Here is a 144,179-nt window from a genome sequence, read left to right on the forward strand (position 1 = left end):
TCCACTTATGAATGTGTCCAGCATTAAGGACTCTCAGTGAGCTTCGGCTGTGACAGCAGCATAAGCCCAGGCTCTGGATAGCCCTTTTAGTGCAAGCACGAAAGCATCTTCGCTCTCTTCTGCTTGTTGTTTTCGAATGTGAAGCTGATGTCTTGCGAACAATGAGTTCTGTGGCATATCATAATAGGTCCTGAGGAGATTCACTGCATTCTGGTAGACAGCTGCCTCTCTGAGCACGGAGTAGGGCACTTCTCCGAGGAGGGCCACAAGATTGTCCATTGTCGTTGCGTCTTGCACAACATTGTTCACTTGCATGTATGCTTCAAAACACTGGAGCCAGTGGTGAAAAATTTCTCCAGCTCAAGTGGCATTTTGATCTATTGCGAGTCTTCCAGGTTTCAGGGAAGTATCCATGATTATTCACCTGTTAATAAAATTGATATGCCATAGACAAGGACCAATCAAGTATCATTCCAATACTGGGCTTTTATTATTTGAAGGTAGAGGTCCTTTAAAATCCATGCTGAGGCGTTCAAATGGTCTAGATGCCTTAATCAACGTGAATGCGAAGGGTTTGTAGTAGCGTGGTTTACACTCCGCACAAACAGGACATTCTTTAGTTAGTCTTTTGATCTCTTCCAGTGAGTATGGTAAATTGAGGGACTTCACATAATGATAAAATCTAGTGCCCCCCCGTGTGACATAATTCATTGTGAAGATTGTAGCGCATCGAATGACTCAAAGACTTGTAGATTCAAACCAAGGCTTTTATTACCCAAAGACTGGAGCATAGTACATCGAGGTCAACCAGTCCAGACCTGGATCTGGTTAGGTGCAGCACCTTATGGCCTGGCCAATAGGTGTGGCTACGGCTCTCAGCCAATCATTAGCACTATATGCAAATATATACAGAGGTGATAGGATCCCATACTACCACAAAGATATTTTAAATGATCAAGCACAGGTCAGGCTTGAAGTCCCCTCCCTTTTCATAAATAACACACAGGCATGGTTTTCAATCCTTGAGGCAGTTTCTCCTCACTAAATATGACAAGTCAGAAGATTACGTTCAGTTTGTTTGCTGCGCACTTCCCAGACAGATTACTTGCAAAAGTAGAAGATGTGTTAGTTAATCAAGGCAGCATCCTTCCATATGACATCCGTCCCAGGAATCTCACATTGCAAAACTGCTTGGCAATGACAGCCTCAATGACAGGAGGCCATCGCAGATGCTGAGGAGATGGCACAGGCTGGCTAGTGAAAAGCCTATTGAAAGAGACGTGTGGAAATGGGGATTCCTCCACAGTTTTCCTCCTTGGGTTCAAGGACACCTGGTAGGAATCTTTCAGGTGTTCACTCTCGACTTGCCATGACCTCTGCAGTGCAGCTAGAGGCACTCACAGCTGCCCCCAGAGAGTAGCTGGAGCAACAAATGGCAGCACTTCGTGCACATCATGTCTATAACAACCCAACAGAATTACCCCTGTTTCTGGTATAGCTGGAATCGTGTGAGTCATGGACAGAGCAGAAGTGGTGAACAGCATATTTGTCGGCTGCCAAATTTGACACTGTATCTTGGTCCTGATAGTTTCCTTCCGACTTCTACAAACAGCACCCAGGAAACGACGAGACCTGGCAACAGAGGCAATTGCTACCCATGGGCAACTGCTACCCATATGGGCAATTCAGCCACCATCTTTTCCTCAATGACCATCTCTCTGGTAGTCAATTTCTTGTCGATTTCAATACAGTCATTCGGTGATCCCACCAATTCCTCAAGAGCTCAGGCACCCCAATGTGTCGCGGCAGTCAAGGTTAGTTGGTTTCTGTTCTTTTCTCCTACCCCCAAGCACCTTGCCCCCCCCCCCCCCCCCCCCCCGTTGTTAAGAATTTCACTTTAGGTACTGTTGCCCCTAGGTGGGGCCATAGGGCCCCAGTTGTGAATGGCTGATCTGGAGAGTGGAGACAGTTAATGATTACTTCACTCTCTATGTTTATTTCCAGCAACTGAAGTGTTTGTCTTTGCTTTCCAACAATTAACTCTCACCCGGGCAATTCCCTACTCATTTAATCTCATAGCAGGGCTTGATTAGTAAGTGGCTTGGAGGAGTGAGCCAATGGGATATATTCAGTGCAGCATCTAATGCTTCCTGCCTTTGCTGAGGAGTTGACAATTCAACTATGAGATTTGTTATTGTTACTTGGTTACATATAAACAATGAGAAGAATACATGGGGAAATTCGTCACGCACAACTTTGAGAATTGACAGGTCTGTATGTTTTAAATGTCATTCACACTTCACAATTCATATTAAAAATCATACTGTCATCCAGCGCACATATTGTTTTAAACTTAAAATCAAATCTCTCATCAGTTTTAATGCAATTAAAATTATTGCTATGTCTTTCTTTTTTCCTTCCCTCTCTCATGCTCCCTCTCCGCCCCCCCCCCTCCCCCCCAACCCCTCTTCTCTCTCTCTCTCTCTCTCTCTCTCTCTCTCTCTCACTCTCTCTCTCTCTCCAGTTTTGCCCTCTCTCTTGTGCTTTAAAGACACACCTGGGGCTTGGCCATTTCTCTTGAGCTCTTTCTTCCCTGGTTTCAGATCCATTTTCTATCATGTTACATCTCCACCACTTACCCACATTGAAGCCATACTTCCCACACAAAATTGTCTCCATTCAGACTGCAGGACCTCCACACCACACCAAACTATCTGCCTCTGTTGCCACATCACAAGGGGCCATTATTGCCACCTGAAGCAGCACATTGAGTCAGAAAGCTATTTGGAAACCTGAGAGGCCAAGCCAAACTGCAAACAAATGCCTCTTCTCAGCAAGATTTGCAGAATTCTGACTTCTAGGAACATTTTCACTTTCTCTGATGGAAGAGTCCTGAAGCCCATTGTATCATCCCAAGCTCTAACTGAGAGGAGTTAACAGCATAAATATGAAAGGTTTGGCTGGTGGACTGGTCACCCAGTAGCACCCCACAGCACCCTGTCTCTCCCATCACCAAACCCCAGCATCCAGATGCCCTAGATTCAGTAAATGTAGACAGTCAGCTCCTGGGACGGCCTTCTCAATGTCACTCCATGGCAGTCAGAAGGGAAGTTAAAGACTCATTATGGTACACACTGAGATATATAAGGAAGTGTGTTGGTTATTGAGAACATTGAAACTCGAGACTTCCTAAAATGTAAGTTGCATAATGTTAATATTATGATTGACATAAGTTTAACGTATGCTTTGAAACAGAGGGAAATGGTATTACTTGGGGAAGTGAAACACAAAAGTCTGCAGACATTGTGATTGTAGTAGCAACACACCAAAATGCTGGAGGAACTCAGCCCATCTTTTCACTATCTATAGGAGACAAAGATATATATTACTGACATTTCAGGCCTGAGCCCTTCTTCAAGGAATAAGCAGAATAAGCCAGAAGAAGGAAATCTCAGAAAGACACAGAATTCAAGCAATGGTGAAGGAATCCAGACCAACAAAAGGTGTTAATTGGATATGATAAGGGAAGAAGTAAGAATTTATCATGCCTGTGTTAAGGGAGACAGGGAATGAAGAGACGAGATAGGGAGAGATGACTGGGGAAGGGTAGGGGGATGTGGTGGGGGTTTAACAAAAGCCAGAGAAATTGATATTAATGTCTTCTGGTTGGAGATTGCCCAGTAGATAGATGAAATGTTGTTCCTCCAATTTCAGCTTGGTTTCAGTTTGGCAGTGCATGAAACCATGGACAGACATATTAACAAGGGAATGGGATGGGGAATTGAAATGGGCAGTCTCCTCTACATCAAAGAGACTGGATGCAGAATGGGTATTTGCTTTGTTAAACACCTTAGCTTTGACCGCCACAATAGCATGGATCTCTCAATGGCACCCCTTTTCAATTCCCAATCATCCCCTACCAACCCCCTTCTTTCCCCATTGGCCCATCCTCTCTCCATCTCTCCATTTTGCACAGACAAGGTAAATTCTTACCTCTTCCCTTATCACATCCAATTAACACCATTTGTTGGTCTGGATTCCTTCTCCATTGTTTAAATTCTGAGACGTCCTGCCTTTGGCTTATTCAGTTTATTCCTTAAAGAAGGACTCAGGCCCAAAATGTTGGCAATATATCCTTGTCTCCTATAGATGGTGAAAAGACAGGCTGAGCTCCTCCTGCATTTTGATGGTTTTTTTAAATCATTTGGGGAAGTTCACCAAATGTTAAGACTGTGGCGGCTGACCACAAGGCAGGCGAACCGGCCCTGCTTGTAAGCCATGCGGCGGGGCAGCCGCCCAAAATGGCACCGTCGGAGGTTTCCCTTCCTTCCAGCTCGGGACTCAGAAACCCGCGCTTGGGGACCACGTGACGCCCGGGTGACGTCACCGCCCTCCAGCGCAGTTCTCAGCCAGGTCAGGGCTGGGAGTATAAGTACAGCCCAGCAGCCTGCAATAAACTAGTCTGCTCACTGAGCTCAACAATTGGTGATCTTGACTGGTTCAAACATTTTTGAACCCATCATGAGCGAGTCTGAGATCAGCGCTATAGCCGTGAAACTGCCTGAATTCTGGGTTCAGGAGCTGGAGACCTGGTTCGGCCAAGTGGAGGCCCAGTTTCACCTCTGCCAGATTTCGTCTGACACAACCATGTGGTCGTTGCCCTAGACCAGGCCACCGCCAGATGCGTGCTGCACCTTGTTCAGCACCCATCCACTGAGGACAAGTACAAGACCATCAAGCGAGTGCTTACAGGGTCCCTCGGACTACCCAGACATCAATCCACCTCACAATCCCCAGCGGTTGCCTCAGGGCACGCTTGGACTCCTTCAAACCCCCACCACCACCCAGGCATGGCACCCACCCATCTCACGTTCCTGGCGAGCTGCTTTCTGCAGAGTTCATTTTTGTTCGGTGGGGCCCAACCATGGCACCTCTGCAGTGACCAAACGAGGGGCCGTTCAGAGATATACAGCATTCCGGCTCGACGTTCACATTGGACTTTGACAGCAGGCATAAGCTGTTTACCATGGTCAGGCTGAAGCCAGCGCACCTGGATCCCACCGCCCGTGGTCGTTGCCCAGCCCAAGAAGTGAGGCCGCCCGGCAAAAAAGGACAATGGTGCCGGGTCTGGGGTGGGGAGGGGGGGGCCATGTGGCAGGTCACCACAAGGCAGGTGAACCGGCCCCGCTTGTAAACCATGCAGCGGGGCAGCCGGCCAAAATGGCGCCATCAGGGGTTTCCCTCCTTTCCAGCTCGGGGCTCAGAAACCCGTGCTTGGGGACCATGTGACGTCCGGGTGATGTCAGCACCCTCCAGCACGGTTCTCAGTCAGGTCCGGGCTGGGAGTATAAGTGCAGCCCAGCAACCTGCAATAAACTAGTCTGCTCACTGAGCTCAAACTGTCTGGTTGCGTGAGTTATTGCAGGAGCAGAGTAGCTGCCGCTACAGGACGTTATTAATTTAGGAACCTCACTTCTTAGGTCAAAGTGCCCTCTATTGGTACAATACAGTATTGAAACATTGGAATTTCATAGAGAAAGCAAATTGTCAGGCATGATTTGCAGAAGTAACAGTATTCAAAATGATCCAGGAACACTGTGTTGAATAGGAATTTGAGGTACCAAGAGAAGGGGTAATCTGTGCAGGTCAACAAAAAAAAGAAGCACAATACTATTCTTTCTTTGGCTTGGCTTCGCGGACGAAGATTTATGGAGGGGGTAAAAAGTCCACGTCAGCTGCAGGCTCGTTTGTGGCTGACAAGTCCGATGCGGGACAGGCAGACACGGTTGCAGCGGCTGCAGGGAAAAATTGGTTGGTTGGGGTTGGGTGTTGGGTTTTTCCTCCTTTGCCTTTTGTCAGTGAGGTGGGCTCTGCGGTCTTCTTCAAAGGAGGTTGCTGCCCGCCAAACTGTGAGGCGCCAAGATGCACGGTTTGAGGCGTTATCAGCCCACTGGCGGTGGTCAATGTGGCAGGCACCAAGAAATTTCTTTAGGCAGTCCTTGTACCTTTTCTTTGGTGCACCTCTGTCACGGTGGCCAGTGGAGAGCTCGCCATATAACACGATCTTGGGAAGGCGATGGTCCTCCATTCTGGAGACGTGACCCATCCAGCGCAGCTGGATCTTCAGCAGCGTGGACTCGATGCTGTCGACCTCTGCCATCTCGAGGACTTCGACGTTAGGGATGAAAGCGCTCCAATGGATGTTGAGGATGAGGCGGAGACAACGCTGGTGGAAGCGTTCTAGGAGCCGTAGGTGGTGCCGGTAGAGGACCCATGATTCGGAGCCGAACAGGAGTGTGGGTATGACAATGGCTCTGTATACGCTTATCTTTGTGAGGTTTTTCAGTTGGTTGTTTTTCCAGACTCTTTTGTGTAGTCTTCCAAAGGCGCTATTTGCCTTGGCGAGTCTGTTGTCTATCTCATTGTCGATCCTTGCATCTGATGAAATGGTGCAGCCGAGATAGGTAAACTGGTTGACCGTTTTGAGTTTTGTGTGCCCAATGGAGATGTGGGGGGGCTGGTAGTCATGGTGGGGAGCTGGCTGATGGAGGACCTCAGTTTTCTTCAGGCTGACTTCCAGGCCAACATTTTGGCAGTTTCCGCAAAGCAGGACGTCAAGCGCTGAAGAGCTGGCTCTGAATGGGCAACTAAAGCGGCATCGTCTGCAAAGAGTAGTTCACGGACAAGTTTCTCTTGTGTCTTGGTGTGAGCTTGCAGGCGCCTCAGATTGAAGAGACTGCCATCCGTGCGGTACCAGATGTAAACAGCGTCTTCAATAATCCAGGTTTGAACCTGTCATTGTCTATGAGGAGTTTATACATTCTCCCTGTGTCTCTGGTTTTCCTCAGCTATTCCTATTTCCTCCCACGTTTGAAAAATGTACAGGGTTTGTATGTTACTTGGGTGTAACTGGGGAGTGTGGGTTTGTGGGCCAGAAGAGCCTGTTATCAAGATGTATATCTAAATTAAAAACTAGACCAGATGGGATTTACCATTAATGTTGGTTCTACCATCCATGCCCTAGTCTTGGTCTGCTTTCATTCTGTGAGCAGCCCTCCCACTCTTTGTATCCAGTTGCAAAATCTGAAAAAAAATTGCTTCTTTAAATGGTGGATCACTGGAATACTGTTTATTCTCACATCTTTTGATGCAGGTTGAATTTAGTGGTCCTTATTTCTCTAATTGCTGGTGATACTTGGTGCAGCTTGGTTACAAGACAGTAGAACCATCAAACAGAAATCATGGGGAATTCAGCCCGCAGAAGCTGGCCTTTTTGCCTTTGTGTCTCTGCTATTCAGTGGTGGATTAACCATTAGGCTTGGTAGGTTGAAGCCTCGGGTCTCAAAAGCTAAGGCTGGGGGTGGGGTGGGGGGTCAAACAACAATAGAGATAAGAGGTACAACAATAGAAATTTTACTTTAATGATGCCAAAGGGAACTAAGCCACAATATTAAAAGTATCTTAAAATTGCAATAACTTGTAGTTTTCAACGCCCCTGTTGATTGGCCTTCACCTATTCACTGAAATCAATAAACAACGGGCCCGCTCAGGGTGGTGGCAGGATAAATGGCCATCGTCGTTACCCATAATCCCCCACACAGCTGGTAATACTCTCCCTGTGCCAATGGCAAGGAAACGTGCCTGCCTTCTACCTGAAACTATGTACCCAATTGTTATTATAGAGTTAATTCTAACAATTGTAATCATAACACAGGTAAGTATAAATAACCCATACACCAGGAAATTTTATTTTCGATTCAAATACAGTTGCAGGGGATGGGACATGGGAGTACTAGAAATCTAATGTTAATAAAATTGTTTGATCTGATTTGATCTTCATGTATTGTGCTTCTTTGAAATAAATATAAGATAAAAATCCACTCAAGGCTAATGCTGCTGGTGGGTTCCTGTGTTTCTTAGCTTCATCTGGCATTAAAGAAATGATAATATTCTAGTGAACCGTGATATGATCATTAATGTCTGCTGACTTCGATAATGGATCCAGCTTCATATCAAGGGTTGTGTTCAGTTTCAAGTGGCAGGAAATTTAATGTGAAGTCACAGTTAGTTCTAAGATAACACTGGGGTACAATTGCTATTTTAACCTGGACTTGCTCAGCCTTCAGGGGCCCTCTCTGCAGCCCCTCCCTTCTGTGTTTCCTATTGGCCAGGCTGGTGCCGAACTTGCTTTCCATTGGCTCATTGCCTGGTCGATCATCAAGTGGCTGGTGTCACCCACCCACTGACAGGCTATGCTGCACACAGCCTGGGTAGAGCAGAGGATGGGTGAAGAGGTGAGGGGTGAAGCTGCCGCAGCATGCGCTGTCGCGACATCTCCAGTACCGCCACGGTTCAGAGTGGGGGTGCTGCTCAGCCCCACAAAATGACAGCCTGGGCTCTAAGTATGTTTGCACCCCTGAGGAGGGAGGAAGCTGAAGGCGCTGGGGGCAGATCGGAAGCAGTGAAGATGGGGAAGGGCCACAGGGCCAGGAATGCTGCCTAGCCCTCGACGCAATGGAGCCGTGGTGGCTGCAAAGTTGCGTCATTCAGCATTGACTGGTCCAGAAGCAGTGGCACTAGGTTCAGTCTAGGGAACAGGGTCGGCAGGGACAAGGTGGGGGTGGGTGGGGAGAGAGTGGATCAGTGGCTGGGCTGGGATAGAGAGGGAATCAGTGCATTGGGAGATCCCTGCAGCACTGAGAGTTTGACTTGTATTTTTGAATTGGTAAAATTATTTAAATGATGGGTGTCAGATGTTTGGACAAGGACGCAATTTCAGTGCTTGCCATGGGCACTATTTTCTGTAGGTAGATACACCACTGGGTGGGTGTGCATGGCCTACAAATGTCCCATCATGACACTAACCCTTGGGGGCCTTAATAAAGCTCACCCTAGGGGCCCAGGTGGTAGTTAATCTGCCATTACTGCTACCCAGATTAATTCCATGTTCTGGCACCAGAAATATATTTCTGCAGGTAACTGCTCTACAATACCCTAGTTCTGCTTCGTTCAGGTAACTGTTTGCCTTTCCTGAACTAGACTTCCAGTATCATCTGAGTGAGAAAAAATTTCCTCACCTCTAATTTATTATCTGTACTTCTGTTTAAAGGACTATCTTTTTTAATTATTTAAAACATGAAATGATAGTCCTTTAAACAGAAGTGGTGGAAGGATTAGAGTAGAGGTAAAGGATCCTGCTAATGGAAGCTTGCCCTTCCAATTTACTCTTCAGAATTGTATGTGCTTCAACTAAATTTTCACAAGATCACAATATAAAGGAAAGGAACTAGACTATTCAGCCCATCGACTCTTCTCCTCAACTCCACCCTGAACTAAACTGTTCACACAACTAGTTTCAATTTCCGGCCCTTTCTCCATATCCCTTGATATCCTGACTAATTAGATACCTATCAATCTCCTCCTTAAACTCCCCCAATGATCAGGCTTCCACAGCTGCATGTGGCAATGAATTCCACAAATCCATAACCCTCTGGCTAAAGAAATTTCTCCTCATCTCTGTTTTCAATGGGTATTTTCTAATTCTAAGACTGTGCCCTCTTGTCCTGGATTCACCCACCAAGGGAAACATCTTATTCACATCTACTCTGTCCAATCCTCAGAAAAGAAAACCACTCAGTTTATCCAGTAGGATAGCCAGGATATCGATCAAATATAAGCACCAGAGTACAGGTAGTAGTTTGATTTAGAGCAAATGCCATTTCACTGTCTCGACACAAAAGCCTGGCACACCTGGACTGCAAAAATGAACACATCAGGATGCTCTTTATTGCTTGCAATTCAACACTCAACACCATTATCCCCTCAGCAAACTCCAAGATGTGGGTTTCAATTACTCACTGCGAAATTGGATCTTGGACTTCTTCACCTCCAGACCCCAAGCAGTTCAATCTCCTCCAAAATCTTGATCAGCACCAGAGCACCACAAGGTGGGATACTTAGCCCCCTGCTCTAATAATTTTACACCCATGACTGTGTGGCTCAATATGACAACAAAAAGATATACACATTTTCTGACTATACCACAGTAGTATGCTTTACGTAAAGAGGTGATGAGCCAGTTTCTAGGAGGGGGATTGAAAACTGAATGGCGTACTAACAATAACCTTGCAGTCAATGGCACCAAGACCAAGAACATGATTGTAGATTTCAGGAAAGGAAAACCAGAGGTGTATAATCCAGAGTGGATGAGAAAATTTAAATTCCTGGGAGTCACTATCCCGGAGGATCTTTTCTGGACCCATGATACATGAGGGCGGCAAGGTTAGTGTAGGGCGGCATGGTTTGTGTTCAAATCCCGTGCTTTCTGTAAGGAGTTTGTACTTTCGGCCCGTGTCTCCCACCCTTCAAAACGTACCAAGGTTGTAGGCCAATTGGGTGTAATTGGGCAGCACGGACTCATGGGTCAAAAGGGCCTGTTACCGTGCTACAAATCTAAATTTAAATAACATTTTAAAAATATATTAATGCCATCATAAAGAAAGCATGTCAGTGCCTATTCTTTTACCAGAGTTTGCAGAGGTTCAGAATGATATAGTTAACCTTGGCAAACTTGAACAGTTTTGCAGTGAAAAGTGTGTTGACTCGCTGCACCACACGTGGTATGGGGCATCAATACTTTGAACACCCTTCAAAAGGTAGTGGACACAGCCTAATACATGATAGGTAAAACTCTCCTCACCATCAAGAACATCTACCTGTAATGTTGCCATCAGAATACCGCAGGAATCATCAAGGATCCACACCACCCAGGACGTGCTCTGTTCTCACTGCTGTCATCAGGAAAGATGTACAGCTGGCCCAAACTCATACATCCAGGTTCATGAATAGTTGATATCCCTCAACCATCAGACTCTGAACAGACTCATATAAGGACTGTTACTTTGCTCATTATTTATTACTGAATATTTATTTTCTGTATTTGCTTATTTATTTCTTTATATTTCTCTCTTTTATATACCTATCTTTATTCTTGAATATATTATAAATTCTTCCTTGCCCACAGGAAAAAGAATCTCAGGGTTGTTTGTGATGTCATGTATGTTCTCAGACAATAAATTTGAATTTTGAACTGGGCATCATGTTTGGCACAAACATGTGACCTGTATGACTGTCTTGTTGCTGCACTATTGAGGTTTTAAACATTCAGCAGACATGAATGAGAACATCCTTAGTGCATGTTATCTTCAAAGGCCCATGGACGATAATGCCAAGGTTCCTTTGCTCCTTCACACAACTCAGTATTGCATATTGTGTACGATCATTAAGTGTTCCTTTTCTTGTTGCATCACCCTAAATTCATTAGTTCACACATCTTTGGATGAAATTCCATTTACTGTTCCTGTGCCCACTTCACGAGTCCATGAACAGCCTCTTGCAATCTCTCCTTCTCACTATCCACCACACAGCCTACTTTGTATCATCTGCAAACTTTTTATTACTTCCGCTATCCATGTCCAAGCCATTTTTGTAAACTACCAGCAGGAATGGAGCATTTACCAAGTCTTGGCAAAACCAACCCATTCATCAGAAACAGTCAACAGTCAGACAGACATCTCCTTTACTTTGCTTCCTGCCACCAACCCATTTTTGTACCCAATTCCCCACTCCACTTTTAGTTTTATGTTTTTTACCCATCCTGGCATGTGAGACTTGTCAAAAGCTTTTCCACTGTGATGATCCCAAGGCAGCAGATATCTGATAGAGCCACTGCTTCACAGCTCTGGAGATGTGGGTTCAATCCTGACCTCTTGCTGTTTGGATTTTCCATGTTTTGCCTGGGGCCCTGTGGATTTCCTCCAGGTGCTCTAGTTATCTTTTGCATCTCAAAAATATGTGCATCATTGTATTAATTGGCCACTGTAAATTGACCCAGATACAGAGAGGTGATGGAATTGATGAGTGGATAGAGTAGAGTGAGGAAAAGGGGTTGGTGTAGGAGTCTGCATAGTCCCAGTGGGATGGATGATAGGCTTTTATATCTTAAGCAAGCATAGAAATTTGAAAAATGTAAATAAATATCCACAGATCAGCAAAAAAAAATAGTACTGACAGTGAATGTCAGAGATGTGCCTAAGAATGACATTCTCAGAACTGCACAGCAAATGGCTTTGGATGAAGACTATTGCCTTAAATATTCATCCACCTCTCGGGTGAAGCTAGGGTATCCACATGGCTGTTACGGCAAAACTGGGTGTCTATTTCCTGCAACTCCATGATCTCAGCACAGGCATTTCTGCCCCTTTACTTAATGGTAACTCGATGTGCGGTGATGTAACTATTGCTCTGCACCACAATCAAACCTTTTCTTTCCACTCACATACCACCTTAAGCAATCCCTATGCCATAAGTGCTCTGTGATTAGTAAGGTGATATATGAGTGGGACGGGATGGTTGAAAACCATTGTACCTGAACTATTTAGCTTGAGAAAAATTGTCATTTGCCCATTTCCTTTGTGCACATGACTAATCAATTCGGTACAATTATAACAGTGGTTTTTAAACTTTTTCTTTTCACTCACATGGAACCTTAAGCAATCCCTTACTAATCACAGAGCACTTATGACATAGGGGTTGCTTAAGATGGAATGTGAGTTTCGGGGGGCAGTTTGAAAACCATTGATCATGAACCTAGGACTGTGATGACCTCAGTAGTCATCACAGGTCAAATTTAAGCCTACATTCAGCACTTTAAAAAATTTTAATATATCTATTTTATTCATAATTTTAAATTATACAGCAAATACAATACAGTGCATACTAATCTGGGACCACCAAAAATCTGTCTTTGCTATTGAAACGTGACTTTTTTTCATGCATTAACTGCAAGTGTGAATATTTATTTATCTATTATTTCATCTTTATTTTACCTTTTTTTCTGTATTGGAAAATTGTGGTCATTTAATTTTTAATATTGTAATTGGTGTATCTTATGTACCTGCATGGCTGCAGGAAGTCAGAATTTCTGTGCATCTGCACATAGCACTTATGTGTATGACATGTGCCCCTGAACCAATGCATACTCTAACAAAGCAGCAATTCCACTTACATTTCTTTGTTAAAGTGTTTGTTGCAAGGGCCCCAGCTCCTCAATGACTGCCCAGCAGGACTCTAGTCCATAGTCCTTCCCACAGAGCCTTTGCATTGGCCACACTGAGCTTTAGTGAGTCCCTCAGCAGGTACTCCACCACACTGGAATGTTACAGCTGCCAGCTTTCACTTCTAAGACATCGCCATACACTAGAAGTTTCAGGCAGATCAAAGTGTGTCCATCACCAATTTAATGATCTTCCTGGAGCACTTGATATTTGTCTCAGTGTGCGCCGCTGGGAATAGTTGGGAGATCAGAAAATCCTCTCTTACATGGCTACTTGAGACAAATTTTGACAGGGCATACTATCATTTTATCTGTACTGAGACATCTCCCAGGCAGGACAAGGCAGCAGTGAAGCACCAACTGTATAGGAAGCCCCCTCTTACTGCCAGACAACTAAGATTTTGGTGCTTGTTGTTGAGTTCCGATGAGGTGTTAGAAACATTCCATGGCTGATCCCACACAAGCCTCCTTCTTCCCTTATCATCTTTACCCATTCTGTTCCCACATCATAATACTGCCCTTTCCCTCATGTTACATCGGGTCCGCGTGGAGTGTAAACACTGCTTCTTCCGTCCATCCCAGGCCCATGTTGTAAAGGCCACTTGCCCTTCGAGTGCCTCAGCATGAATTTTAAAGGGCTCCTGCCTTCCACGAACTGAAATGCCTACTTCCATAGTCACCCGGAGGGTGATTGACACCCGACTGGGTGGGGCTTGATCCATTCAGGTCGACTGATTGACAGCCGGCCAGGTGTTGTCCTGTCCCCCTTACCTCCTCTTCAAAGCATTAAAGCACTTCGCTATGTACAATCCAAGAGATCAAAAGAGACTCATGTCTTCACTGCATTCAGTGTAAACCTTTTTTTAGTTTGTTCTGATATGTTGTCGGGAATAAGAGACGCTCCATCAGATAAAATTTAAAAAGCCTGTGAACAGGATCTACAGCTTCTAATTCCTGAAGAAACTCGGAATGTAATTTTCAAATTGGTTAATACCTTTTCTTTATGTGCCCTATCTCTTAAAGTAGTCCATAGGGCTCACATGCCCAAATTCTAGCTATCTCGTTTTTATGTGGATGTATCTCCTCGTTGAGATATGTTTTAGACATGTCAGAATCTTGGAAAATACTAGATTGTAGTAGTTTAAACTTTCTCTGCACTTTTCAGAGTTAATTTTAAATCCAATCCTTGAACTGCTTTATTTGATTTTGTTGGAGAGAGTGACATAACTTTAATGGCATTGACCTACATGTACTAGATTTTATTTCTCTTATGGCTAGGATGTGGTATTGCTCAGATGGAGGGATGTTACCCTGCCCAATCATGTTCAACAGCTACGTGACATCATGTCATGTTTAAACTTAGAGATCAGATGCTCAATTTCCGATTTGAATGTAAATTTTCAAACACTGTGGGGACCCTTTTTTGAATTACTTTGATAATTTTGATTTGTTATGAAGGTATAAAGGTTAAGCAATGAGATAATTTATCACACTGATAAGAATTCTGCCTTCCTTTTTTTTGGCCAAACAGATTCTTTCTTGGTAGTGGGTTTAGATTTTCCTTTTTATATTAAGATAAATATAATATCAATACAATATAATCTGTTTGATTAAAATGTGGGGTACCGAGGGTGAAATTATATGATTTAAATGTAATGTATCTTTTTGAATTTTAAAATATATCTATATGTACTTTGTATTTTTGGATGTGAAATTTCAATGTTAATAAAAATACTGGAAAAAGTTAGTTCTGAATGAATGAACAGTTTGCCCACACCTTCAATAGAACAGAGTAGTAATTTGCCATAATGTCATTGCTTGTGCATTCATGCAAAGAAGTTGCAACACCCCGTTGCAACCTGAAACCTGAGTCAAAGCTCAGTATAGTAGCTGTGAAAAATAGTAGGTATGAACATCTTCTTCCCCCATCCTCCAACAAGATCTCTACGAATAATGTGTGCAGCCATTGTTCTTTGTTGCAAAAGAGTTGTTTGAGGCTTTATAAGGCACTGGTCAGACTACACTTGGAGTATTGTGAGCAGTTTTGGGCTCGTCTTCTAAGGAGGGATGTGTTGGCACTTGTGAGGGTCCAGAGGATGTTCATCACATTGATCGCTGGAATGAAAGGGTCATCACGTGAAGAGCATTTGATGGCTCTGAGACTTTACTTGCAGGAGTTTAGATGGGGGGGGGGGGTGGTGTAGGGGGATCACTGAAACATATTGAACACTGAACAGCCTGGATAGAGTAGACATAGAGAGGATGTTTCCTGTGGTGGGAGAATCTGGGACCAGAGGGCACAGCCTCGGAATACAAAAATGTCTCTTTTGGACAGAAATGAGGAGGAATTTCTTCATCCAGAGCATGGTGAATCTGAAGAATTTGTTGCCACAATGACAGTGGAGGCAAGGTTATTGGTATTTTTAAGACAGAGGTAGATAAGTACTTGATTAATGTGGTGGGTTGTTAGACAGAATCAGACACGCACAAAGTAAAGACTGCACCACAGGCTTTAATCAACAAAGACTTCCACAGATCCAGGCTGGCTGTTGCTGCAGTAACTCTGAGTGAGACTTTGGAGGCCGGCACAGGCTTATATCCCGGAGGGTGATTGACACCCGACTGGGTGGGGCTTGATCCATTCAGGTCGACTGATTGACAGCTGGCCAGGTGTTGTCCTGTCCCCCTTACACTCCTGCAAGTACAGAGGTTGCCCCCTGCAGTAGGCCGGAGGTGTACCACCACATTCACCCCCTTCTTTAAAATTGTTCCGGGGGGAGGCAGTAACAAAGAATCATACCCACTAAACAAAAGTACAATATTTACAGATTGAGACGATCCGGCAGCCACCGGAGTCTCTGGGACTGTCGTAGAACTGGATCCGTGTCACTGGTCTAAGGGGAAGTGGGGGGAGCTGACGGCAGGGGTCTGAGTGACTGGTGTGGTTCCGCATGGAGGGGTGGCTGAGAGGGCCAGGGTCGATGTGTGAGAATCATATTAGATGGTGGGGGGGCAGGTTCATCCCCCATGGCTGAAGTGGGCCCCTGGTGGTCAAAGAGGTCCTGCGTGCCCCATAGCTGCCTGGGGTTGGGGATGTATGCCTGGTTGGCATTGTCCTGGGCTGAAGGATGCTGTGGAATGGAAGGTGCTCCTGCTGCTGCCAGGTCCCTGGTTGAAACGATGTCCTTCCTGCCACTGCCGAACCTAATGTAGGGGTAGTTGTGGTTTGCGTGTAGGAGGAAAACCTGCTTGACCAGAGGTTCGGCTTTTTGTACCCGTACGTGCTTACACAGGAGCACCGATCTCGGGGATGCATGCCATGCTGGGAGGGACATTCCAGTCACTGACTTCCTAGGGAATGAGAATAGATGTTCATGAGGGGTCTCGTTGGTAGCCGTACACAGCAGCGACCGAATGGCATAGAGCGTCTCAGGTAGGGCAACTTGCCAGTATGTAACAGCCCACCCTTTTGACTTGAGGGCCAGGAGGACTACCTTGCAGACCACCCCATTTTCCCGTTCCACTTGCCCATTGCCTCTCAGGTTATAACTAGTCGTGCGACTAGTCATGATGCCCCTCGACGTCAGGTACTGGCGCAGCTCGTCACTCATAAAGCTAGACCACCGGTCACTGTGATTGAAAGCGGGGTAGCCAAACATGGTGAAGATACTAAGATTAATGATACTAAGATAGGTGGAATAGTGGTTAATGAAGAAGGTTTTCAAGGATTGCAGAGGGATTTGGGCTGCTTAGAAAAGTGGGCTGAAAAATGGCAGATGGAATTTAATGCTGATAAGTGTGAGGTGCTTCATTTTGGTAAGAAAAATCAGAACAGGACATATGTAGTAAATGGGAGAGCATTGATGAATACAGAAGAGCAGAAGGATTTAGGAGTAACGGTACATCGTTCCCTGAAGGTAGAAACTCATGTGAATAGAGTGGTGAAGAAGGCTTTTAGTATGCTGGCCTTTATCAATCATTGCATGGAATATAGGAGTTGGGAAGTGATGTTGAGATTGTATAAGGCATTGGTGCGGCCTAATTTAGAGTTCTGTGTGCAGTTCTGGTCGCCTAATTATAGGAAGGATATAAACAGAGTGGAGAGAGTGCAGAGAAGATTTACCAGAATGTTACCTGTGTTTAAGCATCTAGAGTATAGGGAGAGATTGGGCAGATTAGGTTGAGAGGGGATTTGATAGAGGTATTTAAGATTATGAAAGGGATAGACAGAGTGGATGTGGATAGACTATTTCCGTTAAGAGTAAGAGAGATTGAAACAAGAGGACATGAGTTAAGAGTTAAGGGGCAGAGGTTTAGAGGTAACATGAGGGGGAACTTCTTTACTCAGAGAGTGGTAGCGGTGTGGAATGAGCTTCCGGGAGAAATAGTGGCGGCAGAGTCAATTTTATTATTTAAGAAAAAGCTGGACAAGTATATGGATGAGAAGAAGGTGGAGAGTTATGGTCATTGTGCAGGTAGGTGGGACTAGAGAGTTGTGTTTGGTTCGGTGCGGACTAGAAGGGCCTAATGGCCTGTTTCCGAGCTGTAATTGTTATGTTATATGTTATGTTATGTTATCTATTCCAGGGCCCTGATGACAGTGGCCGTTGAGGTGTCCGGGCAAGGGATAGCGAAAGGAAAGCAGGAGTACTTGTCCACTACCGTGAGGAAGTAGGCATTTCAGTTCGTGGAAGGCAGGGGCCCTTTAAAATTCATGCTGAGGCACTCGAAGGGCAAGTGGCCTTTACAACATGGGCCTGGGGTGGATGGAAGAAACGGGGTTTACACTCCGTGCAGACCTGACAGGCCTCGGTCATGTCCCTGACGTCCCTAATGGTAAATGGCAGGATCCAGGACTTAATGAAATGATACAACCTGGTGACACCCGGATGGCAGATGGACTCATGCAGTGCCTGCAGCTTTTCATTGTGTATAGATGCACATGTCTGAGAGAGGGCATCGAGGGAGTTGTTAAACTTTCCTGGGCAGTACTGAATGTCCTAGCTATAGGTTGCCAGCTCGACTCTCCAGCACAAGATCTTGTCATTTTTGATCTTGCTCTTGTGGGCGGTGTTAAACATGAACCCCACAGCCTACTGGTTGGTAAGGAAGGTGAATCTCCTGCCAGCCAGGTAGTGGTGCCAGTTGCGGACCGCTTCCACAATTGCCTGGGCCTCCTTTTCAATGGCGGAATGCCCTAGCTCGGAGCCATGGTGGGTCCTAGAGAGGAAGGTGATGGGGCGCTCCACTTGGTTGAGAGTAGCGGCAAGGGCTACCTCAGAGACATCGCTCTCCACCTGGAAGGGGGAGTCCTCATCCATGGCCTGCATCGTGGCATCTGCTATGTCCTGCCTGATGCGCATGAAGTGTGGCTCGGGTGAGAGGGGAGAAGTTGTAGCTTGGGCAAGTGGGTGGACTTTGTCTGACAAGTGGGAAACCCACTGTAAGTAATAGGAGAATAAGCCAAGGCACCTGCAGAGTGCCTTTAGCGTGGGGGGGAAGAGGTAGCTCCATTAATGGGCGCATTTGCTCTGGATCTGGGCCAATGACCCCATGGGCCACGATGTACCCCAGGATGGTGAGGCGGGTTGTGCTGAACACACATTTCTCCTTGATGTAAGTGAGGTTCAGCTCCCTAGCCATCTGGAGGAATTTCTCCAGGTTGGCATCGTGGTCCAGTTGGTCACGGCCACAGATAGTGATGTTATCCAGATACGGGAACGTCGCCTTCAACTTGTGCCGGTCTACCATGCGATCCATCTCCCACTGGAAGATAGAGACGCCATTTGTGACCCCAAAGGGAACTCGACGGAACTGGTACAGGCACCCGTCTGCCTTGAAAGTGGTGTAGGGCTTGTCCCTCAGGTGGATGGGGATTTGGTGATAAGCCGTCCTCAGGTCATTCGCGGAGAAAACCCAGTAGCGGGCTATCTCGTTGACCATGTTGGCTATCCACGGCAGGGGTAGGCATCAAGTTGGGTGTATTGGTTTATGGTCTGGCTGTAATCCACGATCATCCTCAGCTTACTTCCCTCTTTGCCCACCAGGACTTGGGCTCTCCAAGGGCTGTTACTGGGCTCTATGAAGCCTTCCGCCAGGAGCAGCTGCACCTCCGCCTTGATAAAGTCTCTGCCTGAGGCGCAATAGCGCCTATGTCTGGTGGCGTTCGGCTTGCAGCCTGGCGTAAAGTGTGCAAAGAGCACTGGGGGAGGGGTGACACATAGTGTGGAGAGGCCGCAAGTTGGCCGGGGCTGGTAGGTCAGCGTGCTGTGCAGCGTGAGTGGAGGTTGGGGCCCCCCGAAGGCAAGGGTGATCCTCTGCAGCTGTCACTGGAAATCCAGGCCCAGGAGGACTGGAGCGCAGAGTTTGGGCATGACCAGGAGCCTAAACCTCGTGTATGTCTCCCCTTCAAAGTTATATCTGCCGAGCAGTGTCCGAGGTTCCTAACAGTCTTGGTGGTGAGGGCAATCGAGAAGGTAGTGGGGTGGACTTTTAATTTCAGAGAGTAGGCCACGCTAAGGTGAATGAAACTCTCAGTGCTGCCGCTGTCGAACAGGCACTTTGTTACCTGCGCTTTGACTTGCACGTCCATCATAGAGCGCCCGAGGTCGTGGGAGAATGTTCTTGTTCAGAGTGGTGGCAGCCAGGACCATCTCGGGGTCGGAGTCATCACTCTCTGGTTGTGTGCAGCGATTTATGGTGTTCGGAGACGTGGAGAGCATCGGTATTGTGGCCTGGTGATCGCCCGTGTTGACCACGTCATCATCGGTCATGGGGTGCAACGTGCAGCAACTGATGGCGTCCAGAGGCGTGGGGTGCATCGGTGGGGCAGACTGGTCATCGCCCGTGTTAACCACATCATCCCCGTCATCGTCAGACGGCCTCTGTGTCAGCCTCTGCTTAGACCAAGATGGCAGCGCCACGTGTGGACCCGTGGCGTGGCTTGCCTCCTTCCCCAGCTGTGTTGGTCACACTGGGGGAAGTGACATCATCGTGGCCAGCGGAGGTGATGTCACCCCATTGGCTGGAAGTGATGTCACACCATGAGCTGGAAGTGATGTCCTTGTAGTTTTCGGTGAGCAGCGCTGGCGAGAGCGGAGGCTGGTTCGGGTGCATGGGGCGCACGCTGCGATCGTTGCTGGTGGGGCCAGATGCTGCACCGTCGGAGTCGGGGAAGGCGGAAGTAGTAGCGGGGACAATGGCATCGCCTGACACGCACATGTGGAGGGGTCCACGGGGGAGGTCATTGAGGGCCGCTGAGCTGAAGGCTGGCTTTGAGAGGCACTCTTTAGCAAAGTGGCCTTTCTTGGCACATCGGGAACAGTACAGATTCCTAGCCGGGCAGTTTTGGTGCAATCATCGGTCTGAACCACACCAGCACCCACAGTACTTACAGGGGAACCGGGCGCCCGCCGCAGTGATGTTCTCTTCCCCAGCTTGGTATAGGACTGCAGCTGTAGTGTGAGGCAGTGGCCATGAGGGAGCCTGGGGGAGCCTGAGATCAAAGGCTTCGATGTGCAGAACTGCAGCTTCCAGGATTTGGACCACTTCCAAATCTTGGCCAGGGTGTAGATGCTATCTTACAGCAGCTTCTGCTGGATGGCCCTCGAGCGTAGCCCTTGGACGAAGGCATCCCGGATCAGCATCTCGATCTCCTCTGCACCTACCCCGGGTTCAGCCAGACACGGTCAGACCAACTCTTGCAGCCGTCTCCCCGGGTTGCTGGGCTCGGGTATTGAGGAGGTACCTTGCAAAGACCGTATTCATGGGGGGCTTGTACAAGGTCTCGAGAGTATCGATTGCTTCTTTGTACTTGGAGCAGCGTTTGGTTGCCTGGACAGCGTGGGGACCCAGCTTTGATCAGAGTAGAACAAGCTTCTTCCGATCTGAGTCCAGGATGCCGTCTACGTGCACCTCAATGATTGCTTCGACCGTGTGCCTCCAGATCTCGAAGCGTGTCTGGGCTTCCAGGTGGCATGGGTCAACTTCGAGGCTCCCTGCACTCAGGAGTTTTTGCATAGCAGCCATGGGAAAAAGTTTTTGTTGATTAAATTGTGGTGCGCTGTTAGACAGAACCAGACACCCACAAGGTAAAGACTGTACAACAGGCTTTAATCAGCAAAGACTTCCATAGAGCCAGGCTGGCTGTTGCTGCAGTAACTCTGAGTGAGACTTCAGAGGCCGGCACAAGGTGATTGACACCCGACTGGGTGTTGTCCTGTTCCCCCTTACACTCCTGCAGGTACAGAGGTTGCCCACTGCAGTAGGCCAGTGGTGTACCACCACAATTAAGAAGGGACCCAAGGGTTGCAGGTGGTAGAATGGTGTTAAAAAGGATAGTAAATCAGTCATGACTCAATGGGCCAAAAAGCTTAATACTGCTGCTATGTCTTAAGGTCTAACACTATAGAAATATAGAGTTACTCTATACACCATTCATTCAAGGCCTTCAGGGTGACTTCAAGAATTGCAGCACAACTTTAAACAGATCTTGTGAAATCAACACTGCATCACAAATAAAGTTTTCAGCGTACATTAGCTGTCTTCAGCAATCATGACATGAAAGCAGCTCCCCCATGAAATTATTTCCACCTAGTGGAGAGTTCATTCATCAATTCACCAGAACAAAACAGAGCTTTACACTGTCTACAGATGCAGAAATGAACAAATCCATTCTAAGAAATGTTGACACAAAATGGCGAAATTCAGTATCAACTCTGCAGCTCTTTACTAATTTTAAGCTTGCAAACACCTAATATATTTTGTTGAAGTGAAAGGCTTGAAACTAAAACAAGATTCTGCAGATGCTGAATTTGAAAGAGAAATAGTATGCTGGAAATGTTCAAGGAGCAAGGAGGCAATGCTTTTGACAACAGATTTAGCTCTCATAAACAGCCATCAAGCCAAAATGTTAATTCTCTCACTTTAGATGCTCCCTCACCTGCTGAGTGATCCCAACATGAATGGTTTTTCATGATGTCTAATCCTGATGTTGGTTATCATTAAAGTACACAGTCCAGTACCAACTGTGTTGGTAACTTAGCCAAGTAGATGAGTGACACTTGATCCCTGCAGTGAAAAATAACAGTTCTATGAATGATATTTAACAAATGAATTGCCTTCCACTTTCTCGAGGGAAGTGACAAATCAAATAAAATCAGTGGCATTGCTGTGTTTAATTGATAAGGATCTCCATGTGGTGGCACTTTATACTCATTCCTGCTAATAAGAATTGTTTTGTTTCAACACAAGTCATTCTCCAATGAATTAAATTCTCCATTCAGCAGGGGAAGCCTTGATATCGTCAGAACGTGAAACAGGCCCTTCGGCCCAACTCGTATGTATCGACCAAAATGGTATTCTGGGCTCAGCCCATTTGCCAGCAATTTGTGCATATCCTTCTAAACCAGTGATTTTCAACTAGTTTTTTCCCCCTCTCATATGGGGTGTAGGTTAATTGGGTGCAAATTGGTCGGTGCAGACGTGTGGGCTGTATGTCTAAATTTAAATGCAAATAATTTTTTTTAAGATAACAAATGGAATTTACTTCAAAAGAAAGCTTGGAATTTAGAGGGTTATCAGAAAGTATTCCTCGCACATTATGATAGAAATCTGGAAGGCCCCTTTCCCTAAATTTAGGACCGAGATGAGGAGGAATTTCTTGACCCAGAGGGTGGTGAATCTGTGGAATTCATTGCCACAGAGGGCAGTAGAGGCAGGTTCATTAAATCTATTTAAGAGGGAATTAGATCTATTTCTTCAGTATAAGGGTATTAAAGGTGATGGAGAGAAGGCGGGGACGGGGTACTGAACTTTAAGATCAGCCATGATCTCGTTGAATGGCGGAGCAGGCTCGAAGGGTCGAATGACCTACTCCTGCTCCTATCTTCTATGTTTCTATGAATGACACCAGCTTGTCCCTTTTAAATGTAATAATACTCAAAGAACTTCTGAAGGAGGGCAATTCATCACAGTATCACCCCTACTTGAGCACCCTGATCTTATCAATGGCCCCATTCCAAGAGTGATGAGCAGTCCTTTGTAGAGACTAATCTGCAGATGCATTTGGACTACTCCTTCCTACAGAAAGGCTGCTGAAGCTAGAGGCACAAAACACATGTCAGAAGACAGCAGAAGATGACCATAAGGCAGGAACAGTTGGTGATACATTGACGATGAAGCTCACCTCAACACCAGATGTGATGGAAGGCAATAATGATTCAACATTATGAGATTCTAAGGGAAGAGAGACAGTACTAATTAGAAGGAGCAGACATCATCTCTGAAAGCCCATGGAAATAGAAATACAGGGATACCACTGGCACTGTATGATTCAACAACAGATTCAAGTTCAAGTTTATTATCGTCGATTGCACAACTACAACACAACAAAATAGCATTCTCCGTTCCTAGGTGCAAAACATGCAAACAAACACACAAGCAGACATACACATACAGACAAACGATACACATGCAGCACACACATATTATATATATATTTTTTAAATAAATAAATATTGTTTAATAAATAGTTGAGTCATGGAGGATTTGTATGAGCAGTTCATTCAGATCAACAGTCTCACTGCCCGTGGAAAGAAGCTGTATCTCTTTCCTGATGGGAGAGGCTGAAAGATGCTGCATGCAGGATGGTAGGGGTCCTCAATGATTTTGAATGCCCTCTTCAAACAATGATACAGATAGATCACATCAATGGAAGAGAGGCAGACTGCTACTCCTATGGACCTGTGGATTGACCTGCAATCCAATGTTCTATAGCAACTGTACCACCCTATGATGCAGCTAGCAAGGATGTTCTCAATAGGGCCCCTGTAGAAAGTTGGCAGGATGGTGGCCAGCCTCAGTCTTCTCAGGAAATGCAGATGCCTTCCTGACAAGTGAGGAGATGTCGTGTATCTATAATAAGTTGCTTGAAGAACTTGGTCCTCTCTAATCTCTCCACTACTGAGATTAATTGGGTGTAAATTAGGTTGTGCAGACGTGTGGGCTATATGTCTAAATTTAAATGTGATCATTCCTGAAGTTCATAATCATCTCATTTGTTTTGTCCACAATGAGACTCAATTTGTTATTCTCACACTATATTATGAGATTTTAGACCTCATCTCTGTTGCATAACTCATCATTGTTGCTAATGAGGCCGACTAATATTGTGTCATTTCCAAACTGTTTGAGTTGGATCTGGCTATGTAGAAGTGGGCTAGTAGCATGAATAGGAATGGGCTAAAAGACACAGCTCCAAGGTGCTCAGTGCTCTGCATGATGATGGTCAATGTTCTGCTGCTAACCTGGACAGACTGTGTGTGGTGGAACGCGGTAATGCTGGCACAACGTCTCTGGGTTGGGCAGGCTGGCCTGCCTTTTGTAACGGTAGCTCTTCCCCATAAGATCCTTAATAAAAGCTGTGAGCCCTCATACCTGCCCTGGACCTGAGCCAGCAGCATGTAGAGGAATGCCAAGGTTTTCTGATTAATAAACCCTTTGACTACTTGCTTCATGTGTGGGGGTGGTCATTGATCGTGTCACAATTTATTAATTAGAATTTTAATTGCCATGAACAAGATGATTAGATTGGAGACACTGGAAACCGATCCAAAGGAACCAGAAGTCTCTGTCAGGTTTAATCTGTGACTACATTGCTTGAAGGCCTACATGAGGTGCCACAAGATCACAGCCAACAACAATCGATATGACCTGCTCTTTGCAGCAGTAGGCCACCAAGCATACCAAATAATTTGTGACAGTAATGGGAGCAAAAAGCCAATGGCCCTACTGTGACAGCAATACGGACCCCCGATAAACACTATGTATGCTCGCTACCAACTGGGCACCCGACGTCAGGGCCCTGATGAGTCAGTAGACGATTTCTTAAAGACCATGCGGGAGCTGGGGCAAGCCTGTGGGTGCCGGGATATGACTGCAGCAACTTACCAGGAGGAGTTCATTCACGACGGTCAAGTAATGGGTTTCCACTCCCATTGTGTAAAGGAATGACTCATGGAGAAGGTGACTGGTCCTTTCAGGAAGTTGTCCTGATGGCCCGATCACTGGAGAATACCCAAAAGAAAATGGAGGCCTACTCAACAGGCCACGTGGCCACCAGGTGAGGAGAACGGGCAACATCATCTTGGGACTCAGGGACCCTGACTGCCATTGCCAAGCACATGAGGCGCAACTACTGCTGCCAAAGCAAAAACCCAAAGAAGTACTGTCCGGCTATTAGGATGACCCACTCATACTGCCGGAGGAAAGGGCATTACGCCAAGGTATGCCACTCTAAATCCCACTCTAGCAGTGCTGCATGCAGACCACAACTCGCACCGCCATCTTGGCCTGACCCAATTATATCGACATTTATGGTGGCCGAGAATCAAACATCCAGCACAGGCATGCAACGATATGGAGTGACGTCACATCCAGCTTCTCTTCTGGACTCCACAGCATGCGATCCATGGGGGTGGCCAATTCACGATCTTCCGGGTAGGCATCTTGGTAGCAACCAACCCAATGATAAAGTAGCAGCGATTTGGACAGTGAGCTGACATTGGCCTCCATCATACTGCACCAGGGCAGACCACACCAGCTGGGACAAGCGATTATGGACATCAAAGTAAACGGCCACACCACAGGCTGCCTGTTCGACACGGGAAGCACAGAGAGCTTCATACACCAGGGCACGGCCAAATGTTATTCCCTGACTGTGTCCTCAGTGAAGTACAAGGTAATACTAGCCTCCAAATCCCTCTCTGTGGAAATCTGCAGGTGTTGCACCATGACCCTAACTGTGGGGGGCACAAAATATAAAAACTTCAAACTGCTGGTGATGCCCCACCTCTGCGCACCCATCATACTGGAGAGCCAGATTAAGGTTGGGTGATGCAGTTTGACGGACCACACCCCCCTCCCCCCCCATGGTCAGTCAGTAATAACCAGTTCCTGGAGGTCCTGTCGTCCTCCCGAATAAGCCCAATCATACACCAGAATTCCAGGTAGATTGTCCGACCTGTGGCATGGGCACCCTTTGGGTCCCTCTGCTCCGTCTGTTCCAAAACCTCACCTGGTCTGCAAACCAGTCTCCACTAAGAGCAGGAAATACAGCTCTGGTGACAAGGAATTCATAAAAACGGAAGTGGGGTGACTGCTGGGGGAGGGCATAATAGAATCTAGTATCAACCCTAGAGGTTGCAAGTGGTGGTGGTGAAGACTGGGGAGAAGTACCAGATCATTATAGATTACAGCCAGATCATCAACAGGTTCATGTTATTAGACACCTACCTTCTTCCACCCATAGCTAATTTGGTGAATGAGATCACCTAGTTCAGTGTCTTCTCCACCATGGACCACTTATCCAGCCACTTATCCCTATTTGGATAATGTCATCATCGAATGCCATAACTAGGAGGAACATGACAAGAACTTGCAGAGGTTCCTGGCCACTGCAAAATCCCTCAAGCTCACGTATGATAAGAAAAAGTGCAGGTTTAGCACCAAGCAGCTGGCAATCCTGGGGTACACGATGGAGCATGGCATCATCGCCCTCGACCCCAAGTGCACGCGGCCCCTTCTGGAATTACCTCTCCCCCAGAACCCCAAGGCTTTAAAAAGGTGCCTGGGGCTCTTCTCGTATTATGCCCAATGGATCTCCAGCTATGCTCTCAAGGCCCAAACCCTGGTGAAAACCATCACCTTCTCCTGCCAGCGGAGGCTGTAAGGCTTTATAGGGCATCAAGGACAAGATTGCTAAGGTGGCAATGCACGCCATTGATGAATCCATCCCATTCCAAGTGGAGAGTGATGCCTCCAACTTCGCTCTGGCCGCCACACATTTTTCTCCTGAACCCTCCAAGGCCCCGAACACAGGTACTCTGCCATCGAGAAGGAGGGACAGGCTATATTGGAGCCCATGCATCACTGGATGTACAACTTGGCCGGCAGACCATTCACCCTGCTGATGGACCAGAGAGCCATCGCTTTTATGTTCAATAATAAACAGCAGAGTAAAATCAAAAATGGCAAGATCATGAGGTGGAGAATTGAGCTCCAATAATTATGAGATCTTGTACCGGCCGAGCAAGCTTAATGAGCCACCCGATGCCCTGTCCCGGGGAACTGCGCCAGGGTGCAAGTAAATTGCCTCCACGTTAGCCTCCACATCACCCTGGCGTCACAAGGCTCTACCATTTTGTGAGGGCTCATAACCTCCTCTACTCAGTCGAGGAGGTCAAGGAGCTGACCTGCAATTAGTTGGTCTGCACAGAATGCAAGCCATATTTTTACAGACCAGAGAGAGCCCATGTCATCAAGGCTACTCACCCCTTTGAATGTCCCAGAATGGACTTCAAGAAGCCCCTCCCATCCACAAATCAGGCAGTCTACTTCCAAAATATCATGGACGAGTACTTATATTTCCCATTCGCCATCCCCTGCCCTGACATGACTACATCCATAGTCATTAAAGCCCTCCACACCATCTTCACCCTGTCTGGATACCCCAGTTACGTTCACAGTGATTGGGGGTCCTCATTCACGAGTGAGGAGTTGTGGCAATACTTCCTTTCCAAGGGAGTAGGACCTACCAGCTACAACCCCTGCGAGATCGAGCAGATAGAAATGGAGAATGGCACGATCTGGAGGGCAGTCCTTTTGGGTCCATGCAGCAGTGCTGTACTAATGTCACCTCACATGAAAAATTGTTCTCCCTCCCTAGGAAGTCAGCTTCAGGAAACATGCTGCCGGTCTGGCTGATGACCCCAGGGCTGGTGCTTCTCCGGAAGCTTGTTAGTATATAAAACGCAGACCCGCTGGTCAAGGAAGTGCTTTTCCTGCATGCTACCCCACAGTATGCTCTGATAAGGTACCCGAATGGACGGGATGACACAGTATCCATCTGGGACCTGGCTCGAGCTGGTGCCCAGGCATGGGAGGTGCAACTAGTATGTAATGCTGTTTATGATTCTGTAGGCCTGTGACCAGTGGGGTTCTGCAGGAGTCTCTGTTGGGATCCCTGTTGTTTGCAATATACTTAAATGACTCAAATGAAAATGTTGGAGGGTGGGTTAGTAAGTTTGGAGATGGTAAAAGATTAGTGGAGTTATAGACAATACAAAGGTTCATCAAAGAATACAACAGAATATAGATCAGTTACAGATATAGACAGGGAAATGTAAGATGAGTGTAATCCGAACAAGGATTACACTTAGGGAGGTCAAATGTAAGGGGAACATGCACAGTTAATGGCAGGACTCTTTAAGGTATTCATGTGCAGTGATCTGGAAATACAACTCATTGAAAGTGGCCGTGCAAGTGGATGGGGTGGTTAATAAAAAGGTGTATGGTATCCTTACATCATTGTGTGGAGCATTAAGCAGAAAAGAAAGTAAGTCATGTTGCTGATATATAAATCTTTGATTAAGCTTCATTTGGAATAATGCGTGCAATTCTGGAAGGATGTAGTGATTTTGGAAAGGGTACAGAAGAGGTTAACCAGGATTTTGCCTGATTGAGAGGGTGGGAGATTTGGGTACAGATTCTATCACGATTGTGTTTATGTACAGATGGTAGTGTAGGATGACTGTGATTGGCTGAGAGTGTAGCCACACCTACTGGCAGGTCTTAAAGGGTTGCTCCTTGCCAGACCAGGTCATTCTGGACTGTTCGATCTACATGTGATGTGCTCCAGTCTTCTAGTTAATAAAAGCCTTGGTTTGGATCAACAATTCTTTGGTTCTTTCGACGCGCTCTACGTGGGGAAAGATTGAATAAACTTGGGTTGTTTTCCGTGAAGCACAGGGGACTGAGGAGAGGTGTATAAATCATGAGAAATATTGATAGAGAGGACAATAAGAGTATTTTCTTCAGGGTAAAAGCACCACCCACTATTGCAGGTGAAGGGGAGGAAGATTAAAGGAGAGGTACAGGGCAAGTATTTTACACAGAGAGCGGTGGGTGCCTGGAAAATGTTGTCAGCCATAATGGAGGAAGCAGTCCTGATGCAAGATGACCTCTCCGGACCTGGTGCTACTGTAATTTTTTAGGTTAGGCACCATGCACAATTTTAAAATGGAAAAAAATGGAGGGTAGAGCATTGTGAGAGGTTGTTGCAATATGGAAATCACCAAGTAATAACATACCTCAGGGAGAAGCTATTAAACTACGCAGCCTTGACTGCTGTGGGGACCGAGCCTCTGATGTGGGGACAAGGCATCCATTCTTTGGTGTCACTTGCTGCTGGTAGGGGAGGTGTCAAAGCTTTCAGGCTCATATGGCTTGTGAACTGTGAGGCGGTTTCTTCAGTCAAGCTGTCAGACTTTTAATATTCATTGTCTATTTTATTGCAACTTGTCTCTTCTGTGCCTATTGTCTAGTTTTTAAATTAATTACTGTATTGACTGCACTGTTTTATTCACTTTATGTAGCTTTGTGTAGATTCTAGTTTAGTGTCGTTTTTTTGTTTTGTCTTGCATAGGAACAGTGTCGTCTTGTGTGATCTTATACTGTTTTTGCGGTTTTGTGTTGTTTTATGTAGCACCGTGGATTGGAGGAATGTTATCTCGTTTTTTTTAAATTGTGCACTGCATTGCAGTTTGGTTTAAAAGGAAAAATAAAGACTACTTGAATTTAAAGATACAATGGGAGTATATAGGGCTTCCAGATAGACATGTGAATATGAAGGGGATGGAGGGATATCCTTCATGCAAGCAGTAGTTTAATATGGAGATCATGTTGGACAGACTCTTGGGCCAAAGGACCTGCTCCTGTAAATATTGTTATCTGTTTTATAAGGAGAATGGGTGTTGTGTCAAAAGAGAGCTTGTCTGACAATATAGCCCCCTTTCAATATTGCATGAGTGTGTCACTCAGAATACTGTGCTCATAATTCCATTAAACAACTCAAAATGCCATGGAATCTTGCTGTCTTGAATAGCATTGCTGTGCTGTGACTTGCAGCACTTCTATCATGGCTTGATTCCATGAATCATGAAAACCAGCCAGTTACCATTCTGTTCCCAGCCATACCAAGGAGGATGTGGGTGAAACGAAACTGACTATCATCAGCTGGAACATTCCAAGCATAAAGTCATATCAAACAAGGTGTCTCACTCTCATTTTTCAGCACCTTTATTGATGTATGCAACAGAATTTGCTAAAACAAAGTCAAACAAGAGTTGAGTGAATACGATTAATTCTTAATTATTTGCTTTATTAAAAGAGGTATTTTAATCAATGATTTTTGAGACTTTTTTTCTCCACGTTTCCAATGACGAGTACCTATTTATAGTTTGCTACTGAACCTGAGCTAATTTTGCCCCACAAAACCAATTTCCATATCTGAATCAAAGCACACAACTTCTCACCCATTCCAATTCAACTCTGATACCTGTCCAGCTGCAGGAAATCAGGATTTCAATGTGTATAACAATAAACTCGTCATCATCGTGTCAAAGGGGACCAAGAATTGGGAGCAGAGATGAGAGGTCCAGCATCTGATGCATAAAATACTGGGAAAATATTAAAAGTAGGGAATCAAATGTTCACAAACCTTCCAGAAATCTTAAAAGCATTTTGTTCTGAAGTTATAGGATATGAAGAAGGAAGAAAGAATATCTCAGATGGATGAGTCCATGGTCTAACCATTGATGCCCAATGGATATAGATGTTTGCTCACATGCATAAAACAAGGCATTGAATAGAGGAGTTAGGATATTATGTTACAACAGAACAAGATGTTGGTAAGGCCACATTTGAAATACAGGTACACGATCCTTTATTCAGACACCTAAAATCCAGAAAGCTCCAAAATCCAGTAAGTGGGGAGAGAGGCGACCAGCGCTTTGGGGAGGCGGCCACGGGACCAGCACTTGGGGGAGGTGGCCTCAGGGCTGGTGCTTGGGGGAGACAGGCAGGCGGCTGGCACTTGGGGGAGGTGGCCACGGGACCAGCACTTGGGGGAGGTGGCCTCAGGGCTGGTGCTTGGGGGAGACAGGCAGGCGGCTGGCACTTGGGGGAGACGGCCACGGGACCGGTGCTTGGGGGAGATGGCTCCGGAACCAACGCTTGGGAAAGTCGGCAGGGCAAGCAGCGCTTGGGGGAGGTGGTGAGGGACCAGTGCTTGGGGGAGTTCGCAAGGCGGCCAGTGCTTGGGGGAGGCAGCCGCAGGACCGGCACTTGGGGGCTTTCCGAAATCCAGAAAAATCTGAAATTCAGAACACACTGTCCCCTAAGGGATCCAGATAAAGGATCATGTACCTGTACTGAATGAAGTTCTTGATTTATTTGGCAATAGGAAGGATGCTATTAGGATGAAAAGGGTGCAACAAAAGATTTGTGTGGATTGGAGAACTTGAGTTATGAGCTAGACAAATCATGATGGGCATATATAAGGTGAATAGACAGAGTAGAAGAGGTTCTAGGTTTAAGGTGAGAGGGAAAAGATTTAAATGACCAAGAGGTAACATCTGCACACAGAGGATGGTGGGTGTATTGAACAAGCTATCAGAAGTTGTGGAGGCAGGTACAATTACAACATTTGTGACAGATTCTGTTATATTTTATATAGGTTTTAAAGGAGATCAATTGTGGCAGGTTTTTTTTAGTGTAGGTCACAAGCAAATATCAACACTTTAAAACAGATCTCATTTAAAATGCCAGAGCTCTGCTTAAGCCAGATAGTCCAAAGTCCAAGTGCTTTTGCACAAACTTTGAAGAGTGTCTATAAGGACTTCACAAGTAGGTATTAATTGGACATGCTGTGGAGTAATGGATTATTGTTTTGGAAAGCAACAAATGAACGAACTCAGAAGATTAGGTCCGGTGGCCGCGTCTGTCTGAGTGCAGAGTGCTGTTCTGAGGGTCATGTGGTTTTTTTTCTGAGTGAGAGAGAGAGAGAGAGAGAGAGAGAGAGAGATTTCAGTTCTACAGTTCAGCAGCAGCAACTTGGACTGGAACAGGACAAGCTGGCAAGCTTGTGGAAAAACCCAATTTTTAAAACAGGTTGTGAGTTCTTAGATCAGCCTGGTGAAAGCCCTTGTGGAGGAGAGGATTGGCTGCATAATGATTCACTTGAAATAAGGGAAACAAAAAGGAATTCTGTGGTGACCTGAAACAAAGAGGTTATCACCTGGAAAACCCTGATGAGGCAAGTTTCTTCGGCAAGACATGAAGTGGCTGATTGGAAGGAATCAGTTGTGGGTGTCCAACGAACAACAAATCTCTCTCTGAAAACTGACAAGAACCTTCCTGAGCGTAACTATTTACCTTTCAAGCATCACAGCCTGGTGAAGATTCATAAATGTTAAATTCTGTGCACAGTATAAGAATTGTCTGATACCGGTGAACTTGGAGAAGTGAGAAGTGAGATTGGACTGTGAATTAAAGAACTTTTTTGAACTAACACACACATATAATTCTAAGTGCACATGTATGTAATGTTTGATCCTGTTTTCATGTTTAAAGATAATTAAAAGCAACTTTTGTTTAAGTAACGATTCGTCTTGATGTATTTCTATTGCTGCTGGGTTTTGGGGTCCTCTGGGCCTGTAACACATTCAGAAAACATTTGGGCGTGTACATGACTATTGGTTAAATACAAGTAAATGGGACTACCTCAGATGCACATCATGGTCATCATAGACTAGTTGTGCCAAGGTTAAGCAAAACCTCAAGGCCCATCACACTGAGCACTGGCACACTTCAGTCTGCATGCTCAGTCAGCTACTGTTCATGCTGTTAGCTCCTGATTGTACCGTCAGGCTCAGTTCCAATAGAACATCAAGTTTGCAGATGACACAATGGTAGTTGGTCTTATTGCCAGCAATGATGAGTCAACTGTCAGAGAGCAGGATGAAAGGCTTGTACAGTGCTGCAAGAGCAACAACCCAAGTCTCAACATGGACAAGACAAAGGAGATGATTTTAGACTTCAGGACTAAGGTCTACTCCCCATTACATATAATTGGCTCCATCATAGGGAGAGTCGAGAGCACAAAGTTCCTTGGCATCAATTTAAAGGACAACTGTTCTGGACCCATAACTCCACCTCATTAGTCAGGAAGGTGAAGCAGCATCTACATTTCCTACAGAGGTTGAGGAGGGCAAAGTACCATACACCATCCTAACAACATTCTCTAGGAAGACAATAGACAGTGTCCTGGCTGGCTACATCATAGTGAGGTATGGTAGCAGCAAAGCATCAAATCAGAGAATATCACTGGGGTCTCCTTTGATATCTACCGGGAGCAGCGCTTAAAGATAGCTTAGAGAATCTTTGAGGACCCTTACCATCCAGCCCGTAGTATCTTTGAGACACTAACTTCAAGGAAGAGGTACAGGAGCATAAAAACAAGGACTGACTGGCTGTGAATTAGCTTCTTCTCGAAGGTGGTGAGATTGTTGAACAATCTTAGAAACCCATAAATTATTTTTACGTATATTTATTTTGGATCACTATGTATATCTGTCTTTTGTGTGTTAGATGCACTGTGTGTCTCTGTTTGTGCATTATGGACCGGAGAGACACTGTTTCATCAGGTTGTATATGTACAATCAGATGACAATAAACTTGAACTTGAAGCATTGATTTCTGTGCTGCATCGCTCTATGACTCCAAGACCTTGTTGAACTATGAAATGTGGGTTTTTATCAAGTGCATTCTTTTGAAACCACAGTGTGGAAAGCCCAAGAAGGCCTGAATTCCTGGGGATTTCATTGGGAAAAAGTAGGGTCACCACTTGTCTGCAGTGACAAAATGGCTACTGCCTGCCCACTTTTAATCTCAATTGAAGTCAACATACAGGGAAATAAGTTCCTGGGCTTGCAACTCAATCAGCTTCCAGCCTGTTAAATCAGGTTAAAATAATCCTCTAATTATCACATAAGGCATTATTAAACAGAATTAGGAGAAGGAAACCAGAAAATCAACCACACAAAAAAAATTCAACATTACAGCAGAGAGTTGAAGCTTGTTCTTGTTCTTCCTTTTATATTATTGTCTTGACAGTTGTGTTATGAGGTGCTATATACCTGGGAAGCTGTAGCAAGCACAGACTTTCGTTGAATTTATACTTTATACTTGTGTATATAACATTAAGCTCCGTTCATTTATTCATTCAGCCCAGTAGGTAGAGAAACTAGACAAGTGACTGAGGTTAGAATCTTTCAAGGGTGTCAGCTGGAGCAATTGAACTTTCCACACTATGCTCATATAATCTAGAGCACGACCACAGTGTAAAAACATACCGGCAGCTGCTACACATTTCACACTGGGGAGCTGACCACCCAGTTCGAGGTTCACTCAAAAACTAATCAGGTTAGTGGACCACAGATCTCCAAAATTTAAATTTACCACTTGCTTTTTAACCTGTTCATGCAAATTGACTGGCCAGTGTGATTCACAGGAAAAAGAACCACTGCACTGAAATCCACTGGCAGGAAATGTCACTTCCTCACTCTGCAAAATGATCAGATAAACTCAACCTGCATATTCAGTTAACTTGATAGTTATCCTGCTTACTGATAAAGCAGAGAGAACTTTTGATATTAGAGCACTGAGCTGCATTCAACCCATCTTCAAATTGCCAAAAATAAAACGACAGCAACAAAACAAGACAGAAGGCTTTCAAGGAGATGGTAGTTTTAGAGATAATAAGGGTGACCATCAGTTTCCTGTGTCATCTTATCTCAAGCATCTTTTGCAAATATTACAATCAGACATGGCAATATCTTAAGACAGATAAAGTAGACTAAGCATCAATAGCTCTCACGCTTGTTAGGTTTGTGGAAGCTGGGGAGGGGGTGACTTTGACCTGCCCAGTTTTAAGAAATCCAAAGGAAACCTGAGATGCTGGAAAGATGATGTAGGAAATGCTGGAAACACTCAGCCAGTCTGGGAGCATCTGTAGAAAGAGAAATAGAGCTAAATCTTCAGGCCAAAGATTTTCAGAAACAGGAAAAGGCAGAAAAAAAGCTTTGTCACAGAGAAGAAGCAGGAAGAACTGGGTCAGAGAAAGGGAATATAATGGTTGATTCCAGGGGGACTATGGAGACAACTTGCACTGGGGGATACAAATCATACAGTACAGCCTTTGTTCTTTGTGTGTGAGCCCATAAGAGAGCTTCAGCCTGGAGTTCCATTGTGAAATGAAATAGGGTCAAGCAGTTGCTGCCCTTATTTGACATGTAATTTTTTTTTCTAAATTAGGGAAAATTTGAATAATGATATGAAAGAGGTGATTTGAAAGGCACACTTCATCAGATCAGCAGCATTTAGGAATGACATAATTTCTAGGCCAAGTGTTTCATAGTATATGGAATGAATCGCCAGCTCATAGAGCACAAAAGAATAATAACAAAATAGTTATGCTAAATATTTATCAATTGATGGCCCATTCAGAGCTGAATGATAGTGTCCAATTCCACATTAAAGCACTTGGGGAAATTTTACAGGTCCTTAGAGAGAATGTGGAGGAGGGTTGCATGATTGATTTACCAGGAAATTTGCTTAAATAGAGGTCGAAGAATTACAGAAGACCCTTTCCATCCAGTTCACAGTATATTCAATCCATTACCATCAGGAAAGATCGACAGGAGCATCAAAATCAGGACTGCATGGCTGGGAATTAGTTTCTTCATGAGGGCTGAGTGATTAGTGAACAGAACCCTGTAACCAAGTAAATCATACCAAAATATTTATAGATATATTTATTTAATTTATATCTTTTCGTATATATACTGTACGTTTGATTGTTATGTACAGTGTATTGTGTGGGAATGCATGTCCACTGTGGTCTAGAGAAACATTGTTTTGTTGGGTTAATGACAATGAACATAAAACTAGCTGTGAGGAAATATTGGAAAAAATAGGACAATTTCTCTAGGAATAGGCTCTTTCCTAGACCCAACACACTAATTGCATCATGAAAAAAAGCACATTTGTGTCTCTATTTCCTCAGGAGTTTGCAGAGGTTTGATATAACACTAGAACTTGGTAAATTTCTACAGATGTGTGGTGGAAAGTGCACTGACCGGTTGCATCATGGTCTGGTATGAGGACATCAATATTCCTGAGTGTAAATCCCTCCAAAAGATAGTTCACACAGCCGAGGACAATACAGGCAAAACCCTCCCCACTATCAAGAACATCTACAGATAATCTGCCGTTGGAGAGCAGTAGCAATCATCAAAGACCCTCACTACCTAGCACACGCTCTGTTCTTGCTACTGCCTTCAGGAAAGAAGTGCCACAAAACTCATGCCACCAGGTTCAAGAACATCTGTTACCCCTCCACCATCAGACTCCTCGACAACAAACTCAATCAGGGAATTACTTAAGGACTCTTACTTGTTCACTTTAATGATTTATTTTATTCTCTCTGTATCAGTAAAAATTATGCATTCAGAGATGAGGTCCAGCCACTAATGGACTGGTGCAGAGCCAACAACCTGTATCTGAACGTTAAAAAAACCAATGAGGGCCCAGTGACCATTGACGGCTCCACCGTTGAGGTTGTCAAGATTATCAAGTTCCTTGGAGTGCATTTGGTGGAGAATCTCACCTGGTCGTTTAACACCAGCTCCATAGCCAAGAAAGCCCAGCAGTGCCTCTATTTCCTGCAAAGGCTGAGGAAAGTTCATCCCCCATCCTCCATCATCACTACATCCTACAGAGGATGCATCAATAGCATCCTGTGCAACTGCATCACTGCCTGGTTTGGTAACAGTATCTCCTCAGATTGTAATACCCTCTTCCTACCATGAAGGACATCTCCAACACTTGATGCAGGTGAAAGGCAATAAACATTGTGAAGGACTAACGTAAGCTGTTCTCCCTTCTGCCATCTGCACAGTTTTTTTACATTTGTTATCTGTTTACAGTTCTTTATTTGTTTACATGTGTATGTTGTGTACAGTTATTTTTTGCACTTTCAATAAGTGGTAATTCTGCCTCGCCTGCAGGAAAAAGAATCTCAGGGTTGTATTTGATGTCATGTAATGTACTGTGACAATAAATCTGAAATCTGAGCACTTTGTGTAGACAGGAGGAATTCAAGAGGGCAACTTGCCATCACCATTCCATGTGGGCAATAAATGCTCTCCTTGCCAGCAATACTCTCAAGTTGTGATTGAATAACACAAAATAATTAAATTAATCCTAAATACAAAACCATCAAACCTAGAAATAACTTGTACAGTGATTGTAATACTGCAATAACAGAGTAAACTCTAAGCTCAAATGTCCCAGGACAGTTCATTATTCTTTAACATAGTAACATAACAATTTACAGCACGGAAACAGGCCATTAGGCCCTTCTAGTCCGCACCGAACCAAACACCCCTCTCTAGTCCCACCTCCCTGCACAATGCCCATAACCCTCCATCTTCTTCTCATCCATATACCTGTCCAACCTTTTCTTAAATAATACAATTGACTCCGCCGCCACTATTTCTCCCGGAAGCTCATTCCACACGTCTACCACTCTCTGAGTGAAGAAGTTCCCCCTCATGTTACCTCTAAACCTCTGCCCCTTAATTCTTAACTCATGTCCTCTTGTTTTAATCTTTCCTCCTCTTAACGGAAATAGTCTATCCACATCCACTCTGTCTATCCCTTTCATAATCTTAAATATTTCTATCAAATCCCCTCTCAACCTTCGACGCTCCAAAGAATAAAGACCTAATCTGTCCAATCTCTCCCTATACTCTAGATACTTAAACCCAGGTAACATTCTGGTAAACCTTCTCTGCACTCTCTCCACTCTGTTCATATCCTTCCTATAATTAGGCGACCAGAACTGCACACAGAACTCCAAATTAGGCTGCACCAACGTCTTATACAATCTCAACATCACCTCCCAACTCCTATATTCCATGCAATGATTGATAAAGGCCACATACTAAAAGCCTTCTTCACCACCCTATTCACGTGAGTTTCTACCTTCAGGGAACGATGTACCGTTACTCCTAAATCTTTCAGCTCTTCTGTATTCATCAATGCTCTCCCATTTACCACATATGTCCTGTTCTGATTCTTCTTACCAAAATGAAGCACCTCACACTTATCAGCATTAAATTCCATCTGCCATTTTTCAGCCCACTTTTCTAAGCAGCCCAAATCCCTCTGCAATCCATGAAAGCCTCCTTCATTATCCACTATTCCACCTATCTTAGTATCGTCTGCATATTTACTAATCCAATTCACCACCCCATCATCTAGATGATTAATGTATATAACGAATAACAATGGGCCCAATACAGATCCTTGAGGCACACCACTGGTCACCGGCCTCCAAACTGACAGACAATTATCCACTACCACTCTCTGGCCTCTCCCTTTCAGCTAATGTTCAATCCATTTGACTATCTCAAAATTTGTACCTAAAGACTGCACCTTCTTAACTAACCTTCCATTTGGTACCTTATCGAAGGCCTTACTTTTTTTTTTTTTTTTTTTTATAAATTTTTTTTATTTTTCACACCATAAATCACATTAGCCATGATATACACAATTTCTTTTTCACACATATACAGTGACTTTTTCTCCCCCCCCCTTTCCTCCCAAACCACCCCCCCACCCCCCCTCTCATCCATTTTAGGTATACAATCTAGGTTGCATTAATCCAGTCAGACAATGTTGTCATTCAACAAAATTACACCAGAAATTCTACTGAGTCCATTCTTTTCTTTCCTTCTCCTTCCATCAACTTAGGTAATGTTTGTCCCCGGTAGGTTTTCGCTATTGTATTTAATGTAAGGCTCCTATACTTGTTCGAATATTTCAATATTATTTCTTAACCAATATGTTATTTTTTCTAATGGAATACATTTATTCATTTAAATTTGGTAGTTTATTCCTTTTAATTTGGTTATGTATTCCATTAATATTTAAAGACATATAGTTCAGCGTAGCCCTTTTATATTTTGTTTATCTTCTCTTTCCGTTTTTCCATCTTTACCTTTCCTCCTTTTCCATTTCTGTTTTCTTATTTTCAACTCTTTATAAGACAACATTCCTACAACATCCAACATTTTCCTTATTCTCCTATTTCTATCTTATTTATTCCCAATCTCCCATTCACCTCCTGAGTTGTCCTTTATCCCTTGTCGGACAACCACATCTCCCCTCTCCATTTGGATTTGCGAATCCACTCGCAAGCGTCAACTGATTTTGCAGTGACCGCTATTTCCCCCCACCCCTCCTCCCCCAGAAAAGATTTCACTTTTCATATGTCACAAAGGTCACTCTTTTAATTCCCTCCTTATTCTCTCTATTCCATTACCTTCCCTTATTAATTCTTGTCTATACTATCTATATTTTCCTCTAAGTACAGATACATTCACGTATGCTCCTTGTCTCTATTCACTCTTATACCTCTTTACCCGCATACATATCAATCGTGATAATTTTTACTCTCATTACCCGTCTTCATCCCTCAGTCTATTTTTGTCTTTACCCACATACATATCAATTGTGATCATCTTAACTCTCATTACCCGTCTTCCTCCCTCAGTCTATTTTTGTAATTGTTCTGCAAATTTTCGTGCTTCTTCTGGATCCGAGAATAGTCTGTTTTGTTGTCCTGGAATAAATATTTTCAATACCGCTGGATGCTTTAGTATAAATTTATACCCTTTCTTCCATAAAATCGCCTTTGCTGTATTGAACTCTTTTCTCTTCTTTAGGAGTTCAAAACTTATATCTGGATAAATGAAGATTTTTTGCCCTTTATACTCCAGTGGTTTGTTGCCCTCTCTTACTTTTTCCATTGTCTTCTCCAGTACCTTTTCTCTTGTAGTATATCTTAGGAATTTTACTACAATAGATCTTGGTTTTTGTTGTGGTTGTGGTTTAGAGGCCAATACTCTATGTGCCCTTTCTATTTCCAATTCTTGCTGTAGTTCTGGACATCCTAGGGTCTTAGGGATCCACTCTTTTATAAACTCCCTCATATTCTTGCCTTCTTCATCTTCCTTAAGGCCCACTATCTTTATGTTATTTCTTCTGTTATGGTTTTCCATTGTATCTATTTTTTGAGCTAGTAGTTCTTGTGTCTCTTTAGTTTTTTTATTAGATTTCTCCAATTTCTTTTTTAAGTCTTCTACCTCCATTTCTGCTGCTACTGCCCGCTCTTCCATCTTGTCCATTTTCTTTCCCATTTCTGTTAAGGTCATCTCCATTTTATTTATTTTCTCTTCTGTGTTGTTTATTCTTTTTCTTAAATCCTTAAATTCCTGTGTTTGCCATTCTTTAAATGATTCCATGTATCCTCTAATAAGAGCAAGTATATCCTTTACCTTGCCTCTCTTTTCTTCTTCTATTTCACCATACTCTTCCTCTTCTTCTTCCTCTGGGTTGGCCATCTGTTGTTTCTTTGTTGCCCTTTCCTCCTCTTCTTTCTTGTTTCTGTTGTCTTCTGTGGTCTCTTCTTGCTGCAGGTGTTCTGCAGCTGTCGTTGCCGGCTGTGGAGATCGACTCCCCAGCTGGTCCCCCCTCCCGTCGGTGTGTTTTTTTTCATGCGCATCACGCACTTTTACTCGGCTCTGCGAGCCATTTTTGTAGTCCATTATTTACCGACCTGAGGGAGCGGGTTTCTCTCTCCGCAGCGGGCCTCTTCGGACAGGTAAGGCCTTCACCTTTTTCCTCCTTTGTCTTCTCTTCCTCTCTTCTTACCGTTGCTTTCGACTTTTCTTTTTTTGTCGCCATCTTCTTTCCACCTTTATACTCACTTTTCTGTAACTTTTATTTCTGTGCCTTTGTGTTTTCTCTTGTTTTTCCCGACTTTTCTGGAGAGGGCTGGAGTTCACCGTCCGGCCACTACTCCATCGCGTGACTCCTCCATCGAAGGCCTTACTGAAGTCCATATAGACAACATCCACTGTGCTACCCTCATCCACATTCCTAGTCACCTCTTCAAAAAATTCAATCAGATTGGTCAAACATGACCTTCCTCCCACAAATCCATGTTGAGTGCTCCTGATCAGACCCTGTCTATCCAGATGTTTATAAGTACTATCCCTAAGAATTTTCTCCATTAATTTACGTACCACAGACGTCAAACTTACAGGCCGATAGTTGCCAGGCTTCCTCCTTGAACCCTTTTTAAATAACGGAACCACATGCGCAATGCGCCAATCCTCCGGCACTATCCCCATATCTAATGACATTTGGAAAATTACCGCCAGAGCCTCTGCTATTTCCTCCTTCACTTCTCTCAATGTCCTGGGGAAGATCCCGTCTGGTCCCGGAGACTTATCCACCTTTATATTCTTCAAAAGCCCTAAAACTACATCTTTTGTAATCTCTATATTCCCCATATTTACCCAATTTGCTTTTTTTATCTCACATCTCCCAATATCCTTCTCCTTAGTGAATACCGAAGAAAAGAAACTGTTCAATATCTCCCCCATTTCCCCCAGAGGTCTGGAAGGCTGGTGGCAAAACTCTGCATGCCAAACTGCATGAGTTTTTCAAGCTTTGTTGGGACCAAGGAAAACTGCCTCAGGATCTTCGTGATGCCACCATCATCACCCTGTACAAAAACAAAGGCGAGAAATCAGACTGCTCAAACTACAGGGGAATCACGTTGCTCTCCATTGCAGGCAAAATCTTCGCTAGGATTCTACTAAATAGAATAATACCTAGTGTCGCCGAGAATATTCTCCCAGAATCACAGTGCGGCTTTCGCGCAAACAGAGTAACTACTGACATGGTCTTTGCCCTCAGACAGCTCCAAGAAAAGTGCAGAGAACAAAACAAAGGACTCTACTCACCTTTGTTGACCTCACCAAAGCCTTCGACACCGTGAGCAGGAAAGGGCTTTGGCAAATACTAGAGCGATGTCCCCCAAAGTTCCTCAACATGATTATCCAACTGCACGAAAACCAACAAGGTCGGGTCAGATACAGCAATGAGCTCTCTGAACCCTTCTCCATTAACAATGGCGTGAAGCAAGGCTGTGTTCTCGCACCAACCCTCTTTTCAATCTTCTTCAGCATGATGCTGAACCAAGCCATGAAAGACCCCAACAATGAAGACGCTGTTTACATCCGGTACCGCACGGATGGCAGTCTCTTCAATCTGAGGCGCCTGTAAGCTCACACCAAGACACAAGAGAAACTTGTCCGTGAACTACTCTTTGCAGACGATGCCGCTTTAGTTGCCCATTCAGAGCCAGCTCTTCAGCGCTTGACGTCATGTTTTGCGGAAACTGCCAAAATGTTTGGCCTGGAAGTCAGCCTGAAGAAAACTGAGGTCCTCCATCAGCCAGCTCCCCACCATGACTACCAGCCCCCCCACATCTCCATCAGGCACACAAAACTCAAAATGGTCAACCAGTTTACCTATCTCGGCTGCACCATTTCATCAGATGCAAGGATCGACAATGAGATAGACAACAGACTCGCCAAGGCAAATAGCGCCTTTGGAAGACTACACAAAAGAGTCTGGAAAAACAACCAACTGAAAAACCTCACAAAGATAAGCGTATACAGAGCCGTTGTCATACCCACACTCCTGTTCGGCTCCGAATCATGGGTCCTCTACCGGCACCACCTACGGCTCCTAGAACGCTTCCACCAGCGTTGTCTCCGCCTCATCCTCAACATCCATTGGAGCGCTTTCATCCCTAACGTCGAAGTACTCGAGATGGCAGAGGTCGACAGCATCGAGTCCACGCTGCTGAAGATCCAGCTGCGCTGGATGGGTCACGTCTCCAGAATGGAGGACCATCGCCTTCCCAAGATCGTGTTATATTGCGAGCTCTCCACTGGCCACCATGACAGAGGTGCACCAAAGAAAAGGTACAAGGACTGCCTAAAGAAATCTCTTGGTGCCTGCCACTTTGACCACCACCAATGGGCTGATAACGCCTCAAACCGTGCATCTTGGCGCCTCACAGTTTGGCGGGCAGCAACCTCCTTTGAAGAAGACCGCAGAGCCCACCTCACTGACAAAAGGCAAAGGAGGAAAAACCCAACACCCAACCCCAACCAACCAATTTCCCCCTGCAACCGTGTCTGCCTGTCCCGCATCGGACTTGTCAGCCACAAACGAGCCTGCAGCTGACGTGGACTTTTTACCCCCTCCATAAATCTTCGTCCGCGAAGCCAAGCCAAAGAAGAGATTCCCCATATTTACCCAATTTGCTTTTTTTATCTCACATCTCCCAATATCCTTCTCCTTAGTGAATACCGAAGAAAAGAAACTGTTCAATATCTCCCCCATTTCTCTAGGTTCCACACACAGTTTTCCGCTCTGATTCTCTAAGGGACCAATTTTGTCTCTAACTTTCCTTTTACCATTAACATATTTGTAGAACTCTTTTGGATTAGTTTTCACCCTGCTTGCCATAGTTTCCTCGTACCTTCTTTTAGCTTTCCTAATTCCTCTCTTAAGATTCTTCTTACATTCAATGTATCTTTCAAATATCCCCTTAACTCCATGCTTCTTATATCTAATGTATGCCTCCCTTTTTCTTCGAACCAAGTTTCCAATATTCCTTGAAAACCACGGCTCTCTCAAACCTTTTGCCCCTCCTTTTAACCTAACAGGAACATAAAGCTTTTGAACTCTCAAAATCTGATCTTTAAAAGACTTCCATCTCTCTACTACATCCTGCCCATAAAACAAATTGGCCCAATCCACACCCTGCAAGTCTTTCGCATCTCCTCAAATCTAGCTTTTCCCCAATCAAAAACCTCAACCCTTGGCCCTGACTTCTCTCTTTCCATAATGACATCGAAGCTGATGGCATTATGATCACTGGACCCGAAGTGCTCGCCAACACTAACCTCCGTCACTTGACCCATCCCATTTGCCAACAGTAGATCTAACACTGCTCCTTCTCTGCTTGGCACCTCCTCATATTGTTGTAAAAAACTATCTTGCACACATTTCACAAACTCTAACCCATCCAGTCCTTTCACAGAATGTGTTTCCCAATCTATATGTGGAAAATTAAAATCTCCCATAATTACAACCCTGTGCTTATCACAAATATCTACCATCTCCCTACAGATTTGCTCCTCTAGGTCTCGGTCCCCTCCGGGTGGTCTATAATACACCCCTACAAGTGTAACCTCTCCTTTCCTACTCCTCAGTTCCACCCAAATAGCCTCCGTGGATGTGCCCTCTAATCTATCCTTCCTAGGCACTGCTGTAATATTTTCCCTGACAAACAATGCAACCCCACCTCCTCTTGCCCCTCCGACTCTATCACACCTAAAACAATGAAACCCAGGGATATTCAGCTGCCAATCACATCCCTCCTGCAACCATGTCTCACTAATCGCTACCACATCATACTTCCAAGTATCAATCCACGCCTTCAGCTCATCCACCTTTTTTACAATACTCCTGGCATTAAAATATATGAATTTCAGAGATTTCCCAATTTTTAATCCCTGTTTTCCCTCATCTTTAATAACAACATTATTTACTTTTCCTGCCAATTGCCCTTCATCTTCTTCCAGAGCATTTCCCTTCTCTATCACCTGCCCATCCATATTCAAATACTTACTACAAACTTTCTTTGTTTGCATTCTAACCTTCTCCTTACTGCTCTGTACTATTTTGTTCCCTCCCCCCAACCATTCTAGTTTAAAGGATCCTGAGTAGGCCTAGCAAATACCTCTGCCAGGATTCTGGTCCCCCTGGGATTTAAGTGTAACCCGTCCTTACTGTACAGGTCACATCTCCCCCAAAAAAGGTCCCAGTTATCCAGAAACTTAAAACCCTGCCCCTTACTCCACCCCTTCAGCCATGTGTTAATCCTCCACCTCATTCTATTTCTATTCACACTGTCACGTGGCACAGGGAGTAATCCAGAGATTACCCCCTTTGCGGTCCTTCTTTTTAACTCCCTACCTAACTGCCTGTACTCACTTTTTAGGACCTCCTCTCTATTTCTCCCTATGTCATTGGTACCTACATGTACCACGAACTCTGGCTCCTGTCCCTCCCAGTTTAGGATATCCGGGACACGAGCAGCAACATCCCGGACCCTGGCTTCAGGGAGGCAAACCACCATCCGGTTCTCCTTGCTGCGTCCGCAGAATCCCCTATCCGTCCTCTTAACTATGGAGTCTCCTACCACAATTGCCCTCCTTTTCCTTTCCCTCCCTTTCTGAGCTACAGGGGCTGACCTCGTGCCAGAGGCACAGCCACTGTCGCTCCCCCCAACCTTGATGTCCCCCTCAACAGTGCTCAAAGAGGCGTACTTATTGCTGAGGGTTACATTCACAGGGCTCATCTCTGGCACCTTACGTTTTTTTGTCCCTCTCCTAACAGTTACCCACCTTTCATCCTCCCGTGGCCCTGGCGTGACCACCTAGCTGTAACTCCTGTCTATGACTTCCTCTGTTTCCCTAACCAGCCTGAGGTCATCGAGCTGCAGCTCTAGTTCCCTAACACGGTCCCTGAGAATCTGCAGCTCGACACACCTAGTGCAGATATGGACATCCGGGAGTCTGGAAGACTCCAGGACCTCCCACATCTGGCACTCCCGACAACACACAGCCTTAACACTCATCCCTTACTCCAATGAAGTAGTAATAAAGACTATCTTAGCTTTCTCTCCGCCTGCTTTCACCGAAGCCTGTTGAGCCAAAGCCTGGAAGTCCCACTCCTTCACTGGGCCTGATGAGCCAAAGCCTGGAAGTCTCACTCCTTCACTGGGCCTGATGAGCCAAAGCCTGGAAGTCTCACTCCTTCAATGGGCCTGATGAGCCAAAGCCTGGAAGTCCCACTCCTTCACTGGGCCTGATGAACCAAAGCCTGGAAGTCCCACTCCTTCACTGGGCCACCCGCTCGCTGTCCCTCTTATTTATTGGCCTTTTACCAAATAACCCCTACACACTCTCCTGTACGCTCGCTCGACCAATGGCCGCCTCCGACGCCGACTCCTCTCCTCTCCTCTCCTCTCCTCTCCTCTCCTCTCCTCTCCTCTCCTCTCCTCTCCTCTCCTCTCCTCTCCTCTCCGCCTCCGACGCCGACTCCTCCCCGCAGACCCTGGTAAGAGACTTTTAAAAAAGTTTTCTTACCTGCCCCGGTAAGAGACTCTCTTAAATTTTAATAGCCTCCCAAACAGCAGCTAAGATTGTTCTGGCTAAAAATAATGTGCAAATACAAAGTACAAGTGAAAACCAGCCTGAGATTTAAAATTAATTGATTGGTATAAAAGAAAAAAAATGTCGACAGCTATTTGTGGGGATATATGTCTTAATTTCCTAATTATCGGGTACCAGACCTTTTGAAGAAGGCAAGACTACCAGCCACCATTATGTCAACTTTCTACAGGATCTCTATCAAGAGCATCCTGCCTGGCTGCATCACAGTGCGGTACAGTTTCTGCAGAGAAATGGATCGGAGGTCAATCCATAGGACTGTAAGAGTAGCAGAGAGGATCAATGGAGTCTCCCTCTGCCCCATCCATGTTATCTACTGGGATGATTGTCTGAAGAGGGTGCGCAAAATCATTAAGGATCCCTTCCACCCAGCACACAGCATCCTTCAGCTGCTCCCATTAGGGAAGAGATACAGGAGGATCAGAGCCAGCACCACCAGGCTGAGGAATAGATTCTTCCCTCGGGCAGTGAGAATATTGAATGACCAGAGGAACTGCTCACACTAACCATCCGAGACTCTTATTTGTACAAAACAATATTTATTTATTTTTATAGATATAATACTTGTCCTGCATATGTATTGGTCTGTATGTATGTTATGTCTGGTTGCGAGTCTGCATGTTTTGCACTGAGGACTGGAGAATACTGTTTTGTCAGGTTGTACTTATACAATCAGATGACAATGAACTTGACTTGAAAGTAGAAATAACCATCTGCTCATCAAGGAAACAGATAAATTCCATCCCACTTGAATGGAAAATATAACTGTCAGTATGTAAATTTTGACATGGTTGTTACCTAATCATATGGGAAATGAAACATCTATCCCTAATAAAGCAGCCTGACTATTTAGAAACTGTCATGTGTATTATTCTTCATTGCCATAAGAAAATCTGATCTTCATGTAAAAAGATGAACGGATTCACTCAGAATTTGCCAATGGATAATTAAGCTTTCACCATCAATCTTCATGTATACATATTGCTCAGTTACTCATTGTTTCTCTTTAATGGGCAGTGCAGCCCCTACAACCTCTATCATCCCGTATTGGCCACCATGGTCATACCATTGCTCACTGTCCAACTCTGGGCATTGAATAGTAAGGGGTAGCAGAACCTCTATAGAGATGAGATTCACTGAGCCACCGCCTCTTCATGCACACTCTTATCAAAGAGGAAGCCACATTTAAAGTTTTATCTGTCACTAACATGATCTTTGAGATTCCTGTACAATATAAAAGTTATCATAAAATTTGAAAATGCCGGCAAAAGATACAAGAGACTGCAGATGCTGGAATCTAGAGTGAATATAAACTGCTGGAAGAACCCAAAGGATCAATCAGCTTCTGTGAAGGGGGAAAGATATAGTCTATGTTTCAATCAAGATCATGCATCAAGACAAAATTAAAATAAACCAAAATAATATCTATAAAACATGTTAAACCACTCAAAAATGTGAACATTCATATAAAAGATTTTTAATAGCTAAATTTATCTGAGTTAATTTAATACATACGGAAGACAGAATACTTACTGAGTACTTTGCATCTGTGTTAACTATGGAAGTGAATACTAACAAAATAGGAGTAGGAGTACAAGACACACTGAAATTCTTACTTGCTGCAACTATACAGATAAACAAGTTACACCAGCTGCAGTGGTACAAATTAAATTACAATATATCATGAGACAGAAAAATAGATTTTTAAAGGATTTGGATAAATATTTCACAGGTACAGTTAGTGCAAAAATGTGATATTTTCACAGTGCAGACAGATTTTGGGGTAGTTCCAGAAGAGTTTATGGTTGGAGTTGTTACATAGGGGGTTTAAGAGTCTGGCAGCTGCTGGGAAACAAACTATTCTTTAACTAACTTCAGGCTTCTGTGCCTTCTGTCTGAAAGTAGCAGCAAGAAAAAAGCATGGTGATAGGGATCCTTAATGACGTTGGATGCTTCTTGAGGCAGTGTCTCGCACAAGAAATATCCATTGCATTCCATTTTTCAACCTTTTTATTTCATAGAACTATTCAATTTGGTCTTTCACAAATCCTTGCTGGCTCTCTTTTATTCACATCTCTTTAATGGAATTGATTGCTTTCCCTGATCATGTATGTAAGTAAAAACAGAGTTGAAAGAAATGAAGGGTCTAAGCAGGGGTGGCCAACTTTTTAATTTTTAATTTAGACGTACTAGGAGTAATAGGCCATTTCAGCCCACAAGTCCGTGCCGCCCAATTAACTTACACTCCCGGCAGGTACCTGTGGGCTGAAATGGCCTGTTACAATGCTGTATGTCTAAATTAAAAATTAAAAGGTTGGCCACCCCTGGAAGGTAATGGGTGAGGTGTATGGGAATGGCTGGCTCTGCTCAATGAGTAAGTAATGTGCTCTAGCTGGCTTACATCCCAGCTTGAAAAGGGAATCTTCCAATCTTCTTTAGATACTGTAAGGTGGAAAACATGACACTAATATTCAAGAAAAAATATATGGAGATTCCGAGTCATCGTAGGTCAAACGGCTTAACCTCAATGGGGGTGTTGAGATTTTAGAAATGATAATCAGGGGAAACAATTAATGCAATTGCGGAGGTTTAATTGAAGGAGAATCAGCACAGATTAGTGAAAGACCCAAATTATTTTTTTGATGAAGTAACGAGGGTTGATACAAGAAATGGAGTGGATGTTGTTTATATACAACATGGAGCAGTGGAGCACAGTGGAGCCATGGGTTGGGGGGTGGGGGGGAACATCTCATTGAAACATTTTGAATATTGAAAAGCATGGATGTAGAAAGGTCATTTATCATTGTGGGTGAGTCTCGAACAAGAGGGCACAACATCAGAAATGAGTGCATTCACGAAGAACGGTGGAATATCTTTAGCCAGAGGGTGGAATTTGTTGCCATTTGGAGTTTTCATGGTTAAAATGAATTTCATGCTCGCCATTTGTCTGTTTGTGGGATTGTTTAACATTTTTATGCTGTCTCCAAGCAACATATTTGCTTCAGAGCTAGTTTATCTCTGCTCACCCTCAGATAAGGGTTTTTAGTTTGTTTCGTTTGTTCTGCAGAATGGAGGATACAGAGAACGTTCCGACATTTTCTATTGACCACCTAACAACATTTAATGGCTTGTAACAACATTTAGCAACTTACAATAATGTTAACAATGTTTAACATCATTTAATAAACTTTAGAAAACTCAAATTGAATGTACTATGAACTTTTTTGGATGAGTTATAAACACCACCAAATTCTTTTATCCTCCAAATCATTATAACAGAAAGTAATCACTACAATTAAGTAAATAGAAAGTTGGAAATTGGATTTGGAATTTGCATTGGATTGAATGGGCTCTGTTAGAGCATTTTGTACTCAAGGAGACATAGTTGTTAACAGCAGCATCAAGGCCATTGGAAGTGGTAAGCCTTACTTACGGATTCCTTCTGTATGTTTATTGCAAGTTTTAAAAGTTTGGAGAAACTCCCACTTGTCCTTTGAGGACTGATTTTAGCTTTGGAGTTTTTGTTGTGCAAGCTTGGTGCCTGAGAACTAGGCAGTCAGCTGGATGGATAAAGAAAAGATGGCAGCTGCCGCTGAAGCTGTTGCCCCTAATGAAGGGCAAAGAACCTAGCGAAGAATTGCAACAGTAGGAATTAGATTCAAGAGGAGCTATGTAAATAATTAGACTGAAAAAGGCAAGAGAAGCAGAGAAGACTTTGGCCGATAGGAATACAACCCTCACAGAATTACTGCTAAAAAAACATCAATAGAATCTAAGATCAGCCATATGAAAATGACTGAAAGTGTATCACAAGATGGTGATGTGGAGGATGGCCAAGAAAGACTGGATGATAAACTACAAAGTGATAGAGCGTCAAATGCTGGAAGCAGGAGAAGCAAAAGAAGTTCTAGAGCAAGGTGCATAGTTTCTCATTATTCAAGTGCTGCATCTGCATGTTTAAATGTTCAGGCTGACGTTGCCGCTCTTGCTGGAGAACGAGAATTGCTTCAAAATAATAGAGAGCTGGAGGAGCAGCTGAAGAAGAAATGGGAACAGCAACAGGAGCAAAGAAGAGAGAAGCTACAGATGGAAAAGGAGCTGTATCTGAGATACCATAATTTGTTAAAAAGGACTGCTGATGCTCAAGTAATTTATCTACAGTGTCTAATGCTATTGAGTCACATTTTGAGGAAGGACAACAGAAAAAGAAAATATTTAAGACTAAGGCAGGACCAGTGCCACATTTACAAGATGTGTATGTACCCGAGCAAACCTTGTTAACGAACAATAGTACGAATCCTCCAATCCCAACAATGACCACAGTGGAACGAGATGGGAGCCAAATATAATCTCTCGGTACAGAATGCTTGATGCTCCATCAAGAATCCAGAAATCCAGGTGAACAAAGTAACGAATGGTCAGGCTTGAGAATGCAAGATGAAATGGCTGGCTCGTTAATCCAGTTACAATCTCCCTCTTCTCTGCCCAAGAGAGATTCAAGGTTTTAATGGTGACCCACTTTAGTTCCAAGTGTTCATGAAAAACTTCGAATGCAGCATTGAAGGGTAAGAGCCAAAACTCAGATGGCACAAAGAGTTTACACCTCTTTCTAAAAGGATGTTGCAATGGCTGAGAGCAACTATCTACAAGAGTTTGACATGTCTACTAATCTGTGAATCATTTTAAATAAATTACTCTACCATATGGGAGAACTATGGAGAAATTCAGTTGTTGAATACCAGAAAGGGCCACTTTTAAGGATTCGGTGGAGTTCATTGAAGGGCAAGCTGACATTGTCACAGGTCCCATGTATGGAAATATCAAAGATTAAACAAAGATGTTGAGAGGTCCAAATCACACCCTCAACCAAAATTGAAAAAAAGTACTTTGCCACCAGTGTGGCAGTTGCAGACAAATAAATTAAGGAAAAGAAAAGTTTGCCTGCCGTGAGGAAATGTTTATCTGTAAAGGTAAGCATGCTTCTGAAAAGTGTGGACAATTGAAAAAAAAGATGTGTAGGGAGAAAATTGCTTTTCTGAAGAAAAATGGAGTATGTTTTGGCTGTCAGTGTAAAGGACAGATCAGCAAGAACTGCAAAAAGTGACTCAGCTACAACATATGCAGTCTAAAACATCCCAGAATGCTACATATCATCCTGAAAAAGATGAATAGACTGTTGAGCGCATTGAAAGAACCAATGACTTGTTGATCCAAACCAAGGCTTTTATAAACTAAAAGACTGGAGCACATCACAAGTAGGTTGGCCAGTCCAGATTGACCTGGTCTGGCTAGGAGCAATCCTTGAAGACCTGCCAGTTGGTGTGGCTACGCTCTCAGCCAATCACAGTCATCCTACACTACAATCTGTACATATACACATTGGTGATAGAATCTGTACTATCACATACAGAAAAGGTACAAACAGCAAGAAAAGAAGCAGATGAAAGGAGTGTTGGGGCCTCGGTACAGACAAATGCAAACTTTTAATAGTAACTGCGTAAGTCAAGGTGAAAAAAGGAAGGGAAACAGTGTATACTTATGCATTTCTTGACCCAGAAACCACTGCATCATTTTGCAGTGGGGCTAATGAATAAGCTTAATCTTCTGGAAAGGTCAAAAATTCTATTGAGAACTATAGATTGAATTAAAAATCATTCACATCAGCATTGTTTTGGGCTCAGAGGTCACTGGACTGGATATTAATGATTTTTGTGAACTCACAGGCATATACAATCAGAAGAATGTGACTGTTCATAAAGGAAACATCCAGCTTCAAATCAACATTGAACCGCATACACATTTGAAAAATGTTTGTTTACTCAAAATCAACTCTGTCGATTAGTTCAGGTGTACCAAAAGCTCTGGAACCACTAGATATGATGAGAAGTGTGGGAGACAGACATTATGCTATCAAAACTATGCTTGATTGGATGATTAATGGACCATTAGAAGGAAGAAATGAGGTTCAGGATCAGTTGGCTCTAAGTGTTAACAAGATCATTATGGTGCACTGAGGTAGCAGCAAGCAAGTACAAAACTCGAAAGACTGCACAACAGGCTTTATACCAGTATATGTCTGAACACCAGTCCATGCCTTGGTGGTTCCCTGTGACAGGCTCAGGAGAGGCCAGCTTAGGTCTATATTAAGGTCGGTTGATTGACAACCGGCCAGGTGGAGTTAGCCCCTTAGGTGGTCTTCCTGCAGGTACAGAGATCACCCCTGCAGTAGGCTGGTGGTCGTACCACCACAATAATAGATAGTTAAACTTTTTGAGCTGTGGGAGCAACAGTTCAGGACAGACTTTCCTCAGTCCCTCAGGGTCGATCAATAACCTTCAAAGGAAGACCAGCAGTTCTTAGATTTGGTGTCAAAATCTGCCAAGATGGTTAATGATTGCATTGGATCATCTTTAAAGAAAAGGAAATTATACATGCCTGATAATAGAAGCATTATTGAAAAACAAACATTGAATTTAAAAAGAAAATTCAAGAAAGATTCTTCCTTTCATTCAGATAACATCAACTGTGTGTCTGACATGATGATTAAATGCCATGCAGAGAAAGTGCCAGATGATATTTTGCAAGATAGTGATGGCAAAAAATAGTACTTACCATAACATGGGGTTTTTCATCTTCAAACAAAACTTTGAGTGGTATTTGACTGTGGAGCAAGCTTATGGGGAATTTCACTAAATTCTCAGCTCTTACAGGGTCCATACTTGACCAGTTCATTGATAGGAGTTGATAGCAATGTTCCACCAGATGAAAGTACCAAAAGAAGAGCGTGACTTGTTATGACTCCTTTGGTGGCCTGATGGAGACTACGGTCAGAACATGATAGAATACAGAATGACAGGGCATCTATTTGGAGCGACCTCATCACCACGTGGCGAGAATTTTGCCCTTAGGAAGTGCGTTGAGGACAATATGGAACAGTTTAGCTCTCAAACTAGAAACGCCATCAGGAATTACTTCTATGTGGATGACTGTCTCACTTCTGCATCTTCAATAGCTCTTTATCATGAGGTGCGAGCGACTTGTTTCAAGGGAGGCTTTATACTTACCAAATGGATAAGTAACTGTCATACTATTGGCTGCCATGCCTGAAGCAGGGAAGGCAAAAGAAATGAAGAATCTGGACTTAGACCATGAACTTTCTGTGGAGAAGGTGTTAGGTGTACAATGGTGCAACAGTTTTAAATTCAAAATCATTTTGAAGGAGAGACCTCTCACAAGAAGGGGAATTCTGTCAACAGTCAGTCAGACTTCTGCTCAATTGCATCATTTTGTTGATGCACATGAAGACAGTTGCAGATCTGTTAGTTACTTGTTACTACATGATAACCAGAATCAGGTACATTCTAGATTTGCTATGGGAGAGGCTAGAGTGACTCCATTAAAACTAGTCACTATTCCTCGAATGGAGTTGGCAGCTGCTACCATGGTGAGCAGAATAGGTATAATGTTAAAAAGAAAGTTGCAGATGAAACTAACAGACTCCATACTTTGGACTGACACTATCTCTGTGCTCAAATACATCAGCAGTAAAACCACAAGGTTTTGAAATTTCGTGGCTAACAGAATCACTGAAATTGATCAAGTATGATGTTCAATACAGTGGAGATATGTTAACACAGATAACAATCCAGCCGATCTGGCTTCCCAAAGTTTGAAGGTACCCAAGAACAGTAGTGTGAGCTGCCTCAATGACTACCACCCTTCTACTGTGATGAAATACTTTGAGAGGCTGGTCATGGCCAGAATTAACACGTAACTAAGCAAAGGTCTGGACCCACTGTAATTCACCTAACGTCACAATCGCTCTACAGCAGATGCAATATCATGGGCTCAACACTCAGCTCTGGATCACCTCAAAAACAGTAATTCATACATATGACTGCTTTTTATTGACTACAGCTCAGCTTTCAATACCAATATTCTCTCAGTGCTGGTCAAGAAGCTACAGACTCTAGGCCTCTCCAATCCCCTCTGCGACTGGATCCTTGACTTTCTTATCAGAAGACCACAGTCAGTAGGAATTGGAAACAATATCTCCTCCTCACTGATCATCAACACAGGTGCAACCCAAGGACGTGTGGTTAGGCCACTGTTCTACTCATCATACTCCCATGACTGTGTGGCCAGGCCCAATTCTAAATCTATCCACAAGTTTTCTGATAGCATTTAATAGACAAGAGACAATAGACAATAGGAGCTGGAGTAGGCCCTTCGGCCTGTCGAGCCAGCACTGCCATTTTACAGATCATGGCTGATCACTACCATCAGTACCCCTTTCCAGCCTTATCCCCATAACCCTTAACTCCTTTGCCCACTAGAGTCTTATCTAACTCTCTTTTGTCGACAGAATCACAAATAGCAATGAGGAAGAGTACAGAATGGTGTAATGACAACAACCTTGCACTAAACATCTTTGTGGACTTCAGAAGGAAGTCAGGGGAACATGACCCCAGTCCTCATTGAGGCTCAGTAGTGGAGAGGGTCAAGAACTTCAAATTTGTGTATCAACATCTCCGAGGATCTGTCTTGGAGTGTCCATGTTGATGGATCACAAAGAAGGCTCACCAGCAGCTATACTTGGTGAGGTGTCTGAGGAGAATTGGTATGTCAACAAAAACTCTCAAAAACTTCTACTGGTGTACCGTGGAGAACATTCTGGCAGGTTGCATCACTGTTTGATGTGGAGGCACTAACTCTCAGGACAAGAATAAACTCTAGAGGGTAGTTAACTCAGCCTGTGACATCACAAGCACCAGACTTCACTCCATCGAGAACATCTACATGAGGCGGTGTCTTAAAAATGCAGCCTCTATCCTCAAAGACCCCCACCACCCAGGCCACACCCTCTTCACTCTGCTACCATCAGGAAAAAGGTACAGGAGCCTAAAGATGAGCACTAAATGGCACAAGGACAGCTTCTTCCCTGCTCCCATCAGATTCCTGAATAATAACTAAACCAAAGACACTGCCTTACTTTTAGTGCACTATTTATTTTTTAAAATAGTAATGTTATAAAATAGTTATAATATGAATGTTTGCTCTATGATACTGCTGTAAAACACCAAATTTTATTACTTGTTCATGACAATAAATCCTGAATCTGAAAGTCCAGTCTTTTCTGAAGAAAGAAATGTGGGTGCCCAGGCCTCAGTTTCTTATACAGTTTCGAGAAGAGTGGCCTCAAAATCATGATAAAGTAAAAGAAATCTTGCCAGAGGACCCTGAATTCAAGAGGAAGACCTCAAATGCTATTCAGATAATATCTGAAGATCTAGTTACCTGTTTAATCCATTACCTCTCATCCTGGAATCATTTAAAAAAGCCAACAACCTGGATGCTCAGACTTAAAGGACTGCTTCTGAATCAGCGGTGTTCCTGCTGAACCTCATCCCAATGACATTCAACAAAGAGATCTACCACAAAAGGAGACAGGAAACCTTGAGACTCAAGATAACACAGTTGGGAGGAGTCACGTGATGGAGTAGTGGCCGGTAAGAAGAAATAAAGTGAAGAAAATGCAAAGTTCAAGAAACACAAAACACAACAAATAAAAGATAAAGGTGTGGAGAAAAGAAAGAAAATGGCACCCAAGAAGGAAAAAGCAAAAACAACGGGAAAAAAAAGAAGGAAAGACACCAGAAGAGAAAGGAGAACGCCTTACCTGCATGAGGAGGCAGGGAGCCGCTACGGAGAGAGAAGCCCACTCCCCGAGGTTAGTGATGACCCTGCAGGGTCACGACCTCCCAACCATGGGACTGCAAAAATGGCTCTCTGAGCCAAACAGAAGTGCGCAACTCTGCACGCCTGAGGAATCGCGCATGCGAAATGTGCACACCAAGGTAAAGGAAAACACCAACAGGAGAGGAGCCTAGCTGTGGAGTGAACTTACACAGCGCGACCAGCTGAGAGATGCCCAACAGCAGGGTTCTCAGCTGGAAGAAGAGGAAAGCAATGGGAAAGGGAGTGATAAGAAAGAAAAACAGCAAAAGGAAGCCCAACAGATAATTAGCCCAGAAGAAGAGGACCAACAACAAGAAGCTATGCAAGAAAACACCTAACAAACTGAGGCAAGCAGCTCAACAAGAAAGTCAGAAGAGACACAGATACAAGGAAGAGAAGTAGAAGACACAAACACAGGAGGAGGGGGAGGGGGGGAGGAGGAGGAGGAGGAGGAGGAGGAGGAGGAGGAGGAGGAGGAGGAGGAGGAGGAGGAGGAGGAGGAGGAGGAGGAGGAGGAGACGATGAAGAAGAAGACGAAGAAGATGAAGAAGAATAGAAGGTAAAATAGATGGACAGTATATAGATTTTTTAAAAATTCAATAACAAATGAAAGCATTAAAAGAATGGTTGACATTAGAATTTTGAAATGAAAAGTACAGAAGAAAAAGTGAGTAGAACAGAGCTGGTCATGACAAAAATAGGAAAAAGATTAGAAAATGTGGAAGAACAAGAAATGCCTGTAAAAATGGAAGTGAATGACTTAAGGAGAAAATTGGAAGACAGTGACAAAAAAGTTAAATAAACACAAGAGTTGTTAGCTCAGAAGATGGATATAATGGAAAACTATAGTAGGCGAAACAACATAAAGACTGTGGGCCTAAAGGAAGATGAAGAAGGCAAAAATATGAAAGGATTTATAAAAGAATGGATCGCAAAGGTCCTGGGAATGCCAGAAATACAGGAAGAAATGGAAATAGAAAGGGCACACAGAACACTAGCCCCGAAACCACAGTCACAACAAAAACCAAGATCCGTTTTAGTAGAATTTATGAGATACACGACAATAGAAAATATATTGGAGAGGGCAAGGAATAAAATTAGAGAAGATAAAAAACCATTAGAAAACAAGGGTCAAAAAATATTTTTTTTTACCTAGACATAAGTTTTGAACTCCTAAAGAAGAGGAAGGAGTTTAACACAGCAAAATCGATCCTATGGAAAAAAAGGCTATAAATTTATGTTAAGATATCCAGCTGTGCTTAAAATAGTTATCCCGGGGGAGCAAAACAGACTGTTCTCAGATCCAGACAAAGCACGAGAATTTGCAGAACACCTGCAAGACAGAAAGAGAGATGAAGAAATGTAACAAGAATGAAGAACAATGACAAACTACATATAAAGATGTAAAAATAATGTATAAGTAAGAACTAAAGAAGTTAAAGAAAAGGGAAGTAAGGGAGAGGGGGAAAAAGGAGGGGAAAAAAGAAAAAAGGGTGAGCTTTGTTAAATGTGAAGATAAAAGTCTTTACTGGAGGAGGTTGGGTGGAAGGGAATAACAGTCACTGCGAAATAAATTGATGCTTGCGAGCGGATTCGCAATCCAAATGGAGAGGGGAGTTGTGGTTGTCCGGCAAGGGACAAAGGGCAACTCGGTGGGGGGGGGGGAGGGACACTTGGGGTGAAGGGAATTTTAGATGTGGGAGTTGTTGAAATATTTTATGTTTTCAAGGTGTTGTCATACCTTGAGTTCAAAAATGGAAAACTGAGAGATGAAAATGGGGAAAAGGGGAAAGGTGGTGATGAGGAAGCGGAAATGAGGTGTAAACAGAGTATGAGATGGCCATGTTGAACTATATGACTATAAATATTAATGGAATACATAATCAAATCAAAAGGAAGAGGCTATTAAATTTACTGAAAAAAGAAAAAATAGATATAGCATTCGTGCAGCAAATGCATCTAACTGAAGTGGAACATAATGAATTAAGGAGAGACTGGGTAGGGCACGTAATGGCAGCATCATATAATTCAAAAGCCAGAGGTGTAGCAATATTAATCAATAAAAATGTACCAATCAAAATAGAGGAGGAAATAATAGATCCAGCAGGGAGGTATGTAATGATAAAGTGTCAGATATATTCAGAATTCTGGAATTTGGTCAATATATATGCACCTAATGAAGAGGATCAAAAGTTTATGCAAGATATTTTTTTGAATATTGTAGATTACACAGGGGAATATATTGATAGGAGGGGATTTTAACCTTAATTTGGACCCAAAGGTGGATAAAACTGGACAAAAGACTAGCAAAAAGAATAAAGTGGCCAAATTTATGGTTAAATCAATGCAGGAAATGCAACTTTTGGATATATGGAGGAGGCAATACCCAAAGGAGAAGGAATACTCATATTATTTGAGTAGACATAAAACATACTAAAGGATTGACTTGTTCCTGTTGTCAGCCCATATCCAGGGGAGAGTTAGGAAAGCGGAATATAAAGCTAGATTGCTATCTGATCATTCACCCCTGTTATTAGCAAAACAACTGGAGGACATCCCACCAAGAACATATAGATGGAGATTAAACTCCATGCTACTTAAAAGACAAGAATTTAGAGAATTTATTGAATGCCAAATTAAAATGTACTTTGAAAATAAATACAGAATCAGTGAAAGACAAATTTATATTATGGGATGTAATGAAAGCCTTCATTAGAGGGCAAATAGTAAGTTATGTAACTAAGATGAAAGGGACTACAATCAGGAAATAGAACAGTTGGAAAGGGAAATAGTAAGTACAGAAAAAGAACTAGCAACAAGAGAAGATAAAACAAAAAGAAGAAAATTGGCAGACAAACAAATAAAATACGAGACATTACAAACGTATAAGGTGGAGAAGAACATAATTAAAATAAAGCAGAAGTATTACGAGCAAGGAGAAAAAAAATCAAAATATTAGCCTGGCAACTTAAAACAGAACAAGCTAAAAGAACTGTATTGGCATCAAGGAAAAAGGACAAACAAATTATATATAACCCAACAGAGATCAATGAAAACTTTAAGGAATTCTATGAACAATTATACTGAACTGAGAACGAAGGGAAAGAAGACAAATTAGATGAGTTTTTAGCTAAAATTGAACTACTGAAATTGCAAGAAGAGGAGCAAAACAAATTGATAAAACCATTTGAAATAGAGGAAATACAGGATATATTAAAAAAGCTGCCAAACAATAAAATGCCTGGAGAGGATGGACTCCCATATAACCATATACAGCACAGAACAGGCCAGTTTGGCCCTACTAGTCCATGCCAGAACAAATCCCCACCCTCCTAGTCCCACTGACCAGCACCTGGTCTATATCCCTCCAGTCCTCTCCCCTCCATGTAATTGTCCAGTCTTTCCTTAAATGTAAATAACGTCCTTGTTTCAACAACCTCTGCCAGAAGTTTATTCCACATCCCAACCACCCTTTGCGTGAAGAAATTTCCCCTCATGTTCCCCTTATAACTTTCCCCCTGCAATCTCAAACCATGGCCTCTAGTTTGAATATCCCTCACTCTTAATTGAAAAAGCCTATCCATGTTGACTCTCTCTGTCCCTTTTAAAATCTTGAACACCTCCAACAAATTCCCCCTCAATCTTCTACGCTCCAAAGAAAAAAGCCCTAGGCTGCTCAGCCTTTCTCTGTAACTTAAACCTTGACATCCTGTCAACATTCTCGTGAACCTTCTCTGCACTCTCTCTATTTTGTTTATATCCTTCCTATAATTTGGTGACCAAAACTGCACACAGTATTCCAAACTTGGCCTCACCAGTTCTTTGTACAATTTCATCATAACATCCCAACTCTTGAAGTCAATACTCCGATTTATGAAGGCCAACATTCCAAATGCCTTCTTCACCACTCTATCTACCTGAGTATCAACTTTGAGGGTGCTATTTACCATAACTCCTAAATCCCTTTGTTGCTCTGCACTCCTCAATTGTCTACCATTCAATGTATATGACCTATTTAGATTTGCCTTTCCAAAATGCAACACTTCACACTTATCCGTATTAAATTCCATCAGCCATTTCTCAGCCCACTCCTCTAGCTTTCCTATATCTCTTTTTAATATTACGGTAATCTTCCTCACTATCCACAATACCACCAATCTTTGTATCATCTGCAAACTTACTTATCTAATTTACCACCCCTTCTTCCATATCGTTAATATATATATAAAACAAACAATAGTGGACCCAGGACCGATCCCTGAGGAACTCCACTAGTCACCGGCCTCCAATTTGACAAACAATTTTCTACCAGTACTCTCTGACACCTCCCATCCAACCATTGCTGAATCCATTTCACTACCTCCTTATTTATACCTAATGCCTCCACCTATTTTTCCTAACGTCCAGTGGGGAACTTTGTCAAAAGCTTTACTAAAGTCTAAATAGACAACATCCACAGCCTTCCCTTCATCAATCTTTTTTGTAACCCCCTCGAAAAACTCTATAAGGTTTGTTAAGCCTGACGAAATAATGCTGACTACTTCCTATCAATCCCTGTTCTTCCAAATATTTGTAAATGCCATCCCTCAGAACACTTTCCATCAACTTACCCACCACAGAAGTCAGACTCACAGATCTATAATTTCCTGGCTTACATTTGGACCCTTTCTTAAACAGCAGAACAACATGAGCCACCCTCCAATCCTCTGGCACTAACCCCGTGACCAGTGACATCCTAAATATCTCTGTTAATGGCCCCACTATCTGTACACTAGTCTCCCTGAGTGTCCTTGGGAATACATTGTCTGGACCCGGAGATTTGTCCACCTTTATCTTTTTTAACTCTGCCACCACTACCTCCTCAGTCATCCTTATATGGTTTATGACCTCCCCACTATCTTTCTTTACTTCAACTGGTACAATATTTTTTTCCCTAGTGAATACCGAGGTAAAGAAATCATTTAAAATTTCCCCCATCTCCTCTGACTTTTCACATAGCCGACCCTCCCTATCTACAAGGGGTCCAATTTTATCCCTCACTAATCTTTTACTTTTAATGTACCTATAGAAACCCTTTGGATTTATTCTTACTCTGCCTGCCAAAGCCTCTTTGTGCCTCTTTTTGGCCTTTCTAATCGAAGATTTTTTCTACACTCCTTGTAGTCCTCTTTCAATTTCTCATCACCCTGCTGTTTATACCTCTTGTACATCTCCCTCTTTCTCCTAACCAATAGAATTCTATAAAACATTTAAAGAGTTATTAATTCCTCCTCTCCTGGAAGTAATGAACCAGATAGAAGAAACACAAAACTTGCCAGATTCATGCAAGATAGCAATAATTACCATAATACCAAAGATGGGGAAAGATCCACTAACACCAGCATTATATAGACCAATTTCTCTGCTTAATTCAGATTATAAGATAATAGTAAAACTATTAGCAAACAGATTGGCCGACTGTGTACCAAAAATAGTAAAACAAGATCAAACTGAATTTAATAAGAAAAGACAAACAACGGACAATGTCTGTAAGTTCATTAACTTAATCCATGCAGTACAAGGAAATAAGATACCAAAGGTGGCTGTTGCTTTAGATGCAGAAAAAGTCTTTGACAGGGTAGAATGGAATTATTTATTCAAAATATTACAGAGGTTCAACTTTCCAGAAAAATATATTAATTGGATTAAAGCATTATATAAGGGACCATTGGCGAAGGTGACAGTAAATGGATATGTATCAAACCAATTAAAATTAAGTAGGTCAGCTAGGCAGGGATGTCCACTATCTCCCTCACTGTTTGCTTTAGCAATAGAACCATTGGCGGAACTGATAAGAACAGAAATAAAATAAAAGGGATAAAAATAAAGGAGAAGGAATATAAAATCAGTTTATTTGCAGATGACATCATAGTATACTTAACAGAACCAGAAATATCAATAAAAGAACTACATAAGAAATTGAAGGAATATGGAGAAACATTGGGGAGAGATAACTCTTTTTTTTATAAGAGATAACTCTTCTTTTATAAGTAAAGGTACACATGGTTCATAGTGTGAAATTAAGGTACAATTTAGATCAACGCAAATAAAAGTGAAGTGATGCCAATGAATAATGTGGATTACACAGAGTTTAAAAAAGAATCACCATTTAAATGGCAAACACAAGCAATCCAATACTTCGGTATTATATTAGATAATAATTTAGGCCACCTATACAAATTAAATTATCAGCCATTAATGAAGAAATTACAGGATTAATTAGAACATTGGAAAGAATTGCCACTAACATTGATAGGGAGGGTAAATTGCATTGAAATAAATATCTTCCCAAGGATACAATACCTATTTTAATTATTACCAATTTCCTTAACAGAGAAATTCTTCAATGAACTAAAGAGAATAATAAGGAAATTCTTATGGAAAGGGGGGAAACCAAGGATAGCACTAGATAAATTAACAGAATGGTACAAACAAGGTGGTTTGCAGCTACCAAACTTTAAAAATTATTATAGTGCAGTACAATTAAGGTATCTATCAGATTTTTATCAAACAAGGGAAAAACCAGATTGGATCAAGATAGAGCTAGATAAAATCCCACTTTATGAGTGGGATGAAAAACTGGTGCAATATAGAAGTTCACCAGTACTGCACCATTTACTCAACATATGGAAGAAGATTCATGTAGAAAGGAAAAAAAACAAATTACCAACTACCAAAATTATTATTGATGCAAAATCAACTAATCCCTTTCGCAATAGATAACCTTTCCTTTAGAGAATGGGAGAGAAAAGGAATTAAAAGAATTGAAAATTGTTTTTTGAGAAATCATTTATTAACATTTGAACAAATGAAGTACAAATATGGAATAACTCATGGTGCAATGTTTGCATACCATCAATTGAAAGCCTACTTAAAGGATAAATTGGGAAACAGACTGAGATGACCAGAAGGAAGCAGCTTTGAATATGAGATTACAGAAACAACAATAATAAAAAGATTTATAACAAACATGTACATCAAGCTGCAAGAGAAGGAAAATGATGAAATAAGCTATAAACCCAAACAAAAGTGGGAAAAAAATTTAAACATAAAGATAAAAAATGGAATATGGGAGAAGTTACGCTCTGGAACTATGAAAAATAAACACAAGGTTACATATGATACAGTATAATTGGTTACACAGGTTATATATCACTCCCCAAAAGTAAAATAAATGGGATCCAACATTATCAGATAGATGTTTTTGCTGTAAGAAGGAAATAGGAACAACAGTACATGCAATTTGGGCATGTGAGAAAGTGAAAAAGTTTTGGGAAGATCTAAATCAGGTATTAAATAAAATTACAAAAAGCAACATACCAAAAAAATCAAGAGATCTTTCTTCTAACTAATATAAGAATTAGGCCTCAAACTGGATGAAGCGCAAAAAGGATTTTTGATGATAGCCTTAGCTGTAGCAAAAAAATTTATAATGTTAACTTGGAAATCGGAAGAGAGCCTGAGAGTACAACAATGGTACATAGAAATGAATAAATGTATTCCATTGGAAAAAAAACATATAATTTAAAAAATAAAGTCACATTATTTGAACAAATTGGGAACCATACATGAAACACAATAGAGAAATCCTACCATGGACCTCCACCCGCTAAAATGACAGAAGGAGAAGACAACGAAATGAACTGACTCAGTTTATAAAAGTAAAAGACAAAAATTTCTTGTTTATTTTTATTAAGTGAAGACATTGTTTAACGGGTTTAATGTATCTTATAGATTGAACTTCAAATAAATGGGAAGGGGGGGTGAGGGAGGGAGGGAAGGGAGGGGGGAAAAAGGGGAGAAAATTACACTGTATATATTCAAGAGAAAAATGTCTGTATGTATTTTGGTCAGCATGGTTTATAGTGTGAAAAATTTTTAAAAATTAAAAAAAGAAGATTGATCTATACTTCAATGGGAAAAAGGAATACTTGGCCACAGCAAAAGAAAATTGAACAGAATTAACATAGCAGCCCTTTCCAAGGAAAAGTACAGGTACGAGGAGTGAATGGCTTGCTGCTGTGCTTATCTTTCTTTGATTCTATGATTTTACATTGAACTCAGATAGAGATGCCGAGTAAAGGAGCAGAAGAACATCTGATCCACTGACGATCAATTCGCATGCCCTTCCCATCCACCCACCTGCTTGTTTCAGAATGAATAGTTTTGTTCAGTGTTGGCTGTCCAACTTTGAGCCCATAGCAAGGTCGAGTTGGCAAACATCGAAGAGAACAGGAAACTCTTGTAGACGTTGCATTGGTGAGGTCTGTGGTGACACAGAATACTTGCTGCCTGACAATTGAACGATTGTGAAATCTCATGAAAGGAAGTATTATGGTTGGGATAAAAATAAAGAGGAGCATTGTGTTGTTTGAAACTAATTTGGTTAGGCTCTGAAAGGTATGAAGAGATCACAATGTGAAACTAACCCTTGCCCTTTGAGTGCAATGTCAACAGCATCAAATTGCATGCCAACTATATTAATATCTGCCTGCAGTAAATGCACTTCCAGGTACAGTTTACCTGGAGAGACTACTGGGGGAAATAAAGGTCTCACAAGAGCACATTAAAAGTAATCTGTACAGCTTAACAAAAGCTGCTTCTCTTAATGGGGAACATGTAGTTGGTAAGAGTCTTAGAGGATGTGAATCTAACCAAAGAAAAACTAAAGAAAGGATATTGTGTACTTCAAACAGTGAGATAGTTGATATTGATGGAAGTGGGAAGATGCCTTTACTTCTCAGCAACCAGAAAGATCTTCAGACAACTGCTGAAGATCCACAAAGTTCAGTGCAAGGCTCCAAGTTTGATGACTTCACATGTTCCTCAGAATCCACTTAATAAGTGACCCACCTGGACACACATCTCCTCACTTATCAGGAAGGCACTTCCTGAGAAGATGGAAGCAGACAAGGCTACTGTCCATCAGCCTGTCAATTTTCTACAGGAGCTCTAGCGAGAGTGCCCTGGGCTGGCTGCATCACAGTGTGGTAAGGTTGCTAGAGATCATTGGTTCAGAAGTCAATCTACAGGTCCATAAGACAACAGGGTCACTGGGATCTGCCTTCCCTCCATCGACATGATCAACCCGGATCGTTGTCTGAAGAGGGCACACAAAATCACTATGGACCCATATCACCCTGCTTGCAGCATCCCCTGGCTACTCCTGTTGAGAAAGAGCCACAGGAATATCAGAGGGAGAACCACCAGGCTGAGAAACAGCTTTTTCCCCATGGGCTGTGAGACTGCTGAATGACTGAAGAACTGTGCATACTATTTACTTAACAATATTTCTTTGTTTTTATATATGGATATGCGTACTGCACATGTATAGTTTGCCTCTATGTGCGTTACATCTGTATGCATATTTATGTTCTGCACTGAGGATAGGAGAATGCTTTTTTGTGGGTTGCACTTGTACAAGCGATGATAACAAATTGAACTTGAGTGGTCATGACCATGAATGCATCTTCAAATGCAGTACCTCACAGGTCTTAGCAGTGCTAAATATGCCATTTGCCCATCCCTCATCAAACCAGGAAACCTTTGCTCCACCACAGCTCCATATATTTCAGGCTAAAGGTTCCTTTTATTAATAATACATTGCCTGCTGCAAGACACTGAATAAATGCTGCCCTAATCTCAGTCATTTATTCAATAGCCACATCAAGAAAAAAATTTAAGATTCAATTTATCATGTTTTTTTAAAAAAAAAGCATTATATTGATTTTGCCTGCTGTAAGGTAGACTGATTTGCTATCAGCAGAAATTGCTTGAAGCGCTTCTTATGGTCAGAGAAAGAGAAACAAAAAAAAGAGTTCCCCTCAAGAGTCTGAGTGTCCATGGATTTGCTCCAGATCTCCCACAGTCACACAGAGTCCAGTCCAAGCTCCAGACCTGAACCTCCAGCATGATCAGGAACACTTCGAACCCTCTTGCATTCCGGTCCCGATACCTGGTATCCCTTCAGCCAGTTTTGAGCCAGTTTCCAGCAGTCTGCAACCTGGTACGAGTCCCTTCACCACAGTCTCTAGCAGCCAACAGCCTCCATGAGTTCCTCACCTCAAGTCACCAGCAGCCTTCTGCCTGCAGAACTCATCCTTGGTCTGCCACCATGGTCAGCGCCCCATGGGTCATCTCCTCTGTTTCTCCTTCTCAGATGGGAATGGTTTCCTCATTTTATGGTGCCCTGCACCAATCCTCTGTTTTCCTGGGGTTCGTGACTGCTGCTAATCATAGGCGCTGCCATCTTGGACCTGGACCCCAGCCATCATGGGATTTTAACAGGCCATTCAAAGCCTCTACGGGGGTGACAGAAGTTGGACTGGGCAGTTGGACCCCAGTGGGAACACTGTATCTCTGCTCCCCATCACCAAAACACATTGCACTTTCCTCTGGCCCAGAAGATGGCACATAAATGGAGACTGCGGGAGCGAATTGGAAAGCATCAGGCTTACTTGGATTACTCAACATATTAATAGGAAACAGTGGTGGCCATTACTGGAATGCTCATTGTTTAGGGCTCATCAGTAGTAGGCTGAAACAATTAACAGAGATGGCAGCCACACCATACACTTCCAACCAACTTCCTCTCAAAGCTACAATCTCTTGTAATTTTCAAGTGGCCCATGGCATGATGTTGTCATCTTCCCACACCCTTCCTAGCACCAAACTCTGCCCTGAACACTTCTCTCAGATGTGCAAGAAACCTAATCTGGTCAGATGGAGTAGATCAATCGACAGTGGCACATTTAGCCACCAGCTCAGACACTTTAGACAGAATAAAGAGAAGACCTGAGATACCAGTTATACCTAATGAAAGGCCCCAACCCAAAATGTTGCACCACCCCTTTTCTTTTTATGGATGCTACTTGACCTGCTGAGTTTCTCCAGCACATCTGTGTCTATAGTTGTTTTACAGCAGAGCAGGGGCATGGACAGTAAATGGGCAATGAAAACATCTGTTGGACACTATCAGTAGTCCCAATAATGACTCAGACAAAGACCAAGGGGAATGATAGGCTTTATTGTATAGAGACTGCTGGCCCGGGTCCAAGGCTAGGAATGAGTGGGAAGGAGAGGGGATTTAACCTTTATGGCTTGGGGATACATGGGCAGGACTAAGTGAGGAGCCAAGGTAGAAGGACACCCGAAGGGAGGGCCAGCCAGCACATACAATCATATCACTGCATTCACCCCCTTTAAAAAAATGGAACCCACCGGAAAACAATCAACAACTGGGGGTGATAACAACAACCATTTTAACAGCAACAATACAGTAACATAACAGCAGTAGTATAATCATATCAAAACAGGGGCGGGAGAAGCAGATGCCCCCCATCAGCTAGAGGTTAAGCCCCACAGACGACCTCCTCTGTCTGCCGGACCGCTGTAGGGCCGGCATGTCCGTACGGTGCTCCTCTAGAGAGGGGACTGACAGGGAAGCGTCCACTGCAGGGACTGTCTGAAAAGGGATATCAGTGGTGGATTCCTGGAGTGCTGGGGGGTCCTCTGCTGCTACATGGGGGGGGGGGGGGAGGGGGGGGGTAGGTGCCTGGACATCTGACTGCAAGGCAAGCAGCTCAGGCTCCAGGGTCATGCTCTGATGCAGCACAAAAGGGTCCGTGACGTGGTCAGTAGCCAGCAAGGTGGTCTCAGGGTCTCCAGCCCTTGCCAGGTCTTGTATTGGCACAGTGTCCTTATGGCCATCCGGGTAACTCACAAATGTGTATTGGGGGTTTGCATGTATGAAGTGCTCCGCTTCAACCAGTAGGTCCGTCTTATAGCCCCTGATGTCCTTCTGAAGCAGAACCAGCCGTGAGGTGGAGGAACCATTTGCCGATCTCCTAGGAAAAGCAAAGAGGCGTTCATGCATAGAGGTGCATAGTAAAGACTGGATGGCGTGGAGGGTGTCAGGCAAGATGTCCTGCCAGCAGGATACTGGCAAATTTTTAGATCTGAGGGCTAGGGGCATCGCCTTCCAGATGGTGCCGTTTTCCCTTTCCACCTGGCCATTACCTCTGGGGTTACAGCTGGTGGTTCTGCTGGTGGCTATGCCTCTGGCCAAAAAGTAATGTCGCAGCTCCTCACTTATGAACAGGGTCCCTCGGTCACTATGGATGTAGTCAAGGTACCCAAACAGAGTGAAGATACTGCTCAGGCCATTGATGACCGTAACTGAGGTCATATCCAGGCAGGGGATTGCAAAGTGGAACCTGGAGAATTCGTCCACCATCGTCGGGAAGTAGGCGTTCCTATTTATAATTTGAGGGAACCCTTGAAATTGACACTGAGTCAGGCCTTGATGAGGTGTGCCTTTTCTGGGCCGTAGAACTAGAGCTTACACTCGGTGCAGATTGGGCAGCGTCTGGTCATGGACTGGACATCCTCTACGGATTACGGGAGGTTTCGCGTTTTGACGAAATGGTACAACCTTATGACTCTGGGGTGACATAGGTCATTGAGCTTACCTGGCTGGTACAAGATGTCATAGTTGTAGGTGGATAATTCAATCCTCCACCTCAGAATCTTGTTGTTCTTGATTTTACTTCATTGTTTGGCACTAAACATGAAGGCCACTGCCCTCTGGTCAGTCAATATGGTAAATCTTTTACCGGCTAAGTAGTGCCGCCAGTGGCGCATGGCCTCAACGATAGCTTGAGCCTTCTTCTCAACGGAGGAGTGCCGGAGTTCGGGAACGTGAAGGGTGCAGGAAAAAAATGCTACCAGCCTGCCTGCCTGGTTTAACGTGGCAGCCAGTGCGACATCAGAGGCATCGCTCTCCACCTGAAAGGGAATGTATTCATCCACGGCATGCATCGTGGCCTTAGCGATTTCTCCTCTAATTTGTTCAAAAGCAGCCTTAGCTTCTACCGATAATGAGAAGGTGTTCGTACGAATTGGGGGGTGGGCTTTATCGGCATAGCTGGGCCCCCATTGTGCATAATTTGAAAACAACCCCAAGCACCTCTTAAGCACTTTCAGGATGTTTGGGACAGGGAGCATCATGAGGGGTCACATGCGGTCTGGGTCGGGGGCAATGACACCATGTGCCATGATGCATCCAAGAAGGGCCAGGCGCTCCGTCTTGAACATGCATTTGTCCTTGTTGTACATCAATTTGAGGGACTTGGCCGTACGCAAGAAATTTGCAAGGTTCGCATCATGGTCCTGCTGGTCATGGCTGCAGATCGTGACATTGTTGAGGTAGGGGAACGTCGCCATCAGTCCACGTTCCTCTACCATCCGGTCCATCACTCTCTGAAAGGCAGAAACACCATTAGTAACCCCAAAAGGCACCCACAGGAAGTGAAAAAGCTTCCCGTCCGCCTCAAAGCCTGTACAGATTCAATCGGCTGGACGGAGGGGGAGTTGATGGTAGGCCGACTTGAGGTCAATGGTCAAAAAAATTTTGTACTTAGCGACCTTATTGACCAAGTTGGCTATCTGGAATAGCGGGTATGCATCCAACTGGGTGAAGCGGTTGATGGTCTGACTATAATCAATTACCATCCGAGGACCTGCGCCCTCCAGGGACTGGTGCTAGGGGCTATGATCCACTCTGCCAGGAGTCGTTGAACCTCAGCCCAGATGAACTGCATGTCCTCCGAACTATAGCGCCCACTCTTGGTGGCGATTGGTTTACAATCCAGGGTGAGATTCGCAAACAGTGACGGGGGACACCCGTAGAGTGGTGAGGTTTCAGGACGGTGCCGGAGACTGTGTACTGAGCCTTCAGGATGGTGCTGGAGGCTGCATGCTGGGATCACAAGGTGGTGCCGGACACTGGTGGCTGTGGATGGTCAGCAGTGGTTGGGGGCCCCCAAACACCATCGTCACGCTCCTAAACTGACTCTGAAAGTCGAGGCCCAGGAGGATCGGTGCGCAGAGGCGAGGCATAATTAACAATACAAAATTGTTATAACACTTCCCCCCCCCCCCCCCCCCCCCCTCCACTGTCAGCGACGCTACACAATACCCCCGGATACTGGTCTGTTGGTCCCTTGCAGCCATTGAAACCGTCCCGGTCATGGGTCGGACCGGGAGGGAGAGTCTCTGGACCACGTCAGGGTGCACAAAACTTTCCGTGCTGCCGCTATTGAAAAGGCAATTTGTTTTATGCCCATTCACTTCGATCCGCATCATGGAGTTCAAGATCAGGGGAGGGCTGGCTTGATTCAGAATGACCAATGCCAGAATAGGCATCCCTTCATCGTCATCATCGGCAGAGAGGCCTTCCTAAGATGGCGACCTGCATGTTGACAAAGCAGTGTTCGATGAAAAAGGCGGAAGTGGAGTCGTGGTGGTCGGAGGTGACATCATCGGGACGGTGGCCCGAGGTGCTGAGGTTGGGAGCGATGGCCGACAAGATGGCGTTCCCGTTACCACGCACATGGTCAGCACCAGAAGCTCCTCAGGAACACACGCCATGCTGCTCCCAGACTGCGGTTGGGACTTGCAGACTTTCTGGTAATGGCCCCTCTTCTCGCAGCCTGAACACATAGCCCCCCTCGTGGGGCAGAGCCATCACAAATGTTTGGACTGACCACGGAAGTTGCATCTCAACGATGCCGTCGGTAAGATTGTAGTCGTGGTCGGGTCGGTAGCGCCTGATGAAGAGTCCCAGGCAGAAGGCCCTCATGGTAGAACATACGGAGATAGCCCACTTCTGCCCACGATCAACACCACATGGCGCTGGACCAAATCTATGGTCCTAATTAAGTCGATAGCCTTTTTGAGTGGGAGCTGGTCCTCCTTGAGGAGTCGTTGCCTGATATAATCCGACCTCAGACGCAACACACAGGCGTCTCAAATCAGTTCTTCCACGCACTGGGTTAGGGAATATAGTGGCCGTGGGTTCCCCCAAACAGTCTTTTCCCAGTGTGACGAGGGACCAGATGAATTCTTCAGTGGACTCACCAGGCTGTTGTTTTCTGGACATGAGCAGTTAACAGGAGTATACCACTTTAGGCTTGTACAGCGGCCGTAGCTCAACCATCGCCTCGTTGTAGGTCACACTGCTTTGGATTGGTAGGAAGGCCCTCTGGCCAACTTGTGCCTAAAGGATTTTTAACTTCTTGTCAGAGTCGAGGAAGTTGCTGAAGCAGTTCATCTGCTCGAACAGCTCCAAAGCATCTGGGACTTGGGGGTAAACTTCTAGCCATTCTGGGCACAGCAATTTCTCCATTACCCGAGACCTCCAAAATCTAGTACAATAAGTTGTTGCGCGCTATCAGTAGCCCCAATAACTTCTAGCCCAAAAACTGAGGGGAACAGGCTTTATTGTACTAGAGACTGCTGGCCTAAGCCCAAGGCTAAGAATGAGCAGGAAGGAGAGGGGACTTGACCTTTATGGCCTGGAGTCACATGGGCAGGACTAAGTGAGGAGCCAAGGTAGAAGGAGACACAGAGGGAGGGCCAGCCAGCAAATACAATCATATCACTACATCACTCCAAGTTAGCATACCATACATTATCTAAGAAGAAATGTGCTGTCAATGGCTACCTGTCTGAGATAACCCCATACTTGATTTCTCCTTTATTCTCCTTTCCTGTTACTTCTCCTCCCTTGACAGCTTGGCATACAGTTGGTAGGTAGTACTATCCCATCACGTGTACAAAGCATGCAACAAAGCACCACAAATCTTGGATGCTTTAACTGCAAGTGTGCACCATGATTTGTATTCCAGATTCAACAGCCATGCAGTGAATGGATAGCCTTTGTTGCTAGAAAATCACTTTCTAGTCTGCCATGGTGGATCCATTGCAGGTGGAATGAGCAAGTTGGCCACATTACCAGGTGCAAAAGTGTCAACCTTTTGTTCCTCAGGAGCTGGCACATGGCAAGTGAAAAACAGTGTGGCTGGGGCTAATATTACCTAAACTCATTAATTAATCAGGAATCCTCATCTCCTTCCAATCAATGAAATGCAGTTAACTCCCTTTGAATTAAAATATCAGAAGCAGGAAAGCACAAAGTCCCTTATATAGTAAAAGGGTCCAAGAAAATATTAGATGATAGAAGTGTATCTAACTTCATCTGACAGTAGCAACATATATGAAATCAGAGTCTATTTGCCTCTCATAACCACGCTGGCCACAAAAGGCTCACCAAGCTCAACACCACCTTCCACATTGGGTCGATCACCCTGCAGGACTTAGCTGTTCAAGGACACAACCAAATACTGTTCAAATGTGAACAGGGATCTTGCCTCTCCCACCTTTTCAAGTAGCAGGCACCAGATCCCCATCAGCCCTCATCAATTGTCCTCATTGGCCCAGCACTTTAAGTCAATCCCACCTAGTGCTCAACTCCCCTGTTTAGGGAAGTAAACACTCCTTATTTAGTCCATTGAGGCTTTCCATAATTGTATGCACCTCATATAAGTTTCTCTTCTCTCTGTTCCAAACAAAACAGCTTAGTTTGATCTCATACTAAATGTTTTCCAGTCCTGACAATTTATTTAAAAAAAATAGAGATACTGTATATCACAGTGACAGGGTGATGCAACCCACATAACACAAACACACCAGAGTCAAAGGGTTAAAGGCGATAAAATCCTGTACCAAAACATTATTTTTATTTACAAGCAGGAGAAAACAGACACCAAGAAACAGAATACCCACTCACAAACTGATTTCTCTTAAGCACAAATACCTAGAGGAGGAAAACATACAGTACCTCACTGCCATCACTTCAAATGCACAGGTGCAATGTATACCACATTAAAGTAGGTGAACCACAAAGGTTCATGGTGGTGTACACCACAAATGAGCCCTCATTCCCTGAAGGCAAACACCTGACATGAATTGTTTCAGTGGTGCCCCAAAGGAAATTTCACAGCCTCAAGATGAGCTCAGAATTATTGTAAAACTAGAGGAAGAAATCAATGAGTGCATGTGCTCAGTTTTTATAATTCTGGAGTGGAGGTGAGGTTGGCCCAGATATTGTCATGTGACTGCAGTTGGGAAGGATGACCAATCAGAATGTGGGTGGATCTGATTTTGATTGACAAGGGGGGAAGTAGCCTTCAACCTATAAACTACGATCATTGAGATGTTTCCTGTTTGAACAGTGAGGTTACCATCTGTGTTAAGTTTACTAACCCTGTGCATCTTTGCAAAGTGAAATGAAGCTGGAGGACCTGAAGAAGACTCGCATGGTAATGGGGAGATTATACAAACTCCTTACATAAAGTGGTGAACTTGAGCCCAGGTTGTTGCCATTGTAATAGGGTTACACTAACTGATTACCCTGCGCCACAAAGATTTTTGCTTCCTGAACACTTTTCGGTGTAGCTTGTGGATTTTTGGCAGGTGTTCACCAAAATCATCTTAAAATTTTTCTATCGCATACTGTGTTTTTAGATATAACCTATTTTGTGATTTCCTGTCATATTTTAAGTCTACTAGTGTATGGCCTTCAAAACAAGCTGCTTTGGTCAGTCTAAGCATGCCTGGGGATGTTGTCTTAGGCCTGGGAATAGTTATGATAGATGTAGGGAGGCTATAAAAGCAGCTCCCGTATACAGATGCTGTACATTACATTGATGTTGTAGATTGACCACATGTTGACGCACGTGTTCATCATGAAATAGCATAGTGAGTGTACTTAACAATTGCATTTATTGTCTTCAAAAGATTCAATACAGCAGAAATGTCTCGTCAATGCCACAAAAGCTGTGATACATTGCGTTACATTTGTGGCAAGTAAATGCTTAAGCTCAAAGAAGCAGCATAACTAAACTTATTAAGGAAACCTATGAGCTCCACTTCAGTTGTAGAATTGATGGCGAAGACAAACCCTGGGCTCCTCACATTTGTTGCGCAGCATGTGTGGTCAACCTGGGAGCTTGACTCAGTATAATTTTGCAATTAAACATGTTAAATTCGATAAAAGTTAATTTAATGTTTCTCCAACTTCCTATGTGATACAGCAAATTGAAATTTTCTTTGTGTTCCCGAAAATGATTATCATAATTCTCAATTTGTTTTCAAAAAGCAAACCTTTTGGGGGGAAAAAATTGTTTCCCAGTGTTATAGAAATGGAATGTGGACTTTCTTTTCTTCTTAAAATATTTTTATTGAGTTTAAAAAACTCTTTACACAAGGTATACCAATGATAACCTAAATCAAATCATATCATATACACATCACATATCAGTTGTAAATTAAAAGCATAACCATAATTATTACATAACTTATTTTGTTCAGGACATCAAATTCTATAATTATAATAATTAAACAGTTAAATCTTAACTCAAACTATGTCCAAAAATAATATTGAATGCAAAATGTATACAAACAAGACACGTAAAATTCTCTTATATAAGATATTTTATCCTTCTCTGATCAGATCATGTTGTTCTGTGATATGAATCGTGATCTGTAGTTAAACACCCATTACTTATTTGTCTTAATAAAAGAAAAAAAAGGAAAAAATGTATCCTTACTAATCTACCCCCTCCTTCTAAACAAGGTTATCTGTATATAATTGTAAAGATGAATTAAATGTGTGGGGTCGTTATTTGATTCATTTTTACAATATATACATATAACCTTGTTTAGAAGGAGGGGTTAGATTAGTAGGGATACATTTTTTTCCTTTTTTTCTTTTTATTATTAATCAAATAAGTAAAGGAGGAGGGGTGGTTTAACTATGGTAATTTTCTTGAAGATCCATGACCTGTCAGGTTATGGAGCGAATAGTGGAAAGAGAGACTGTGCTCAATGGCTCTTTTATGATCTGCACAGATATGAAGGACCACAAAGAATCCTATTTCATAATGGATAGGAAGGATATGGGCAGAACATTAACAGATTATAATGATAATGAGTTTATTGTCCTACAATAAGTGCGACATACATATGCACCTAAATTCTTACTTGCTGCAGCCAAACAGGTATTTTTGTAAAAACTCAAATAGCATACATTAAATTACCCCTGTCTGGAAAAATATTATAAATATAAAAGGTAGATAATAAATATTCACTATTGTGGTGTTGAGTAGTTTATGGTGAGGTAGCAAGGGAAGGTTTAAGAGCGTGACACCTTTGGGGGAAAAATGTCTTTTCTTGAAGCTAGAGACACTGGCTGCAGGTTTCTGCACCCTCTGCATAGGTCATTACTGCATCTGGTACTCCCACTGTGGCATTCTCTACATTGGAGAAACTGGACTTACACTGGGTGATTGTTTTGTTGAGCATCTTTGCTCTATCCACTGCAATAATGGGGATCTTCCAGCAGCCAACTGTTACCTGCTGGATTATCCAACATGTCAGACAGGAAATTGGTTGGAACACATTTGTTTCCATGTGCTTGTACCTGAAGGGTCATCTGACTACCCAGGCAGATGGCCATTTCCCCATGTCAATCAAGCTCAGGCCTCACATAGGTTAAGGTAAAGACACCTTCCAATTGGTCCACCTCCTCAACCAAGGTCACATGGACCTACCTGGGCCAGCCCCTGTGCAACTGCAGTTTAAAACTGAGCACATGAGCTAGTTTACTTTTTTTCCATTAAGACCATTTCTCAGCTCCATTACAGGTTACAAGGTATGGGTGATGCTGGTAAAGGGGAGGAAAGATTTGTGACATACAGCTGGGAGAGATTGTCATGTCTCACCTGTTGTAAATTGCAGCTTGATTTGTGCACCTTTGCTAATTGTCATGTCCAAGGGAAGGATGTCAGATACTGTTTCTTTTAACCCTCACTGTACCATTGGGAGATGCAATCTTCAGTCATTGACTTGTATCTGATTTGCATGATTTTTACATTGCTAGTTTTGTGTGTGTGTGTGTGTGTGTGTGTGTGTGTGTGTGTGTGTGTGTGTGTGTGTGTGTGTGTGTGTGTGCGCGTATTTCTTTCCATGTGTAAATAAATTTTATGGTTCCGTACTAACACTTGTCTAACTTCACTCTTTGAACCTTTCAAGTTTGCTCCCTTATCATTTCAACCATGCCCCACTCCTATGCCAACATGTCTGTCCATGGCCTTGTGCACTGCCAAACTGAGGCCACCTGCAAATGGGATGAGTGACACCTAATATTCTGTCTGGACACCCTCCAACTGGATAGCATTAACAGCGACTTCTCTGGTTTTTATTTGGCATGTCTCCCTCTGTTCCCCATCCCTCTGTCTACTTTCCTTCAGTTCTCCACAATCTTCCCTCTTTATTCCAGGAGCTATCCTCTCCCCCTATCCATTCTTGGCTTTTTTTTTCTCTTCTGCCCCCCCCCCCCCCCCACCCCCATGTACATCCAGTTATAACCTCTTGCCTGTGTTCCTCCCCCTGCACATTGCCCCTGTATATTTTCCGGCACCTGGCTGCTTTTTCCTCACACCTTGATGAATGGCTCAGGCCCAAAACGTTGGTTATTTATCTGTTTCTTTAGCATGTCTCTAACAAACTCCAATCACAGAATCTGCAGATTTTTTGTATAACTCTTTTGGAAGTCCTTTATGATGTTGGCTGGATTCTTGAGGCTGTGCCTCTCATAAATACTTCCATTGCTGGGAAGTCAGAGCCTGTGAAGAACTCGGCTACGTTTGCTACTTTCTATAGCCTTCTGTATACTTGAGGTTTTGAATTACCAAACCAGAGTGGGATCAACTTGTGTAGACAAATTGGTTGGCATGGACAAGTTGAACCAAAGAGCCTGTTTCCATGCTGTAAAACCCAAATAAAACCTCAAAATGTTTCCCTCCACCTTCTCCACGTTTCTTGTAATGCTGTGGCCAGAATGCTCCAGCTACGGCCTAAATCGTGTTCAATACTGTTCTGGGGTAGCAACCTTTATTCTTCTTCTCAGCTGAAAAAGGAAAGCATCTAAGATGCCCTTTTTACCACTCATCTATCCTACAACCTTCAAAACATTGGTGGAAATACGCTATTAGCTTCAACTTCCCATCTTTGTGTCCTCTGATCTATTGTATAATCATTTGTGTATTTGCCCCTACTCAAATACACTACCTCACACATTCTGAGCTGAGTTTTGTTTGCCTCTTTTTCTATCCTTCGGACCAAATCATCCATATCTTCTTGATATTCCAAAATCTTTCTCCTCTCTATCAGTCACGGGCTAGCACAGTTTTGTCATTCTCTATGCAGACTCAGGATATTTCTAGAACCTTGCAAAAGTTTGTTTAAATGTTTTTCTCCTTTTCTCCCTTTCTCGAGTGGCTTTTGCTAGGGTCATCACTCTTGCATCTGAGCTCAAATTGTATAATTCGCACGCAGCATATTTTTAGAACTCATAATAATACATACCGGTAGGTATCATGTTAATCAATAACTATGTCTGGCAGCTTTTGTTCTTCGGTTATGGAAAGAACAAGACTGAAGTAGAAAGACATCAGCACTTTTAGATAATTCCACCGCATGTAATCTGCAATTGATCTCAGTACCTTTAAAATGTGCTTACCTAAACATATTTTTCACCAACTGTGCGAAAAGAAAAACCAGATTATGCCAGCTTTCTCTGCTTGACTATATGCACAGCAAGAAAATACCATTACATTGGAGTTCATTCATTAAATCATTCCTCCAATCATTATGGCCATACATTAGGGAAGTTCCCCCATGCTGCATCTTTGCAATGCTACGGCTGATTGGTTCAATGTGGGGATTTCTTCCATCCGTTTCACATGATTCTAAGTTTAGATTTCACAGTGATGCCCCAGAAAGATCTATTCAAAGATAGGATGCTCATCAGAATACTTGACATAATGCATCCTCTCATGAATTTTGCGTACTTTATCACACACTGCAGTGGGGGAATGTGCTCAGCTTCTAGGTCAAAATTAATACTGTTCACTAAGCTGTATGTTAGAGGATGTTCAGTAGATTTTGATAATGCAATATCTCTTGTTTATTGGTTTCTTTCCTCGTAAAGGCAATAGACTTCTTGCTGACACCCTGAGTACCCTGAGTGGTGCAGCAGTTAGTGCTGTTAGATCACAAATCTAAAGACTCCGGTTCGATGATCATCTTTGGTAGTGCCAATGGGGTTTGCACACATTAACATAACTGTGTGGATTTCCCTGGATGCTCCATTTTCCTTCTGCATCCTAAAGGCATGTGGGAAGGTTAATTGACCACTGTTGAACTTCCCCCTAGTGTAGGTTCACAACTAAATGAATTAAAGGGCAGTGTGAGGATGAATACAGTCCAGGGTAACAAGGAAGAAAAGTAAGAGGGATGAGACTTCAGGGAATTGCTGACCGGCAAGATGGCATGGACAAAATGGGCAAGTTGTCCTCTTCTGTGCTGTTACAAGTTGAACTCTGCCTTCCAAGAGGATCACAGTTATACCAGATTCTCTATTCAAGCTCTTTTAAATAGAGCAACTTCTATTACCTGTCACAATTGGAATAAGTGGGAAATGAAAATGTTAGAGGTGCCAAGCAATACTATTGGTGACTTGAGACAGGCAAAAATTGAAGTAAAGGTAAAGGTTCCATTATTGTCATGTAACATTACAGTTAGAATGTAACATGCGTGAAATTCTTTAACCTTTGTCTACCATAAGGCAGACAGAAAGTCACCACTTTGTCCAGCACCCCTCACAGAAACCTACAGCGCTTGGTGCTCCTAGGTGGTCTCCCCTCAAAGTACTGACCAGTCCTGAGCCTGCATAGCTTCTGGCATTAAAGAATCCCAGGTGTATTCAGGCTATTAGGTGCTGTATGTTACAATTTTATATTATTTGACAATAAAAGGAATCCCGATCTTGATCTTCAAAGGAATTTTGAATACTTTTAGAATTCTTGCTGCATTCAATGCAATATTGAAATTCACTTCTTCAAACAAATAAGTAAAGAGAGCTTCCTATGATGGCAGGTAAGGTGCATTATTTCTCATCAATTAACTATTTTGCAAAGCATGTGAATTCAATATCACACTTTTATGCTAATTGATTTAATTATCTCTGAAATCAGCTGAATATAGTCTAAATATTTATCAAGCATTTTTGACATTACAGGCAGTCCCTGGGTTATGAGCGAGATCTGTTCCTAAGTCTGTCTTTAAGTCAAATATATAAGTCAGACAGAACAGGTACATACGGTCTTATTCAGCATCGTTTAGTCAAATATTTGTCACTGTATTTTGTGTACGTATTTCAATACGTATTAAACTACTGGAGTCAATTTCTTGAAGTAGACATAAAGGGAGCTTTGTACAGAGCTTCTCTTTTTCTCATCATAAATGACTTTGCAGTAGCCAAGGCCCATGGTAATTGTACAGTGAACCTCTCTATATTAGGATCTTACTCCTCTGACTTTGCCATTCCTGCTTCAATGAGATGAAAGGTTTTAGCGAATTCTTTCATCAAAAACTTTTTTTTATTTCTGGAGCTTTTAGATCCTGGTCTTCTTCCTCAAATGCTATCTACAGACGACACTTTTCAAGTTCTAATATTTTCCAATTTCATAACGTGTCATCTTCAAGGAAACATGAGTGACAATGTTCCAAATTACTATCTTATTAATGCAATAAACCAAATTTTGTAGATGAAGCTTTAAGTAGCTTTAATTCATTGATAAAATGAATAAACATTGATATTTTCATAACGATGAGTAAACAAAGCATACCGAATAATGATATAATGATATTCAAGTTTAAACAGATATAAAAAGAAAAAGACAAAATTCAGACTAAATAAGACAAATTAAGATGAATTAAGATGAATTCATAGAAAAGTAGCTCGAGCTTGTGTATCTTTCATGGTTTGTCGAAGAATGAGATACAAGGTCTCCGACCACCCAGATATTACGAGATATGATGTGATAGTCACTATGGTAACACTATAAACAATATTTTTTCTTCAAGAGATGGGCACAAAATTAACTACGAATCAAAAACACAAGGTTTTAACATTTAAACTCAGCCCCTAATTATTACAATAGACATTAATGACTAATATATAGTAACTATTACAGATAAAAAAGTAAATATGGTAAGTATAAGATTAGAAATCAAAACTTTCTGTATCTTGTAAACAACAGATTTTAGTAATCGGTCAATTTAAGTAACCAGTCTTAGTTTTAATCCACACTTGCCGATCAAAACCTTTTTTGTCTGGAACTGTATCCATGACTTTTCAACCATGAATTTTTTGGTGTAGAATCATCCATGATTCCAAATATAAAATTGTGTTTAGCCTTTGACCATTTTTGTCTTCCTTGTAATTTTCTTTAACAACATTTTAAGTAATTTAATAGTATTTGATTCCTCTCTCCACATGGATCCTGTTCCATATTTTCATTAAATGCTTTAAAATTGGTTTTCCCACTTTTCCATTAAACAATTCTCTATTCTGGGAGGAGTCACGTGATGGAGTAGTGGCCGGACGGTGAACTCCAGCCCTCTCCAGAAAAGTCGGGAAAAACAAAGGAAAACACAAAGGCACAGAAATAAAAGTTACAGAAAAGTGAGTATAAAGGTGGAAAGAAGATGGCGACAAAAAAAGAAAAATCGAAAGCAACGGTAAGAAGAGAGGAAGAGAAGACAAAGGAGGAAAAAGGTGAAGGCCTTACCTGTCCGAAGAGGCCCGCTGCGGAGAGAGAAACCCGCTCCCTCAGGTCGGTAAATAATGGACTACAAAAATGGCTCGCTGAGCCGAGTAAAAGTGCGTGATGCGCATGAAAAAAAACACACCGACGGGAGGGGGGACCAGCTGGGGAGTCGATCTCCACAGCCGGCAATGACAGCTGCAGAACACCTGCAGCAAGAAGAGACCACAGAAGACAATAGAAACAAGAAAGAAGAGAAGGAAAGGGCACCAAAGAAACAACAGATGGCCAACCCAGAGGAAGAAGAAGAGGAAGAGGAAGAGTACAGTGAAATAGAAGAAGAAAAGAAAGGCAAGATAAAGGATATACTTTCTCTTATTAAAGGATACATGGAGTCATTTAAAGAATGGCAAACACAGGAATTTAAGGATTTAAGAAAAAGAATAAACAACACAGAAGAGATAATGAATAAAATAGAGATGACCTTAACAGAAATGGGAAAGAAAATGGACAAGATGGAAGAGCGGGCAGTAGCAGCAGAAATGGAGGTAGAAGACTTAAAAAAGAAATTGGAGGAATCTAATAAAAAAACTAAAGAGACACAAGAACTACTAGCTCAAAAAATAGATACAATGGAAAATTATAACAGAAGAAATAACATAAAGATAGTGGGCCTTAAGGAAGATGAAGAAGGCAAGAATATGAGGGAGTTTATAAAAGAGTGGATCCCTAAGACCCTAGGATGTCCAGAACTACAGCAAGAAATGGAAATAGAAAGGGCACATAGAGTATTGGCCTCTAAACCACAACCACAACAAAAACCAAGATCTATTGTAGTAAAATTCCTAAGATATACTACAAGAGAAAAGGTACTGGAGAAGACAATGGAAAAAGTAAGAGAGGACAACAAACCACTGGAGTATAAAGGGCAAAAAATCTTCATTTATCCAGATATAAGTTTTGAACTCCTAAAGAAGAGAAAAGAGTTCAATACAGCAAAGGCGATTTTATGGAAGAAAGGGTATAAATTTATACTAAAGCATCCAGCGGTATTGAAAATATTTATTCCAGGACAACAAAACAGACTATTCTCGGATCCAGAAGAAGCACGAAAATTTGCAGAACAATTACAAAAATAGACTGAGGGAGGAAGACGGGTAATGAGAGTTAAAATGATCACAATTGATATGTATGTGGGTAAAGACAAAAATAGACTGAGGGATGAAGACGGGTAATGAGAGTAAAAATGATCACGATTGATATGTATGCGGGTAAAGAGGTATAAGAGTGAATAGAGACAATGTGCATACGTGAATGTATCTGTACTTAGAGGAAAATATAGATAGTATAGACAAGAATTAATAAGGGAAGGTAATGGAATAGAGAGAATAAGGAGGGAACTAAAAGAGTGACCTTTGTGACATATGAAAAGTGAAATCTTTTCTGGGGGGGGGGCGGGGTGAGGGGAAATAGCGGTCACTGCAAAATCAGTTGACGCTTGCGAGTGGATTCGCAAATCCAAATGGAGAGGGGAGATGTGGTTGTCCGACAAGGGATAAAGGACAACTCAGGAGGGGAAGGGGAGATTGGGGATAAATAAGATAGAAATAGGAGAATAAGGAAAATGTTGGATGTTGTAGGAATGTTGTCTTATAAAGAGTTGAAAATAAGAAAACAGAAATGGAAAAGGAGGAAAGGTAATGATGGAAAAACGGAAAGAGAAGATAAACAAAATATAAAAGGGCTACGCTGAACTATATGACTTTAAATATTAATGGAATACATAACCAAATTAAAAGGAAGAAACTACTAAATTTAAATGAATAAATGTATTCCATTAGAAAAAATTACATATAGGTTAAGAAATAATATTGAAATATTCGAACAAGTATGGGAGCCTTACATTAAATACAATAGCGAAAACCTACCAGGGACAAACATTACCTAAGTTGATGGAAGGAGAAGGAAAGAAAAGAATGGACTCAGTAGAATTTCTGGTGTATTTTTGTTGAATGACAACATTGTCTGACTGGCTTAATGCAACCTAGATTGTATACCTAAAATGGATGAGAGGGAGGGGTGGGGGGGGGTGGCTTGGGAGGAGGGGGGGGAGAAAAAGTCACTGTATATGTGTGAAAAAGAAATAGTGTATATCATGGCTAATGTGATTTATGGTGTGAAAAATAAAAAAATTTTAAAAAAAAAGCAAGACACCAGAGTGGCTGTCCTGGAACAAGAAAACTCTCTCTGAAAACCAACGAGAAGCCTCCTGAGTGGTAACCATCTCCCTGTTAAGCACCAAAGCCTGGTGAACTTTGTTAATGCAAACTACTGTGCACAGAATTGCCTGCAACCAATGAGATTGGACTGTGATCCAAATAACTTTTCTACACTTATATCTTTTTCTTCTTTGGCTTGGCTTCGCGGACGAAGATTTATGGAGGGGGTAAAAAAGTCCACGTCAGCTGCAGGCTCGTTTGTGGCTGACCAGTCCGATGCGGGACAGGCAGACACGATTGCAGCGGTTGCAAGGGAAAATTGGTTGGTTGGGGTTGGGTGTTGGGTTTTTCCTCCTTTGCCTTTTGTCAGTGAGGTGGGCTCTGCGGTCTTCTTCAAAGGAGGCTGCTGCCCGCCAAACTGTGAGGCGCCAAGATGCACGGTTTGAGGCGTTATCAGCCCACTGGCGGTGGTCAATGTGGCAGGCACCAAGAGATTTCTTTAGGCAGTCCTTGTACCTTTTCTTTGGTGCACCTCTGTCACGGTGGCCAGTGGAGAGCTCGCCATATAATACGATCTTGGGAAGGCGATGGTCCTCCATTCTGGAGACGTGACCCATCCAGCGCAGCTGGATCTTCAGCAGCGTGGACTCGATGCTGTCGACCTCTGCCATCTCGAGTACCTCGACGTTAGGGGTGTGAGCGCTCCAATGGATGTTGAGGATGGAGCGGAGACAACGCTGGTGGAAGCGTTCTAGGAGCCGTAGGTGGTGCCGGTAGAGGACCCATGATTCGGAGCCGAACAGGAGTGTGGGTATGACAACGGCTCTGTATACGCTTATCTTTGTGAGGTTTTTCAGTTGGTTGTTTTTCCAGACTCTTGTGTAGTCTTCCAAAGGCGCTATTTGCCTTGGCGAGTCTGTTGTCTATCTCATTGTCGATCCTTGCATCTGATGAAATGGTGCAGCCGAGATAGGTAAACTGGTTGACCGTTTTGAGTTTTGTGTGCCCGATGGAGATGTGGGGGGGCTGGTAGTCATGGTGGGGAGCTGGCTGATGGAGGACCTCAGTTTTCTTCAGGCTGACTTCCAGGCCAAACATTTTGGCAGTTTCCGCAAAGCAGGACGTCAAGCGCTGAAGAGCTGGCTCTGAATGGGCAACTAAAGCGGCATCATCTGCAAAGAGTAGTTCACGGACAAGTTTCTCTTGTGTCTTGGTGTGAGCTTGCAGGCGCCTCAGATTGAAGAGACTGCCATCCGTGCGGTACCGGATGTAAACAGCGTCTTCATTGTTGGGGTCTTTCATGGCTTGGTTCAGCATCATGCTGAAGAAGATTGAAAAGAGGGTTGGTGCGAGAACACAGCCTTGCTTCACGCCATTGTTAATGGAGAAGGGTTCAGAGAGCTCATTGCTGTATCTGACCCGACCTTGTTGGTTTTCGTGCAGTTGGATAATCATGTTGAGGAACTTTGGGGGACATCCGATGCGCTCTAGTATTTGCCAAAGCCCTTTCCTGCTCACGGTGTCGAAGGCTTTGGTGAGGTCAACAAAGGTGATGTAGAGTCCTTTGTTTTGTTCTCTGCACTTTTCTTGGAGCTGTCTGAGGGCAAAGACCATGTCAGTGGTTCCTCTGTTTGCGCGAAAGCCGCACTGTGATTCTGGGAGAATATTCTCAGCGACACTAGGTATTATTCTATTTAGTAGAATCCTAGCGAAGATTTTGCCTGCAATGGAGAGCAACGTGATTCCCCTGTAGTTTGAGCAGTCTGATTTCTCGCCTTTGTTTTTGTACAGGGTGATGATGGTGGCATCACGAAGATCCTGAGGCAGTTTACCTTGGTCCCAACAAAGCTTGAAAAACTCATGCAGTTTGGCATGCAGAGTTTTGCCGCCAGCCTTCCAGACTTCTGGGGGGATTCCATCCATACCTGCTGCTTTGCCACTTTTCAGTTGTTCGATTGCCTTATATGTCTCATCCAGGGTGGGAACCTCATCCAGCTCTAGCCTTAGGGGCTGTTGAGGGAGCTGGAGCAGGGCGGAATCTTGGACTGAGCGGTTGGTACTGAAGAGAGATTGGAAGTGTTCTGACCATCGGTTGAGGATGGAGATCTTGTCGCTGAGGAGGACTTTGCCGTCTGAGCTGCGCAGCGGGCTTTGGACTTGGGGTGAGGGGCCGTACACAGCCTTTAGAGCCTCGTAGAAACCCCTGAAGTCGTTACATTACACAAACCTGCGCTTAGTATTAGAGGGGGGTTAAATAAGTCAATAGTGATAAGTTAAAGTTTGATTCTGTTTTTATGTTCAAAGATCATTAAAAGCAACTTTTGTCTAAAAAAAAAGAATTCTCTATTCTATTTATACAAAATTTGCTCTGGGGTAGTTTCCCCAATTTTATTCATTTCAATCTGAAAATTCATTTCAATCAAAGCTGTTTTCTCACCACTTTGATAGAAGGAGGACAAGAATAGGCTCTTTACAAAATCTTATCAGAACACCTATTAAAGTATTGGTTAAGTCTGGTCCTTATAAAGTTGAGAATTCAATGAAACTCCTTGAAATGATGCTCCACAATCAAATACTACACATAGTTTCTCCTTTTGTGGATGTATGAGGTAAATACCATTTTCTACCATCTTTACGTTCCTAGATATCTTTAGATACCTTTTCTGTGTAACCCTTGGTTATCATGTCCAACATGAAATTGGTATATTCCAAATGAAAAGAAGAATTTCTCTTGAATTTTCTATTCAAATTCAGCATACGCTGTTCTGCAATTATTTTATTGTCTGGGAAATTTCTCTTTCCTTCAAAGGTAATGCTATATAGTAATGACCATCAACATGTTTAACAGAATTTGAAACTAATTGCAGAAACTGCTTATCCTTTTTAAATGGTTCTTGAATGTCTTTGAGACTTTCAAGGAAATTAATTTTAAATTGTTGTTCCCATAGATCATTAAGTTTGACAAATGAAATTCTGTGGACATTTACATTCAATGACTTCTGATCATTATTCATTTTTCTTCCCAATTGTCCATCCAAGCAATGATGTCACAGCACAAGGTCCATCATTTTGACTCCTTAATACTTCTACAGGTTCGAAAGCCTTTGGTACATCTGATCCAATTAACGTCTTGATTTTGGCATCAGTCTTGGGTAAGCAAATGTCTTTAGATGATCCCATTGTTTCCATATTTCTTCAATTTCTTGGGGGTCAGATACAACTGATATAAAATATAATAATTAACCATACTATATCTTACATTGAGCAATTTAGTCACTCCATCATGGCACATAATCTCCCAATCATCCTGATCAATATCACAAATTAAATCTCCTTCCCATTTAATCCTAGATTTATCTAAATTTACTTTATCCATAGTGTTTTGCAACAATGTATACATATCTGAAATAAAACCCTTATTTGATGAATGAGAAATCAAAGATTCAAATTTCGTTAACTTACTTCCAAAATTATCTTTCACTAATGCTCTAACTTGATTAATACCCAAATAAAGTAATTCGTAATTAGTAATTCAGAGCTGTTTTAGATGTATAGGAACATTTCTACATTCAGTTTGGCTTTGTGATAAGGTTCAACCATTTTGGGAAAAAATTAGAGGATTTCTTCAAAAACTGTTCAAGATTAAATTTTATTAGATCCAAAAATTTTATTGTTGGGTTATATTGTTCTATTTAATGATTTGGGGTTGGATAAGTATCAGTCAGCTTTTCTTCAGCATTGGCGGTAGCATGTAAATATGTGGTGATTTCTTGGAAGGATGACATAGAAGTGAATATAACCCATTGGCATAATGAGTTGAGATCTTCTATTTGTAAGGGAAAAATAACATATAATTTACATGATAATTATAATTTTTTTTCTTCAGATGTGGCCATCTTATTTGAAATGTATAGGTTTAGTAATATCTTAAATCATTGTATGTTTTTTCTATTATGGTTTTTTTTATGCTTCCCTTGCGGGGTTTGTTGAGGGTGGGGGATGGGTGGGCTGGGGTTATTTGTAGTTCTTTTTTGATTTTTATTTTATGCATTCTTTGATAAGTATTTTGAAAAATTTTAAATAAAACAAAAAAAAAACATGATCCCACTGTTTGATTTCATCCTGATAGAGAATAATCTCCTTATTCACAGGCATAGTCTTCTGAGTATATACACTTGAAAGATCACAAAATTCATTGCTATTCAATGCAGCAATCTGTAAACCTGAAACTATATTAGTTTCAATATTCCTTTCATCATTCATTGTCTTCAACAAAATCTGTGATCTTTTACCATGAAGATTAAGTTTATTCTTTAATTCAACAGTAGAAAATGATGCGGTACTTCCTGGATTAAGTTTTTTAGTTTTAACCTGAACAGGAACTATTGAGAGAGCTTTGTCACCGGCCCCATTAAGGCTGTTTGTCTGAACTGAAGCTGAGGCATTCTCTTGACTGTGCCTTTAGTCTTGGAATCAGATTGTTTGTCATCATTCTCAACTTCATTCAGTATGCAGTAACTTGGGATGCTTTAAACTGTATATATCACAACTGAGTCACTTATTACAGGTTTTGCTGATATGTCCTTTACACAGGCATATTCCATCCTTCTTTAGAAAGGTTAATTTCTCATCAAACAACTTTTTCTACAATCGTGAACATTTTTCTAAGGCATGCATATCTTTGCATTACAAACAGCTTTCCTGGATAGTCTGATCTTCTTTTCCTTTGTTTCCTTGCTCTTTCTTGTACTTGAATCAGACACAGAAATAACAAAGGTACTTCCCCTTGGTTTCTGTTGAAACTATGATTTAGACTCATTTACATCTTTAGGAACTATTGAAGTATCCTTAAAATTTCCAAATGCTGGTATGGTGTACAACATCCTCAAAAATGACATCCCTTTCAGGAAGAATCTTAATCTCTGCAACTTTGGTTCTCCATAAGTCCCTCAGCTTATAAGATAATTTATTGACAATAATTGTCAAGTTAGCAAGCAAATTCAGCTCTTGAAAATATGTACACTGTTATGAGCCCAGAGGACCCAAAAACCCAGCAGCAATAGATATTTACCATGACAAATGGTTACTTAAACAAAGGTTGCTTTTAAGTATCTTTAAACATGAAAATAGAATTAAACTTTAACTTATCTCCATTGACTTACTTAACCTAACTTAACCCAGTTCTAATTCTAAGCGCATGTGTATGCAATGTGTGTGTAAGTGCAGAAAAGTTATTTGGTTTACAGTCCAATCTCACTTCTCAATCCTCCAAGTTCACTGGTTGCAGGTAATTCTTAAACTGTGCACAGAATTTAACATTTCTAAAGTTCACCAGGCTTTGGTGCTCGAAAGGTAAATGGTTACCGCTCTGGAAGGTGCTGGTCAGTTTAAGAGAGAGATTTGTTTTTTCAGGACATTCACACTGATGTACCTCCATCAGCCACTCCAGTATCTTGCTGATGAAACTTGCCCCTTCAGGGTTCTCCAGATGATAACCTCTTTCTTTCAGGTCACTACAGAGTTCCTTGTTGTTTCTCTTATTCCAAGTGGAACATTAGACAGCCAGTCCTCTGCTCTTACATCAACCACAAGGCCTTTGACCAGGCTGTCTTACAACTGGGCTTTCCATAAGCTTTCCAGCTTGTCCTATTTCAGTAGCAGCTTCTGGGTGTAACCTTGCACAAGTGATCTCTGTGTGTCTCTCTGAGAGAAAGCCTGTTTGACTCTTTCTGCTTGCAAAACCACATTACCCTCTTAGAACAACAAGTTCTCCTTCAGACTGTCTGCGGCTCTAACAAGATATTTCATCTGTTACCTTTTGTAAACAACAATCTATTAGTGAAGTCTCTTGAGCACTCTTCAAAATCTTGCAAAATCTCTGAGAAGCCGATATGTCTAGCATTAGCAGAGCTCCAGTATTTCAAATAAGATCTGTTTTAAAGTATTTGTATGTGACTTACTCTAACAAACCTTTCCCAATTTACCTCTCAAAAACATATCTATATACTCCATATACTCTATCACAACACTACTTCCCATTGTGCTACAACATCCTCTCAGAAAGAGTGCATATGCTTGTAAAGCCTTTGTGTTCTCTGATTTTATTTCTGTCCAAGAAAGAATCTTGTCTATGTGGGCCCTTGCAATTTTATGTTCATTCCCATAATGATGATGCTGTGGCAGTACGCCATTAGGCAGGCGAATCGGCCCCACTTGTCACACACACGGTGGGGCAGCCGGCCAAAATGGCGCTGTCGGGGGTTTCCTCCTAACCTCTGCACCGGGCTCAGAAGCCCATGCTTGCAGACCCACATGATGCCCCACTGACATTGGGGGCTCCCCCGCACGGTTCTCAGCCAGGTCCGGACTGGGAATATAAGACCAGCCAGGCAGCCTGCAATAAATCAATTTTTGCTCACTGAACTTGACCTGTCTGGTTGTGCAATCCTTCAGTTAGCAGTGTAGCCAGCGCTACAATGCATTAATTTTTTTTGCCCTTTTAAAATCTTGGTCTGGATCCATATATTGGCAACTTTTGACTAACTCCTTCCCTTGCCCTCCCTGTTCCAGGTAATACAGACGATCTTTAGCATTTTTGGTATTACTTTGGTACTTTGGTATTATTTTGGTATTTTGGTATGTGATGATCAAAGGATTTCATGAACGTCAGATATTATAATGGATTTTCATTAAAAATTTGAATTTTCTTCTTCTGTAAACCATATGAACCTTGTTGCTGTGTTAACATAGCAAAACAAAATGAAATTTCTGCAATGAGTGATATATTGCCTTGTCCACCTTGGCTTACGACTGGTTGTCTTATTGTAAATGGAGCATAAGGAACTTGAACCGGTGCCATAAGTGCAGGACCTCTGTATACAAGTGATGCCATTGGTTGAAATCTTTGACTTGTCACTGGTTCTTCAGCAACATGAAGAGACATCAATTGTTGATTATGATCAACTCGCATGGTTGAACCTTTTTGAAATATTCTCCTTTCAGGAAGATTCATAAATTGAACCCTCAGAAGAGATTGAATGTCGCTTGCCCTTTCCATGGGGTTGGTCATTGTCATTTGAACACTAGCAGTACCACCACTGGCTCCTTGCTCGAGTCAACTAGTTTCTTGTGGCTGTGGTTCCCATTGATCCACTGGAATGTTAGGTGCTTGCCCTTTGGGTATTTCACCTTGAGGGATAGATCTTGCTAATGCTTTTACTTTGGCATCTTTATAGCATATTGTTCCTCAAGATCTAGTTTTTTTTTCTTTCTTCAATAATCTTTTTTGTTCTTCTTGCTGAATCTTCATTTTAGCTTCCATATCTTCCAGAGCATGTCTTTTCTCCAACCTCTCACGTTGTGTATAGATAGTAGCCAAGTCTGCTTGGCCTTAGCATGCATACCTGATATGCTTGAAGCATGTGAAGCTCTACTTGCTCTAGATGCCTTTGAAGATCTTCCTGCACTCATAACCTTGGCAGTACTATAATCAGGATTCACATCTAAACTTTCAGACAGCACTGAATGAGTCTCTATCTTCAGCAATTTGTTCGGTACAACACCAGTGGGGCTTTGCAATGTACATTCATCTGTTTCATTTCCACTAACCTTTAAGTCAACTAATGAGGCCTGAAGTGCCTTATTGGAGTCTTCTTCTTGCTTGGTAGTTGAAGCTGCTTCTTCAATGATGGCTGACTCCAATCTCCTGCCAAGCATTGTTGGTCCACCTTGCTGGCGCAACTCACAATAGAACAGTTCTTTGAGAGGAACTGTTTACTTGAGGTCTTTAGCCTGATGAGACGACTTCTTCTCCATCTTGGATTCTTCACACTGCAGCCTGTCTTCTCCTCGTTCCTGGGAACTGTAAACATATTTGTATCTTGCATGATCCCTTTAAGGGGATTTCTCTTGCTGAATTGTCTCTGTGTTCTGCACACAAATGTTCCTATCAGTTGTTTTTAGAACATATGTTTCTAGGTTTCCTGCCAGACCATTAGCTCTTATCTCTCCAAGGTTACAGGTATCTGCAGTCAGACAGACATGTTCTAAGGCTTCTGGAATATACTCACAGAAAATTAAACTTCTTGTTAAAGCTTAAATGCTTCTTGCTTCTAACAAGTTGTGGTTCTTTCAAACAAATTTTATGAGCCTGTCTTCCAAACAAAGTTCACAATCATAACCTTTCTTTAAAGAAAGATATAGACAAAATTTTCCAAGTTCAAATATTTCCCAATTTCAAAACATGTCATCTTCAAGAAAATGCAAGGATGATATTCTGAATAACTATTTTATTAGTCCAATAACCCAAATTTTGTAGATGAAGCTTTAAGTAACTTTAATTCATTGATAAAATGAATAAACATTTTGTGTGACTTTATATTACGATTTTCATAACAATGAGTAAACAAAGCATACTGAATAATGATATAATAATATTCAACTTTAGACAGATATAAAAAGAAAAAGACAAAAATAAGACAAATTAAGACAAATTAAGATGAATTCAAAGAAAAGTATCTTGAACTCGCCTATCTTTCATGGTTTGTTGAAGAATGAGATACAAGCTCACCGTCTGCCAGATATTGAGATATGATGCCATAGTCACTATGGAAACACTACAAACAATATTTTTTTTCTTAAAGGGGTAGGCACAAAATTAACTACAAATCAAAAACACAAGGTGGTAACCTTTACATTATCTTCTGCTGCTCTAGTCCCATTTTGGTTGATGTTTAACTGCAATTCATTACCAATATCAACCACAGCTTGCCTGGCTTTGGCAAGGTCATCAGCTATAAACCCCTGAAAAGCATATAAGAACTGGGAGTACTATTTGTTCCACACTCCTTTCATATTTGACTGCTTCACTTCATCCAAAAACTAGCAATATTTTTGATGGCATCATAGATGTTATAGTTCCTCCAGAATTCCCTTAAGCTCATTGCATCATCTTGGGTAGCCCTGACTGCTTGTGAGATGGTCCACTTTAAATAATAGGCCCTATGACTCCCTGATCCATTGGCTGAAGTAGTGATGTGATGTTGGGGGGTGGGGGGGTGGTGCTCAGTGTAAAAATACAACCTTTACATTGTGGTCAAGCTCATATAAAGTTTTTGGATGTCTAGGTGTGTTGTCAAGCACTAGGAGAATCTTGAAAGGAATTTTATTGGCCAAGCAATAACATTCAATAGCAGGGACAAAATAGTTCAAAGATAGTAATTGTAACCCAAGCCTTTGCATTTGCCTTCCAAATAATGGGAAAAGATGCCTCAATGATACTGCAAAGTGTTCTTGGATATAAAGGGCGATACACAAGCAAAGGCTTGAGCTTGAAATCCATGGATGTTTTACCCCCAAGCAATAACATTAGTCTATGCTTTGATGCCTTGTGCCCTGTAGCACTTCTTTCCTCTTTTGAATTGTAGATCCTCTCAGGTCTTTTTTTCCTAAAATAAGACATTCTTGTCATCTTTAAATATTTGGCCTGGCAAATAACCTTCCTCCTCAATACATGTTTTCAACATTTCAAGATAAACACTCATAGCACTAACATCAGCACTTGCTGTTTCACCTTGCAGTTTAATATGTACGTTTGGCCTCACTTTGAAACCACTGTGAGGGATACTGGAATGTTAAGAGTCCAGAGATACTGGAAGCAAGTGCCAATTAAGAATAAAGTATTATGGGTTAACTTAAGGTGAAGGGATACTGGAATGTTAGGAGTCAAGCAAGTGCCAATTAAGAATAAAGTATTATGGGTTAACTTAAGGTGAAGGGATACTGGAATGTAAGGAGTCAAGCAAGTGCTCATTAGAGATGAAGTATTATGGGTTAAATCAGGGTGAAGGGATGCTGGAATGAGAGGAACGGTTGTAAAAGTGTAATAGTTGGTTGTTTTTCCAGACTCTTTTGTGTAGTTTTCCAAAGGCGCTATTTGCCTTGGCGAGTCTGTTGTCTATCTCATTGTCGATCCTTGCATCTGATGAAATGGTGCAGCCGAGATAGGTAAACTGGTTGACCGTTTTGAGTTTTGTGTGCCCGATGGAGATGTGGGGGGGCTGGTAGTCATGGTGGGGAGCTGGCTGATGGAGGACCTCAGTTTTCTTCAGGCTGACTTCCTGGCCAAACATTTTGGCAGTTTCCGCAAAGCAGGACGTCAAGCGCTGAAGAGCTGGCTCTGAATGGGCAACTAAAGCGGCATCGTCTGCAAAGAGTAGTTCACGGACAAGTTTTTCTTGTGTCTTGGTGTGAGCTTGCAGGCGCCTCAGATTGAAGAGACTGCCATCCGTGCGGTACCGGATGTAAACAGCGTCTTCATTGTTGGGGTCTTTCATGGCTTGGTTCAGCATCATGCTGAAGAAGATTGAAAAGAGGGTTGGTGCGAGAACACAGCCTTGCTTCACGCCATTGTTAATGGAGAAGGGTTCAGAGAGCTCATTGCTGTATCTGACCCGACCTTGTTGGTTTTCGTGCAGTTGGATAATCATGTTGAGGAACTTTGGGGGACATCCGATGCGCTCTAGTATTTGCCAAAGCCCTTTCCTGCTCACGGTGTCGAAGGCTTTGGTGAGGTCAACAAAGGTGATGTAGAGTCCTTTGTTTTGTTCTCTGCACTTTTCTTGGAGCTGTCTGAGGGCAAAGACCATGTCAGTAGTTAATCTGTTTGCGCAAAAGCCGCACTGTGATTCTGGGAGAATATTCTCGGCGACACTAGGTATTCTTCTTTGGCTTGGCTTCGCGGACGAAGATTTATGGAGGGGGTAAAAAGTCCACGTCAGCTGCAGGCTCGTTTGTGGCTGACAAGTCCGATGCGGGACAGGCAGACACGATTGCAGCGGTTGCAGGGGAAAATTGGTGGGTTGGGGTTGGGTGTTGGGTTTTTCCTCCTCTGCCTTTTGTCAGTGAGGTAGGCTCTGCGGTCTTCTTCAAAGGAGGTTGCTGCCCGCCAAACTGTGAGGCGCCAAGATGCACGGTTTGAGGCGATATCAGCCCACTGGCGGTGGTCAATGTGGCAGGCACCAAGAGATTTCTTTAGGCAGTCCTTGTACCTTTTCTTTGGTGCACCTCTGTCACGGTGGCCAGTGGAGAGCTCGCCATATAACACGATCTTGGGAAGGCGATGGTCCTCCATTCTGGAGACGTGACCCATCCAGCGCAGCTGGATCTTCAGCAGCGTGGACTCGATGCTGTCGACCTCTGCCATCTCGAGTACTTCGACGTTAGGGATGTAAGCGCTCCAATGGATGTTGAGGATGGAGCGGAGACAACGCTGGTGGAAGCGTTCTAGGAGCCGTAGGTGGTGCCGGTAGTGGACCCATGATTCGGAGCCGAACAGGAGTGTGGGTATGACAACGGCTCTGTATACGCTTATCTTTGTGAGGTTTTTCAGTTGGTTGTTTTTCCAGACTCTTTTGTGTAGTCTTCCAAAGGCGCAATTTGCCTTGGCGAGTCTGTTGTCTATCTCATTGTTCTATTTAGTAATAAACTAAGGATCTTCAAAACAGGATAACAAGTAGATAGCTTTAGCAAATCTTAGGGATTGATTAATGAGTGAAGAACAAAGACATGATACTTCTCTGGCTAACAAGTTTGCAGGAAGACACATAAACTGAAAAGAAGTTAGAATCCACGTGGGCAGAATTACCTAATGCTAAACCAATCCAGGATGTGAGAGATGGGAAAACTGATCTAAAATTATGAACATGAAGGAAACTAAAATTCATACATCAGTTAATGGCTGTAACTAGTACAAACAGGATGAGCTTGGGGATTAGAATGCAGGAAAGCAGAGTCAACACGATTAACATAAGAATCTTCTAGTCTTTGTGACAAGATCCACCATAAGACTAAGATAAGGAGTGGTAAGGAACAATAGAATGTAGGAAGTTGAGGTAGTCTGGATCAGATAAGGGTCTCCTAGCCCTGGACAGAAGTACCAAGTCCTACATATCTAATTAGCTAACCTTACACAGATTTATACATATTAAATTAGCCAACCCTAGACAGGATGAGCCAACTCTGCATACCAAGAGACTGTAGCCCCGAGAATCAGGAAGGTGTGAATAAGGACAATGGGGATAATGACATGAAGGGACACCGACAGGATACCCCCTGGTCCTCCAAGTATACTGAAACTGCACGTAGGCAGGAAGGATTGCCTAATGCCAAACCTCTCCAGCAGGAGGCAGAAGAATGTAAGGGGGAGGGTATTCCTATACTGAAATCAACTGTATAAAAGTTGGGTGAGCTCCAGTGTATGTGTATTCCCAGGGTAAGGGGAAGCACCCAACTTTGCATTGTTGTAAAATAAATGTTCTTTGTTCTCAATTTTTGTCTCGAGCAATTTCTGTGAAGGTACTTCTGTTTCTCACAAATGGGGCCTCGTCTGGGATCCCACTCCCTCCACTGACAGAGTGCCCGATGACGAGGGTAGGTGCACCCCGGCTGATTCAGCTGGACTCACGGACGGCGGGTGACTTGTCAGTGGACGAAGTGAGTGATATCCAAGAAGAGGCATTGAGAACAAACGACGGGAGGATGTTAAGGAAGCGCGCTAGGAATAGCTACTGGATCCTGGTAAGAGAAATTTTACTTACTTGTTAGTATGGGAGGTGTGAGTAGCAAGGGAAATAGTCCTAAGGAAGGACGGGACAATCAGATAACTAAGCAAAGTTCGTTAGGATTAATGCTATCTGATTGGGGTGCGGGGAAACCCCGTGGGAAAGACAAACAGACCATGGTCAGGTATTGCTGTCTGGAATGGGTTAAAAAACCCGATAAAATGGAATTCGGTATATGGATCGAGGATGACTGGATGTGTCAGGCATTGAACATCTGGCTCTATCAAAATCAAAGAGATAATATTGTGAGCAGAGAATATGCAACCTGCTGGCTCAGGGGATCCTTTGATCAACTGGTTTTGAATGAAAAGGAATGCAAGAAAGATAAGGAACCTTTTGTCCCTGAAACACAAGGATGGGATGTGTTACATTCCCTTCCTCCACCTTATGCTCCTCCTATGCCAGCTCCTATCTTTCCCCCCCCCCCCCCTATGCTCTACTCTTCTGCACCTTCCCCTCCTCTCCCACAGCTAAAGAAAGGAGAAGAAAGTAGGGGTGGTATGATGACCCTACAAAAGTACTCGATTACCACCTCTATTGACAAGAGAGAGAGGCGACTTTAATTGAGAGCAGTGTAAGACCCTCAGGGAAGAAAGGGCAGAACCCTTTGATTCATTTCCCAGAGAGCAGGAACCTAGACATTATAAAGGAGAGGATAACCCAGAAACTAACTGGATGAGACCTTTACAGGAAGTTCCCATGGGAGGGGGGTCTCGGTTTTGTAAATGTGCCCCTGACTAGTCCGGAGGTGCATTATTTTAAGAGAGAATGCCCAATGCAAGCCAGGGAGACGCGACCTTACGCACTGATGTGTTGGAATATAGGAGTTAATTCTTTGGCTTGGCTTCGCGGACGAAGATTTATGGAGGGGGTAAAAAGTCCACGTCAGCTGCAGGCTCATTTGTGGCTGACAAGTCCGATGCGGGACAGGCAGACACGATTGCAGCGGTTGCAAGGGAAAATTGGTTGGTTGGGGTTGGGTGTTGGGTTTTTCCTCCTTTGCCTTTTGTCAGTGAGGTGGGCTCTGCGGTCTTCTTCAAAGGAGGTTGCTGCCCGCCAAACTGTGAGGCGCCAAGATGCACGGTTTGAGGCGTTATCAGCCCACTGGCGGTGGTCAATGTGGCAGGCACAAAGAGATTTCTTTAGGCAGTCCTTGTACTTTTTCTTTGGTGCACCTCTGTCACGGTGGCCAGTGGAGAGCTCGCCATATAACACGATCTTGGGAAGGCGATGGTCCTCCATTCTGGAGACGTGACCCATCCAGCGCAGCTGGATCTTCAGCAGCGTGGACTCGATGCTGTCGACCTCTGCCATCTCGAGTACTTCGACGTTAGGGGTGTAAGCGCTCCAATGGATGTTGAGGATGGAGCGGAGACAACGCTGGTGGAAGCGTTCTAGGAGCCGTAGGTGGTGCCGGTAGAGGACCCATGATTCGGAGCCGAACAGGAGTGTGGGTATGACAACGGCTCTGTATACGCTTATCTTTGTGAGGTTTTTCAGTTGGTTGTTTTTCCAGACTCTTTTGTGTAGTCTTCCAAAGGCGCTATTTGCCTTGGCGAGTCTGTTGTCTATCTCATTGTCGATCCTTGCATCTGATGAAATGGTGCAGCCGAGATAGGTAAACTGGTTGACCGTTTTGAGTTTTGTGTGCCCGATGGAGATGTGGGGGGGCTGGTAGTCATGGTGGGGAGCTGGCTGATGGAGGACCTCAGTTTTCTTCAGGCTGACTTCCAGGCCAAACATTTTGGCAGTTTCCGCAAAGCAGGACGTCAAGCGCTGAAGAGCTGGCTCTGAATGGGCAACTAAAGCAGCATCATCTGCAAAGAGTAGTTCACGGACAAGTTTCTCTTGTGTCTTGGTGTGAGCTTGCAGGCGCCTCAGATTGAAGAGACTGCCATCCGTGCGGTACCGGATGTAAACAGCGTCTTCATTGTTGGGGTCTTTCATGGCTTGGTTCAGCATCATGCTGAAGAAGATTGAAAAGAGGGTTGGTGCGAGAACACAGCCTTGCTTCACGCCATTGTTAATGGAGAAGGGTTCAGAGAGCTCATTGCTGTATCTGACCCGACCTTGTTGGTTTTCGTGCAGTTGGATAATCATGTTGAGTTAATTAATCATAGAAAATATGTAGAATATATGCTTATGTACTATTCAATTTGTATACATGAATCCAGTACTATGTAACAATTTAATATTTACCTCATGGTGAAGGGAAAGAGTAATGTAGGTAAGGGGCAGCCACAGTATGTAGCAAAGTTGGCTGATTACAGTAGGTTTAGAATTGCCTGCTCCCAAAATACAAAAGAGAGGAAATGTATGAAAGAATTTAGTAGGAATGTTAAGGCAAAAGGAGGTGTTTATTAGCACAAACAAAAAGAATCTGATCTGACAAAGACTGTCAGAAACAAAGAGAATGGAATCAGTAAGAAACTAAGACAGAAGGAGGTGTTGAGTAGAACAGAAGAATATGGCCAGATGAGAACAAAGAAATAATTAGAAATATCTGGGGTATGAATTGATTTCTGATCAAAACAACAGGATATTCTGACCTTGACGATTAAAAAAAGATGGGAGCTCTACACCCCAGATAACTGCAGAGCAGGAAATTACTTGTGATAAATCTTATGCAAGAAATCTAGCAAAGGAAGCCAACTTTTGTTCTGTATGATAAGGTTGAGCTATATAAACTGTAGAGACTGGACAGTAGAGGTCAGTCTTGGGGAATAACTCACTGTGTAGGTGACCTATGAACTAACGACTAAACCAGAGCTCTGTTAAGCTTTATTCTTATGCTGTGTAATAAACTGATTCTCGTATCACTTCATTTAACGAACACGTTGGACTCAGACGACACATAGACTAAATTAAGGGTAGGGTAAAGCCAGAGTCTGACATATGGAAGCAGATTATGAATGGGGGGGGTCACGGTTCTCAGTCAATACATACCGTGGGGCTGCACAGAGAACCATTGGTAAATTTAAGCATAGGACCCCACAGTGACAAGATGACCTTTTTAGTAGATTGTGGGGCAGCCCGGTCTAGTATTTTACAACCACCCGAGGGTGTTAAGGTAGAGGGGACAGTGATGATTTTGGGAGTAGGAGGAAGAGACTTTACAGTCCCTGTATTAAGAGATGTAAGAATACAAATGAGAGAAAAGATAATAACAGAAGATATTTTACTAGTTCCCCAAGCTGGAGTTTGTTTGTTAGGACGAGATTTACAGGACCAATTGGCTATCGGCAACAGACCACAGGAATCAAGTATCAGGGTTCAATTGTATGTATTAAGCGAGGAAGATCGAGAACTAATAAATCCTGGAGTATGGGCAGAAAGAGGCAATAGAGAAGTGTTAGATATTCCTCCCCTGCAAGTTACTTTAAAAGATTCTGAACAAGTAATTAGACGAAAGGTATCCAATTCCTATGGCTGGCCGAAAGGGGCTGCAGCCAGTAATTGACCAGTTGGTGAAAGATGGTATACTCGAACCTTGTATGTCACCTTTTAATACCCCAATTTTACCTGTCCAAAAACCAGATGGTACCTATCGATTAGTGCAGGACTTGAGGGAGCTGAACAAAATTATTCTCACCTGTCACCCGGTTGTACCTAATCCCTATACGATAATGGGTAAAATCAATTCACATAGTAAATGGTTTAGTGTGATTGACCTCAAAGATGCTTTCTGGACCTGTCCGTTAGCAACAGAGAGCAGAGACATGTTTGCCTTTGAATGGGAAAAAACGCAGAATCAATACCGGTGGACTGTCCTTCCCCAGGGCTTTGCAGAATCACCAAATTTATTCGGCCAGGTCTTAGAACAAATACTAGATGAGGCTCCTCGGAGAGAGAATTGTCAGTTGATACAATATGTTGATGATTTGTTAATTACGAGAAAAATTTACGAATTAGTTAAACAGTATACTGTTGAACTTTTGAATTTTCTGGAGAATAAGGGTCTCAGGGTGAGCGAATCCAAATTACAATTTGTTCAATCAGAAGTTAAATACTTAGGTCATCTGGTAAGTCAGGGAACTAGGAAAATAAGTCCAGAGAGGATACGTGGTATTCTACAGATACCCCCCTCCCAAGAATGCCCAAGAACTTAGGAAATTCCTTGGTTTAGTGGGATACTGTAGAATCTGGATTGAAAATTATTCTAGCCTAGTCAGATTTCTCTATTATAAACTCACGATTCTCGGGGGTGAAGCTGTTGTCTGGACAGAGGAAGAGATTAAAGATTTTAACTTGGTGAAACAGTGCCTTATTAGTGCCCCAGTGTTGGCTTTACCCAACCTAAATAAGCCATTTGACCTATATACCAATGCGAAAGGAGGTGTAGCCACCGGAGTACTAACACAAGAGAGTGCAGGCTGTAGACAGCCAGTTGCTTTTCTGTCAAAAGTTTTAGACCCTGTTTGTCGTGGTTGGCCAGAGTGTGTGCAAGCCATCGCAGCCACTGCTATTTTAGATGAGGAAGGACGAAAGATTATGTTTGGTGCCCCGATGATGGTTCACACCCCTCACACAGTCCACAATATTCTCTTACAACGTGCTAGAAGGTGACTCACAGACTCTAGAATTTTAAAATATGAAGCGATCCTAATGGATAGGGATGATTTGACCCTGATTACGAATAAAGAACACAATCCAGCAGCTTTCCTGGTTTCTCCAAATTCTGACAATACCATAAATGAGTTAGAGCATGTATGTTTAGAGGTAATAGATTTACAGACCAAAATTAGAGAGGATTTAAGTGATGAGCCTTTACAGGAGGGTGAAAGGTGGTTTATTGATGGATCTTCTCGTTGCATTGATGGCATTCGCTATAGCGGGTATAGTGTAGTGGATGGGAAAGAAGGAATGGTGATTGAAGCCAGTCACCTTCCCGGTCACTGGTCCGCACAATCTTGTGAATTGTATGCCCTCTGTAGGGCGCTCCAGGGTCTAGAAAACAAGGTGGGCATGATCTACACAGACTCAGAGTATGCTTTTGGTGTAGTGCACACCTTTGGGGAGATCTGGAAAGAGCGGGGAATGATAACTGGAAAAGGACAAAAGTTGATCCATGAAAACTTAATTGTCCAATCTCTAGATGCTCTTACATTACCTGAGGAAATAGCTGTAGTTCATGTACGGAGCCATCAAAGTAGTGACAGTCCTGAAGCACAGGGGAACAGAAAGGCAGATGCAGCTGCCAAACAGGCTGCGCTCATGGAGAAAATAGACATGCAGCTGTTACTGCCCACCCCTGGAGTATCCTATTCATTCTTAAACCTGGTGATTGGGTATATGTAAAAGCATGGCAAGATCACCAACTAAAACCTGTCTGGGATGGCCCCTATTGTGTACTTTTGATTACAGACACTGCAGTGCGAACAAAAGAAAAGGGGTAGACTCAAATACAAGGAATTAAACAAGCTGCTGATCCACGGACTAAAGACATTGATAATCTACCCTCCACTGGGCGTGCTGTCCTTCATCCTTCTGATCTGAAAGTTACACTACACCGGGAAAAAGTGCTGTAATGTTGTTTTTACCATTTACTGTATTGTTTATTTGTTGGTTCCTCGTTTTTGGAACATCCCTAAATTACTCACGATGTATTAAGACCTCCTGGAATAGGGGCAGCAGAGGTGACAATTATTTACCTTTAGAATGTAGACAGGGCATAGATATAAAGTATAGTCATAGTGGGGTATGGGTTAATATAGGATCCCAACATGGACCAGGGGAACAGAACGGCTCTAGGGGAGTAGATTTGATTTGTATTTTGGCCTCTACAGGTATTAAAGAGAGGAGTTTTAAAGGGATAGCACAAAGGAGATGGTGGGACAAAGACAGACAGAATGGTAGTCAGGATTGTACATGTGGCAGAGATGGAGTTAATACATACGCTAATGTTCACAGACAAGCTGCAACTCACAGGTTAAGTGACAAGAAACACCCCTCCAGTGATACTTATGCTAATGTTTGCAGACAAGCTGCAACTCACAGGTTAAGTGACAAGAAACACCCCTCCCCAACTTGGTCTCCTGTAAAGCATCCTTTGGGTCACACAGACATTCGGAATGTTAAAAAAACCACCACTGTAAGGGGAGTTCCAGCTGTAAACGAAGTAAGCTGCTCCAGAATACTAAAGCTGCTTGGCATTTAAATCGTTTAATCAGACTCCAGGCAGCCTTGGAGATCATCACCGAACAGATAGCAATGGCCCTGAATTTATGGGCTGAAGAAAGACGACAGATACGAGCCACAGTTCAACAAAACCGCCTGGCTCTCGATTACTCGTTGGCTGCTGAAGGCAGCGTTTGTGAAAGACTGGTTAATGACAATGCTCACAACGGTCAGGCGATTAAAGACACTTCTTCAGGAGTTCGAAAATCTTCCCATGCCCAGGTTCAGACGGGGCAACCTTGGTCCGTCCGGTGTGGGATGAACTAGCCTTTTTATTGGTGACTGGAGTCTGATATCCATAGCCCTTATAGCAGCTGGACTCGCTATTCTGGCCATTATGGTGCTCCCCTGCCTAAAGACTTGTGTGCAGTGTTTAATCCAACGGGCCCTTCGGCAGGTCACTACAATCCAAATGATGTATGCTTCCCAAACTCCGTCTGATGATGCTGAGGTCGCAGTTCGTTTACTCAAACGCTGGGAAAAGGACCAAGCTTAACAGAACACTACCAAATGGGGATTTACTAAGCGTAGCTAAAGAAAAAGGGTGGATTGTGAGGGATACTGGAATGTTAGGAGTCCAGAGATACTGGAAGCAAGTGCCAATTAAGAATAAAGTATTATGGGTTAACTTAAGGTGAAGGGATACTGGAATGTTAGGAGTCAAGCAAGTGCCAATTAAGAATAAAGTATTATGGGTTAACTTAAGGTGAAGGGATACTGGAATGTGAGGAGTCAAGCAAGTGCTCATTAGAGATGAAGTATTATGGGTTAAATCAGGGTGAAGGGATGCTGGAATGAGAGGAACGGTTGTAAAAGTGTAATAAACTAAGGATCTTCAAAACAGGATAACAAGTAGATAGCTTTAGCAAATCTTAGGGATTGATTAATGAGTGAAGAACAAAGACATGATACTTCTCTGGCTAACAAGTTTGCAGGAAGACACATAAACTGATAAGAAGTTAGAATCCACGTGGGCAGAATTACCTAATGCTAAACCAATCCAGGAGGCAGAAGAATGTTGGGGGGAAGGTATCTCTGTACTGAAATGAAATGTATAAAAATTGGGTCAGCCCCAGTATTTGTGTGTATTCCCAGGGTAAGGGGAAGCACCCAACTTTGCATTGTTGTAATAGTATAATAAAGTTCTTTGTTCTCAATTTTTGTCTCGAGCAATTTCTGTGAAGGTACTTGTCTTGGGTAAACTTATACCTCTCATTTTGTTCGTTTTAGATTGGTCACAGTGTTTGAACTACCGAAAGAAAATAGACACACACACCGAGAGCAGTTCAGATTATACAAATGTTTATTACAAATTCAAAAGCTGATTTCACACTACAATATGCAAGCCCTTCCCAACTATACTTATCAATGCTTGGACTGGTCCCAACTGCCGAAGCGAGGCAACGACTGCACACTTGTAGTAGGTTGTCAGAGCGCCGGTAGCAGCTTCTCCACCTCCCCTGACCGGGACGTTGGCTGGACTCCAGAAGTCTTCTTCTTCTTCTTGAGAGATGTTGCCACCTCTCAGAGAGTCTCCTAACTTCAGCAGCGGGACCATGACTTATATTACCCAAAAACTGCTAACCCAAGCACCTATTCCCAGCACAGCAAGAAAGATAAGCAAGCAAGCTAGCATGCTAGGCTTCTAACGAATAACATCATTTTCAGCTTATCACTTTGAATACAATGGTTTATTTTGCATCAAGGCTAGGCCTCTGACAGTCTGTGACCAAAACAAGCAGGAAGATTAAATGTTCTTGGTACACAGATGTCCTTTGTCAGATAACTGCAGCTCTGGCCCCTTGGTGGAATTTTGCTTATGTCTGTTGATTCTAAAACACAAGCAGGTTCTCAGCCTTGCAGAACCCAAAGCTGCAAGTTTTTAAAAAAAAGGTTCTCAGCTCTACAGAACCAAGAGCTGGGAAGTAAGAAAAAATAGGTTAGAATCTTCCATTACAGTACTTCTGTTTCTCACACCACTGAACCAACCCCTACTCACAATAAATTCTTCATCATGTAAGGGATACTGGAATGTTAGGAGTCAAGCAAGTGCCAATTAAGAATAAAGTATTATGGGTTAACTTAAGGTGAAGGGATACTGGAATGTGAGGAGTCAAGCAAGTGCTCATTAGAAATGAAGTATTATGGGTTAAATCAGGGTGAAGGGATGCTGGAATGGGAGGAAGGGTTATAAAAGTATAATAAAATAAGGATCTTCAAAACAGGAGAGCAAGTAGATAGCTTTAGCAAGTCTTGGGGATTGATTAATGAGTAAAGAACAAAGACATGATATTTCCTGGCTAACAAGTTTGCAGGAAGGCACATAAACTGATAAGAAGTTAGAATCCACGTGGGCAGAATTACCTAATGCTAAACCAATCCAGGAGGCAGAAGAATGTTAGGGGGAAGGTATCTCTACTGTAATGAAATGCATAAAAGTTGGGTGAGCCTCAGTATCTGTGTGTATTCCCAGGGTAAGGGGAAGCACCCAACTTTGCATTGTTGTAATAGTAGAATAAAGTTCTTTGTTCTCAATTTTTGTCTCGAGCAAATTCTGTGAAGGTACTTTTGTTTCTCACAATCACAATCACCTGCACTTGCTGCACGTGCAGCTTTTAAATCGTTGAAAAGGCTTCAAGCCTTTTCTTTTACTAAAGTAAGGCTAACAGGCATATTACGCTGATATTTTTTGGAAAACTTTTCACATGTGCATTAAAAAATATACATAGATTGTCTTATTCAAGGTAATAAATATTAATACATAGTGATTTAACACCACCCACCCTCCCCCTAAATAATATTTCAGTCCCAAAGAAAAGAAAGAAGGAAAAAAAACATCTGTATATTATTAAAACAAAGATTAAAAAGATAATAAAACTATCACCAAAATATATCTTAATTTTAAGGAGTCGGAAGATTTAGGTTGGGTGATTACAATGTAATCCCTGCAGTTTGAAGGAATCCTTCCCAAGTCTTTTGAAATGTTTTATATTCCATAAATTATATTTTTCAAGTGGTATATAACTACATATTTCAGCATTCATCTATCCATCCCCAAATAAATATCTGACTTCCAAGTTACTGCTATTCATTTCCTCACTACTGCAAGGGGAATCTTTATGATTTTTTTTATATATGTTCAATTTCAATTCTGTATCAAATATATTTACAAGTATAAAAATATTTGGATCCTGAGGAAATTTAACTTTTGTAACTCACTCTAAAACTAAACCTAGTTCTCTCCTAAAAGGTCTTAACTTTGGACATAAAAATGTATCTATTTCCTGATTACTTTTAAAACACTTATCTGAAAAATTTGGATTCAATCAATTTAATTTCAGAGGAGTAAAATATAATTGGAGTTAAAAAAAATTATATTGTACCATTCTCTAACGAACATTTATCATGTTGTTCATACTGTCTTAACAAAGATCTAACCAAGTTTTGTCTTGAATACTTATATTTAAATCTGTCTCCCATCTCTGTCTTCATTAATATGCTGATTTTGATCATCAAACTAAATTATCAATAGCCTTTCCATTTCAATGGTTAAACCACTGCTTTGCTTAGTAATAATTGTAGCTTTCATCAGGGCAGGGCCAATCACATGGTTCATTATTCTCACTTAATCCTTTAAAATTGTTTTGATCATTGACCTACACTTTTCCAGTCTCCTCCTTTGGCCAGGCAGCCTTCCAAAGTTTGCCAGCTTGTCCCTCTGGAACTGATTTCTGTGACTCCTTCTCTCTGTTTCACACCCTCCCTCTCTGGGAGCAAATCTGTTCTGGCCTGCCTGTAAAGATCACATGCTCTCCCAGGCAAGCTGCTGAATGTTGCTACATTGTTGTCCTTCTGCAAAAGTCCTGCAAATATTCTGTGTTTTAAATGTGTTTGTGTGCAAGCTACTCTAGCAATTCATCCCAAGCCACCTCTCAATACTCTGTCACAAAATGACAAAATTGACCTTGCTGCAACCACTTCTTCTGGAAGGTCATTCCACTCAGCCACCACTCTCTGAGTGAAGAAGCTCCCTCTCATGTCACTTCTAAACATTTCCCCCTTAACCATTAACTCATGATCCCTCATTCCAGTCTCACCTACCAGCTAGGGGAAGAGTCTATTCATATCTACTCGATTTATCCCCCTCATATTTTTAAATATTTCTATCAAATCCCCCTTCAACTTTCTATGATCAGTCTAATCAATCTTTCTTTGTATTCTAGATTCTGCAATCCAGACAACATTTTAGTAAATCTCCTCTGCACCCTCTCTACCTTATTGATATCCTTCTTATAATTTGAGGACCAGAACTGCACACAGTATTCCAAGTTTGGCCTCACCAATGCCTTGAATAGTCACAACATCACTTCCCAACTCCTATATTCTATGCTTTGATTTATAAAGGCCAGCATACCAAAAACCTTCTTTACCGCTCTATCCACATGAGATTTATTACAGAGTTCTGTGTTGTGTATTGGCCTATGTGTTGTGTGGTTTTGGGTTGGAAGGTGACAGTTTGCCTTTGAAAGCCAAGGTGAAGGTGGACTGCTGAGAGAGTGGGAGACGGACTAAGCATGTGCAGAAGATTATCTAGAAATTTCTGAACTTAGAAGACAAACCACCACTGGATGTGGCTGTGAAGTGAAAGGAGACCCAAGCAGAGGCATTGTCTGGGAGGTAGTTTAGAATGTTGGGCATTTTAAAAGGGATGAACATTCCAAAGGCAGCCAGAAGGATCTGGATCAAGTCATTGTTCCCCTTTTTGCAAGCAACACAAGAAGGCAACTTTGAATTTTATCCTCTCTTTCTCTCAAAGATCTTTTGGCTTCAGTTTACCAAACAAGCTGAATTTTGTTTATGATCTTTGCTTTGGTTGAGATCTTGTGAGTCTTGTGTGTTTTGTGTTTGTTTTGTGTCTTAAGTTTTTCTGTGGGATGGTTGGAAATATAACTAAGACTTCAATTACATATGTTATATTTAGGCTGGGGAATTTATTAGTTTTACACTTGTGGTGATATCAAGATGAACCTGGAAGGCTAGACTGTAGCTCTGGACTGCTTTATATACAAAGTCACCAGGATGACCCCTGGTGACCTAGTGGTGTAATTACATATCACTACAATACGGTTATAGAAATTTGCATAGTATCCAGTGGGCGTTGTTGTAAAAGGGGGGATTTTGAATTAAAGTTTGAAGGTGAATTTTTGTTAATAAAGTAATTGTTTATCTTTACCCCTGTGTGATATGCCTTCTTTGTGGTTGCTGGTTAGATCTTGTAACAGATTCCACTTCCAAAGAACGATGAACCATTATTCCGAGATCTCTCTGTTCCTCTGCATTCCTCAATGCCTTCCTCTTCACTGTGTTCATTTTTATTTTCATTGATGTATCAGTACTTGCATCAAATTTACACTTTCGAGGCATGGTTACAAAGATAAATAAGAGAAAAATTTAAGAGAAATACAAAGTTAGACATTCAACACAGTGTTAATGGCAACTTGATCTGGCATTCTCCTTCCTTTATCCGACAAGCCCCTGAAGTCATGGATAGTCTGCTCATAAATGCAAGTTATCAATAAGTCAGACATTCTTAACCCAGGGATTTACTTTGTTATGAAATGCTTTGTGGGCTGAACTGTTTATACATCCGCAGTACACTTTATTTAACCTTTGAGGTCAACGATCTTTCATCAGAAGAGACCGTTTGTGACATTTCCAACTTCTTGCAGTTCTCATGAAAAGTCATGCCCTCAAACACAGACTCCGTTCATCTGCTCACAGAGTTTCCCTCACCTCTGAGCATTTCCATCACCATTTCAGAGTTTCATCTCCTGCAGTTTCATAGGGTCTCCAATTAACCTTGCCACAGCTCTTGGGCACATCATCAAATCTATCTCAGACGAAGGCTTGTTAACCACTGGCTGGTGTATTTCTATTTTCCATCACACATGGATTGGCTTGTTCTGATAAACGCTGCACATTCACATGAATGTCTACCCAAATGATTGAGAATATTGTAAACCATATTGCTTCTATTGGTTAACTACATTTATATCTATGTTTTACAATTTGTATATAGAACTGATATACACCTCAAGTACATAGTACATTGGTATTGTGGTTTCTTATGCTGTTCTCTAAGCAATGGCAGATTCCTTAATGTTATAACTTGGAAGGTTATTTCACACCATTGATTCATTCTGTGATACGAGTTAAAGTTTCACCAAAGTAGCCAGAATCCAAATGCCAGAAATGATGCATTTCCTGGAAGTAGTTTCCTGTGAAAATGCAGACCATCGATTAGTTTGCATTCAGCACAGGAAATTTCTGGTGGTTGAGCCTCATTTGATTCTCTTGAACACTTGTCAAAAAAGATCATTTCTGATGTAAGGATTAGAGTGCAAAGGGGCCACAAGTTTCGTTTCTGCAACTGGAAGGCTCAGAAACTCAAGATGTGCACAATTTCACACAGGCTTTCAAGGATTTAAAGGGCATCTGAGGGATAGGTTTTCCACATGGAGTGTGGTGGGTATGTTGCCGGAAAAAGTAGATTTAAAAGATGTTTGGACAGATACATGGACAGGAACATTTTAGAGGGATATGACAAAATGCAGACATAGGATTAGATTTGATCAGCGTTGGAGTCATTTTGGATGTTGATTAGAAAAGCTGTTTCGGTGCTGCACAACTATGGCTTTATGACCTCCTGCTGAATATCCCTGATATCTTGTGACTGTTGAAGAAATCTGCTCCATCTTTCAGTCAGATCATGGCTGAACTTGAATTGCATTGTTCATTGTCATGTGTGCAAAAATATCAGGAAAAGTTTCATTTTGTATGCTACACAGGCAACTTTCAAAAAGTTACCATGCTCTGGCATCATTTTGGATCCATAAGAAAAACACAGAAAACAATAACAAGATTAACTCTGACAACGGTAACACATACCTTTAATGTTAGCATTAAGATTAACAAAACAGGCAAATCAAATTAAAAGTCAAATTGAAAATATCAGTCGCTTCCTGATAGGAATCTGGCATGACTGTCATAGTTCCATGGCCATCCTGGCACCAGTCTAGCCCAATTTCCCCCTGTTTTCAGAAGGGTCTTTCAGGTGGACACTGCCTTGAGGGCAGCGGCAGGAGTGGATCTTAACTTGCGGACTCACCTTTCAGGTGGCGACCCTAAAAAGCTATTTGCCTGGTCCACCTGAAAGGGCCTATTCATATCCAGAGGTGCCTCATAGAGCCTCCAGATCTGATGGAGGCGGAGCGACTGGTGCCACAGTGCCACCCATCATAAATATGCTGCATAGCAATGGCAGTCTTCCCTACCCATTGTGGAGGCCATCAGGTACTGGAGGTACTATCTGGTGGGCAGGAAATTCACACTTCCCACAGACCAGCGGTCGGTAGCATTCATGTTCAATAATATCAAAACGGGGAAAAATTAAAAATGGTAAAATCGCTCAGTGGAGGATCGAATTTTCCACCTATAACTATGATAGTCTACTGACCTGGTTCCCTCAATGAGCCTCCAGATGCCCTGTCCAGAGGAAACTGTGCCTCGGCACACACTGACCATTTGCGGTCAATGCACAATGAGCTCTGCCACCCAGGCATCACGCAAATTGCTCATTTTGTCAAGGCGCGCAATTTACCCAATTCAATTAAAGATATCAGGTCCTGCCAAATCTGCACTGAGTGCAAGCCGCACTTCTACCACCCCAGCAAAGCACACCTGATAAAAGCATCCCAGCCCTTTGAACGACTCAGTGTCGATTTCAAGGGACCCCTCCCCTCCATGAACGAGCATGTGTACTTTCTCACAGTCATTGATGAGTACTCTCATTTCCCATTCACCATTCTCTGCGCAGACACGTCCATGCCATCCATAATTCGGGCCCTGAACTCCATTTTCGTCCTGTTTGGGTATCCCAGCTATATCCATAGTGACCAGAGCTCATCATTTATGAGTGAGGAACTGCATCAGTTCCTGTTGGTAAGAGGCATCGCATCCAGCTGGACGACCAGCTATAACCCCAGGGGAATGGACAGGTTGAGAAAGAGAACTCTACTGTTTGAAAGGCCATAAAATTGACCCTCTTGTCCAAAGAACTTCCAGTCTCACGCTGGTAGGATGTCCTACCCATGGCACTCCACTCCATTAGGTCACTACTCTGCACTGCAACCAATGTGACGCCTCTCGAGCTGATGTTTTCCTTCGAGAGATAGTCAATGTCAGGGCCCACCCTCCCAACTTGGCTTACAGCACCAGGACCAGTGCTGACTCGAAAGCCAGGGATTTCAGTGCACTGTAGCTCACAGGTATGATTGCAATTTCCATGAAAGTAACATTGAATACATCAAGGAGTGGTGCGGATGTGCATGCACATGCTGTGTGAGAACAAATAGGTATAGTCAAGAAACATCTTATTTATGGGAAACAGCTTACATGGAAATGAAGGGACAGAGAGCCTGTTACTAATGTCAGGGCCACTGTGGTCATTAAACAGAGTTCACACTTTCAGTTTCAACAAAGTGATGCGCATGGCACTTATATGCAAAGAGAAAACAAGTGCAAATAGTTGCTTCAATATATCAAACAACATCTGGAGTATTATGCAGTGTCAAATCCCCTTATTTATGGAAGGATATGAATATATCAGAAGCAAAACAGAAGCAAAATATATAAAACTTGGAATGGGCAAGTACTCTTCTGAACATAAGACAGAATATTGCAGCACATTACAGGCCCTTTGATGCAAGAAATGAGAAGGTTCTAGGTGCAAAGTAGGGAAGATTTCTTGCATTCATGTGCCTGTCTAAGAATCCATTGTGCCAGCTTCCACCACCACCTCTGGCAATGTATTCCAGGCCCCAACTAGTCTCTGAGTTAAAAAAAAACCTGATGTCTCCCCTAAACTTTCCTACCCTCACACATTATATCCTCTGGTATTTTCTATGTTGCCCTAGGAAAAAGGTGCCTGCCTCTATTAAGTCACCTGTCATCCTTCTTCACTCCTAAGAAAAAAGCCCAAACTCTGTAACTTTGCCTCATTGTTCTCCAAACCAGACAATATTGTGGTAAATCTCCTCTGAACCCTCTCCAAAGCTTTCAAATCCTTCCTGTAATGAGGCGACTAGAGCTAAACACAATATTCTTGTTTAATTTATAATAATGCTGGAGAAACTGAGCAGGTCATGTAGTGTTCTTTATGGCCAAGATACACATCCAACATTTCGGGCCTTAAACCCTTTGTCAAGGCATGAGCAAAAAGAAACCAGATGCCTGAATAAAGCAATGGGGGAGTGGCAGGGGCATGGGCCAACAGGTAAGAGGGCGTGGGTGGATATGGGTGGGAGGGCAGAAGAGAAAAAAGCTGAGAACTAATAAGGGTGGAATACCTCTCTGAATGGGGATGGAAGAGGGTGGGAAGCTAGAGGAAAGGAGACAGGGGATAGGGAAAGAGGGAGAGAGAGAGGGGGGGGACAGGGGAGGGGCCTAACAGAAAGCAGAGAAGTTGAGGTTAATGCCACCTGTTTGTAGAGTGTCCAGCAGAACATTAGCTATTGTTCCTCCAGATGTTAATTAAATTAACCTGTCGGAGACCTTGAGTATCATTTTACAGACTTTATTTCACATTTTATATCATGGAGAAGAAGCAGCAATCTCTTAATGCTTATCAACTCTAAAATCTTCCTCTACAAGCACTTGTATTTATACAGAGAGACAAACCAGCTTTTACAGAAATTATAATTATATAATGGAATAACACAGTTGCATACTTCAGTATATCTCTTCTTTCTTCTTCTTTTCTTTGGCTTGGCTTCACGGACGAAGATTTATGGAGGGGGTAAATGTCCACGTCAGCTGCAGGCTCGTTTGCGGCTGACAAGTCCGATGCGGGACAGGCGGACATGGTTGCAGCGGTTGCAAGGGAAAATTGGTTGGTTGGGGTCGGGTTTTTCCTCCTTTGTCTTTTGTCAGTGAGGTGGGCTCTGCGGTCTTCTTCAAAGGAGGTTGCTGCCCGCCGAACTGTGAGGCGCCAAGATGCACGGTTGGAGGCGATATCAGCCCACTGCCGGTGGTCAATGTGGCAGGCACCAAGAGATTTCTTCAGGCAGTCCTTGTACCTCTTCTTTGGTGTACCTCTGACACAATGGCCAGTGGAGAGCTCGCCATACAACACGATCTTGAGAAGGCGATGGTCCTCCATTCTGGAGACGTGACCTACCCAGCGCAGTTGGATAGACCTTTATTAAAACTATAGTTTTGACTAATTGTGAAAAAAAATCGTCATTAACCACTGTTAAAAGTTCAAAGTACAGATTCATTGTCAGAGTACATACATGGCATTACACAGTCCTGAGATTTGTTTTCTTGCAGGGGAAGCAGACTTACCATTTATTGGTAGTGCAAGAAGATGCGTGGACATGTAAACAAAGAAATGTAAACAACTGTGTGCAATACAGCGAGAAACAAAAATCAATAAAGTACAAAAGTAAAAGTCCTTCAATGAGTCTTTGATTGAGTTTGCTATTGAGGATCTAATGCTGGAGTGAGAGCATTTGCTCCTGAGCCTGGTGGTACAAGTCTTATGGCACCTCCTCTATCTCTTTCCTGATGGTAGTCGCAAGAACAGAACGTGAGCTGTGTCATGTGGATCCTTGATGATTCTTGCTGCTCTCCGATGGCAGGGTTCCCTGTAGATGGTGGATAAGGTTCTGTCTGTGACGTCCCGGGCTGTGTCTGAGGAAGTTGGCTAAACTGTAGGTAGAGCTAGGGGCTATTATAGTGTAGTCGGGCTTTGCAACATGATGGGAAAACAGCAGAAGAAATAAATTAGTAAAAAGCTGACACACAAAATATGTCTGAAAGCAATGAAAGTCACAGCAGCCATCTGAAAGAAAAACAGCGAATCTGTTGATATGCACCTGCACTGATTTGGCACCCGGAGACTTTGTATATGTGAGAAACTAGGTACTGCTAAGCTGCAGTCTTATAATTGGTAAAATATTATACAGTAACCGTGCTAACTTAGAAACACTTTGTATATGCGAGGAACTAACTATTGGATATTAAAAGATTAGGTCTTTTATGATTGGTGTAACATTATACAGAATGCTATGGATCAGGATAAAAGAGAATGTATTGTAGCTGTTCAGGTGAACTTTTATCACTGACTCCTGAAGAGCATTTCAGTAGTAGCAGTGAGTTAAAGTGACCTAATCTGCAGAATAAAGAACGATCCAACCACGACTGTAGTTGAATTCAGTCATTCCGTGCGAGCACCCTGCGGACCCGGAATCCACATGTTCACTACCTTATGCAGGGCTTTCCGCATACCTCACCGTGATGCAGCTGGTCAATACACTTTCCACCACATACCTGTATAAATTTGCCAGAGTTTCTGGTGTCGTACCAAACCTCTGCAAACTCCTGAGGAAGTAGAGGTGCTGACATACTTTCTTCACAATACCATTAGTGTATTGGGTGCAGGAAAAATCCTCTGGGATAATGACTCTTTGATAGTGAATTTGGTCACCCTCCCCACCTCTGAGCCCCCAGTGATCACGGAAAACCTCTGGTTTTCCTTTCCTGATGTCAACAATCAGCTCCTTGTTCTTGGCGACAAGGATGTTGTTGGTGCACCATTCAGCTATGTTTGCAATCTCATCGTCCCATTGTATGCAACCCACTACCATGGTATCACCAGCATATTTGTAGATGCCATAAGTTAGAGCAGGTTGCTAAGAACACAACCCTGTGGTGCTCAGGTACCAATGGAGATAGTGGAGAAGATTTTCTTACCAAACCTCACTGAATATGGTTTGCTGGTAAGGAAATCCAGGATCCATTTGCACAGTGGGGCGTTGAGTCCTAGGTCTTGAAGTTTGCTGATCAATTTTGAGAGGATGATGGTGTTGAATGCCAAACTGTAATCGATAAAGAGTATTTTGATGTATGCATCTTTGCTGTCCAGGTGTTCCAGGGCTTTGTGTAGAGTCACTGAGCGATCCTCTGTTGAGCAGTTGCTACAGTAGGCAAATTGGATTGGATCCATGTAGCCATTTACACAGGAGTTGATATGCTTCAACACCAGTGATGCACCATCAATAATTTTAAAAAAGGCTGAAGCTGTGAAACTATCAGGCTTTTATTAACTGAAGACAGCAATGACCATCAACCTCATTGACTGATCAAAGCAAAGAGAAAGGGGAGCAGACAAGGGGCTATGGGTAGGATCGGTCTCGGAAGGTGTGTCCAGCCAGCAGCAGCCAATCAGAGCACAACAATGGTTTACCACATTCACCCCTTCTTTTTAAGAAGAGTCCTGTAAGATGAAAAAAAAAGAGGGTGAAACAACTATACATATATACATTTTAAGTCTGTCAGGGTTTCTCCTCTGCCTCAGTGAGCGATGTGGCAATAGTTGGGGCACTGCTGTCAAGTCCTGAGCAGTTTGTGAGGCTGGTCTGTTAATAGTTTGTTGAGGAGTGGAGACAGGTGGGGTGGGAAGTATGGACCTGGTACATCATTGGTGACAACAATGGCCAGGGGTAGGGGGACCCCTAAGGTTGAAATAGGCAGGGGGATCAGTGAAAGTCAGTGATGGTTGGGGAGTCCCTCAATGCACCAAGGTGACTGGACAGAGTGGAGTGAGTCTGGGAGGACTTCTTGCCATTGGGAGGCAGGGAGACCCCTTGACTTTAGTGCCAGGAGGATGGTCTTCCATCACAGCCTCCTTAATTTCTCCTTTCATTCTTTCCACTATTCCAGAGGACTGAGGCTGGTATGGGAAATGCAGCTGTTGTGAGCTTCAGGCAGGCCAGGCCTTTCAAAATGAGACACCCAATCACTGTTGATTCCCAAGGGTCAAAATTGCAGAATCACTTCTTTCATTATGACTTTTATAACTGCTATTGCATTATCTCTTTTAATTGGGAAAGCTTCCACCCACTGAGAGACTATATCAACTGTTACCAACAAATATTTTGAATTGTTTGCTGGCAGGCATGTATACAGAGTCAATTTGCAATTGCTCAAATGGCATATCAGGACCTGGCAGGTAATCACATTGTTTTGGAGTCCTGCCTTTACTGTGTTGTTGACAGATGACACATGTAAATACCACCCTGCCTACCATTGTGATATTCCAGGTGCAACCCATTGCTAGTAATATTGTATAGTATTCCTTCTTTTCCAATGTGAACCTACAAATGAACCAGGAGCAAAAAGAGCATTCTGGGGTAAACAGGTCATCCGTTGGCGTGTACCCAGACAGAAGCACCTTTGGTGCACCAAGCACACTGCCATGTATGTACCTCCCGAAATGAGGCTGTGTACTGAGCTTGCTGCAATTCAGAAAAGTAAATGGATGGGGGACAGTCAGTGAGGGCCAATGACTGTAAAAGAGGCGATTGATTTGAAGTGATTTGATTGCAGTAATTGTCAGCTGGAGCATTGCCCATGGAAGAGGATCATTCCTAGTGAGAGCCACACTTTTAATTATTGCGACATGTAACAGAAAGGGATTTTCCTCCATTGAGGAGGCTATGAACTAAATGGACATGTTTGATGGAGTGGCCTGAAGATTTTTCATAACTGTCCAAAATTATGGACCACTACGAATGCGAAATGTGAGTCGGAATAGATATTAGCGGAGAGGTCCAGGGCAAGGATACAAGTGTGTGCCAGGACAAAAAGTTCAGCCGCTGGGCGGAGATTCTCTGCAGAAGGACAAAGGCTTCAATGAGTTCAAAGGGTGAGACAAATGCATAACTGCCTCGAAGATCGTTATCTGTGGGATGACAAGAGGACTCGTCAAAGTAATAAACAAGATCTGCATTTTCCACAGACTGGTCCAACAGGTCGGGATGAGGGCAAGTAACAGCTGTAAGAAAACCATGCCATCATATTCAACATCTCTGATCCCGGTTCTGGCTGGAATGTGGCAGGGTTGAATATTTTATTTTTTTCTCATACATGTAATTAATAAACATTTAAATAAAACAGTAATGGTTAAGTTTGAAAAATTACAATGGTTACATGATGGTTTTTACCCCGCCCTTACCCTCTCCTCCCTCCCTCCCTATACCTTCCCTCCCACACAGCAACTGTACAAAAAGATAAATGAGATATTTTATGAAGTACAGAAGAGGAAGAAGAAAATAGTTTTCTGAATTGGTCACAGGATCAGTTCACACATTGGGATCCCACAGTGTTTATATGGCTATTTGAGGGAAGAAAATTAACATAGGCTTCAAGAGGCTAGAAGTATATTTTTACATATTTACCCCTAAAATTCACATATATGGGCTCCAAATCTGCAAAAAAAATGGAATATTTATTTTTCAAACTCTATGTAATTTTCTCCAAAGGAATACAACTTTAAATTTCTGCAATCCGTCTCTCCATATCTAAATATGTGTCTGATTTCCAAGTCACTGCAATACACTTTCTTGCCACTGCTAACGCTATTTTGACAAATTTCATTCGGTACATTAATAATTTCAACTTAGGTCTTGTTCCTTCTATATTTCCCAACAAAAATAAATTTGCTCTAAAAAAATGTCCTAAGTTCACCCAAAAAGGCCTCACTTTAGAACATGTAAAAAGGATCCTGTCTCTTCACCACGTCCAAAGTCTGATTTCATTCTATTTAGTTTTTGTAGCATTAAATATAATTGATGCAGGTAATTACATTGAACTAATCTATACCTTACATTTATAATACTTGTCATACAACCTTGATAAAATTCTGACCATCTTTTCTCATCAATTGTGATATTTGGATCTACCTCCCATTTCTGTCTAGATTTGCCAACTGCCTATTTAGTAGTACCTGTTTGTAATAAAAGGTACATTGCAGAAGTAAATTTCTTAGTATTATCTCTCCTGATAAGTTTCCAGCTCACTACAAGCCAGTAAAAACATTGTTGGATCTAACTTTTCCTGCAAATATCCTCTTGAAGATAACAAAAAAGAGTAATATTCCATATTTATTCCTTAATTGTTGAAATGATATCATTTGACCTTATTCATAATAATCTTCAATATTTTAATGCCTTTGTGAAACCAAATATTTAAAAATTGATTATCTGCATCCTTGAGGCATTCAGGTATACTGTTTGCTATGATAAGTGAAGGCACACAAATGCTGGATGTCTGGGTGAAGAGGAACAGAATGAAAAGTGGAGCCCAACTAACTACTGTAAAATCAGTGGCTTCAGTCAGGATAGTAGAAAGTATAACATTAGTGTCAGGAACCAATGGAGACATAGGCACAATTAAATGACTAATCACACGGAGGTCTTGCCCAAATTGCTCTTCAGGGTTTTCTCCAACCAGAAGCCCTGGATGAACAATGCAATCTAGAACCTGCTAAGATCCAGATCACAGGCATTTAAATCTGGAGATCCAGATACCTACAGAAGGAGCAGGTACGACCTGTGGAAAGCCATCTCTGGGAAAAAGTAGAATTTTTGGATGAAAATGGAAACCATGAGGATACCGGACAGCCGTGGCAGAGTCTAAATGATATAACCTGCTACAAGATCAAATCCGGTGGAGAAGGAGACGGCAAAGGTTCACTCCCTGAAGAACTCAATGCCTTCTATGCCCAAGTCAGCCACAAGAACAAGAAAGAACCACCACTGCGAACCCCCATGTCCCCTAATAATCCTTTCCTGTCAACATTGAGGATGACATGTGACTGCCTTCAGGAGAGTGAATCCAAGGAAAGCATATAGTCTGGATGGAGCGCATGGCAGAGTATGTGCTGACCAACTTACCAATGTATTCATGAATATCTTCAACATCTCAGTCCAGCAGGGCATGGTACTAATCTGTTTCAAACAGGCATCAATCATACCAGTGCCCAAGAAGAGCGTAGTAACCTGCTTTAATGACTCACATCAACAGTGAAGTGTTTTGAAAGGATGGCTTTGAAGCATATCAGCTCCTGTCGAGTGGTGACATGGTTCCATTCCAATTAACCTATTGTAACAATAGATTTAAGGAGGATGCCATCTCACTAGCTCAACACAAAGCCCTGGAACACCTGGACAGCAAAGATGCATATATCAGGATGCTCTTTATCAACTGGCATTCAACACCATCATCCTCTCATAACTGATCAGCACACTCCTAGACTTGTGACTCAACACCCCACTGTGTAATTGGATCCTTGATTTCCTCACCTCCAGACCACAATAAGTGAGGATGGTAAGAACATCTTCTCTGCAATCTTCATCGGTCCCAGAGCACCACAGGGCTGCATTCTTAACCCTCCACTCGCTTTACACCTATGACTGAGTGGCTCAATACGACAACAACATCTACAAATACGTGGCAATACCACGATACTGAATTGTATAAAAAGGTGCGATGACTCACCATACAGGATAAAGATTTAAAACTTAGCTGAATGGTGCACCAACAACAGCCTCGTACTCAATGTCAGCAGAACTAAGGAACTGATTGTTGACTTCAGGAAGGGAAAACCAACTTTCTTACATTCAACTTGGTCATGGTTTTAGGGTGGATTTAGGAAATTTCTTTGAACAAGTTACTGGCATTGTATTTCCACAAACCCCAGATTTATTTCTATTTGGAAATATAAGTATATCAAATATAAGTATATCTAAGTATATCTTCTAAGTATATCAAATGAAATTTGTTGAAGTAACATTAGCGGTGGCAAGGAATTATATCACAGTGATTTGGAAATTGGATTCAGACTTGGGTATGGGAAGCTGCAATGCCGAAATTCACAGCTGTATCCCTTTGGAGAAAATCACATATAATTTGAGAAACAAATATAGTATATTTTTGCAAATTTGGAGCCTGTATATACAAATTTTATGTATAAATATGTAGTGGTGTTTTTCCATCCACTTGAGACCTGTTCCTTAAATGGATGCTAAGTCCTGTGTGTTGGAAAGCAATCCTCTGAGCAGTCTATGCTGCTATTTTACCTTTCCTTTTCTTTAATTTATATTACTATATATTCATGTATCATTTTTTGCGATGTGATGGATCTTGGGAGGGTATGGGAGAGAAGGGAAGGGGTTGTAACCATCATGTAGTTAATGAAATTTTCTTAAATTTGAACATACACTGTTTTGTATAATTGTTTAATAATTACATGTTTGGAAAAAAATTTAAATAAAGTATTCAAATAAAAAGGGAGGGAAAACCAAAATTTTATGATTGAGATATGATTGGGGAATCAGATGTGGACAGGGTGAGCAAATTTATGTTCTTGGGAATCATTATCTCGGAGGATTTTTCCTGGAGCCAACACACTAATGCCAATGTGAAAGCATGTCAGCATTTCTACTTCCTCAGGTGTTTGTGGAGTTTTGTATGACATCAGAAACCCTGGTAAATTTCTACAGATGTGCAATGCCCAAGTGAATCACAGTCTGATAAAGGGACACAAATATCCCTGAGTGTAAAACCCTCCAAAAGTAGTGAACACAGCCAAGGACATCACAGGCAAACCCCTTCCCATCATCGAGAAGATCTACAGGGAACGCTGCCATTAGAGAGCAGTAGCAATCATCAAGGATCCACACCACCCAGCACACACTCTTCTCGCTGCTGCCATCTGGAAAGAGGTGTAGGTGCCATAAGACTTGCATCACCAGGTTCAGGAACAGCTGCTACCTCTCACCATCAGACTCCTCAATGACAAACTCAATCAGAGACTCATTTGAGGATTCTTACTTTTACACTTTATTGGGTTTTTTTCTCTCTCTCTGTATTGCACAGACAGTTGTTTACATTTGTTTACATGTGAACATTGTATAGAGTTTTTTTTGGACCTACCAATAAGTGTTAATTCTGTCTGACCCACACAAAAAGGAATCTCAGGGTCATCTGTGATGTCATGTATGTAATCTGATAATAAATTTTTTTAAATCTAAATCTGAAATCATTCCTTTTCCTGTTTTAGGGATTGACAAGATCAAAATATTACATGGACTTTGAGTGTTAACAATCAATCCCTGGTTTGTCAAAGAGTTAATCAATGGAGAAAATTCCCCCTCAGCTTCAGGCGCCAGTCAACATTGTCAGATGATGAATAACAATGCATTATTTTTGAGGGTAACTCAAAGTGGTTCCACTGAATTGACTGTGCCTACATGGTTGTTATGGGTCGCATACAAATGTGAGGAACTGAGAAGAGAAGTCAACAATCTTGTGAGGATTAAGCATCAAGTGGGCATTGGCATTGACGTCACTCCCCAACCATATCTTTCTTAGTCAGTGAGGGAAAAAATGGAGTAGGAGGGGCTTACTAAATATTTCTGCTGTCCTGTGAAAGGGAAAAGCCGTTCAATCATAAGTCACATATTCACAGCTGCAAAAGGTGGCCGGATCATCAGGACGAAATCAGGGTTAGAGTTTTTTGACTGCAGAGATCTTTTCTGACAATTGTTCAATTTCGCTGGTACTTCTAGCCCCTCCAGCCCACAAAATATTTTTTAAAGCTGTCATTTACATATGAGAATACTAACATCTACATATGCGACTAGGTGTCAGCTCCGCAAAGGGTGGGGGGTGTGGTGGGGGCAGGGTACTGAAGACATAGTCGTGCCAGTATCCACTAAAGCTGATATTATTTTATCCCTATTTGGATCTTAACAAGAGGATTTTGTTTCATATTGCTGGACAATTTTAATCTGGTCATCTGCACCACCCTCAAGTCATCAGATTGGGATTGCTAAAGGAAAAGGGACTGAGGAGACAATGCCTCAGATTGCATTAGGGTTCGTGGCACGGGTCCCCAATATACTTATGCCTAATGCGGTTTATGGCCATATCAGCAGCATATTCACAAACTATAGACCCCCACCCCCATGTGGATCCAAGTTTTGTTTCCTCCCTTGACCTCTCTAGTTCTATAGTTGGTCCCTTGGTAGAACAGACCCATGTTCTTATCCTATTTTTTTCATTTACTGGGAAAAGGTTATCCCTATCAATATCAACCAATGTCGTATTAACCTCAGCTCAATTTTTTGTTTGCCAATCAGTATTTCTCATTGTGGGACTACTTTTTTTTTTACATTGTATATTAATGATTTAGATTGCAGAATAAATAGCTTTGCGTTTGGAGATTGTCGGACTCTGGCTTTACCTTACTCTTAATTTAGTCTATGTGTGGACTAAATTTAGTCCAGCGTGTTCTTTGAATGAAGTGATAGGAGAAGGTATTCAGTTCAACAGTCAGTTTATTACACAGCACAAGAATAAAACTTAACAGAGCTCTGGGTCAGTCGTTAGTTCATAGGTCATCTGCACAGTGAGCTATTCCCCAAGACTGACCCCTATTGTCCAGCTGGCTCAGTTTATATAGATCAACCTTATCATACAGAACAAAAGCTGGCTTCCTTTGCTAGATTTCATTATCATACAGAACAAAAGTTGTCTTCCTTTGCTAGATCTTTTTGCATAAGGGTTGTCACAAGTCATCTCCTGTTTTGCAGATATCTGGGGTGTAGCGCTCCCATCTTAATCCTCCAGGCCAGACTATCCTGTTGTTTTGATCAGAAATTAATTCATCCCCAGATATTTCTAATCACCATTCTGTTCCTGTCTGGCCAATTTCTGCTGTTCTCTTTAACACCTCCTCATGTCTTAATCTTCCTCCTAGACTGGTTTTCCATTCCCTTTGTTTCTTGCAGGCCATTCTTTGTTTTGGTCTGCCCTGTGTCTCCTGTGCTACTCAACATCTCCTTCAGTTTGAGCATTCCTCCTAAATCGTTTTATGCATTTCCTCTCCCTGTATTTGGGAGCAGACAATTTTGCTCAGCCAACTTTGCTCCATGCTGTGATTGCCACTTAATCACATTCCTCTTTTTCCCTGAACCATGCAGTAAATATAAAATTATTAATTAATCATTTCTTTCATAATGTTTTAACCCCTAGATTCCAACAAGATGATTCAAAGATACTGTAGGTGGAGGGACAAGTAGTGAGGAGGAAATGGAAAGGCTGCAGAGAGACAGATAGATTCTGAGAATGGACAAAGAAGAGACAAATGAAGTAAAATGTTGGGATGTGTATGGTCACGGTGAATTTTGGTAAAAGGAATAAAAGGACACTATGTTTTGGATGGGGAGAAAATCCAAACTATTGACGTGCAAGGGGACTTGGAAGTCCTTGAGCAAGATAACCAAAAAGTTAACCTCCAAACTGAGTTGGTGATGAAAAAGGCAAATGAATCGTATCTAGAGGAATAGGATATAAGAGCAGGGAGGAGAGGGAAAGATGTGTCCTGTGTAGACCATGCTTTTGGTAATGAAACTTACAGATTTTTTTATGGAGAAGGAGTGTGGTGGGATGGTAGGTGAGGGCAAGGGGAATCTTGCACTTGTTGTGTCTTGGCATAGAGTGGGCCAGGACAGATGTGCGGGGAAATAGAGGAGTTGTGGGTAAGGGCTGATTTGATGGTGGTCGCGAGGAAGCCATGTTTCCTGTATATCCTGGGAGCTGATGCAACAGAGATGGAGGAATGAGAAAAAAAATATAATCCTTGCAGGGGACTGGGTGTGAAGAGGTGCAGTCGAGGTAACTATTGGAATTGGTGGGATGGTAGGAAATGTTTACAGACATCTTCAAAAATCCACCATCAGTGCAGATCTCTTTCTTGATGGCCCATGCTCCATCCCCTGCCCCTTTCCCTTTCCCATCACTGCTTTATTCAAGCACCTGCCTGCTTTTTGCTCATATTTTGATGAAGTCCTCACTCCCAAAATATTGGTTATATATCTTTGCCATGTCATCTGCTGAGTTTCTCCAGCATGTTTTGTGTATTAACCTACAATCACAGCATCTGCAGACTTTCTTGTTTAACTATATTGCAAGTGTGGTCTAACCAGAGTTTTGTAGAGATGCAAGAATACCTCATGGATTTAAACCAGTCAAACATAAAACCCATCTGTCATTTGCAGCCATTTACCATTATCCCTTGTATGAGCATTACCGTCAGTACACTGAACATAGAGCATTACAGTAAAGGCCCTTGGCCCACAATAATGTGCTGATCCATATATACGGACAAAAAAAATCTCAAACACTTCCTACCTCATAACCTTCTATTTTTCTTTCATCCATATGTCCCACAAAGAGTCTCTTAAATGCCCTGATTGTTCCAGCCCCCATCATCACCACTGGCAATGCATTCCAGGCTTTCACAAATCTCCATGTAAAAAAAAAGACTCTTAATGTCTCTCCTTAACTTTCCTCCCCTCATTTTGTTCAAATGAACTCTGGTGCTTCTTACTCCCACCTTGGGAAAAAGGTGCTTACTATTTATGTTATCTCTGCCTCTCATAATCTTATAGACCTATTATGTCACCTTTCATCCTTCTTTGCTCCAAAAAGAAATCCCCTTGCTGTGCTAACCTGGCCTCAAAAGACCTTTTCCAATCTATCAACATCATGGTAAATCTTCTCTGCGCCCTCTCCATAACTTTTAGGTAACCAGAAGTGAACACAAATATTCTAAGTGTAGTCTCACAAGAACTTTATAGGACAGCAACATTACCTCATGACTCCTGAACTCAATAGCCCAGTTAATGAAATCCAGCATACCGTAGATTCCTGACACATTATGTGGATCAGCCAACAAAAAAAAACAGGAAGGGCTCATGAGAATTGTAGCCAGGAAGGAAATTAATAAAGGACTTAGGAGAGTTACAAGGGGGCACGAGAAGGCCTTTGCAAATAGGATTAAGGAAAACCCTAAGGTTTTCTATCCTTGTGTGAAGAATAGAGGATGACGAGAGTAAAGGTAGGGCCGCCTAAGGATAAATGAGCAAACACGTGCTGGAGGCCGATGAGGTTGAGGAAGTCCTCAATTAATATTTCTTATTATTCACCGGAAAAAAGGACTTTGGTCAAGGTGAGGCCAGATTAGAACAAGCTTATGTGCTGGACCATGTTGAGATTAAGAAGGAGGAAGTGCTGGCTCTTCTTAAAAACATTAGGATGAGATATATGCCAAGTTGCTAACAGAAGGGAGGGAAGGGATTGCTGGGGGTTGGCAATAATCTTTGCATTGTCTTAGGCCATAGTGGGGCTGGGATGCTGGAGGATTGGAGAATGGCAAATATGGTCTTGTTTAAAAAAAATTAAAAGGGAGAATCCAAGGAATTATAGACCAATGAGCCTTACATCAGCGGTGGGAAAACTAATGGACAGGATTTTTAAGGACAGGATTTACTAGCATTTCAGGAAGTACAATTTTCTCAGGGATAGACAGCATGGCTTTGTGAAGGGAAGGTCTCACAAGCCTCTGAATTTTTGAGGAAGTAACAAGAAAAATTGATGAAGGTAGGGCAGTAGATGTGCATATGGATTTTAGTAAGGCATTTGACAAGGTCCCCCATGGGACGCTTGTTCAGAAAGTCGTGAGGCATGGGATCCACGGAACCTTGGCTATATTTCTACAGAACTGGCTTGCCTGTAGAAAGTAGAGAGTAGTAGTAGATGGAAAGTATTCTGCCTGGAGATTAGTGACTAGTGGAGCTCCGCAGGAATCTACTCTAGGACCCATGTTCTTTGGGATTTTTATAAATGATCTGCTCCATTCCAAAATTTGCCTGCTAACTTGTTCTTCAGCATCCCGAGGGCTATTTGAGGGCCGATAGACTCCCTTCTTATTTCTGATTTCCACTTTTTCTGATTAATTAGACTCATTAGACACTCCCTCAACAGCATCCTCCCTACCTGCAGCTGTGATACTATCCATGACCAGTGATGTGACTCCTTCCCTCCTCTTTTAAACCCAATCCCTTCATTCTATCCCTTTTAAAACATCCAAACCTTGGTATCTACATCAGATAATCCTATCCTTGTGTCAGTCATGTCTCTGTAATGGACAGCACATCATAATACCACATACTGATCTAACGATATGCTTTAAGTTCATCTCTTTTATTTCTAATACTCCTTGCATTGAAATAGACAAATTTCAAACCCTCCAACTGACTACATTTATGCTTACTTCCCCCACCTGGCCCTCCTCACAAACCCACAGCATATTTCATCATTCTTTCCATCTTCTGCTCTGTTTTCAGCTATCACCTCCGGTTTGCACTCCCATGCCAAACTAGTTTACACTCTCCCCAACAGTTGTAGCAAACCTATCCATCATGATATTGGTCCCTCTCTAGTTCAGGTGCAGCCTTTCCTTTTTGTACAGGTCAAACCTTCACTAGAAGAGATCCCAATGATCCACAAATCTGAACCCCTGCCTCCTCCACCAAATCTTCAGCCATGCATTCATCTTCCACAACTTCCTATTCTTGCCCTCACTGGTGCATGGCACAGGCAGCAATCCCAAGATTACCACCCTTGAGGTCCTGATTTTCAGCTTCCTTCCTAACTCTCTAGTCCCTCCTCAGGACCTCATCCTGTCATTGGTACCAATGTGGACCACAAAATCTAACTGCTTTCCCTCCCACTTGAGAATGTTGTGGACTCAATTTGAGATGTCCCTGACCCTGGCACCTGGGAAGCAACATTCCATCCTGGAAGGTCAATCTTGTTCACAGTGCTTCCTATCTATTCACCTAACCATCAAATCCCCAATCACCACATCTCTTCTCTGTTAACTGAAAGGGCAGAATCTGTGCCAGATATCTGACCACTATGACTTGTCCCTAGTAGATCGTGCCCTGCAAACAATATTCAAAACATGATAGTTATTATTGATGGAAATGGACATATTTTTGACATCCACCCAGAATGAGATTATTCATCTTGATGTGCTATATCCAGACATACAGAGCTAGAATTCTGTAATTTCTGTTACATACAGTCCTGTTATTTTTGAGCAATTTTTTTTGGGTGGAGCTCCTGTCCTCCATTTCTCCAACTTTACAACACCTCCAATGGAGCTTCCATTTCTTTGTCTAATGCTGTGCTATTTTTTTAAAAAAACATATGAACCATAGAATATTACAGCACAGAAACAGGCCCTTCTAGTCTGTGCCAAACTATTTTTCTACCTAGTTTCACTGACCTGCACCCAGTCCATACCCTTCCATAACCCTCCAATGAATGTACATATCCAAATTCTTCTTAAATATTAAAAATGAGCCCTCATTCACTACTTCAGCTGGCTGGTCATTCCACACTCCCACCACTTTCTGATTGAAAAAGTTCCTCTCATGTTCTCCTTAAACGTTTTCCCTTTTACCCTTAACCCTTGTCCTCTGATTTGTTTCTCACTGACTCTCAGTGGAAAAAGTCTACCTACAATTACTCTGTCTATCCCCCTTCATAATCTTAAATATCTCTGTTAAATCTCCCTCATTCTTCTATGATCCAGGGAAAATGTCCTAACCTGCTTAGCCTTTCCCTGTAACTCAGTTCTTGAAATCCAGGCAACATCCTTGTAAATCTTTTCTGCACTCTTTCAATCTTATTTATATCTTTTCTATAGGTAGGTGAGCAAATCTACATACAATACTCCAAATTTGGCCTCACCAATGTCTTATACAACTTTATCATAACATCTCAACTCCTCTACTCAATACTTTGAGGTATGAAGGCAAATGTGCCAAAACCTCTTTACAATACCTGTGATACCACTTTAAGGGAACTATGTTTCTGTATTCCCAGATCCCTCTGTTCAGCCACACTCCTCAGTGCCCTCCCATTTACTGTGTATGTCCTTTCTTGGTTTGTCCTTCCAAGATGCATTTCAAAAACTATTCATCAATATTTCCATGTAAAATTTATCTAGCAGCACTACATCGACCATAATATTTCTCACAGCAGAGCAAAATGCCATTTGGTTCACTGAGTTCTTGCCAGCCCTCAAAGCTATTCCCTCAATTGTTTTCCATACTGTCTATCCTACTCATCAACTCCACACTGAACCTCATATTTATAAATTGCAGCAATCACTTAACCTACCATCAACATGAATTCCAGTGGAAGAAGGGAAAGAGAGAGAAAGGAGAGAGAAGAGTTGGAATGGGGAGAGAGAGGAAGGAAGAAAGAGGGAGAGAGAGAGAGAGGATAAGCAGAAATAGGCATAGGAGAAAGGAGATACAGAATGAAGAAAGGAATGAGGGAAGGAGAAATGAGAGAGAGTAGCAGGGGTAAGGAGAGATAGAGTGTAGGGAAAGGAGAAACAATGAGTAATGGAAGGGTGTGTGAGGAAACCGGAGACACAGGGGAAATCCCATGAGCTCACAGACAGCTGTGAAATCAGGATTGAACGAATGAGGCAGCAATATTGCAATTCTTCAAACTCAACATTTCTGTTTTAAATAAATCCAAACTACAAGGTATTCCAAGAACACAGTTTGTATGGTGATCATATCACGGCCAGAACATCAAAACTTCACACACTAACTGCCAGATGTTTCATCCTCGGCTTTGTATTTTTGGGTGAGACTAGCAATATGTATTAGGACACACACACACACACACACACACACACACACACACACACACACAAATTAACTTTGTATTAACATACAACCATCTCTTCATAAGAATTAATTTTGCCTCTGCACTTCCTCATGCACCCATTTGAAAAAAATCATAAGTAGAAATAACATAACTACAAGTTTATTATCTCATGGTCAATCTCCACATACTATTTCAAAGAGGAAGTGAACCCAGTCGCGTGTTGATAGACTGTCTCCTGGACCCAAAGAAATGAAAACATTGTAGCAGCCCACAAACCAAGTCACGACCTGGCTCACAAAATGGCCGGCGAATGCGGTGATCACAAGGGCCACACAGGGACTAAAGGCCGTCGTCCCACATGACCTCCCACATGGTGGGAAACAGCGGGAACAGCAGCTAGTCAGAGGCTGGTGCTGCAATGATGGCACTCCTGTTGTCAGAGGAAGGTAGTGCAATAAATCAGTCTTCAACCTCAACTCCACAGTGTGTGTGTGTGTGTGTGTGTGTGTGTGTGTGTGTGTGTGTGTGTGTGTGTGTGTGTGTGTGTGTGTGTGTGTGTGTGTGTGTGTGTGTGTGTGTGTGTGTGTGTGTGATTCTTATTCCACACTTCGCGTAGTGGCACGCTACAACCCATTGGGAAAGAACCATAGGAAAAGATCTCACTTAGCTTAATTATGAACATGAGTTGATTATCATTCACATAAAAATAATCTACATGTGCAACCAAACAGGTACTTTTTGAATAAAATAACCAGGGTCATATTAACGTAGTAGCAAAAGTAGCATACTCTATGGACCCCGCATTTTAAAGGCCCCCTGCCGTTTATTGCAGTACTATGAATTATGAACTTAAAACATTTTTGTTTCCATCTTTGTGCAGCAGCTATGAGATGTCACAATTAAAGGTGACAATTGGCTAAAATTGCCAACCTAACTTTACTCAATTATCACCTTTAATTGGGGTTATTAACAAAGACTATGGGTGTGTTACATCACATAGCCATCCATCATCGGTCCCGTCCCCCCACAACACCATCTAACTCCCAACATGCCACTCTGGCATCTTTTCAGGCCACTTCAGGGCCACCCTGGCAACATGCAGAGACAACTCAATGCAGAAGCAATGGCGGTCTTTGTTACCCATCATCCTCAAGGCAGCTGGAACCACTCTGCCAGTGTCAGAGGCAGGGAAATGCAGAGCGGTATGAAATAGTAGTAAAGGCCCAAAATTGGTTCTTCTGACCATGTCTTTGTGCTGTCATCACACCTCCCTCTCACCGCACATGCACCAGCTGGCAATATTTAGGACCGAGCGTACGCCTTACGGCACAATTTGGGCTCCCCTTGAAATACAAGCGACAGGCCCTACAAAACCTTGATCCAGCACTGAAAATAACAGCTCCGGTAGCAGACATTAAATTACTCCAGTATGGAAAGTGATAATAAATATTCAGGTTACAGTGAGTGCAAGAGAAAATAAGTTGTGCTTCAATAAGACAGACACATCTTTTTGCAGTGCAGAAGTTTATGATTGTAACCATAATTATTGAAGTAAGGGAAGTTTCTCTCTCAGACATATTACAAAAAAGGGATTGTTCATTACCTTGAAAGAAACACCAAATTTGAAAGAAAACCAGTAAGAGCCTGGAAAATTGAAAACTTCCATATATTTCACGTCATTAAGTCACTTGACCCAGATGATTGTTGAATATCATAGGTACCAATTAATTCTTCATTTCACAATAGCACCCCCAGAAGTCAACTGTTTCATGCTTGAAATGTAGCAGCAGATCAAATGAAATAAGCAGCAAATTGGGTGGATTGGACAAGAGGGAGGAAGCAGCAGTGGATTGGACCATTAATTGGGCCAGAGGACTCAAGTGAGGACCAGCAACATATCAGTGAATTCAATTTAAACAGAGAATCAGTTGAAGCACATTTCATCAAAACTGAGCGGTGCTGCAGAATATTACATCACCTTCACGTCACTCAGGCCAGTTGAATGCACCAAAGCTATTGTTCTCACAGCTCTAAATCTCTCCCCTGCCATCGAGAATCTTCCCAGTAGGGTGCATTGCACATTTCAAAAATCATTGCATTAAACCTTCTTTGTGATCAGTATTAGTAAATTATTCAGCATTAAATAACAAATCAACATGCAATGGCAAAGGCAATACCAAGTGGCACAGCGGTATATTCCAACCTTATTTAAATTGTAAATGTATTGTTATCTGCTATGACCCATGGGGAGTGAGGGAGCAGAGGTACAGCAACTCTCTTGGGGTCCAGCCACCAAGTTGACTGCTGTCGGCTTTGAACGGCTTGTTGATGGAGCCTACGGTGGGGGGGGGGGGGGGGGGGCGGGTTTATTTGAAATCCCGCTATCACGGGTCTGCGCCCAAGATGGCGGCGCCTATTAATCAGCAGCAGGCACAAGAGGCTGCAGACTCTGGGGAAGTGGAGGACTGGAGCAGGACACCAGAGGACAGGAAGACCACCCCCCTCCCCCATCTGAGAGGGAGAAGTGGAGGAGACAACCCACAAGGATTATGACCATGGTGGCAGACCAGTGAGGGGGCTTTGCGGCTGAGGGAGCAGTGCTAGCAGCGGATGACAGTGACTCATGGCAAGGAACCCACAGAAGCTGTAGGGTACTGGTGACTGCTGTCAGGAGATTTGCACTGGGTTGTGGACTGCTGAAGACTGGCTCAAACTGACTGGAGGGATACCAGGTATAGGAGCTGGGATGCGAGGAGTTTCTGAGAATGCTGAAGGGTCCCTGACTTTGTCAGAGATTCAGATCTAGAGCTCAGTTTGCCAATGGTTTGAACCAGACTCTGTGTGGCTACGGGGGCTGCGGAAGCGCTAGAGGTGAATTTACAGACACTTGGTGACTCTGGGGATACTCTCTTTTGCTTCTCTCTCTCTCTGACTGTACGTCTGACTGCAAGAGATGCTTAGGCAATTCCTGCCAGTGAAGAATCTGCCTTCCAGGAGACAAATAGAAATTTCATGTAGTTTGACACTGTTTTATGTTTCATGGTTGCTCATTTTTGCTAAAGTATGGCCAGAGGGTGAATGAGGAAAATTCTCAGAGGACCAATAAGTTTTGTTTTTCTTTTTCTCTTTTGCTTTTTTTCAAGAAAATATATACTAATGATTAAACTTTCCAATTCAGGGTTCTCCAGATGATAACCTCTTTCTTTCAGGTCACCACAGAGTTCCTTTTTGTTTCCCTTATTCCAAGTGGAACATTAGATAGCCAGTCCTCCGCTCTTGCTTGAAGCACAAGGGCTTTGACCAGGCCAAATCAAGAACTAACTCACAACCCATCTTCCAAATTGGGCTTTCCACAAGTTTGCCAGTTTGTCCTGTTCCAGTCCCAGCTGCTGTTGCTGGCTATAACACTGTAGAAGTGATCTCTGTCTCTGTCTCTCTCTCTGTCTCTGTCTCTCTCTCTCTCACATGCACGCACGCACGCATGCACACACACACACACAACACACACACACACACACACACACACACACACACACACACACACACACACACACACACACACACACACACACACACACACACACACACACACACAAAGCCTGTTTGACTCTCTCTGCTTGCATAACTACATGACCCTTTTAGAACATCTCTAAACAATCTACAGCTCTGCCAAGATCTTTCATTGTTGCCTTTTTGTAAACAACATACCATTAGTGAAGTCTCGGGCACTCTCAAAGGCTCTTGCAAAGGCTGTGGGTACTATATATATCTATATATATAGATATATATAGCATTAGCAGAGTTCCAAATAAGATATGCGTTAAGGTGTTTGAATGTGACCTACTCTAACAAACTTTCCCAATTTATTTCCCAAAAACATATCTATATACTCTGTCACAACTAGAGCAGGACATTCCATCCACAATATCTGCCTCACATCTTCTTTAAACTGCCCTCCACCCCCACCACCTTAAATGCATCCTCTTGTATACTATTATGCTTGGAAAGCAAATCTGACCATCTATCCTTTGAATTTCTCCCATAACTTTATCAATTTCCATCAGGTCTCCCCTCAGTCTCTGTTGCTCCACAGGAAATAATTCTCATTTTTCCAACCTCTCCCCTTTGCCCCTACTCTCTAAGCCAGTGAACATTTGGCCAGAGTTGCCCACATAATTCCAGGTGCAGCTGAATCAGTTTTATATGGCTGCCAGTTTTACATCTCATCTAAAAAATAGCACTTAATGGGGAGCAGCATCAAGTGAAGGGCAGCCTGAACTTTTGTTCAAATTCAGCGACTGAAACGTGAACCTAAAAGGTTCCCCTTCACAAGTGTATTGATATCAAATGAGTCACACCTGCCAACATAACGATTGTCTTGATCTTTCAAATCACATGGTGCAGTTTTGTCTGCAAAAATTAGTCAGTACTGCTGCTGCAAGATTCAAGCAAAACTTGGATCTAACAGGTTACTTGAATCACTACCACAAGTGGTCAATTACTTCTGCTGCTGGTAACAGAACATGTACATAATATTTCCCTTTGTGATGGAGAAGGTTGATTGTGAGAAGCAGGAAAATTCAGTCCATGGATCCATGCCACCCAATTTTCGTCGCATTAACCTACTCTCCTAGTACATTTTGAATGGTGGGAGAAAACGCACACAAACAGAAGGAGAAAGTACAAACTCCTTACAGAAAGTGCAGGATTTGAACCACAGTCCAGTCCCGATCACTGGCACTGTAAAGGCATTGTGCTAACCAGCAGTACAGTGGCACTACTTGTGGAGCTGCAGCCCACATCCCCAACAATCTGGGTTCAGCCATGATTTTGGGTACTATCAATGTGGAGCATGCATGTTCTCCCTCTAAATGCATGGGTCTTCTCTGAGTACTCCAGCTTTCTCCCAGAATCTATCATCATGCAGGTTGGAAGGTTCATTGGCCACTGCACATTATGCCTAGTGTGTATGGATTAAGTTCTACAATCTGGGAAGCATTAGACACAGCATAGAAACAGGCTCTTTGGCCTTTTGAGGTCACACTGATATAGCCAAATAGTTAACACTAAAAAGTCACCTATTTACAGTAATCCAATATGGATTACGTTTTATTAATTTTTATTTCTTTGGTATTTTATGTGAGGAGAGTGAAATGGGATTAGTGTAAATGAATGATTGATATTCACTACAAATTGAATGCGCCAAAGGACCTGTTTACCTGCGGAATGTTGAAGTTGCATTCCCCTTTCATAGTACCAAGGGCAAGCACTGAAAGGAAGTGTAGGCAGACAGATAGGGAATACCATGTCTCTCCTCATTTAACTCTCACAATGGATATCACTGAGCATAACTACACTCATGTTCCACTATCCAACCTCTCTCACTGCATCCATCTAAAACATTTGGAAGATGTGATTAAAAGTTATTTGGCCACTTATAAAAATATTTTAGTTGAACAGGTTGAAAAAGTTGAAATGTTTAGAGGTCAACTGGAGAAAGAATAAACCTTAACATTAGGTCATAAATTAGATCAGCCATGATCGTATTGAATGGCGGAGCAGACTCGATGGGCCATTTTTCGCCTACTCCTGTTCCTACTTCCTATGTTCCTATGTTCCTATTTGGATGGAAATACATCATACATTGAAAAGGCATCAAGTACTTAATTTTATCAGTTCATCGAAATTTACTAATTTGTCTACCTTGATCATAATTTCTTTCAGAAATTGGTAGTATTTCACTTTTATCCCAATTCACTTTATATCCAGTTAATTTCCTATATAATGCTAAACAATTTTGCAAATAAATTAGTGTTGATTGATCTGGATTTGTTAAATATATCAAAACATCATCAGCAAATAAATTAATCTTATATTCATCCTGTCCAATCCTTATACCTGTAATATTCTCATTCTGCCTGATAGCCTGAACTAACAGTTCAATGACCAGCACAAATAGGACTGGCAACAAAGGACAACCTTGATAAGTTAAATGCATTAATTTAAAAAAGGAAGAAGTTTGTCCATTCGTTGCCACCCTTGCTACAGGATGATTATATAGTGCCTTCACCCACCCAATAAATAAGGGTCCAAATTTATATTTCTCCAAAACTTTAAATAAAAAATTCTATTTGACCCTATCAAAAGCTTTTTCAGCATCTAATGATACTACCATTGGTAGGTTGGGTTGTTGATGTGAAGTGTTGATCAATGAAACCACTCTAAAAATATTATTCGAAGCATACCTATCTTTGATAAACCCAGCCTAGTCAGAATGTACTAATTGTGGTAAATACTTTGCTAATCTATTTGCTAATAATTTTGCTATTATTTTATAATCCATATTTAATAAAGAAATTGATCGATAAGAAGAAACCTTCAAAGGGTCTCTGTCTTTTTTTGGTATAACTGTTATTATTGCACTCAAACATGAGTCTGGCAAAGCTTGCTCCTGAGTTACCTGATTAAGAAAATCCATAAATACAGAGGACAAATCATCATAAAAAAACTTTATAAAATTAAGCAGTGAACCCATCATCTCCTGATGATTTCCCATTAGGCATTTGTTGAATTACATCCTTTATTTCTAAATCCGTAAAAGGAGAATCCAACTTTCTCACATCCTCCTCCTTCAATATTGGTAAATTTAACTCTGACAAAAATGCTTCAATGGAAACATCATCTCACTCTCCCTCAAAAGCATATAATTTCTGGTAAAGTGACAAAAATTGGTCATTAAATTTCTAGAGGTTTAAAAGAAACTGAATTGTCCTTCCTCACAGCATTAATAATCCTTGAAGCTTGTTCAGTTTTCAATTGCCATGCCAAGACTTTATGTGCTCCATCCCCTAACTCGTAGTAACATTGCTTAGATCTTTGAATCAAACATTCAAAATGGTCAGTTTGTAATATATTATATTTTAGCTTCAATTTTGTCAAAAAAAGCCTTATTATCTTCTGTACAATTCCACTGGAATTCCTTTTCCAACTCTGCTATTTGTTTTTCCAACAACTGAGAATCTACCAGAAATTTCTTCTTTTCCTTTGATGCATAACTAATAATTTGATCATGTAAAAATGCCTTTAAAGCATTCCATACAATAAAATTACTCCTAACTGTATTTTTATTCAAATCTAAATAGATAGCAATTTGATCCTTAATAAATTTTACAAATTCTGATTTTTTTAAATAACATTGCATTGAACCTCCAGTGAAAAATTGATTGAATTATTTCCAACCCCACACAGGAGATAAACAGCAAAGAATGGTCAGAAATGATCCTACTCTTATATTCAGCTTGAATAAAACGTGCTTGCAAATGTGCTGATGCTAAAAAAAATCAATCCTAGAAAATGAATCATGACATGAAGAATAAAATGAAAAATCTTTCTCAGTAGGATTTAATCTTCTCCAGATCTCTATCAAAATCAGGTCTTTCATCAAGGAAACCAATTGAATTGCTGCTTTCGATTTTTTCACAACTTTCGGAACTTCATCCAATAATGGGTCTAACACACAATTGAAGTCTCCCCAATCAAAATATTCTCCTTAGCTTGACTTAAAGTTAAGAAAGCTTCAGACACAAACTGTTCATCATCAACATTAGGTGCATACACATTCAATAAAGACCATGACTCCACAAACAATTTACAATTAATCATTAAAATACGGCCAACTGATTCTGACAAAGAAACAAGTTCAAATGGTATTTTCTTATGAATTAAAATTGCCACTCTTCTTGCTTTTGATTTAAAGGAAGATGAAAATCCATGTCCAACCCAGTCCCTCTTCAATCTCAAATGTTATTTTTCAGTTAAATGAGTCTCCTGCAAAAAAGCAATGTCAACTCTCATCTTTTTTATATAAGCTAAAACACATTTTCTCTTAATCGGATTATTTAAACCCTGAACATTAAATGTTGCAAAATTTATATTAGACATTATTATCAAAGTAAAACTCAAACAACAAATAAAAAAACCCTTAACTTTCTATCCCTTCTACGAACTCAAAAAAACCCTTAAAACTCCCCTTAAAAGACCCCTTTCTTTCTATCCCTTCCAAAAATTAAAATTAATCTTAAAGCTTCCCTTGATAAATAATCACTAAACAAAATAGTTCCCAACCCCCCCCCCCCACACAACAAAATTAAATGAATTCAAATAAAGAAAAAATATTTTTGTATAAAGCACTACAAAGTAGTAACTCCCCACTTAACTAGGTGTGGACAGAAATAAATCCCCCCCCCACAGGTGGCAGATGACTTCAGAAAGCTTCAGCGACCTCCCTCCCCCCCCAATCAGACCCATAAAATGATAAGTCTAAATCAGCTCACAGCCCCATTGATTTTAATTCCAAAACTTGCTCCGGATCATCAATATCAATCAAACTCTTTGAGAGATTCCCATTCCTGTTTCCATTCTTCTTATCAGCCTCTTAGGTGAAGAATGCCTTTCAACAACCCTATCAGGGAGAAAATTAGCAAAGATTAAAGCATCTTAATCATTCTCAAAAAATTGTGATTGAAAATTACCATAAAATTTTTTCAATACTGCAGGATATCTAAAAGAACATTTATAACCCTTTCTCCAAAGCACCTCTTTAGCAGAATTAAACTCTTTACATCTTCTAATAATTTCTTGACTCAGATCTGGATAGAAAAAATCTTATTTCCCTGTACCATCAATGGGGATTGATATCTGTGTGCATTATGGACTGCTACTCTCAAAATAGTTTCTCTATATTGATATTTTAGACAGCGAACCAATCATGGTGGTTGACCAGGATATGGTTTACTCCTTAAAGCCCTATAAGCCCTATCCAACTCCAAATCTTCTGGAAAAAACTCCAACCCTGATGCTTCAGGAATCCATTAAAAAAAAATTATTGGCTCTGAACCCTCAATTCCTTCAGGAATTCCCACTATTTTAACATTATTTTGACGACTTTGATTTTCCAGAGAGTCTACCTTCTTTAATAAATCTTTCTTCTGAATCTCCCATCCAATGAAAGAATCTTCCACTTTCTCTATTTTCTATTTATTACATTCCACTTGATCCTTACAAACTTGAAAGACACCTTCCATTTTCTTAAAATTATCTTGAACTGTGTCCACCAAATTCAAACATTTATTGACATCACCTTTAACAGCAAAAATGTCCTTTTTAAGAGAAGAAACATCTTCAGAAATATTATTCATTTTTTCAGTTATATTCATAAATCCATGTTCCATCTGAGTAGATATTTGCATTGACATATTGCCCATTTGATGTCCCATTGATTCCAAAATGGTAAAACAGCTTCAAAATTAGTGTCCTCTCTTTGAGGTCTACCTTGTTTCTCTTCAACAACAATCAACGATTCTTCTTCCAATTCTTTTAATTCAACCTTAGATTTCACCTTGCTTCTGCTTCTAGTCTGGACCCCTGCAGGTCCAGACCCAGCCTGTTCAGAATGCCGTCGACCCTCACCAACAGCCCAGACCTTAACCAGTAACTCCCAAACCCGTGACATACCACGCATGCCCAGCAACACAGAGGTCCGCATATGCACGTCTTCCAACATGCTGCCCCAAACCTCCATGCCGTTGGGACTTGCAGCAGCGCCGCAGGGGTGGGGGGTTGGGGTAATACTCAGCTGGGCTTGAATCCTTTGTTGCTTGGGTGGCTGTCCAGTCAACTCCGAGAATTCCATTTGGTAGGTATGCCTCACTTCTTCTGAACTCTTAAAGTGAAGTTTCTTCTGAATCTGAATCTTCGATTTCTTTGCATGAGCTGCCATTACAGTCTTTAAACATTCAGATAACTTCAAAACAAACTTTTAAAAGTATTTAAATTCTGGTATTTTTTAGTCCAACTGGGAGAATATGGAATTACACTTCTTCCTCCTTCGCCATCAGGCCTCACCTGTATGCTTTGGGAGGTTTGCAATTACCTAATTTTTAAAATTAAAATTATTACGAAGCAGCTTAATTAAGATTTATTCATCGTATATTAGATGTGTCTAATCCTCCTAGTTGGGCTAGGGTGGAATTGGCTGCAATATTGTAATCTTGTCCTCATCAGTTTGTATTTAAATGGAATACTGTTTTATTACAGAAATATAATGTACCAATTTTGAAATATTTATTAGAAATTTGTACTAAAAGGAATTTATTAATAGAATCAAAAGGTAGTTTATCAATTCAAACCCCAATATATCAAAATAAATTGATTCGTTTTTCATTGAATAATAGAGTTTTAGAAGATTGGTGGATTAAAGGAATAAAAAGATTGCAGGATTGTTTTGAAGAATTTAAATTTTTATCATTTAATCAGCTTAAAGAGAAATTTAGGATTTTAGAGAATTCTTTGTTTGTTTATTATCAAATTAGGGAATTAGTGAAAGATAATTTTGGAGAAATGAAAATTTCTAAGTTAACTAAATTTGAATTTATGGTTTCATATTTTTCAGATAAGGGTTTTATATCAGAGATGTATGCATTATTACAAGATACTATGGTTAAAACATTTTTAGATACATCTAGGATTAAATGGGAGCATGATTTAAATTGTGAGATTAGTCAGGTGGATTGGGAAAATATGTGTTATAATGGGTTGACTAAATTAATTAATGTAAGATATAGTTTGGTTAATTATAATTTTTTGCATCAGTTATATTTAACCCCTGAAAAATTGAAAAAATACAGATTTAGTAATTCAGATCTGTGTTTTAGGTGTGGATTATGTGTTGGAACATTTATACATTCTGTTTGGTTTTGTGATGAAGTTCAACCTTTCTGGTTTAAAATTAGAATTTCTCTTCAAAATTTGTTTAAAATTCAATTTCCTTTAGATCCAAAAAATTTTTTGTTAGGCTATTTTATTCCATTAGTGGACTTGGGCTGGATAAGTTTCAGACTGCTTTTATTCGACAGTTTCTCGTAAATGTATTACCATGTCTTGGAAAGATGAAGTGGAGTTAAATTTAATTTGATGGCATAATGAGTTGAAGTTGTGTATTTATATGGAGAAAATAACATACAATTTACATAATAATTATGATTTTTTTTGTTAAGACGTGGACACCTTATATGAAGAATATGAATTTAGTAATATTGTAAATGACTGAATGTTTTTGTTCATTTTTAATGCTTCCCTTGAGGGATCTGTTGTGGGAGGGAATGGGTTTGTTTTATTGTTTTATTATTATTAGATTACATATTCTGTAAAAGTTTGTTTATTCTTATTGAAAAATATTAAAGTTTTAAAAAAAGAAAAGGCATCCAGTTAAAGAGACTCCATTTCAGAGAAATGAAAAGTGAAAGCAGAAAAACATGCAGCCACCAAGCATGCAATCAAGTGTCACAGTTAGTGCAGTGGCTGTGCAATGCCATTACAGTGCCAGACACCTGGATTCAAATCCGGAGCTGTCTACAGTAATGAATGTTGTACCTTCTTCCCGAGTCTGTGTGGGTTTCGTCTGAGTGCTCCAGTCTCCTCCCACATTCCAAATGCATACAGGATTAGTACATTAATTAGTTATGTGAGTGCACTTGATACCTTGATGAAGCGCTCAGGCACGAAACATTGGTTATATATTTATGCCTTCTATGGACACTATGTGGCCTGCTGAGTTGCTCCAGCACTTTCATGTGTTAACTTCTAATCATACCATCTGCAAACTTTTTTGTTTCACACTAACTTCAGTGCATGTTCTGTAATGTCTTGAGCTGAGAGACACCCTATCAGTCCCCTCAGCTTTACATCTGCCTTGCCATTGCATTTCCAACCTTAGCATAAGTTAAGGATTACATGCAGTATCAAGTTAACTAAGAATGTCTACTGATGCTTGAGGTTGAGTGCAAACATGCTGGAGTAATGCAACAGGTCACACTGCATTCCTTTACTGCAATAGATGCTGTGTGACTTGCTGAATTTATCCAGAACATTTGTGCATGGGCAGTATCAAACCTTCTTTTCTGCCCGAATGAGTCCCACACAACTACAATCTGCCCCAGAAATTAGATATTTCCCTATTAAGATGTGCACATCAGCTTCATGCAGAACAGAAAACATTTCAATTGGACTGGTCCCTCATAACACTGGCTCCAATCACAAGTGTGTAGCATCATAAGAGGCAGGTTAATGCTGGTGGTCAGCTTCAAACAGGCAGAATGAACTTGATACCCATGACAATGGGCAAGACTTTAATACTCCAATTGCTGCCCACTAATTTATTTTTAAGAGCCATTTACTGATGTTAATATTATCTATTTTAGTTATCACCAAGTAAAGACCAAATTCAGTGGTTGACATGCATTGGCGGTTGTACATCCTTTCACACCAATGTAAATAATGTAAATAAATGCGTGGAGCATTTCTTAGAAATGGCCCATAACAAAGCCATTGGGTAACATTGATCCTGAGCAGTGAGATGGTTTCTCTCACCTGCATTTCCTGGAAATGACTTTCAAATATTTCATAACATTGCTTTACTGAGGCAAGCTAATAGCATTCGGCTCCAAAGGTGGATGCCTGAAAATACAAACTATTGGCAGAAAGGAAACTTGCACCAGATTCTTTAAATTGATTTTAAAAGTATTAATAAAATGAGCCTGCAGAGCTCAAAGTTTATGATTGTCTAATACGACATTGACCCCAAGACATTGGAGGGGGCACAGAGTGGATTCATAAGAAAGTTTCAAGAGATGATTGAAAGTAGTTGTATAAATAAATGGAAGAAATGGGTGCAGTTCTCTTCGAAGCAAGATGAGGAGATGTGATCGAGGTGTTTAAATCCATAAAGAGTTTAGCTAGGGTAAATAGAGAAAATATTTCCAATGGCTAAAAGTTCTCCACAGGTTTAAGCAGATTAGCAAAATTGATGAAAGGTACAATACCTTTACACGTGACTGGTTTGGATATGGAATGATTTTAAATTATTCAGATATTCTCTTTTCCCATTTCATCAAATGCCTGCTTTGTCCTTTCTTTTCAAACATTTATTTATCTAGCCTTTGTATTTATTATTTCTGTTCTTATTTAATATATATTATTGCGGTGTTTTTTGATGAAATATATGTTTGACTGCAGCAAGTACAAATTTCAGTGCATATGTACTCCTCAGAGGAGTAGAAACAGATTCAATAGGATCCTTCAAAGAGAATGGATAACTACTTCAGAGAAGAAAATTTGGGATAGGGAAAGAAGTAGGAAGTGGACTGACTTAGATGTTCTTCCAAAGACCAGCGCCAGGTTCAATGAGCAAAATGGGTTTTGTAGTCCTGTATTGGGGTGGCAGGGTTAGTGTAGCGCTTAACACGTAACTATTACAGGGCCAGCGATCCAGGTTCAAATCCGGCACTGTCTGTAAAGAGTTTGTATATTCTCACAGTGTCTGAGAGGGTTTCCTCTGGGTGCTCCTGTTTCCTCCCATCCTTCAAAAACATATTGGGATTATTGGTTAATTAGTGTATTTGGAGGGCAGGGGCTCATGGCCCAGTAGAGCTTATTACCATGCTGAAGATATAGTTTATTTTCTGAATCTAAGATTTTAAATTATTCAGATATTCTCTTTTCCCATTTCATCAAATGCCTGTTTTGTCCTTTCTTTTCAAACATTTATTTATCTAGCCTTTGTATTTATTAATTCTGTTCTTATTTAATATATATGATTGCGGTGTTTTTTGATGTTTGACTGCAGCAAGTACAAATTTCAGTGCATATGTACATTGTATGCATATTAACTCATTGTCATTGACATTCTCCAGGAAACAAGCAGAGGTGAACACTGCTTCCACTCTTGAGAAACAGAGAAAAGAGGAATAGAGGAATGGCTATTGGGTCAGAGTGGAATCAGTCCCAGTAAAAGAGGATGAGAGGAATGGTTACTGGATAGGAGTAGAATCAGTCCCAGTGAAAGTAGGAATAGAGGAATAGTTATTAGGTCAGAGTGGAATCAGTCCCAGTGAAAGAGGAATAGAGGAATGGTTACTGGGTCAGAGGGGAATCAGTCTCAGTGAAAGAGGAATAGAGGAATGGCTATTGGGTCAGAGTGGAATCAGTCCCAGGGAAAGTAGGAATAAAGGAATGGTTATTGAGTCAGATTGGAATCAGTCCCAGTGAAAGAGGAATAGAGGAATGGTGATTGTGTCAGAGTGGAATCAGTCCCAGTGAAAGAGGAAAAAAGGAATAGTTATTGGATAAGAGTAGAATCCGTCCCAGTGAAAGTAAGAATAGAGGAATGGTTATTGGGTCAGTGTGGAATCAGTCCCAGTGAAAGAGGAATTGAAGAATGGTTATTGGGTCAGAGGGAATCAGTCCCAGTAAAAGAGGAAAAGAGGAATGCCTATTGGATCAGAGTAGAATCAGTCCCAGTGAAAGAGGAAAAGAGGAATGGTTATTGGGTCAGTGTGGAATCAGTCGCTGTGAAAGAGGAATAGAGGAAAGGTTATTGGGTCAGAGTGGAATCAGTCCCAGTGAAAGTAGGAATAGAGGAATGGTTATTGGGTCAGTGTGGAATGAGTCCCAGTGAAAGTTGGAATAGAGGAATTGTTATTGGGTCAGAGTGGAATCAGTCCCAGTGAAAGAGGATGAGAGGAATTGTTACTGGATAAGAGTAGAATCCGTCCCAGTGAAAGTAAGAATAGAGGAATGGTTATTGGGTCAGAGTGGAATCAGTCCCAGTGAATGAGGAATAGAGGAATGGTTATTGGGTCAGTGTGGAATGAGTCCCAGTAAAAGAGGATGAGAGGAATGGTTACTGGATAGGAGTAGAATCAGTCCCAGTGAAAGTAGGAATAGAGGAATGGTTATTAGGTCAGAGTGGAATCAGTCCCAGTGAAAGAGGAATAGAGGAATGGTTATTGGGTCAGAGTAGAATCAGTCCCAGTGAAAGTAGGAATAGGGGAATGGTTATTGTATCAGAGTGGAATCAATCCCAGTGAAAGTAGGACTAGAGGAATGGTTATTGGGTCAGTGAGGAATCAGTCCCAGTGAAAGTAGGAATAGGGGAATGTTTATTGGGTCAGAGTGGAATCAGTCCCAGTGAAAGAGGAAAAGTGAATTGTTTCTTGGATCAGAGTAGAATCAGTCCCAGTGAAAGTAGGAATAGGGGAATGGTTATTGTATCAGAGTGGAATCAGTCCCAGTGAAAGAGGATGAGAGGAATGGTTTTGGGTCAGAGTGGATTCAGTCCCAGTGAAAGAGGAATAGAGGAATGGTTATTGGGTCAGTGTGGAATCAGTCGCTGTGAAAGAGGAATAGAGGAAAGGTTATTGGGTCAGAGTGGAATCAGTCCCAGTGAAAGTAGGAATAGAGGAATGGTAATTGGGTCAGAGTGGAATCAATCCCAGTGAAAGAGGAAGAGAGGAATGGTTATTGGGTCAGATTGGAATCAGTCCCAGTGAAAGAGGAAGAGAAGAATGGTTATTGGGTCAGAGTGGAATCAGTCCCAGTAAAAGAAGAAAAGAGGAATGGTTCTTGGGTCAGTGTGGAATCAGTCCCAGTGAAAGAGGAAAAGAGGAATGGTTATTGGGTTAGAGTGGAATCAGTCCCAGTAAAAGAAGAAAAGAGGAATGGTTCTTGGGTCAGTGTGGAATCAGTCCCAGTGAAAGAGGAATAGAGGAATGGTTATTGGGTCAGAGTTGAATCAGTCCCAGTAAAAGAAGAAAAGAGGAATGGTTCTTGGGTCAGTGTGGAATCAGTCCCAGTGAAAGAGGAAAAGAGGAATGGTTATTGGGTTAGAGTGGAATCAGTCCCAGTGAAAGAGGAATAGAGGAATGGTTATTGCGTCAGAGTCGAATCAGTCCCAGTGAAAGAGGAATTGAAGAATGGTTATTGGGTCAGAGGGAATCAGTCCCAGTGAATGTAGTAATAGAGGAATGGTTATTGAGTCAGAGTGGAATCAGTCCCAGTAAAAGAGGATTAGAGGAATGGTTATTGGGTCAGAGTAGAATCAGTCCCAGTGAAAGTAGGAATAGGGGAATGGTTATTGTATCAGAGTGGAATCAATCCCAGTGAAAGTAGGACTAGAGGAATGGTTATTGGGTCAGTGAGGAATCAGTCCCAGTGAAAGTAGGAATAGGGGAATGTTTATTGGGTCAGAGTGGAATCAGTCCCAGTGAAAGAGGAAAAGAGCAATGTTTCTTGGATCAGAGTTGAATCAGTCCCAGTGAAAGAGGATGAGAGGAATGGTTATTGGGTCAGAGTGGAATCAGTCCCAGTGAAAGAGGATTAGAGGAATGGCTTTGGGTCAGAGTGGATTCAGTCCCAGTGAAAGAGGAATAGAGGAATGGTTATTGGGTCAGTGTGGAATCAGTCGCTGTGAAAGAGGAATAGCGGAAAGGTTATTGGGTCAGAGTGGAATCAGTCCCAGTGAAAGTAGGAATAGAGGAATGGTGATTGGGTCAGAGTGGAATCAGTCCTAGTGAACGAGGAATAGAGGAATGGTTATTGGGTCAGAGTGGCTTTCTTCATCTTTTGGAAGCACATTTCCCATTTGCCTTGTTCCTTCCATTAGAGATATTACCAAGCCAAATATAACTAAAGCTTGTTTCAATGATATTAATCACAATAATATTACAATTACAAGTAGTTAGTATTGAGAATTGCCAAAGGAAATGGTGGAAGCAAGCACATCAATAACATTTAAGAGGCAAGCAGATGCATACTTGAATGATCAGGGCATTGATGAATATTGAATGAATCCATTGGATTACTGTGGATGACCATGAATATGATAGTTGAAAATTAATTTATGGTACATATAGTGAGACTAGTTGGTTAATATCAGGAGCTTACGTAAATAGACTAATTTCTGAATGGCAGCACAATCTATGTAGATCCAGGCAATTTCTGTGCAGGTACATCACTTGAAAGACTCCAGCAGTTCAAGAAGGCTCATTCTTATCTTCTCAGGGGTAATTAGAGATGAGTAATAAATGCTGGCCTTGCCCAAATCCAGAGAAAAAAAATAAATATAACCTGAGATAATTGTCTGGATTTTGATAATTAATTGCATTAGAAAGTATTTTAGAATTCACTTTCTGTTTCATTCTGAAATGGCAGTGAATGTAATAGCCCTGCTGACGTGAGAAGGGAAAACAGTTGACCATTGAGTTCTTGATCTCATCAGACACTTAGTTTGTAGAAGCTGGGAAACTCATCAGAGGCTTGTAATGGTCAACACTGAGATATACATC

Source organism: Narcine bancroftii, chromosome 5 (assembly GCF_036971445.1).
Source record: "Narcine bancroftii isolate sNarBan1 chromosome 5, sNarBan1.hap1, whole genome shotgun sequence".
In the NCBI taxonomy this organism is placed as follows: Eukaryota; Metazoa; Chordata; class Chondrichthyes; order Torpediniformes; family Narcinidae; genus Narcine; species Narcine bancroftii.